This window comes from Camelus ferus, chromosome 5 (genome assembly GCF_009834535.1).
Source record: "Camelus ferus isolate YT-003-E chromosome 5, BCGSAC_Cfer_1.0, whole genome shotgun sequence".
In the NCBI taxonomy this organism is placed as follows: domain Eukaryota; kingdom Metazoa; phylum Chordata; class Mammalia; order Artiodactyla; family Camelidae; genus Camelus; species Camelus ferus.
The window spans coordinates 87,693,811-87,837,989 of NC_045700.1; the positions used below are offsets into that span (position 1 = coordinate 87,693,811).

Here is a 144,179-nt window from a genome sequence, read left to right on the forward strand (position 1 = left end):
TCTGTTGTGGTTTCCGAGTCATTCTATGTACAAAACAAAACATTTAAAGGGGTGGGGGGTACAGCTCAGTGGTAGAGCACGTGCTTGGCATGCACGAGGTCCTGGACTCAATCCTCAGTGGCTCTGGAAAAAAAAGTAAAATAAAATGTAATTCACTCTGAAAAAAAAGCATTTAAGATATTTCTCCATGAGGTTTTCTTACCAACCACAAATCTTGCAAAGCAAACCTAGATTTTAATTTTAAAAAATAATCTTTCTCTTTCATGAGATACCAAATACAAATTTTTTTATTTAAAAATACTTGATATTTTTCCTTCTGTGTTTGTTTTTTTAATTATAAGTGCACATTTACTTATGAACGCATATTGCCAAAAAAATGTAAAAACATCAGTATGGTTACGTACAAAAAATAAAAAAATCTCTGGCTCTTTATTCTTCCATGCTAATTTATTTCCCAAGAGGTGAAGCACTAAAAAAATTAGTATTTTAACTTGGGGATGGGCAATTTGTATGGGGTAAACATAAAAAGTCATGAACAGAAGACACCTCCCTCCCATTTCCCATTACCCACAGCACGTAATCCCACTGTTACTTATTTATTTATTTTGGTTCTTCCAGAAAAGCTGTATGTGTGCATAAACCAATATAGATACTTTCTTCCTTACTTAAACACAAATGGTGAGTTACTGCATTCATTATTATTTTTGCACTTGACTTTTTCCCAGTTCATAATAATTTTTTATTATTTACTAAATAATAATATATTTTAGAGCCCTTTATTGCTATGCAAAGATTTTCCTCTTTTTTATCTAGTTAATATTATTACAAGTGAAATATAGTGGTGTCCCATAATCCATTTTCCCTGTCATTTAATAAATTTAAGTAGTTTCCATTTTTCTTCTGCTTAGAAACTTTTCTGTAATGAAAATCCTTTCATACAAGTCAGTTACCAGGCATCAGTGGTGTTTATTCTAATCAGAGAAATCTATAGGTGGAAAGATATACATGCCTGAATTTTTCTTTGTAGCAATGAAACCTAATGTACATTTCTGCCAACAACCTTTGAGACTGCCTGTTGACCCACTCCCAGAAAACAAACTCTGTTGTCACACATTTAGACTGTTTTCTACTCTCATAGGTGAAACATGGTGCTTCATTGATTGTAGTTTTAATACACATCTCTAATGAGATAATTTAAACATCTGTTACATGTCTGAGCTGTTGTAGTTCCCTTTCTCTGAATTCCCTGTTCACATCCTTTTGACCTTTTTTTCTTATCAATCTTATCAGGATTGGTTCTACATAAATTAGGGAAAGTAGCTTTGATGAGCTGCAATGTTTCTTCCAGATCATCACTTGTCTTTGTGCTTTGCTTATACTGTTTCTTCCATGCATGAGTCTAGGTTTATGCTGTCAATTTCCCTTCCTATGACATCTAGGTTTTCTGCTACTTTAGAAAGGTTTGAAGTTATGAAACAATTCCTACATGTTTTCTTCTGGTTCTTCTGCAGTTTCATTTTTTTATATCTGCATATTGATACATAATCATTACATATTGATCATTCTAGCACTCTTGGGTCCAACTCAGTTTTTCCTTTGGGAAAAAAATTATTCCAAACTTCTTAAATATTCCATCTTTTTCTTCTTGTATGAAATGCTCTCTTTATCATAGTCTGAAATCCCATATGAATTAGGGACTAATTCAGAACTTCTTGCATTGGACTGTCTCTTCATGCTGATAATGTTATTATAGTAAGAATTTAGAGTAGGGTTGAATTCTCTGTAAATAATTTAATCTCATTTTTTTCCACTATAAAAAGCATTTCTTGGTTCTTTCTTAATTTTTCAAATGAATTTATTATTTTTTTTATTGAAGTAGAGTTGTTTTACAATGCTGTGTTAACTTCTCCAAATAAATTTAAAAATCACCTTTGCTAATTAAAAATGTTTTTCCCCCTCGGGATAGGGTTTAACATACACATTTATTTAGGAAGATTGTCTTTATATATATTTTTATTCCTAAGCAAGAACAAGGTAGGCTTTTCCATATGTTTAGGTGTTATTTCATAATCTCCAAAAGTGTTTTTAGGCATATTCATTTATGTGTTACATATTTATTAAATTTTTAAATAGATGAAATGTAATTGTAGGTATTTTATTTTTATTCTACTATAAATGTGGTCTTTTACTCCCATATATCTTCCAAATGGTTGTTGTATCATGTAAGCTTTTGGTTTCCATATACTTACTTTCTATGCAATTATCCCATTTTTTAATTGACTCTCTTGGGTGCATACTTGTAGCCTCCTTTCCAATTTTTGACTTTTTATTTTTTTTCTTGTCTAATTGTGTTGGCTAATGCCTTCAGTACAATAAGTAAGAAGGATAATAGTGGTCATTTTTTCCTTGCTTTTGATGTAATTAGTTATTAGTTTTCTCCACTAAGTAAGTGTGTTGGCTTTCGGACTGAATTTTATTTTCAGTCCAGTGACTGAATTTTGAGATTTGGAGGAAAATCTATCTGAAACACAAATCTTGAATCAGCTTTCTTTATTCCCAGTGGCAGACGGCTCAATGAGACTTCTATTGACATTTCAAAGGACAGACAAACTCAGACAACTTTTAGCACAATTCATCAAAAAATTAGAAAGGCTCTTTAATATTTTTTGCACACATCAATTTACTTAACACTATCTCTGCCATTTAAAAATTAGGTGTTCCCTCCATCAGTATTTTCTTATTTACAAATACTTCTAGAAACCCTTGAAAAACTTCCACTTAAGTTTTTCATTTTAGACAGACATCACACTGACATGACACTAAAACATCTGGGGTCATGACAAGAGAAAGTTCATTGCCTCTGCTGGAGCCACTGGGAATTGACATGAATGTCATTCTGTGGCCACACAGGAATGTCTGGAGCTATTTCTGAGGTAGAATTGCAACAACAAAGCTCAGCAGAGCACAAAGTAAAAGTAATCATGAAAAAATTAAATGGTGATATTATCAAATAATAGCTTGTGAATAATACTATGTTGTCAGGAGAGAAAAGAAGTCCATAAAAGTGGGACAGAGCTTTATAACTCTCTCAGAGAACTGTAAGTTTCAAAGAAATACACTTAACGGAAGAAGAAGGGCAATGGCTCATGTGACTAAAAATGTCCCATTGTGTTGCCTGTCTTGGTAAAATGAAACAAATATCTAAGCCAAGCCAACAGGGTCACGTCAGTTAGTATTTCTGCTCACAAATGAGGAACATCAACTCTAGGATGGCTAGAGTTTTCTCATGGTTTGGTTCCAAGGCCTTTGCATGTCCTTGAAAGCAATCAGAACCAGAATTTTCCAGCCACTGCTATTCACTGGGGTTCCTCAACATGGATTATTTAACTGAGATGATGGGCCCTGATGACTGCATCCCATTTAGCTGGGCACACAGATATCTGGTCTAAAGCTGAGCTTGTGTGGTGCTTTTGGAAAGGTTCCTTGGAATCCAGACTTGTGAAATGTGTCAATTAATGGGATTCAGGGACTTTGCTCAGAGCAGTCCTTGCTCAGAGACTGTAGTGGTTGACCAGCAGTCCTTGCTCAGAGGCTGTAGAGGTTGACACGGGTTAGAGCTTTGTTCCCATGATGACATTCCTTGGCTCTTCTGGATGTGGTCCATCTGGAGTCTGACTTGTAGCAGACCTCAGCACTTTCTTTTGGCATTCAGCTGAGTAGATAATGGACGTGCTTCTCATTAGGAAAATGCCAGCAATGACAGCAAAATAACTCCCGTAAACTAAAAACTAGAGAAAAACAGAATTCATTAGACACACATGCAATGTGACCATCTATGTCATTGATAATACATAGTTATGCTTTTGATTTGTTTGACCTATGGAATACCCGCGACCCAGGATCTTAATATGGATCATTTGGATTTGCACAGTACTTTCTTCCCCCATCTTAGAAGAACCAGGTAGGAAAGTGTAAGCAACGCAGTAACTAAGAGTGTGGGCGCTGGGGTCAGGGTTGCTTGGATTCAAAGTCTAGCAAACATCACCAAGAGGGAAAAAAACACTAAATCCCATTGATCTATGTGTCTGTGTTTGGAGAATTGTGCAACGAATTTTAGACATTGAGGTCACTGCTTGCCTGTCTTATCCCCGCTTTTTTTCAGATCCATATGTAAAATGTGAAATTGGGCCAATTTTAAGTCTCTCAATGGTGTAGGGAAAAGGGAACTAAACTCTGCAGCCCTTTACCCCTTCCAGTTGCATCGTAGTAAACCTTGGTACTGGATGATGGGAGGAGGAGGAGACATAAAGGGGACACAATGGCGAGAGAGTTACCTGATGAGGCTTTAGGGGCCAACACTAAACGTTAACCTATAGTTGTTGTTGCTCAAAACCTACTTGGTTTTACAGTATGTTAGTTAAAGGAATGGCTTCTTTTAAATTTTGCCTAGCCAAAGAATTCAAAGAAATTAAGTACTGGCAGTGGTAGGGTTGAAAAAACCCTTGAGATGACCTCATTATTCTGCCTTCGTCCAACTATATGAAGAGAACAGAAGTACTGCAGCTCACCTGAATGCTGATCGGCAGCCCCAGTCCTCCCTGATCTACTACTATCACAGTTACAATGGTCTGAATCACCAGGGCAATGAAGGTGTTGATTCCAAACACCAGGGCATAGCGTTCCACACTCAGGTTAACTGCGATCTGAAATCTGTCATGAAACATAGAACAAGGTTTGTTGTTGTTGTTGTTGTTGTTGTTTTTAACAAGAAGATACATGGGATATCTTATCTTTAAAAGACAGAAACTGAAGAGAAAGCAGTGTCTTGTTGAATATGGGATGCTATTTGATTTTAGATACTGTTTCAATAGTGAATTTTCATGGAAATGCCAGCAACATCCAACCTAAGGAGTTTTTTAGAGAGTTATTTTTTTTAATTATCCATTTTAATGACAATTTCAAAGTTTAGTAGGTGGATTATTCTTTGGAAGATCCAGACCAAGACTGGTTGTACAACTGAGTGAATCTATAATTAATTTATCTTTTATAATTATATAGATTTTGAAATCTTATTACAAAACACTTATGAAAGACGCAAATATATGTTTTTGACAGTTCTTCCCTGGAATGCATGTAAAAGGCTTTGGGTTCGGAAGATTCTTAAGATGAAAAGAAATAATGTCATCCGAACTTAACAAAAGAAAAAAAAAACACTCAAGATACATGAGTTTGATATATTAAACTGATACCTTTCAGTGAGAAAAATGAACTTGCCACAGTTTCATCCTTCCTTTGTTTCATGATCTTTTCTCAGGATCTTTATACTTCTGTGTTTTGTCAATTACTTATCAAGCATATTTTTTCAGAAATTAAAACCCAAAACTTGATAAAGCTTTGGCTCTACTTTCAAATGATCTGAAATTCAAATGTTTCTTATCTCTTTTGGTTACAAAAGCACATTACCTATACTGAACTTTCTCTGTTCTTATATATGGAACCAAATGTTTTTAATTATTAAGGAAAATGATCTCTGGGATTTTATAGTTTCTTATAATCTTTGCATCTACTATTTTAAGTATCCGGTTTTTAACAACCCGCTGCAAATATTTTGTTTCATACAACAGTATGTGCTTGGAATTAACTCAAGCAGCCAAGTGAAATCAGAGATGAAATCTAAACTTAATCATGCAAAATCAAATTGTAGCCACCTTGTGCAAATTGGCACACTGCTTGAAATAAAAATCACAACCTGACAATGTATGATTGCCTTTGCTTTTGAACCTACAGAAATTGTTTTCCCTGATGACTAATCTTAGCAATATTCAGAGGACAGTTAAATGAAAAGATAGCTTAATTGTAACTAATTTAATATGAAGTAGTCAATATTTAATAAAGCAATTGAGTAAAATCCTTCCAAAGTTCTCAAAGGAACTATAGGAATACAGAAAAGAGAGTACGGTGTAGTTTTAGGATGGAAAGAAGTGGTTGGTACTACTCACACTGCTATGGTGATAAGAAGCATATAGCTCGTCTTGAAAATCAAATAGCCAGCATAGCATACCCATATGTTGGTCGTGTAATGCATGAGAAACAGGGCACCTGCATTGACAACTGAGAAGACGGCCAGAGCCAACTCTCCCAGAAGGTCCCAGTTGACTTTCACATAACCCACAGCAAAGGCGGCCACGGCCCCTGAAGAAGGAACATTAAGGAAGAGGTAACATATTGACGTTGCCCATGGGAAGCAGCAACGTGCTCTCCTAAGAACTCAGGTCTCAGGCAATTCTGAAAGATGAATATATTGCTTTCCCAATTCGTGAAAATAGCGTGATCCACCTAAATGGGGGTTTCTATCCTTTTCTCACTCATGTTTTCCTTTGGCTTCTCTCTTTACCTTCTGTTCTTTCATTCAGTTGGCACACTTTTTGTTTGTTTGTTTGTTTGTTTGTTTTTGGTTTTTAAATTTTTTATTGAAATGTGGTTGATTTACAATGTTGGTCTCAGGCATACAGCAAAGTGATTCAGTTGTAAATATACATACATATGTATATTTTGTTTTCAGATTCTCTTCCATTATATGTTATTACAAGAAATTGAATATGGTTCCCTGTGCTGTACAGTAGTTCCTTGTTCATCTATTTTATATAAAGAAAAGCCTTTTTCTATTTGATTTTGAGACACTTGCAGTTTTCTGAGATCAGAGCATTGTCCCTAGAGTAATAATCTTTTTGGATAAAGTCTTTCCTTATTTAAATCTAGCTTTGTTTTTTGTTTTTTTGTTTATTTTTTTTTATGGGACTGCAGCCATAATTTTTATTTTTTATTTTATTATTTTAATTAAGGTATAGTCAGTTTATAATGTGTCAATTTCTGGTGTACAGCATAATAGTTCAGTCATATATATATATACATATATATATATATACATATATATATTCCTTTTCATATTATTTTTTATTATAGGTTACTACAAGATATTGAGTACAGTTCCTTGTGCTATACAGTATAAACTCGTTTATCTATTTTATATATAGTCGTTAGTATCCGCAAATCTCAAACTCCCAATTTATCCCTTCCCACCCCTTCTCCCCTCTTGTAATCATAAGTTTGTTTTCTATGTTTGTGACTCTGTTTCCTGTTTTGTAAATAAATTCGTCTTTTTTTTTTTTTTTTTTTGAGATTCCACATATAAGTGATATCATATGGTATTTTTCTTTGTCTTTCTGGCTTACTTCACTTAGAGTGACAATCTGGTCCATCCATGTTGCTGCAAATGGCCTTATTTTATTATTTTTTTATGGCTGAGTAGTATTCCATCGTGTGTATATGTGTGTGTGTATGTGTGTGTATCCTACATCTTCTTTATCCAGTCATCTGGTACACTTTTAATTAGCATCAACTATGTGCCAAACACTCTTCTATGCAGAGGGTTCCTAACCATGACAGAGTGGTCAGAAATGGAACATAAACTCAGTCACTGCAAGGTGTTTAGCACAGGGATGGATAAAGATGAAACAACTGTTCTGGCAGGACACCTGGCCTGTCCACATTTACCTTTCTTTATTGTTTTTCTCAGTGACAAGTAACAGAGGTGCACTGGGTAGTAACTTTTAGTCTTTATTGGTAATCTTTCTTAATCTTAATCTTATTTCTAATTCCATCTTAATGTTAGTCTTCAAGATCTTGCTTAATTTACTTGAAGTTTTGGGGAAACAACTTAAAGAATTTAAGAGACTGAATAATTGATAGTAATTAGGGTTAGTAATTTTAGTTCTTTTAACAAAGTGAGAGGCATTTATGTTTCAAATTACTGAGACTTGGTTAATTAACTTTTCCACACGTATTCTAGGCAGAAACCATTACTGCAAAAAAAATAGTTACTTTTCTTCCCAGCATTTGGAATGTAGGAGAAATAATTTCAGTGATCCAATTTCAGCACACTCTTGGTTTCTAGGAATTAAAGTCTCCTAAAGGAGAGACAATAATAAAACGGACTGCCACCTGAGTTTTCTGAAATTTTTGTAAAAGAGGGTGTGGACATCTCCTGCTTCCTAGAAAATATCTTCAAAGTCTTAGTTGTATTTAAATTTCCATTTACCAGGATACAAATATTTATTGTAGAGTGAACTTCAAAGGCAGATTTCCCTCTGATATTATAATCCTGACTGCCACATTACTTCCACTTCTGATTTAAATCTCATAAGAAAGCTACTTTTAGAAATCTGTGGTGTGTAGCCTAGAACTGCTTAAAGATGGGCACTAGCTAACTGAAATCCTTTATTAACAAAAATTCTTCTAGTGATCATTTGGAAGTCTTCATAGCTCAATTCATTTTCTAAAAGAATGAAAACTCCTTATTTACAAATGAGATGCTTATTTTCCTTTTGATATTAAAAACAATCCTGAAAGAACAGGGGCCATTATTCACAGTTTTCCTGATGATGAAATGGAATCTCAGGAATCTGGCTTGAATTGAATCATTTGGTGCTAATCCTGAGCTCTTGACTTACTAACTATAACATTAAATAGAAATGTCATGTTCCTCTTTTTATTTTTCCCAGTGCCTTCTAATCCTGAAAAAGATTAATATGCCTTCTGAACAGGGCTAATTTATCACCATGGAGACACTTAGCAACTGGAGAAATGAACTTAATGGGGGTGGGGTAGCCCATCAAAGGAAGATAAATCAAAGTTTACTTACCGCCAAAGGTTGCAACAGCTTCTACAGCCCCATTATATATCGTAGAGCTCTGGGACGGTGCCTTGTAATCCCAAAGGACTTGAATATAGTTCAAAACCTGGTTAAAACCTGCTGTGGAAAAAGCCCACCACAGGGACCAGTAGAAAAGACGCTTTGAGGAGTAACACTCCTTCAAATCTCGTAACCACTGCACAAAAACTCTCAAAACGACATTTTCTGGCTTTGGGCTGCTCTGCTGGCCAATACCGGGGTTGCCTGAAATGGTGTACAGTTCTTGGCAGACTGGTTTGAGATCCTTCTGAGGTTCCTCTGAGACAACATCCCCTCCTGGTGGCTTTGGAGGGGCTTCCTTGCTGGGTTTGGCGTGAAAAAACATGCTCTTCTGAGGCATTGGTAGGAAAAGTGAGAAAAGGAAGGCCATGGAGACAGAGGCCAAGGATATGACATTGAGGTAGAAGTATGACAGGCTGGCCAGGGACACCAAGAGCTGGGCCAGCACGGAGGCCACCGTGTAGGCCACCAGCGTGGCGCTCCGGCAGCAGCCGCTCGCTTTCTGGTAGTGCTCCGGGCTGACCACGCTGTAGATGTAGGCGTAGTAGGCCACCTCGGTGGCAGTGACCATCCCGTAGAAGAACTCTACAACCTGCATGGTCCTCACTCCTTGGCCAAACAAGAGCAGCAGCCAGGTCGTGATGAAGCTAAGGCCTTGCAGGATGATGACCGGCTTGTAGCGGATGTAATCGGTGAGGATGAACACTGGGAGCAGCAGCACCAGGTAGGAATACGTCCACACGGGGAAGACCTCCTTTGTGAGCTGCAAAGTTGAAAAGTGGGTCGTGGACTGTGAGGCACCAGGAAGTGAGAAGGGTTTCCTTTCTCAGATACGCGTGTTACTAAGGTACATGCGGCTTACCCAACATCAAATTCTGCATCCAGTCAGATGTGGTATTCTTCATCTTATGAAGAGGCACAACAGAAAACTGATTTTCAAGGAAACTGCTAGGAAAGGAGAGCACCTTCCCCCATCACCCCAAAAAACCCCAATTTATAAACATACATGCCTCTCAGTTGAAGAATATCTTGGCTTAATGTGTAATCTGAACTATATTAAGTTTATTACAGTGTGTACACCAGAGTCCAGGCATATCTCGTTTTATTGCATTTTGCTTCATTGCACCTTGCAGATACCGTGTTTGTTTACACGTTTGTGGCAACCTGTGTTGAGCAAGACTGCTGCCATTTTTCTAACAGCATTTGCTTACTTCATGTCTCTGTATCACTTCTGGTAATTCTTGCAATATTTCAAATTTTCCCATTGTTATTATATTTGTTATGGTGATCTGTGATTGGTGATCTTTAATGTTACTACTGTAATTGTTCTGGCAATTTTTTAGCGATATTTAAAAAATTAAGGTATATACTTTTTTAGTCATAAGGCTATTAAACACTTAATAGATTATAATCTAGTGTAAACATAACTTTTTTATGCACTGGGAAACCAAAAAATTCATGTGACTCGCTTTATTGCAGCGGTCTGGAGCCAAACTTGCAATATCTCTGAGGTCTGCCTGTAAATTAGTTAAAAATTATTATTCAACAGACACATCTGGGTTTTTCAGGCTATTAAAAATTATTATTCTCTTCTTGTTTGAAGATTAACAACATTAGATAAAGCAGCTACCATGTTAGAAGAATCCAACACCTTTTATTGTGATGTGATTCATCATTATGTCAAAAATCTCAGCTCTCCCAAAGTCTGGATGAACACACACATGAAGACAGCAGAGAGTGAATCGTCTTGCAGAGTTACGCTGTGGGAACCAGCAATGCATTTCATCTCCTTCCTGGCCGAGTTTGCTGGGCTCCCAACCCACTTCCTCTCCAATTCTACTGATTAGTCTCCGCTTACTCAATTCTGGCCTCAGCTGAATATGGGTCATCTCATGGCTTTAGTCAGAAATCACGGGACCTCAATGTTCATTCTTAGAAAGAAAGGACTGAGGAAGTTGCTGATCTTTGGGGCATGATGGGTCAGTTGCACTACACCTTGTTCTGTGCCTCCACTGCTTTTTCTGGCATCCTCAGTGGGTCCAAGTGTCAATGACAAGGGAAAGTTCAGTGGCTTGACAGGCGAGTGTGACTGAGCTGCACCTCTGAGGATGGGTACCTAACTGATCTACAGTGGCTGCATTATCAGGACCCTCTGGGTTCACTGGCTGACTCTGGACCCCTATCTGTCATTTGCTTTGTCTTAATAACGATATGCTGCCATCTGGGAAACTTTGAGATAGAGTCGCCCTGAAGTGATTTCACACTTCAGCAGAGTAAGTTTTCCCTCCTGTCCTCACCACCTCATCACCCAATAAACCAGCATCCCTGAGCCTTCCAGGTGAAGCCACACACCGTAGTGTCTTCTTAACTATGACTGGAGATTATGAAACCGACCCAGGGTAATTTTCCTGCTGGGTCAGTCCGTATTCCTGTTGCACTTGTCATAAAAAAAAAAGAGGTGGATCTTTTAAGTAAGAGAATTGAGACTTCTGGGGAAGATAAAGCTGGGAGATAAAGCTGTTAATGTCTCACCTGCTAAGGAAGAGTTTTTCAAAACCAAGTGTCCTAAAGAAACACTATAATTCTTTAACAGAGTCTACTTATATTTCAGCAGCCTGAAAGTTTATTAGGACTAGATCCTGTGCCCGGCAATGATTTTATTTTAGGATTAGTATAACAGAATCAATGAAGACTTAAAATGTCCCCATGCATCAAGACTAATGTTAGGACTCGACAAAAGTGAAAATATTTATTACACAGGTAATGGGTTTTGGTTTCCCATTTCTGCAAGTGTGAGGAAGAAAGACTAGCTTGAATGGTTCTATAAAATAACAAATATCATGAAAACAGAGCGTTCGTTGAAGTCAGTGTGTTAATCTTACTTCCAGCTGAATGAAGCCCTGACTCTATGTCCTTGTTCAAGTCCTGTTAAGATTAAACCATGTTAAGATATATATGTATATTAACTTACCTCTGCACTGGTCAGGTTTTTATCTGGTCCAGATAAATACGGCATAAGGAAGGGTTCTGAGGGTCTCATTGTGGAGAAAAATCCAAACAGGCAGAGGATCACAGTGGGATAAATCCAGGAATGTCTCGGTGAAGCTTGGAAACAACTCATGGCTGGTCAAATGGAAACAAAACCAAAATTAACTGATGTTTATTCTTGTTGGCATCTTGGATGTCATGAGAAGTTGATTTCTAAATGTTTTATGGAAGGATAAAGTTTCATCCATCTGCAGCTGACATGAAAAAGTAAGGGATGGGTAACTCTCTCAAATATTCCCTAGGGGAACCAGTCAACCCTCCTTTGTCAACAAACTTCTTATTCATTATTGCTGGGGGGACAGTCCCACTTCTTTAGAGTTCTCCATCATAAACATGGTAATGAGTGCTACTACTAAATGGTAAATGATGGGCCAATGAATGCTTGAAAGTAAGCAAAACATTGGATAGTGAATTATTCGTGTACAGGCAGATCTCAGAGGTATTTGCAGATTTGGTTTCAGACAACTGCAACAAAGCAACTATCACAATATAGCAAGTCACACAAATTATTTAGTTTCCCAGTGCATATAAAAATTATGTTTACACTGTACTGTCGTCTATTAAGTGTGCAATGGCATCATGTCTAACAAAGCAATATACATACCTTAATTAAAAGATACTTTACTGCAAAAAAAATGCTACCCATCATTTGAGTCTTCTACGAGTTGTAATCTTTTTGCAATTAATATCAAAGATCACTAAGCACAGATCACTATGACAAACACAGTAAAAAATGAAAAAGTTTGAAGTATTGTGAGAATTACCAAAATGTGACACGGAGACATGAAGTGAGCAAATGCTGTTGGGAAAGTGGTGCTGACAGTCTTGCTCAAGGCAGGGTTGCCACAGACTTTCAATTTGTAAAGAACTCTGTATTTGCAAAGTGCACGAAAGCAAAGTGCAATAGAACAAGGTAGGCCTGTACATGACCTTCTAGGTCAAACTCAAGAGAACACAGACTGAGTTGCTCACAGCTTCTATTATCTGCCCCCTGTATTTTGCACTGAAACCTAGGACTCAGAAATATTAACACACTGAATGGCATGTGTTCATTTACACATTCATCCCTCCATTAGACTATGCCTTGCTTAGTATTGTGCTTGACATATAATAGACATTTTCGTTGGGTGTCTCTCACCTGAGAATTCATAATTAAAAAAATTAAGCTGGATAAAGATCTGACCTGCCCCCTTTTACATATATCCCCCCTTTTCCATACTGGTGCCAACTCTCTCCTGGGAATGGAAGGCATCACTCCTTAGACTGTCATTCCACTTTTCTTCATGATGGGGCCCATTTCTCCTCTAAGTCTGTAGTTTTGTACCACTCGATGGGGCAGGTTGCTAATTAATAGTTAATACACAGTTTATACCTTTTTCCTCACCCAGAAATGAAATTGCTTGAAATTTAAATTTCAGATCAAAAGTTCAGTGGAGGATCGCATTTGTCACTGCACAGAAAAATGAGAACAACAGTTTACTTTATGGTGGCCACATCTGGAAACATCTTGCTTTTTCATGTGGTTTACAAGGTGCAAAAGGAAAATTCACTCTCATTCCTTCTTATTTTGGATCAAGCTTTACTTTGCAAAGCAGACACATTTTTGGTGGTGTTGGATGTGGTTAAATTCTCTGAGATCATTTATAGGAAAGAAACTAACCTGCTGTGGGTACGATGCTTTTCTGCACGTAACCTAATTAAATCCTCACAATTACTGTAATATATGTACATATGATATATTATGTGCATTACTTCCCCGAATTACTCAGGTGAGTATATGGGAAATCAAAGATGCCCAACAGCTGGGTTTAAACCACGTGGTCAAGATTTGAATCCAGGTCTCCCTGATGCCCATCAGGGTCCTCTCACCTGCTCCACTCAGCCTCATTCTGGTGGCCCTTCTTCCTCGGTGGCTCTTATTAACTTAATGACAACCTCTCCCCACAGTGAGGGAAGAAAGTGATTTTATAAGCACATTCACACTGAAGGTCAGGGCTTAAGACACAGAGCTTCCAGGGGCAATTGCAGTTTGAAAGAGGGCCACAGAGAGGGAAGAAGTTGCTCACCCCAGGAGAGCAAGTCACCTGGATGGGGTGGGAATTTTGCTAGGAGATGGGGAGGTGGTGGTGGTGGGGCTACTAGGTCGCACCACTGGTCTGGCACCCACCCTATCCTTTCACAAGGTGGCCCCAGACAGCTGCGTATTTCTGCTCTTAAGTTAAATAAAGTAAGTTCTGTTTCTGTTTAGGTCAACAAAACCCTTGTGACGCTGCACAGAGACAATGGGAAGGAGGGTAGGGAACTGGATGACAGCACAGGACTGATGACGCGAACGTTTTGCCACGAGCAGATTGGAGCTGATGGTCCTCCAGCCCCTCCCTCAGCCTAGAGGGCATGAGGTTTATCTTCTTCCTGAGTTGCTACCTGGGTTTGCTGGAACCTTCTTTCTCTGTGAGTAACGTTCTTGTAGAAGAGGCTATCCTGGGTAGGCAGTTACTAAAGCTTGGTCATCTTTCAAAGGGTGGTCTTAGTAGGGTAGCATCTGCTGATTCTCCATCTGGAACATTCTCTCCGTCTGTGCTGACCATGGATAGTGCACTAACTCCGAGCTTGTCTGTGCATCTCAGAGACCTAGGGCGATGCCTGCAGTGGCTGGGCTGCTAGAGTCCCCTGGGCTACCTCTGTCTTCAGCAACTGTCTAACTGCTGTACAAGTGCTGCCCCTGGAGTAGGTGGGAAGGGCGAGCAGGAAAGGACAGAATATGCCCGGCTCGAGGGTGAGCAGGAGGGCAGGCTCTTTGGTCTGTCTGGCTCACTGCGCTACCCCTGTGCCTGGAAGAGTGCCGACACACAGAAAGCCTCGTAGGAGGAAGAGGATGGAAGTCAAACCTCACCTCTGAGAAGCAGGAAAGCTCTGTCTCGGTCTCCTGAGTGCACTTCCTATAGCTTCAGGCAAAGGCCAGGGAGGTTTCCAACTCTACAAGTGCCCCGCGTTCAGCTGTTCATTTGTAAAACAGGATAACTGTGCTACCCGCGTGTGTGGGGCTTTTGTGGGCTTGGGGTGCTCTGACACCTGGAGAGGACTTGGTGCCATGCTGGGCACAGAGCCGCTGATCAAACACACCTCACTTTCCTTCCCTCTGCTCTCTCCATGTTGCAGGCCCCACTGTGATTCAGGCTTCGGGAGAACATGAGACCTCAGCTGAAAACAGCTGAGAAGTACCTGGGGGGCTCATCCTTGAGCCCTAGGATGCTGGGCTTCCTTCTCCCTCTCCTTTGTCCAGCCCCTTCCCCTGGAAACAAACACATGCCCCAAAGCTAGCTTTTCTGCCAGAGAAAATGAGAGAAGGCATCTAAACAAACATTAGCAGTCCTTTAACTCAGAAGGACCGCGCAGAGAAGTGGGAGTTTCCTGGTGTAGGGGCAGCAGGTGATCCTTTCGGAGACGGTGTCTCAGCTGGTGGCAATTCTCCAGCCTTCAGAGCCACAGCCACGGTCCCTGCCCGCTGCCTGATGGGAGACTCTGAGTCTCTCAGCTGCTAACGTCTGGCTGCTCCTCCGCCCCCCAGCAAGTCAGGGATTCCTTGCCAAGCACGTAGTTCACCCCATAGCCTGGTGGCTGACAGTTCCCAGAGGGGAAGGAGGTGGGTGGAGGGATAAATCGTGAGTTCAAGATTTGCAAACTGACTACTATATATAAAACAGATAAACAACAAGGTCCTACTATATAGTACAGGCAACTAGATTCAATATCTTGTATGTAATAGCCTATAATGAAAAAGAATTTGAAAAGGAATATGTATATAGTATGTATAACTGAATCACTATGCTGTACACCAGAAATTAACACATTGTAAACAGACTATACTTCAACTAAAAAAAAAATTAAAAGAGAAAAGAAAAAAAAAGAAACTGGAAAGGAAAACCAGAGAAAACACATGGCTACCATTAGAATGCCCAAGTACAAACACACTAGCACATCAAATGCTCACAAAGATTTAGAGCAACTGGGTTCATACACATTGCTTGTGGGGATGTGAAATGGTACCAACTCTTTGGAACAGCTTTCGGCATCTGTATAATAACGTTCATGTATTCATAACAGTGAAAAATATGGGAAGCAACTGAGATGTCTAGTAAAAGGTGAATGAATAAACAATATTGTATATTTAAGCAACTAGTACTGATTTAATCAGCAACTGAAAGGAATGAATTACTGCAAAAACTTGGGTGAATATGAAAATCATCACGCTGTGCCAAAGCATCCAGACTCAAAACTGTATGACTCTCTATGTATGTATCATCCTAAAACAAGCAAAACCAATCTACAGTTAGAGAAACTGGGTCAGTAGTTGCCTGGACTCGGGGACAGGGGAGAGACTGACTGAAGTGGAAAGCAAGGGAACCTTCTGGAGTGATGAAAATGCTCTGTATCTTGATTGTGGCAGTGATTACAAACGTACACACATTTGTCAAAGTTCATTTATATTTTTGTGCATTTCATTGTACGTAATTAAACTATACTGTATTTAAGATGATTTGGGGAGAAAAAGAACAAATCACTGATACATGAAACAATACAAATAAATAAATCTCAAATATTATGCTGCCTAAAAAAAAATCCAGACACAGAAAGGACATCCTGTACCATTCCGAGGCTGACAGAAATCAGAACACTGGTCACCTCTGAGATGTGGGGGGTTGGGGGTGGGAACTGTTTGTAAAGGGGAATGAGGGAACTTTCTGGGGGTGACGAGATATCCTATATCTTGATGGGACATAGTTACATGGCTGTGTACAATTATAAACACTAAACTTAAAATCTATACTTTATATTGCATGTAAATTATACCTGAATTAAAAAAAATGCATCCTACTCTTCCCCCGCCCCCTCCCCCTGCCCCTCGCCCACAAAGCAAAGCATTTTACTGTGTAGAACTCTCCAAGCCCTGAACTTTTCCTACTGGTGCAACAATTAAGGTTTTTCCAAATTCTGTGCTGGGGCAAGGTTTCACTTTAATCTGCAAGTAGAAAGGCACCTTTGAAACGGGATCTGTCCTAGAATATTTAGCATGAAAACAGTGCCCATAAATCAAAAAGCTAGGACAGGCCAACGAACTTTGTAAGTATGGCCACATCTAACGTTCTTCAAAATAATGCAGACAGGATCAGAGTTACTGTTTCCTTCTGTGCCCCGAACTCACTTCCTTCTACAACTAAATCCAGGTTCTTACCTTCAGATCCAACTTCTGCTCCTTCTCAGCCAGCTGCTGTGAGTGCCTGTCACAAAGTCCCTTCCTCTCACCAGGGTCTGAGTCCTCCTCCTTCAGAACTGATCTGTCAGGAACAACGACTTTATATGCACCAAACCTCACCCCCTCCCGCTGGCTTCATACACTGGAACCCACCCCTTTCTGCAGCCACCCTCTTTGGAATGTCATTGAGCAAAAAATAGATAACGAGATTTAGATCTTTCTAAAATACAGATGATTAGGGAGGTAAAAATATCAAAAACACTTCCTTCTGAGTGTTATTAAAATAATCTAATTTAGTTCCTCCAGAATTTTGTATTAAGTGATTTAGAATTTCAGAAAATTATGAAGCAGCCCTGTCACCTGTCACCCACTAGTAATTCTGTATGTATTTCCCCACCAAAACCCAAACCCAAACCACGGAATCTTCACTGAAATGAAGCACTCCACACAACTTCAAAAGGTGAATTAGGTCCAGATATTCAATGTGCAGACCCGAATGGTTCTGCTAAACCATTGCGAGGAAGGGTGCAAGCAGTCTTTAAGATACATGCTTCAGATTCCATTTTATCACATAAGGCGTCCTTCTCTCTTGACTTGCATGAAATATTTGCTGATGAATTGATCACCCCCTCCCAGACTGTTTATTCTCCATGTGTCTATGGTTAAATCAGTCTGGTCTCAGATGCAGCTGGAGGAATATGCCTCTCAAAACCATCACACTGGCGGACAACTTCGACAGAAAGTCGACCCATCGCATCTAGCCACTGAAATGCAGTGCTTAGCTGATCAAAGGCCTGGAGGCAGAGGTGGAGGAAAAAATGTGTCCTTCAAGAAAAAACTAGGCATTGCTCGAGAGCTATTTTACAACTCTGTAACTGTAGTAACGGACAGGCAATGTGAAATGATGCTCATCTGTAGACGTGAAAATGAGTTCTAGCCAACGAAGATAAGCTTTCTTCCCCAATCCTCCACGGAAAACCAGTTTTACCTCCATTTCAACATTCCTGATCTATAAATGAACCAATTCTTTGGATTCTCCATTGATCTGATTCTAACAGCCTTCTCAGTTTCCTCATCAGCGAGTTAATCAAATTTTAGCATGTTTTCATTTTTATATTTGTAGGAGAGTTACGACTATCCCTTTTCGGAAATAATCTTTTAATACTTGTTAACTAGGCACTGTGCTTGCAGCCTATCCAAGCAACCTCCGATTTATTCCTTTGAATCTCAATGATTTGTGAATAGTTGTTAAATTACTGAATCAGCTTTAATATTTTGACATGCCACTGCAGAACCACCCAGCTTTAGGCTTGTTTATTTAAATTTTTTCCCTATGTTTGGGTTCATGCTGGCCAGTGTGGCCCCATGAAAAAGTATAACTTTGGACTCTGAAGCCCACGTTTCTCCTGGCCCCACCCCAGTTGGCAGGGACTTAACCTCTCTAACCCTCTTCTTAAAGTGCAGATAATCACACTCACCCCTCAAGCTTGTCTCAGGAATGGCCCTATCTGGTTCTTGGCACATTATGCACTCAATACAGCTTCCTTCCTGTCTTCCTCATGCAGGCACACATTGCAAATCCAACCAGAATGAACACAGCTAGGCCCTCATAGTTCACAGCCAGTACCACAGAAGGGTACACAGCAGATCATTTCACCTAAACTGTTAAGGGGCAGCAAGCCAAAGCAATTCATCTTTTAAATGTTCATGCTTCAGTTGCATTTACCACTACCCAAACGTAAGAAACCATTGTTGGTCCATAACCAATAATGATCAAAAGAAACTAGTATTTTTGTCCTTTTCAGCTACCACTAAGATGGTTAAAGAACAAGCATACCTTGGAGCTATTGTGGGCTCGGTTCCAGACCACCCCCAATAAAGTGAGTGCTGCCAATAAAGCAACTCACACAAATGTTTTGGTATTCCCGTGCATATAAAAGCTATGTTTACACTATACTGTAGTTTAGTAAGTGTGAATAGCATTATGTCTAAAAAAACCATGTACACACCTTGACTTAAAAATACTTTATTGCTAAAAAATGCTACCCGTCATCTGAGCCTTCAACAAATGGTGGGAGTAACATCAAAAATCACAGATCAATAAGAAAAACAAACAACCCAATCCCAAAATGGGCAGAAGACCTAAACAAACATTTCTCTAATGAAGACATACAAATGGCCAATAGGCACATGAAAAAATACTCAGTATCGCTAATTATCAGAGAAATGCAAACCAAAACTACAATGAGGTATCACCTCACATCAGTCAGAATGGCCGTCAGTAGAAAATCAACAAACAGTAAATGCTGGAGAGGGTGTGGAGAAAGGAAACCCGCCTACACTGTTCTTGAGAATGTAGTCTGGTGCAGCCACTGTGGAAAACAGTATGGAGATAGATACCTTAAAAAACTGAAAATAAACTTACCCTATAATCTAGTTATCCCACCCTTGGGCATATATTCAAAGGAAACTCTAATTTGAAAAGATACACGTACCCTAATGTTCATAGCAGCAATATTTACAATAGCCAATTATATGTGGAATCTTAAAAAAATGACACAAATCAACTTATTTACAAAGCAGAAACAGACTCACAGACATAGAAAACAAATTTATGGTTACCAGGGGGAAAGGGAGTGGGGAGGGATAAAGTGGGAGATCAGGATTTGCAGAGTATAAGTATTATATACAGAATAAACAACAAGGTCCTATTATACAGCACAGGGAACTATATTCAATACCTTGTAATGGCCTATAATGAAAAAGAATATGAAAAGGAATGTATATATATGCATAACTGAATCATGATGCTGTACACCAGAAATTAACACATTGTAAATCTACTATCCTTCAATTAAAAAAAAAAATCACAGAGCACCACAACAAATACAATTACATTGAAAAAGTTGGAAATATTGTGAAAATTACCAAAACGTGACACGAAAACACAGAAATGAGCAAATGCTGTTGGAAAAATGGTGCCAGTAGACTTGCGGGAAAACTCAGGGTTGCCACAAACCGTTGATTTATCAAAAACACAATAAAGCAAAGTATGTCTGTATTTGGAAGTTATGTTTCGGTCTATTTAAAATACATACCTTAACGAAAACACACCTTTTGCCTAAGGAGACACCGATGTGTTCTGAAGTCTGGGGGAGCAAAACACTTATGTGAGTATTTTTAGAAAACATTATTTCCTTCACTCTTTTGGGACTTTAAACACTCCACAAATTCAAACCTTTTGCATATTTACAGCAGCAACACTGACTGAAGGAGTAATTGTTATACACGTTATCTGATGAATTAGGTATCCTTTCCAGAAATATTATTGCAAGGTATGTGTTATTTTAAAATCTCCTTTAAAGTAGTCTCAGTAGAGTCCGCATCTCCTAACTTCAAAGTCCCCTTTCTTTTCCTTACCAGGACCTTTTCGACATTCTTGGATGGAGATTTGGGGTTGCGCGCTAAGATTTCCATGGGGAATGTTAACCCTTCCTCAGAATCCTGGTTTTACTTAATCTGCTTTTCCAGATGGTTGAAAGAAAGAATTCTAGACAAACCTACTTGAGCGCGCCTCAGCAGTGTGGCGGCAGGACTGCGGATCAAAGGCCCTCGGCCTGGGGCTCAGGGATGTAATCCAGGCCAGTCCGAACCCGCCCGCGGCGGCGCAGGTACCCGCCCAGCTCATGCCCCGGAAACTGTGGGAGAGGGGAGCGCGGCGGGCGAGGGGTGATGGTGTTTCTTCAATTAATTTACCTCCCAGAGATACTCTTACCTACAGGAGGGGGTTTCTGCTCGCCATATCGCTCACAACCTGGGATGTTAACCCCTCCGGGACCAGCACCCTCAGCGGTCCGGCCGCGGGGCGAGTCGGGCTCTGAAGGTAGGAGTGGGGGCGGGGCGGGGGCGGGGCGGGGGCGGGGCCCGCCCGACTCCCAGCCCGGAGGCCCCGCCCCAAAGTTCTTCAAGGGTCCTTTACAGGCTGCGGAAAGCTTTCAACTAGAGGCAGGAGTCCGCGGTTTGTGGGCAAATAACCCTGTATCTGAAAGGACCAACGGGAGGTAATATACTGATGCCCAATATCAACGTAATAAAAAAGCAAGATGAACTGAATGCAGTGTCGCTCGATCATCAGTTTGTAAATGTCATTTCGTAGAAATCCATTTATTCCAAAAACTTAGGATCATCCACCATCTCCATCCTGCAAATAAAGTGAGGCCAAAGGAAAGAAAACTGTAAATAAAGGAGCCCGGATTTTGCCACGGTCTCCCGGCTCCAGACACAATGTTTATAATCACTACGTTTTTGTTTTTGTCTTTTAAAGTGGTAGGGTAGGGTGGTTTTCTGGTGCTTTGGGAATTTTCTAATACAAATATTTAGTTCATTTAATAAATACTTCTTATTAAGCAGAGTTTTTTTTTTTTTTTAAGGCGTTATGAAGTTCTGTTTGGTTAAAATGGATTTTTTTTTTTTTACAAAACTTTTTTTTGTTTGTTTATCTGCTGGTGGAAATAGAAAACCCCCTCCAAAGATAAACACTGCTTGGTTTCTAAGGGCTAGTAGTGAAAATGAAATTGATTAAAAGTCTCCCCAGTGTCTTCGGTCACTGTTCTATTGGTTCGGATTTTCTTTTCTCACCCTCCTGTGATTTCTGGGAGTCTGCCTATAAATTACCAAGAACCACCTCAGGAGTGGCAATGAGTAAATTGTAGGGTTCTGCTAGGGAACACTGAAATTTTCTTAAAGGTGAAGTTGTCATGAGTTCCTCTACAGCTTTCCCTGAGAGACCATCTCAATTTGGACCTTGAGAAGTCCACTGCTGTGTTTCTCTGATATCTGCTAGTTATAGTCTAGGTCAGAGAGAGATGACGAGGAATCCATTCGTTCATAGAAACATAAACATATTTACTGAGGAGATGACATGAGGATTGGGTTCTGTTGGATCCAGTGCTGGGAGGGGCCGAGTGGTGGGAGCCTGGTGTCATAGATGACCAGAGATGGACTGTGTGTTGACAGTTGGCTTGGGTGATGGTTCTTAGGAATTTCTTGTGCTGTTTTCCACTTCTGTGTATGCTTGGTATTTTCCATGATTAGAAAGTTAAAAAAGCTCATCTGTTTATTACAAAGCTATTTACTGAGTACATACTATGTGCCAGTGGCTGTTCTAGGTGCTTGAGATATGTCAGCAAACAATAGAGTGAGAATCTTTGCTTTGTATATTCTAGTTGGGTGTAGGGTGAGGCAGAGGGGACAATATAGGGTGACCATGATAAATTCAGGAATTTTATGCTGTGTTAGAAAGTGCTGAGTACTATGGGAAAGAAAAAAGACAGAGTAGAGATCGGATGAGGATATAGAATAATGGAGAAAGGGACAAAGGCCTGAGCCTTGGGCACCAGTGTTGGGAAAAGACCTGCAGAGGAGGCTGAAGAGGAAGGAGAAAAGGAAAAGGGGTAGGGGCTGGGGGTGGTATTAGGGAGGAGCGAGTGGTCAGCTCTGTCAAATGCTGTTGGGAGGATGGATGAAAAGCCCTGTGGAAAGTGTCAGTTACTCACTTGGCTGGCTTATCCAGGAAATAAGTTGAACATCTTTTAAACTGGTACTCAATAAAGTATTGTAATACTGTACACAAAAATCTATTTGAATTGCTGATAGAGGATCAATCAGGGAGAAAAGATGACTGGAAAAAGAAAGCTGAAATAGAAAGCTGTATTATAATCGATTCTCTGTTTCCCTCTCAGATGTCGACTCCTTGAAGGCAAATGCTTGTTTGTTTTTAATTAACAAAAAACTTGAAATACTGTCCATTTACCAAGTTGCATTAGTTTCTGGTGTACAGCATAGTGATTCAGTTATATGTATATATTCCTTTTCATATTCTTTTTTATTATAGGTTATTACAAGGTATTGAATATGGTTCCCTGTGCTATACAGTAGGACCTTGTTGTGTATCTATTCTATATAGAGTAGTTAGCAACTGCAAACCCCAAACTCCCAATTTATCTCCACCCTACTTCCCCTCCTGGTAACCATAAGTTTGTTTTTCTATGTCTATGAGTCTAACTAGTGGGTAGAGGCTAAGGATACTGCTCAAAATTCTGCAGTGCATAGGACATCTCCCATAACAAGGAAACGTCTGGCTCCACATGTCAGTAGTGCCAAGACTGAGAAACCCAGCTACAGTGTGTTTTATCCTTCTGAGCATTTCCCCATCTATTATTTCAAAACACTGATCCTGAGACTTATTTGAAAGAAAACTATTCGTCTATTAGTTTTAATAAAGATACATGGAGCCCCTGCAATGGACAAAATTCTGTGCCGGGAGATTTTGTAATGGAACATTCTGGGCCGTTATTTGGTTTGTGATTTAGAGCGGGAACTGAGGCTGGGTGGTAGGGCCGCTGATACCCAGCCATGCGAAACGTGCAATAGGGTCATGTCCCTCAGTTGCAAAGAGTTCTTGAATATTAATTAACAAAATACACGTACGTGTATTTTTCACTGGGTGTTAAAATAATTCCGTGAGGCCCTCTTATCCCACCTCACCCTCTAGGCCACTCTGCAGAGACAGCACTGCCATCTTGCCAACTGCTTCTTCCAGGAGCTCCCCTGTGCCCCCCTATTTCTTATTTAATTCTTTCATGGCTGTTTCTTAATAGACAATGTTAGTTTTTGTGAAGATAGTTGGGGATTTAACTCTTGTATGCCACTCACAATATATTTATATCACTATTTTTAGTAAAATACATACCTGATGTTAACAATTGTTACCATATTAACATCACTTACCATCAGACGAGTCAAACTAGTCTACTGTGATTGTATTTCCTTCATGTACGATCTTTTATTCTTCTGAGGTATCTGTCTTTTTATTTCTAATTGTCTGGCTCTTGTTTTGTTTCTTTTCATCTCTCTGCCAGCGTGGGCCATATGATTTTGCCTGTAAGATTTTGTTCTTAGACATTAGTTAATAAAAATCCTTCAAGCACATAAATTCATTTTTCATTCTAGGTAGGAAATGCTTTCTTATTTTAAATGCAATAAGGATTTTACCAGAAAAAGGTAAGCCATTGAAAAGATTTATTTGCATTTTCTAAGTCATCACACAATGGGCAGTTTACTAAATGATGGAGCACAGTGACCTGCTTTACAACCTGTGGTAGGAAGTCAGTAAACAGGCTCTGGTGACAAGATCAGGGCTGCTTCTGCACTTGGCAATGAATTTTGAGGCTGAGACCCTTTCATTTATCCTGTCCTTGGTAAGAGGGATTCTGGACTGTACCCAGGAAAACTTCCTGATTGTATTTATCTGTTGTTCAGATGTCAGTCCAAGCATGTCATGTTGTGCTACGTGAGATTTCCTTGTGTGCCTGTGACTGTTGACAAAACCTGGCCCTTCCAGGAATTTTTAGGTTTTTTGACTTAGAAAAAATCTGCTAAATCTAGCTGACATTCAAAAAAAAAAAAAAAAAAAAGAGGGGGAACTAATTAATATATTATGAGATTCTTCCATGACAATGGAGCGAAGTAGCAACAGGGAAGTGGTCACGTGTCTGCTCTCCTCTGTCCCCAGAGTCAGTATATAAGGGACCCCCCAGCAGGAGGTGGCATCAGACCCCCCCCCCCACCTCCTGAGTCTCCGTCCTCCCCTCTCCTGAGTCCTCTCTACTGACACTATGGGCTGCGGTGGCTGCAGTGGTGGCTGCGGTGGTGGCTGTGGCGGCTGTGACAGCTGCACCACGTACAGGTGCTACCGGGGGGGCTGCTGCTCCAGCTGCTGTGGGGGCTGCTGCAGCACCCCCGTGGTCTGCTGCCACCGCCGCACCTGCCGCCGCCACTCCTGTGACTGCGGCTGCGGCTGCGGGAAGGGCTGCTGTCAGCAGAAGTGCTGTCAGCAAAAGTGCTGCTGCAGGAAGCAATACTGCCACTAGGGGGCCGGTCCGCAGGCGCCACGGGGGCGTCTGCTTGCTTCCAATGCTAAGGTTTCCCTCCATCCCTCTGTCCTCTCCCAGCTGTCTCCCTGTCACCCGAACTTCCCGGGAGTTTTCTCTTTGGCTGAGTTTCTCTGACTCTGAGGCTTTGGTGATTCTTGCTTCTTGATACTTATGGCAGGACATATCATACAAGGAAATCCAGTGGGAAAAGGGGGAGAGCATCTCGGTTATTCATCAGTGGCTCCGGTGGCTGCAGCACTTGGGGACGCTGACAGTCTGCTGACCCTGGGGGAGGCGGCCTGGTCTCCGCCCCAGGCAGTAGCTGCAGGGCCGGCCTCCCCCAATCCGTTCCTGTCTGCTGCTCCCAGACCCACTTGCCCTGCTGGGTGAGGTTTGTCCCTTTGGGCTCTGTGTTGGGACCTTGTTTTAATTTCATCTCTTTTTGCTTTGACTACAAGTCTTCACACCTGAAAAGTATCTCACCAGCAGGAATAATGAACATCAAAGCTGTGAGCACTTCTTAGCACCTGCATAGCAGCCGCAGCCCCGACCTCGAACCAGGAGGACTGCGATCCTCCGTGTTCTGTCCTGTGACAAGTGTGCGTTGCTTTTGTCTACCAAGGTCTGCCCCTGCCGCCTCTAAGTACAGTGGATTCCTGATTTCACAGTGGCTGCTTTGTATTTCTAGTTATTACATAGCAACCTTCTAAATGTCTGATAAACTAAGCTAAGTCATCCTTAATATACTGCCTCACAAGACCTTATCTGGTGGTTACCTGAGGGAGGACGGATGGGCAGCGTTGAGTAAGGAGGACAAGAGACCTCCCTGGGCTGGGTTGCTTGAATGTATTGTGATCACAGCTTATTCTTTAATGGAAGCTCTACATTCATCAATGTTAAAATTTTAAATATTTTGTCTGTTTCCAATCTGTACTGTGTCTTGAAATATTTTCATTTTTTTGAAGGCGTTCAGTGAACAGACAATAATAGACAAGCACTCAACCAAGCTTGATAAAATCTACCTTGGGCATCAGAATTTCTGCCATTGTGATCCATGCATATTCCTTTTTGGCCAAAATAATTCATTATATTATGGATTTCATATATACTTTGAATTCAATTTGGGAAGGGTACCTTTCTGACAAGTCAATTTCTTCTATTAAATTTAAAATGCTTGTTTAGTCACAAAAGATTTATTTCCACAGATTTTTAGCCAATTCCAGATCTGCCTGCAATCTAAATATTCTCTATAACAGAGCATAATGCCACTTCTCAATGTAGAAATGAATTTTCACATTGAATATAAACAAGTCAGTTTTTGGGTTTATGAAGTTTTTAGGTGAATGGTGACATTTTTTTCTGAAAAAAATGAATTTTCCATAGAAGATCACACCCACACCACCACCACCATGACCACCACCAAAAGCCATCCATTTGTATTGAATAAGCATGAATAGAGGTACGTAAGAATTTCATCTTCCAAAGGACTTTTATACAGCATTTTCTCATCCCCTATTAGCTATTTTTGAAAATGATAAACACATTGAATTGGACATGGAGAAACAGCCACTCCTCTGCAATACTAGTAAGAATGCTAATGGAACATTTCTAGGGACAGCTGTTCAGCATCTGAACTTTTTTTTTTAAGTACATGCCTTTCAATTCAGAAATTTCACATCTTGTGCAAAGACAGACTGTTTACAAGGCTATTCATGGCAGTGTAGTTAAAGACTAAGAAAATACTAAATGTCTGTCACTGAGATCAGATTAAATGTCCTATCTGTACAACAGAACACTGCACGGCTGTCAAAAAGAGGGGGCTAGATCTCCATGAACTGAGAAGGAATGCTTTGAGGTTTATTAAATGTCCAAACAGCAAGCTACAGTGTGTCCAGGAACATTTAAATAAGCAGAAATTTCCCTAAAAAACTGTAACGCACTGTCAGGAGCAGATGCTAACAGTGAGGTATACAGGAGGTGTTGTGCGGGTGCCTGGGGAGTGACGGGGATTCGGGAGGTTTCAGGAGGAAAGAATTATAGGGTTAATTACAAGGGTTAAAGACTTGATGGAAACCTGCAGGCTTCTCAATGACATACCGCCGCCAGTGCCGGAGTGTCCTGTGACATCATACTTGAGAACTAGTGCCCCAGGGAGCTCTTAGCAGGTGGAGCAGTGTTCTGAATGCTTGTGCTCTGGTGGCCTCTCTGTGACTCTTTAAGCACACACAACTGCCTTGGGGCTGCGCTGAGGGAATTCAGGCAAAATAGAGGCAGTGAGAGCCTGACAGTAGCTCCATCATGACCCTATGAGGGGTAGGGGTCTAGTTTTCAACTGACCAAAAGCCTCAGTGTCTCCAGGTTCCTGTGAGCTTAAGTAAAGTGATTTGGGGGAAAATAAAAGGGATTTTTTATTCAAGTTAACTCAATCTATAGGCGTCATTAAATAATTCACCCGAATCTTATTCCTTGCAAGTTTTTAGAGTCCTGTAGGTCCTGTCCAAAAGGTCCTCTATCCTCTGAGAAATGGCCTATGGAAACGACAGGCCAGCCAAGAAACAAGCACCAGTCGGAGGGTTGGAGTACTCAGATTTATTATACCAGCGGGCTCAGAGGGGCTTCTGCTCCATGGCTCTGAGAACCTCCAAGACGTGTGCATGGATTTTTATAGGGTTAATTACAAGCTTGGGGTATTCAGCCAATAGGCATGGAGCAGCTTTAGCAGCATCATTATCACAAAAGCAGAGGCGGAGGGGTGGGCAGCAAACTGACACTCCAAGGCCAGATATGTCTCTCTGAAAATCCAGCTGGCTAGCAAAAAAACATGAGCAGGGAATCAGCAAACCGACACTTACTAACTTAGGTTTATGAGTTAGCCCAGCCCAGCTTTTCCTTCACATTCCCCGCCCTTGATGCGTTCACAGCCCCTGTTGGACTGGGCATCATCACTCACCTGTCGCAGGGGCTCATAATTGGAGGCTGACATCTGGAGTTTTATATTCTCCATCTGCTCACTGACAAAGCGGATCAGGAAGTCTAGGATAGAAGGCCCACACAGCAGAACTGCAAACATCAGGGTCAAGGGACTTATGAACGGTGCCCGGCAGGAGGTCCGGCCCCAGGGGCCTGTCAGTCGGCCCTTGTCTGAAATATGTTTCCTCTTTTTCACTCGGTCTTGGAACTCTTGAATCATCCCTCTGACAATTCCTGATTGATTGGCATAAAAACAGCACTCTTCGTTAATGAAGAGACACAGTCCCCCGTCTCTGGCCGTGAAGAGGTCCAGACCCCTCCTGTTTTGTGAGACCACCTCGGCCAGAGAGTCAATCTGATTTTGCAGAGCCCCTAGGGTTTCTGCTATTCATTGGAGATCCTGGCCTAACTCACCTGTAAGCTGATAATAGGAATAAGAGGATGAGGCTATGCCACCGATGCCTGTGCCCACCCCTGCTGCCACTCCGAGCCCCACTAGCAAGGGGAGTGAGGGCGTTAGCGTCAGTAACATCAGCCTTATGACTGTCTTACACATGATGCCGCGGTGATGGCACTAGCTATAACAAGGTATAAAATAGCTATCAGGACCCTATGGCCTATAACCCAGTCAGGTGGGGCGGTGCTGGCCAGCCCCACTGCCAATACGCAGGTTGGTACAGCAAACAGGGAAAGAGGCAAGGGAGCACAAGAGGAATACATTGAACAGTTTCGTTGAGCTTTCCTCAAACTTCCGGCGAGCATTGGCTAGCCAGCTTCCGGGTGTGGCTAGAGCAGGGCTCGTCGATCCTTTTCTGGTCCCTCTTGATCTTGACCTTGAGCGGGTCTCCCGGGACACTCTCAATTTTCCAGGGACCCTCCGTCTGAGGTGAAGTCGCTCTTTTAACCCTGGAGTGGTGGATCCAAGAGATGATTCCTGCAACTTAACAGCTGTAGGGGGAGCTAATACCACTAAATATGGTCCCCTCCGTGTTGGTTTGAGAGGTTCCTTTTTCCAATCCTTCACCCATACTCGGTCTCCCGGCTTATGGGGATGAATCTGGACTCCTAACAAAATGGGGGTTCTCTCCATTACCCAGCCCAAAACTTCCTGTAGTACTTGTCCTAGTCCCAACAGTTGTTGTTGGAGCCCTAAATTTCCTGTCTCCAGGGTGGGGCTTTCCATCCTGACTAAAGGTGGTGGTCACCCATAGAGGACTTTAAAGGGAGAGTACCCAGTGTTAAATCTTGGGGTGCATCTAATCCACAACATAGCCAGGGGTGTAATGTCCACCCAGGGGAGCTGGGTTTCTTGGCTGGTTTTAGCTATCATTTGTTTTAGAGTTCTGTTCATTTGTTCTACCTTCCCTGAGCCTTGAGGCCAGTATGCTGTGTGCAGGTTCCAGCGGATGCTCGGTGTCTTTGCCACTTGCTGTACAATCTCTGCCATGAAGGCGAGTCCGTTGTCAGACCCGATGGAGGTAGGCATTCCAAACCGAGGGATGACACCCCTGAGGAGAGCCTTTGCTCCCTCTCTTGCTTTCTCTGTCCTGGTGGGGTAGGCCTCTATCCACCCTGTGAAGGTGCAGACAAAACCCAGCAGGTACTTATATCCCTTACTGGGCCCAAGTTCAGTAAAGTCCACTTCTAAATCTTTGAAGGGAGCCATCCACATCGTTGTCCTCCCGTTGGCCCAGTGGGCCCTTGTTTTGGATTGTTTTGAGCACAGAGCAAGCAGTGCTGGGAGACTGATGTGCACAGAGTAGGGAGATGAGAAATCAGAAAAGATCGCTTTAGGAGGGCCTCCAAAGCCGTTTTTCCCATGTGTGTCACTTTGTGTTGTTGTTGGACTATGCGATAAGCTAGTCGTTCCGGGATGAAAACGCTTCCATCCGTCATGACCCACCATCCACACTTTTCTTTCTTCCCTTGTTCGGCCTGTGCCCCCTTGTTTTCATCGTGGCTAGATTCTGGGGAAGTGGGGAGCTCTGGTGCTGCCATAATTTTAATTACTGGGTGTTCCCAGGTGACTGCCTCTGTTGCCTTTTGGTCAGCCAGCCTGTTCCTCTGGCTCACAGAGTCATTTCCTTTTTGGTGTCCCTTACAGTGAATAATGGCCACTTCCTTTGGATCCCATACTGCCTCCAATAACTGTGCAATTTTTTTCTTTGTTCTTGATTTCCTTTCCCCCAGCAGTCAAAAGTCGTCTCTGCTTTAGATGATTCCGTCTACATGTAAGGCTGCAAATGCATATTTGCAATCAGTGTATATATTGACTTGTCTTCCTTTCCCTTCCCTGAGTGCCTGGACCAGTGCCCAGATCTCTGCTCGCTGAGCAGACCATCCTGGGGGAAGGGACTCTGCTTTTACTGCCTCTCGGGGGTTGTTGCTACAGTGTAACCGGCTCGCCGTTGTCCACCCTGCATGTAACTGCTGCCATCTGTGAAAAGTTCCAGGTCTGGATTTTGCAGGGGCTTGTTGGTTAGATCAGGCCTGCTCGCGTACACCTCTTCAATGATTTCCTCACAGTCGTGGTCAGGCTGCCCTTCCCCTTCAGGTAAATATGTGGCTGGGTTTAAGGTTTGTACAGTCTCTAGATGGACCCCTGGATTCTCACATAGCAGCCCCTGGTAGTGGGTCATCCTTGTGTTAGTTATCCATTTGTAACCTGGGCCGTTCATCAGGGCCACCATGGAGTGGGGCACTTTTACATTTAAAGTCTGTCCCAGTGTGAGTTTGTCTGCCTCGTTGACCAGGGGGCTGTGGCAGCGAGGGCCCACAGACAGGGTGGCCATCCTGATGCCACAGGATCCAGTCTTTTAGACAAATAGGTCACAGGGCGCTGCCATGGCCCCACATTCTGAGCCAGGACTCTGAGGGAAAGTCCCAATCTGGTCTGGTGTCAGGGGCCTGTGTCATGACAGCCCCTCAACATCCAGTGTGTCCCTGGGGGCTTGGCCCTGCAGCCATTTTCATGCTTCAGTGAGAATGTGTCTCTCTTCCTCTGTATTGAAAAGAGTCAGAAGCAGCTGGCAAACATCTTCCCAGGTGGGCCGGTGAGAATGAAAGATAGACTCTACGGGGTCAATCATAGCCTGCCGTTTGACAGCCTGATTACAGTCGTTACACACCACCCAGTAGAAATCATCATGGGCTGGACAGAGACCAAATATTGGTATATCTTCATGACAGAGCTCCATGACCGTCCCAGCATCACTTTGGGACTGGGCAGGGGCTGGCGCTCCCCGACAGTTGCCATGGCGGCAGTGGTGGCGGCCAAGGTGGATGCGGTGCTGGGGCTGCGGAGGCTGCTGCTGCCACTGCTGCCCTGAGGCCAAGGCCGCTGCTCCGTCCGCTGCCTCTGCTCGGAGCGGCTTCCCCTGCCATCATCTGTGGCCTACTCTGACACTTTCCGCTCCTTTTCTTTGGAGGGCAGGCCAAAAATCCTGACCAGTTCACCAGTGGCTCTTCATCTGCTATTATTATGGAAGCTCTTCTTCTTAATTGTGTTCAGACCGTAATGTGATGGAAATGCCTGTGGTTTTTCAGAGTAGGACGGAGTATGATGGCGCCAAATGAGAAGGGCTGTGGTGCTAAAAGGTTGGTAGCAGAGTACGAGGTGCCTGGGCTGAACAGTCCCATCCTCCCCAACTTGCTGCGGCCCTTGTGTCTCCCGCAGCGGCATGTGGAGGGCCGGTGGTGCTGGTCTCCTGGCTTGTACTGAGCTGAGCCTCCTTCCTTCCAGCTCAGGCTGGGGGCTGGGCTCTGCCTCTGGGTCCTCGGGTTGGGGAGGTGGTGATACAGAGGGTGGTGGTGTCTCCACTGGGACTGGAGTTATCAGTACCCTGGGGGCATATGGAGGGGACAGGGACATCTTGTTTTCTGTGTCTCCCTGGAAAATAGGTTTTTCTCTATCTGTCTTTTTGGCCTGGACCAGCTGAAATGCTAGCTTACATTGTCCAGGTCCATTTGAGCAGAACCAAATCCATGGGGGTAGAGTCTGGGTGATATTCAGCCAGGAGTCAATGTATGGGAATCGATCGTGGTGGCCTAGAGTTCCAGTGATTGATTATTTGATAGACTACTCACACTGTTGCTAGGTCCAAAATTCCTCTTGGGGCCACCCAACTCCAAAGGTCAGCCATTCAAGCTCACACAAAGTATGGAGCCTGCCAGGGATCATTTAAACTCCATGGTCTCCTGCGAACCCCGTTTTGAAATTCTCAATCATGCAGCCCAGAACTGTCAGCTTTGATTCTGAGGCTCCCATTATTATTAGTTGGCAGATTTTATGGCCTGTAGGTGTGGGTCTGCTCCTGGCACGGAGGACTGTGATCCCAGTATCTCTGTTTTTTCCACTCCTCAAAACGGTGGAGTTCTTAAAAAGCCTGCTGCTTCACTGGGCCTAATATCTGTCTGCTTGGCTGTAAGTGTTGCCAATGAGTTAAGGTTCCATGATAGGCAGGTGTCCCTGAGGCTCTCCTGGGCCTGGATGAGCTCTAGGGGTCCCTGCACAAAAACTTTTCTATAGCCTAAATTGACAAAATATGAGGCCGGAAGGCTGGCCGGTGGCAGAATAAATGGACCAAAAGAGGACCTCAAAAGAGGGTTCTAGCTAGTCCTGGGGTGGCTCCCTCTGGCTCAGGTCTTGTGGTCTTTGTTTTAGACAGAGGAGTAGTATTGAGGCTGGTTTATTAATTGCGACAAGATATTCTGGGGAACTGGTGACAAGGTCATGTCTGAAACTTTTTAAAATAGTCTCATTTTAGTCCCCAAGTTCACAGGGGTCATTTACTTACACACTGTTTTATGTCCCTTTTCCTCCCCGTGTAGCCACCCTGTGCTGGTGTCACAGACAAGACAAGGGAGGGTTTCCGCTGCATCTGTCTGGCTACTCCCCTTGTGGGGATGAAGGTGCCTCTTAACTTTGGCGGGTCAGTATAAACCGCTGACTCTGATTGATACCCCGAGGGGCCGATACCACCATGAGCTGTATGTGGTCACCACGGAACCACAGGTTGGGACTCACTCAAACTCCGTAGCGGAATGCCGTGGGGCTACAAACTCGAGCCTGACTGCATGCTTCACAGGCCACACATTCACTCCCACTAACATACAGAGGCTATTTGCACATTCCCTTCCCTATCACAGGGGCATCTTTATTCTAACCTAATCTGACCTGACCTCCCATCTGGAATACCAACAGACGGGAAGCCTGCAGGAGGTGATCAGCCTCCTCTTCTGTCCACTAGGGACAGGACCTGATTTACTCCCTGGGGGTTCCTGCCTTGTCTGGGAAGGCCACCTGGTGAATCTGTGTGTCCCTCCACTGAGTCTGGCTCTGGTTGCAGCCCAGTCACCTGGGGGTGGGGGGGGTGAGTCACTGTCACGAAAGAGAACCCAGAATACCATTGCGCGGCGCCACCCTGTTCGTTAGCTGTCTCGTGCCCCAGTCGGCCGGAGCCACCAGTCCAGCGGCTCAAGGGGCCGGCGTAGTTGAATCTTACTGGGGCCTCCAGAAATGTTATGGAAATAACAGGCCAGCCAGAAAACCAGCACGACTCAGAGGGTTGGAGTACTCAGATTTATTACGGTGGCGGGCTCAGAGGGACTTCTGTTTCGAAGCTCTGAGCACCTCCAAAGTGTGTGTATGAGGTTTTATAGGGTTAATTACAAGCTTGGGGTATTCGGCCAATAGGCATGGAACAGCTTTAGCAGCATCATTACCACAAAAGCAGAGGTAGGGGGGCAGCAAACCAACTACTCCAAGGCCAGATATGTCTCTCTGAAAACCCAGCTAGCTAGCGAAAAAAAACAGGAGCAGGGAATCAGCAAACCGACGCTTATTAACTTAGATTTACAAGTTAGCCCAGCCCAGCTTTTCCTTCACACAACTGTGTCTCAGATTCCTGAGGAAACACACCCAGGTGGGAGAGCCTTGTCTCCAAACACAATGACAACAATAGTGAGGATTGTATGGGTTAAATTATCACTTTGCATTTAGAAATAATTGGCCATGAATGAATCTTAGTGATGCTGGGTAGCTGGGAGTTAGTCACATGAGTCTGAATGAGAGCTGTTCCCTGCCATCATCAGAAACCAAGGACACTGAGGTCATCAGCCGCTACCACTACTGCCTCCCCGAGGGGCCAGAGAGAACTCAGGATGGAGACAAGCAGGCAGCCTGGCCTCTGCTGCCACCCCCACGGGTGCCCTGAAGGGACTCAAGATGACATAAAACAGGCAGGAGACTGGCCCTAGTTGGCCAGCTGCATATCAAAGGAATGATTTCAATGAGCTCAGACCTTTGCACCTTCCCATATATAGAAAAGTGCTAAATTCCTTAACTTGAGATAGCTGGTTTTCTTTCATTAGCAGTAACCTTTGGCTGTTCTGATTACCTGGACTTTGTTCAAAAACTCTTCTATATCCTGTTTCCTCCCCTGCTCCTCAGAGCAGTTTCTGAGAGCAATCTGAGACGCCATCACCCAGGCTCCAGTCCTCAGAAAGTCCATCGAATAAAACAGAGCTCTCAACTTTCAGGCTGTGCATTTTTTTCAGTTAACATATGTTTCAAGTTTCTTTTTTAAATTAATTAATTAATTTTTTACATATATTCATTTTCATATTCTTTTCCATTAAAAGTTATTACAACATATTGAATCTAGTTCCCTGTGCTACACAGAAATTTTCTTTACAATAAACAGTTTAAAAATACAAAAGATCAACAAATGTGTACAATTAGGAAAAAACTGCTCAACCTTATTAATAATCAAGAAAAATACTAATGTTTTTCATCTGCTGTTGTAACAAAACGTTATTTCATATCTATCTAATGTCCATGCAGATTATAAAGCAAGCATCAGTGTGCGAGTGAATAGCTGATATATTTTTATAAAGGACAACTTTGTAACTTTTATCAGAATGAAAAACATAGATAACATTTGACCTCATAATTACATCATAGAAAATTGCTTCAAGGAAATAATCAGAAGATAGAAAAGATGTAATGTGGCACTAATGTTCATCAAGCTCTTAATTTGTGGCAAGACTGATTCATTCATCTGCATAATGACCATATGGATTCGGTATTATTATTATTATTATTATTATTATTAATTAGTATTATTATCATTATTGTTTCCATTTGAGGAATAAGGGACCAGAGAGGTGAAGTTACTGCAGAAACTAGTAAGCATTAAAAGTGGGATTTGAGCCCTGGGATCTGACCCCATACCTGGGGGTGTTGCTGATAGATGCAACCAGTGTTCCAGGTTCTTGTCCCACCCCAGAAAGAATTCAGAGCAACATGTAGTGGTTAAAAAAGGTAAAGTGAGGATTTATTAAAGGATGGATAGTACACTCTCAGGGGAGAGAGGGCAGGCTCAGGTGAGCGGGTGCCCTGAGTTTCCTTGGCAAGTTAGCTACAGAGGGTGTGAAAATAAATGGGTGAAATATTCATTGGGGAGGGAAGGGTTTGGGGTCGTATTCCCTGATTATCATACCAACTCCACCTTCCCAAAGGGAGGAGGGATTTTTGTCCTTATTTAGTCTGGATCAGAAGTGTCATGGTGTTGGTGAATGATGGGTACTTCTGATCTGCAAGGCTAATTTTATTGAAATGAGGGCATAATGAGCAAAAGGTTACATTCAGACACTGGAAATTCCTGCCTTTTCTCACCTTTCTTTGTTCTTCTCCAGGCCACTTGTCATCCCCAAAATCATGATCCCTTATCAGCCCAAAGATTTGTGCTTTTCTTTCTCTATCCAGGGATCCCTGGTGCTTACATGATGTGTGGTTTCCTGCATTTGGCCTGTGGCCCTCCTTTCTGTCCAATTCCTGCCGTTTGGTCTGTGTCCCCCTTTCTCTGCTCATATCTAGCTATCTGCCTGCTCTAACAGGGGTAGTATGTTTAGTCAATCATTACAGGATTAAAAGTATATGCATAGGGGTTTGGCCAAATAAACTGTGCTACATACACCTAATGGTTATCAGATGAGCCTCAAGCACATTTTACTCTCAGACCCGCGCTGTCTGTACTCGCTTGTATACAAGGCTGATCTTCCCTATAAACAGCACACAGTGTTTTCCAAACAAGGACAAACTAGTGTCGAGCTTCACATCACCCAAATGTCCAGGAGTCTAATGACAGTAGGTCCCCATTTCCATTAAATCCCACAGTAACCGCTGTGTGATGTGGGGGAAAGGCTGGCTCCATCCCCAGCTTGCTGCTGGTGGTTTGTCCCTTGGTAGTCACTGCTGCCCCACCCTCTGCCTCTGCACTTCCCACCTCAGCTTGTCCTGAGAGGTCCCTAGGGTGCCGGGTCCCACACCCGGGCCCAGCTGTGCCCAATCACTGTGCCCACCTGGACTCCTCCCCCTCCAGCCTCCTCACCACGGAGCCCCTTTGCTGCCTCCACTGAATCTAGGGGCCCCTGCTCTGCTGGGCTGGGTGTACCCTGCTGGAGACCCCTGCCCTTACACCATCCAGGCCTGCTGCCCCTTCCCTCCCCCATCCCCCATCCCCAGGGTGGAGCAGGGTCTTCCTCTAATTCCCCACAACCTTCCAGACCCCAGATTACAACCAAGCAAGTTTCTACTTAAGGTTTAAGGCAACAGGAAGTGACTTAAAACAGTGGCCAATGACCAGTGCAGCCATACGTTTCTGCCCTGGATGCCTCTGTCCATACCACCTACACCCATCCCTTGCTTTATTGGAGGCCAGTAGAACCAACTGGCTCCCCTCCCCCTGCAGAAATGCCCCCAGGCATGTTGCTTCCCTTGGTGTCAAGGCACAAAGCACAGTGAGGCTCTAATGAAGGGATTCACCTGCCCTGGGCAGGGCTGACCCCTATGTCCCACTCTTAAATTCACCTCAGCTTGAGGTGCTGGACTCTGGGAATATCTGCTCCCTCCAAGGTATATCTCACTTTATTCCCACCCACACAGATGTGGTCTTGCTTGCAAACCCCAGTTTCACAGCAGGACAATTCCCTCAGAACTTCTTAAACCAACATCTGTCTCTCCTGATGCCTGGAGTATTTCATTTCATGAGTCAATTGTTTGGGGTGTGGATACTATGCTTCTGCTGAGAAGTGTCAATTTCTGCCCTATTCATTTTCACCATCCCTCCCTCACTGGGGGTCAAATTGAACTGGGGCATCTTTTCTAGAGACTTGAGGTCAGTGCTCCAAATGATTTGTGAGCACCAGCTTGAACAAGAGCACACACACCCTGAGGCAAGGAGACCTCTGAATCCATGCCAAGAAAAGAAACGCAGCTACCTAGATAGTTCTATATGACTGCAACTAAAGGACCTGCCAAATCACTGTGACCCCACGGAACCTCCCTGCCTGCCTCTTCCAGATCAGGGTGAGTGCTCATCTCCCTTGTGGACCTGAATCAAAGGAGCAGTGACCTGAGGGTAGCTTGAAGTCTCCCATTAAAAATGGACATGGCTTTCAACTTTTATATGAAACCTTTACTGCTCTATCCAAGGTTTTACAGGGGCACAATTATAGGTGAGAAGACAATGGACAAGTTTAGATTTACATGTTTGAACCTGAATTCCTGACCTCAGAAGAGTACTTCTCATCCAGACACTCCCTTCCGGTTACATTCAGTTAACAGCAACTTTATCCATGTCATCTCACTGACCTCAAGGACACTGGGTACCACCTGGACTCCTATTTTCCCCTCACACCTGCACTGGGTTGATCAGAAAATCCAGCTGACATCACCAGAATCCAACACACTCTTGCTTGCATCTTTGGCTTAGACATATTTGAAAAATAAAAAGGAAGATGTTGATGAGTCTTTGAATGCCAATTTTGTGTGGTTTATTAGGAAAGAATTGGTTTACAGAATCAGAAAGCAGTACAGAGATACAGGATGGAGAAGCCACAGGAAGGGGGGGGGAAGAAATGGAAATAAGCATTTCAAAAGTAAAATATCAAGAAAATATAACATTGAAAATCATCACTCCACCTTGTTGGGCCCATAATTTGCTGATGGATGGAAAAGAATTGTGTTGTTGTTTTTCATTTGGAGGGAAGATCTCACGGACCAGAGGATCAAACCCCTCAGCCTGAGAACCAGTCTCATGTCACCCTTGTGACACTCAAATCAGGGAGGGCTGGCAGAAACAAAGAAAATCTTACCAAGGAGGCAGCTCCCTGCAGCATCTTCTCAGAAGTGGAAGCCGCCCCCTAGTGGCAGCACTGCCTCTTGCAGCACCTCTGCTGACAGCAGCACTTCTGCTGACAGCAGCCCTTCCCGCAGCCGCAGCCGCAGTCACACGAGTGGCGGCGGCACGTGCGGCGGTAGCAGCAGACCACGGGGGTGTTGCAGCAGCTCCCGCAGCAGCCCCCACAGCAGCCGCAGCAGGAGCCTCCCCGGTAGCACCTGTACGAGGTGCAGCTGTCACAGCCGCCACAGCCACCACCGCAGCCACCACAGCCACAGCCACCACCGCAGCCACCACAGCCACAGCCACCACCGCAGCCACCACAACCACAGCAGCCCATAGTGTCAGCAGAGAGGACTCAGGAGAGGGGAGGACGGAGACTCAGGAGGAGGTGAGGGACGTCTGATGCTGCCCTCTGCTGGGGGGGGCCCTTATATACCATCTTCAGGAGCTGAGCCCAGAGACCCAGCCTGTGCCTTGTTGTTGTTTATCCCACTTCCCATACAAGTTCTCACGAGGCCTCTTACGTCCTTCCTTGTTGGCCAGCTGATATTGCTAAATCCCATCTCTTAAACCTATATTTGCATTAGAACACACTTCTGAGAGCTTTGTGCCCATAAGAATGTAAGTGTGTATGTATGTTTTGCCCCGGGGTCTAGAATAGTGCCTGGCCTGATGTACGTGTTCATCAGCCAGTTGTTGGTTTAACTGAATGCCTACAACATTTAAGAATAATCTTCAATGTTTTATAGCCATTAACGTCTGAACCTAGAGCCAGGGAAATGCTCTGTTTCTCTATCTACTTCTTTGGCATTGCAGGATAGAAAAAGATGGTTTTTCTGTCTACTTCGACTCATTACTCACCCCTGAGTTACAGAAACTTGTGGGATGAATGAGTAAGAACCAGATCGAAGTGGAAAGAGCAGACATCCCAACATGTATGTTTGCATCTCACCTTAAAACACAGCTTCGCTGTTTCGGGGTCCCTGAGATTCTTTGTTCACAAGAAGAATTGCTTGATTGTTAAAAATCATCCAAAAAGCCCAAGAGAATGTGTGTGACGTCAGATGCTAAAAATATAGTTTTGTGTAGCCTCCTTCTATGTCATCTGCCAAGAGGGAAGTTCCTGTTTGCTGCTTTTCTGTTAAATAATTGGGAAACAAAAATAAGAAGGCTTTCATCCGGTGGCTGGCCTTCTCTCGTGCCTCTCCAGGTTTAAGACCTGTGGCCAAACCCAGGGTTTCTGCCCGACCATGGCCCCGGGGAATGTTTATTTGCAATGATTGGTCTCCATTTGGCTGACTCTACCTGTTGGGCCATGTCCTTCTGCCCCGGGTAGCCCGCAGGTGTGAACAGCGGTCCGCAGAGGTATGTTCTTGTTTGACTGTCTTGAGAACTGAGATCTGCCTGGCCAGGAGCTCCAGACAGCTCCCAGGGAGGGACCACGCCACAGTCCCCCTGGGGACACGCTCTGCAGCTTCTGGAGGGGAGACGCCCCAGCTTTGCTGGCTCTGTGCTGCTCCCAGGGCTTTGGGGTCCCTGGTTGACAACTGGCAACTCCTTGATAAGTTAGGCTTTTGAAAGCCAGAGAAGAAAGCTTGAAAATGCCCTCCTTTGATCTATTTCTCCCTGAAGCCGAGGCTGTCCGGTCTCTCCCTGCTCTCCGTTCCGGGTGCCCAGCACCGTGCAGAAACCCTGCTGAGTGCCCAGAGACCCAGGAAACATCTACGATGGTCGTGTCTGAGATACAGGCAACATCCTGAGCCCCTGAGACCTTCTCTTCCCTACACTTCAGCCTTCACTTTTCTAGTTCTGGACTAAAGATGACACACAAGTATATCATTCATAACAAAAAAGTCCAGGTTCCCAAAGGAGGATGCTCTGCTAAAAATAGCAAGTTATTTCAAGGTTCTCAAGAAGGAAGTAAATAGAAGGTCCTGTGAGATCCTTCCGTGGCAATTGGGCTACAGCAGAGGAGGGACAGTATTTAAGGGCCCCTGGGGCAGAAGGCGACATCAGACGCTCCTCACCTCCTGAGTCTCCATCCTCCCCTCTCCTGAGTCCTCTCTACTGACACCATGGGCTGCTGTGGTTGTGGTGGCTGCGGTGGTGGCTGTGGCTGCGGTGGCTGCAGTGGTGGCTGCGGCTGTGGTGGCTACGGCGGTGGCTGTGGCGGTGGCTGTGGCGGCTGTGACAGCTGCACCTCGTACAGGTGCTACCGGGGCGGCTCCTGCTGTGGCTGCTGTGGGGGCTGCTGCGGGAGCTGCTGCAACACCCCCGTGGTCTGCTGCTACCGCCGCACGTGCCGCCGCCACTCGTGTGACTGCGGCTGCGGCTGCGGGAAGGGCTGCTGTCAGCAGAAGTGCTGCTGTCAGCAGAGGTGCTGCAAGAGGCAGTGCTGCCACTAGGGGGCGGCTTCCGCTTCTGAGAAGATGCTGCAGGGAGCTGCCTCCTTGGTAAGATTTTCTTTGTTTCTGCCAGCCCTCCCTGATTTGAGTGTCACAAGGGTGACATGAGACTGGTTCTCAGGCTGAAGGGTTTGATCCTCTGGTCCGTGAGATCTTCCCTCCAAATGAAAAACAACAACACAACTCTTCTCCATCCATCAGCAAATTATGGGCCCAACAAGGTGGAGTGATGATTTTCAATGTTATATTTTCTTGATATTTTACTGTTGAAATGCTTGTTTCCATTTCTTTCCCCCTCTTCCTGTGGCTTCTCCATCCTGTGTCTCTGTACTGCTTTCTGATTCTGTAAACCAATTCTTTGCTAATAAACCACATAAAATTGGCATTCAAAGACTCATCAATATCTTCTTTTTTTTTATTTTTCAAATGTGTCTCAGCCAAAGATGCAACTAAACCCATCAAAGTGACTATGACCCCCTGCTCTGTGTTTCAGGTGGATTCAGAGTGATCAGTGGGTGATCTGTCGCTAGTAGGTTTTTACATGATAGTAAAAATTTGGTGTCTACAAGTGCCCTCTTATGTAAGTCAGACAAAAGATTAGTGAGTCAGGTTTATTTCTTTGCCTTTAGTACTTAACTGTCACTTTGCAGATTATGATCAGAATACTCTTGTGTGCCCGTAAGTGAACAGATCTATTAGTATAAATTGTGAGTTAATAAAACAGTAACTACTTTGAGTATATTTTATTGTCAGGAGACCTATTATTGGAATTGAAAAATTAAGAGGTTACTTTCCACCACACACTGACTCCCTTATTGGTGAAATCACACACAGTGTATGATGTGCAGGTGTGAGAGGAAAATTGGAGCCCCCGTGGCCCCAGTGTCTTCTCGGTCTGTGCATCCGAAAGGATGAAGTTGCTCTTAACTGACAGTGAGCGGGAAGGGAGTGCCTGGAAGACAAGCACTCTTTTGAGAACAAGAATTTAGTTTCAAATATGCCAAGCTTAAACTATCAATTATCTTCTCTCCTGTAATTGCAACCCTGTAAAACCTTAGACAGAGCAGTAAAGATTTCATATAAAAGTTGAAAGCCATGTCCATTTTTAGTGGGGAGACTTTAAGCTACCTTCAGGTCACTGCTCCTCTGATTCAGGTACGCAAGGGAGACAAGCACTCACCCTGGTCTGGAAGAGGCAGGCAGGGAGGTTCCGTGGGGTCACAGTGATTTGGCAGGTCCTTTAGTTGCAGTCATATAGAACTGTCTGGGTTGCTGTGTTTCTTTATTTGGCATAGATTCAGGCATCTCCTTTCCTCAGGGCATGTGTGCTTTTGTTCAAGCCAGTGCTCACAAATGGTGTGGAGCATTGACTTCAAGACTCTAGGAAAGATGCCCTGTTCAATTTGACCCCCAGTGAGAGAGGGACCATGGAAATGAATAGGTCAGAAATTGGCACTTCACAACAGAGACATATTATCCACACTCCAAACAACTGACTCATGAAATGAAATATTCCAGGCATCAGGAGAGACAGATGTTGGTTTATCAGATTCTCAGGTCAACGGTCCTGCTATGAACCTGGGTTTGGAGTCAAACCGCCTCTGTTTGGGTTGGAATAAAGTGGGATTTGCCTTGGAGGGCGCAGATATTCGTATAGTCTACCACCTTGAGCTAGGTAGATTTCAGAATAGGACATAGGGAGCAGCCCTGCCCAGGGCCGGCAGATCCTTTCATTGGAGTCTCACTGTGGTTTGTGCCTGGACCCCAGGCGGAGCAAGATACAAGGGGAGGGGAGCTGTCTGGTGCTGCTGGGCTCCAGTAACGCAAGAGGGGTGGACAGAGGCACCCAGGGCCGAAGAGCATGGGTGTGTCGGTCATTGGTCATGATGTTAAATCATTCCCTGTTGTCCTTGAACCCTAAGTAGAAACTTGTTTGGTTGTAACCTGGCGTCTGAAAGGTTCTGGGGAAATTAAAGGAAGACCCTGCTTCACCCTGGGGATGGAGGAGGGAAGGGGCAGCAGGCCTGGATGGTGTAAGGGCAGGGGACTCCAGTGGGGCGTACCCAGCCCAGCAGAGCAGGGGACCCTGAGAGTCAGTGGAGGCAGCAAAGGGGCTCCGTGGTGAGGAGGCTGCAGGGGGAGGAGCCCGGGTGGGTGCCGTGAGTGGGGACAGCTGGGCCTGGGCGTGGGACCCGGCACCCTAGGGACTTCTCAGGGTAAGCTGAAGTGGGAGGTGCAGAGGCAGAGGGTGGGACAAACCTCCAGTAAAAAGCTAAGGGTGGAGCCCGCCTTTACCCCACATCACACAGAGGTTACTGTGGGATTTAATGGAAATGGGGACCTACTGTCATTAGACCCTTGGCCATTTGGGTGATGTGAAGCTCGACACTAGTCTGTCCTTGTTTGGAAACACTGTGTGCTGTTTATAGGGAAGATCAGCCTTGTAAACAAGCAAGTGCAGACAGCGTGGGTCTGAGAGTAAAACTTGCTTGAGGCTCATCTGAGAATCATTAGTTGTATGTAGTGCAGTTTATTTGGCCAAACCCCTATGCGTGAACTTTTAATCCTGTAATGATTGTCCAAACACACTACCCCCCAGTTATGGGGTTAGATCCCAGCTCTAATACTTACTAGTTTGTGCAATGAATTCACCTTTCTGATCCCTTATGCCTCAAATGGAAACAATAATGAAAATAATAATAATACCTAATCCATAAAGTCAGGATGCAGATGAAATGAATCAGTCCCTGGCACAAATTAAAAGCTTGATAAATTTTAGTGATACATTACATCTTTTCTCCCTTCTGATTATTTCCTTGAGCAATTTCCTGAGGATGGAATTATAAGATCAAAGGTTACCCATGTTTCGTGTACTGATGAAAGGTACAAAGATGCCCTGAATAAAATATATGTGAAGTACTCCCCCATAGAATGTATGATGCTTGCTTTATGATCTGCTCAGACACTAGATAGATGTTGAGATAATATTTTATTAATACAACAGATGAAAAAAATTAGTATTTTTCTTGATTATTAGCAAGGCTGAGTATCTTTTTCTAATTGTACACATGTGTTGATCTTTTGTATTTTTAACCTGTTTATTGTAAAGTTTCTGTATAGCACAGGGAATTAGATTCAATACCTTTTAATAACTTTTAATGAAAAAGAATAAGAAAATGAATATATGTAAAAAATATAGAACATCAAAACATTACTGTTAATATTAAAAAACCCCAGATATCTCAAGTTAAGGAATTTAGCACTTTGCTGTGTATGCGAATGTGCAGAGGTCTGGACTCATTGAAATCATTCCTTTGATATGGAGCTGGCCATCTAGGGCCAGTGTCCTGCCTGTTTTTTCTCATCCTGAGTTCCCTCGGGGGGCACCACTGGGGGCGGCAGCAGAGGCCAGGCTGCCTGCTTGTCTCCATGCTGAGTTCTCTCTGGTCCCCTCGGGGAGGAAGTAGTGTCTGATGACTTGACGACCTTTCATTCAGACATATGTAACAAACTCCCTGTTATCCAGCTTCAACAAAGATTCATTCATGATCAATTATGTCTAAGTGCAAAGTGATAATTTAACCCAAACAATCCTCACTATTGTTGTCACTGTGTTTGGAGTCAAGGCTCTCCCATCTGGGTGTGTTTCCTCAGGAATCTGAGACACAGTTGTAAGTCTATTTCCCAGAGGATAGAGGACCTTTTGGACAGGACCTACAGGCTTCTAAAAATTTGCAGGGAGTAAGATTGGGGTGAATTACTTAATGACACCTAAGACTGAGCTAACTTGAATATAAGAATCTTCTGATTTTCCCCCAAATTACTTTAGCTCATAGGAACCTGGAGACACTGAGGCCTTTGGTCAATTGAAAACTAGACCCTTGCCCCTCACAGGGTCATGAAGAAGCCCCTGTCAGGCTCTCACTGCCTCTATTTTGCCTGAATTCCCTCAGCCCATCCCCAAAGCAATTGTGTGTGCTTGAAGAGATGCAGAGTCCAGCAAAGTGCAAGGATTCAGAGCACTGCTCCACCTGCTAAGTGCTCCCTGGGGCACTAGTTCTCAAGTGTGATGTCACAGGACACTCCGGCGCTGGCGGTGGTGTGCCATCGAGAAGCCTGCAGGTTTCCATCAAGTCAGGTCTCCTTTCCTCCTGAAACCTCCCGAATCCCCGTCACTCCCCAGGCACCTGCACAACACCTCCCGTATACCTCACTGGTAACATCTGCTCCTGACTGTGTGTTACAGTTATTTAGGTATATTTTTATTTACATAAATTATCTTAGACACACTGTAGCCTGCTGTTTGAACACTTAATAAAACTTAAGTCATTCTCTCTCAGTTCCTGGAGATCTATCTCCCTCTTTTTGACAGCTGTGCACAGACAAGACATTTAATCTGACCTCGGTGGCAGACATTTTATATTTTATTTGTCTTTAACTACACTGCCATGAATAGCCTTGTAAATCATCTGTCTTTGCCCAATATGTAAAATTTCTGAGTTGAAAGGGTATATTAAAAAAAAAAATGTTCAGATTGCTAAATTGGTGTCCCAAGGAATAATACCATTTAGTACTTAGATTGTAGAGGAGTGGCTATTTCTCTATGTCCAGTTCAACATACTATTCATTTCTAAAAATAGTTAATGTGGATTGAGAAAATAGCATTTAAAAGACCATTGGAAGATAAAGATCTTAAATATCTCTCTTCTTGCTTGTTAGGTACACACTGATGGTTTGTGGTGGTGGTGGTGGTGGTACTGTTGTCAGTGGACGTATCTGGTGTTGAAGTTTCTTATTCCGTTCATAAAGAGTTCAGAAACATGACGTGGAGGTTAAAAAAGTAAAGTGAGGATTTGTTAAATAATAGTCAGTACACGCTCAAGGGGAGAGAAGGCAGGCCCAGGTGAGCAGATGCCCCAGTTTCTTTGGCAATTTGGTGACAGAGGGTGTAAAAATGAATGGGTGGAATATTCATCAGGGAGGGAAGGGTCTGGGGTCGTATTCCCTGATTTTCATACCAACTCCACCTTCCCAAAGGGAGGAAGGATTCTTGTCCTTATTTACTCTGGATTGGAAGTGTCATGGCGTCAGTGCAAGATGGGTACTTTTAATCTGCAAGGCTGATTTGATTGTAATGAGGGCATAATGAGGAAAAGGTTCCCTTTGGACACTGGAGCTTCCTGTTTTTTCTCTTTTTTTTTGTTGTTGGTCTCTGGGCTGCTTATCACCCCCAGAGTTGTGCCCACTTATCAGCCAAGAGGTTCCTGCTTTTCTTTCTCTGCTTGGGACCCCTGGTGCTTACATAATGCATGGTTTCCCGCATTTGGCCTGTGGCCCACCTTTTTGCTCAATTTCTGGCAATTGGTCTGCATCTCCCTTTCTCTGCTCATTTCTAGCTATCTGCCTGCTCTAACAGGGGTAGTATGTTTAGTCAATCATTACAGGATTAGAAGTACATGCATAGGGGTTTGGCCAAATGAACTGCGCTACATACAGCTAATAGTTATCAGATGAGCCTCAAGCACATTTTACTCTCAGACCCGCGCTGTCTGTACTCGCTTGTGTACAAGGCTGATCTTCCCTATAAACAGCACACAGTGTTTTCCAAACAAGGACAAACTAGTGTCGAGCTTCACATCACCCAAATGTCCAGGAGTCTAATGACAGTAGGTCCCCATTTCCATTAAATCCCAAAGTAAACGCTGTGTGATGTGGGGTAAAGGCTGGCTCCATCCCCAGCTTGCTGCTGGTGGTTTGTCCCTCTGGTAGTCACTGCTGCCCTACGCTCTGCCTCTGCACCTCCCACCTCAGCTTGTCCTGAGAGTGTTGCAGAAAAACGTGTTACAGCTCAGTGTTACAGCTCGGTGTTACAACTCAGTTGTGACGGCAACCTGGATCCTGGCAAGAGACCAAGCAGCACTCGGAAAGTTGGAGAACTCAGGTTTATTACGCCTGTGGGACCAGAGGAGTTAACACTCCAAGCTCTGGACTCTATCTGTAGGTTCACACAGGCTTTTATAGGCTGCCAGTTTACACGTTGCAACATCATATGCAAATAAGGTATAACAAAAGTTGACTAATTAGGAACAGGCTTTGTATAAATGGACCAATCAGGAGGGAGAGAAATAACCAATCAGGAGTGAGGAAAATGGACCAATCAGGAATGAGCTCCACTTTCCTAGAAGTAAGTCACTTCAGAGGAAAAAAGTTAGATAAAGCTGCTGGGCCAGGGAATCCGATGGTGCTGGCAGGAGAGTAGTGGCCCAGGCTGGGGGTCCTGCTGGTCTTTTTTTTTATGGAGATTCCCACCTCAAGAGGTCCCTACAGTGCTGGGTCCCACACCTGGGCCCAGCTACCCCCACTCACCACACCCACCCAGGCTCCTCCACTTCCAGTCTCCACACCACGGGGCCCCTTTGCTGCCTCTACTGATGCCAGGGGCCCCTTTTCTGCTGGGCTGAGTGTGCCCTGCTGGAGTCCACTGCTCTTACACCATCCAGCCCGCCGCCCCTTCCCTCCTCCATCCCCAGGGTGGAGCAGGGTCTTCCTTTAATTCCTCTTAACCTCCCAGACCCCAGATTACAAGAAAACAAGTTTCTACTAGGGTTCAAGGACAACAAGGAGTGACTCAACATCATGACCAATGACCGACACACCCATGCTCTTCGGCCCTGGGTGCCTCTGTCCACCCCTCTTGCGTTACTGGAGCCCAGCAGCACCAGTCAGCTCCCTTCCCCCCGCAGAAATGCCCCCATGAATCTTGCTACCCCTTGGGGTCCAGGCACAAACTACAGTGAGACTCCAATGAAAGGATCTGCCTGTCCTGGGCAGGGCTGCCCCCTATGTCCTATTCTGAAATCTACCTCAGCTCAAGGTGGTGGACGGTGGGAATATCTGTGCCCTCCAAGGCAAATCCCACTTTATTCCAACCCACACAGAGGTGGTCTTGCCTCCAAACCTTTGGTTTGCAGGCAAGACCATTAGCTCAGAACTTGATAAATCAACATCTGTCACTCCTGATGCCTGGAGTATTTCAGTTCATGAGTCACTTTTATGTGGTGTAGATACAAGTCTCTACTGAGAAGTTGACACTTCCATTGTCCCTCTCTCACTGGGGTTAAGATTGAACTGGGACATTTTTTTCTAGTGACTTGAGGTCAGTGCTCCACGTTTGTAGCACCAGCATGAACAAGAGCAAACACACCCTAAGGCAATGAAACCCCTGAATCCATGCCAAGAAAAGAAACACAGCTACCCAGACAGTTCTGTATGAGTGCAAGTAAAGGAACTGCCAGATCGCTGTGACCCCACAGAACCTCCTTGGCTGCCTCTTCCAGATCAGGGTGAGTGCTCGCCTACCTTGTGGACCTGAATCAGAGGAGCAGTGACCTGAGGGTAGCTTGAAGTCTCCCATTAAAGATGGACATGGCTTTCAACTTTTATATGAAACATTTACTGCTCTGTCTAAGGTTTTACAGGGGTGCAATTACAGGAGCAATGACAATTGGCACCTTAAGCTTTACATGTTTCAAAGTGAACTCTTGATCTTCCTCAAAGGAGTGCTTCTCTCCCAGAGACCACCTTCCCAGTTACTCTCAGTTAACAAGGACTTCATCCTTTCTATTGCACTGACCTAGAAGACCCTGGCACCATGTGGGCTCCTATTTTCCTCTCACACCTGCACGTCATTGATGAGCAAATCCAGTTGACATCACCAGAACACAACCTGCTCATGCGCCACAAGTCAGGGCCCCATCACCTGCAACCAGCAAGAGCTTCCTCAACATGGCCCAGCTCCCATCGTAGCCCCTCCATAGTCACCTCTCAAGGTGCTGTTTGGAGCAATCCTTTTACAATGTAAGACAGTGGTCTCCTTTCTCAACTCAAACCCTTTTTAGGTTGCCTGCTCCACCCACAGTCAAAGCTGAAGTAGACAATGACCTACAGTGACACTCATGAAATGCAGTCTCCCCGTCACCTGTTAAAATCCCTACACCTAGCACCCTCATTGACTCACCTTCTCATGGTCCTTCCCACTGTCCACAATTCTCTTGTTCCAGATAACTCGACAGTTCTCTTCCACTTCACTTTCTAGTCTTTTCTCCAGTGTCACCTTCTCCCAAGTGCTAACTGGACTATCGAACATAAAATTGCACCCTCTCTGCAATCCAAATCTCTCGTACTCTGCTCTGTTTCTTTTCCTTGACATCACATGTTAATATACTTTATTATTATACAGACTTCAGAGGCACAGAAAATGTTAGACCATAATCTCTTTGGTTCACAGTGCACTCTAAGCATGGTCTTGTTTATTTTCTTTACTAAGCATTCTAGTAGTTTAATAGGCTGGGACCTTGACAAGCTGGTCTAACTCTAAGGCTCCTCCCCACCGCAACCCACCCATCTGCACCCCCACACCCAGGTTAGTTCCTACGCTAGTGCTCACGCCCAGCATTCCTTTGGTTTTCTTCCTATGAATATACTTCTGTTCATTTGTTCATCTACTGACCAGATGACTGGACCTTCCATTGTTTCCAGGTCTTGCTGTTTTTGCCAGTGTTGCTATGAACAATCTTGTATACAGCTCCTGGAGCAAGCGTGCAAGGATGTATACATACCAGGGGTGGAATTCTTGAGTCTTGAGGAAATAAATGAACAGCAGTCAAAGGGGATGAGTGGAGGCTATTTATTCAGAGCTGCTATGGCAACAGGGCCACCCACAATCACTTGCCTTTTGTCAGAGACTCACAGGCAAACAGGGTGGGAGAGCTTTATGGTGGAAAAAGGGAAGAATCCAGGTGGCCCCTGACTGGAGGCTTTTGTGGGGAAGCTGGAGCTGAGCGCTGTAAAGTGGGGTGACCTATGTGACTGGTTGGGGTGCATATTTGGCTTTCTCTGGCTCATCACTAGTTGGAAGAAGGGACAAAAACTAGGGGAGCTGTCAGTTTATTAATTGAGTCTTGGCCATTTGGGGTCGATTGTTACAGGAATTATCATTTACTTCCTGGGCTCTTTGCTAGAGTTAGTGGTCCGACTCCTGTAAGCCTGACAGTGAATAGTAGGTCGGCTGCCTGAGCTGGCTATTAGGTAACCGTGCCCTGGGCACACATGCAATGCAGCAAAACCAGCTCCAGAGTAATGCCGAATTGTTCATTTGATCTAAGATATAATACATATATTTACATGTAATTGATCATCCTGCATTTTTAAGTGTAAACTAGTAAATTATACATATCTGCAAGCTAATATATTTGTTTCAGTATTTGTAATATTTAAGAAATGTTCATTCTTTGTAGAAAAAAGGGATTAAATATTTTTTAATGCTTTATGATTTTTAAAAAAAAAATTTATAATGTATTCCTAAATAGGCTGTCCGGAAATATTCATAACATGTAAACCCTCAAAGACAAATCTGGAATCCACTATTTATAGAGTATTTATAGAGTATGACTTTTTTACCTGTGGGATGTCAAAGTGTGCATCGATACATAAAATCTATTTATTGTTACAATTCCACCACCTATTATATTATATTTACCCTACCGTTATAAAAATCACCCTTACATACAAGTTTCTAGTTGTCAGGGATGTTCTAAAAAGAATGAAAAGTACTAAAATAAAGCTTCAGTTGTGACCAAAAAAAAATTCCTGGGGGTGGGAATTTTTATCTGTTTTGTTCATTGAAATATCCTAGAGGCTTAGAAAAGTGCCTAGAACATCGTAGGCACTCAAGAAATATTTTCCATTGAGGGGACACGATGTGTATACAAAAATATTAAGTCACTGGTGTGCATGTGTGATTCTGCCACGATCCTCAGAAGTAAAGGCTTTATCGCTCAGGTCTACTCCCTCTCTGTTAGTGCAGGCTTGCTCCCGGCTTTTGCTGACTTCTGTATATCCTACCCCGCTGGGCGCAGTGTTTGACAGAGTTAGTGATGGCCAGATACATGCTGAAGCAAATTCATCTATTTATATTATTATCCTTTGATGCCTCTATTAACTGGATGGCTGGCAAGTAGTAACCAGTAATAACACCCCCACCCCCACCCCAGCAAACAGTATCAGTGTGATTGTGTAGGGACATCTGAGCACAGACTGGGGCCCGGCAGGAAGAGCCCGTTGTCCCTTGAGCCAGTGAGATCGTCCCACAGCCTCTCCCAGGAAGCATCCCAGCCCTTGTTGTCTGCTGTGTGCTTTTACCTTGCCCCCCACCCCCTACCGGCCACCCCCGCTTGCCCCGCTGACCCCGCCCGGTGCCTCCTGCAGTTTTTTTTCAGTGCAACACTTCTGAAGCATCTACTCGCTGTGAGCACTGCCAGGAGGAGTGGGAGAGACAGAGGGAGGGCAGGACCTCTTTGGTCCAGCAGAAACCAGTAGGAGTAAATCAACTTCTGCAGTCCCGGAGTCAGCTGCCTGATCACTGAGCCCTCTTCTGCCCCTTTCATTTCTTGCCTTGAATGCGGAACAGACTTTGGTAGAGAATCCTAAGGGGTAGTTCATAGAGAAGGGCAGTACATCCCAAAGGGGGATTTATCCACGTTGTACGCTGTATGTATACTGCATGTGCTTTCACCTTCAAGGCACTCAGGGTGTGGGTGAAAGTAACCTATTAATTTTTATGTTCCTATATAGGCTTGTTTATAATAAAATATAATCAAAGTGTTTAGTGTTTTAATAACTCACAACTCTGGCTAATAGATCTGTTCACTTATAGCCACACGAGTATTTTATGACCATAATCTGCAAAGAGACAGTTAAGTAGTAAAGGCAATGAAATAAAAAGTCTCACTAAATTGGAGACAGATTTTACAATGTTAACAGGATCAAACTAAAGAAACCAAGACCTAAACAAATAGACTTTCCTTTAGGTGCTGAACTTCATCTGACTATAGACACTGAGATCAAAAGTTGTTAGAAAAGTCGATCTAGAGGTAGGGAGAACGTGATGTCATAAGGGTCCAGAAATACAATGTTCCCAGAATCCTTTTTCTGGCTTACGTAAAAGGACAGTTGTAGACACCAAAATTTTACCATCATGTAAAAATGTACTAGAGACAGATTATCCACTGATTACTCTAAACCCATCTCAAACACACATTGGGAGGTCTTACTCATTTGATGGGTTTAGTTGAATCTTTGGCTGAGACACAGTTGAACAAGAAAAAAAGAGAAGATGTCGAGGAGTCTTTGAATGCTGATTTTATGTGGTTTATTGGGAAAAGAATTGTCTTAGGTTTACAGAACCAGAAAGCTGTAACAGAGCTAGAGGATGGAGAAGCCACAGGAAGAGGGGGAAAGAAATGGAAACAAGCATTTCAACAGTAAAATATCAAGAAACTGTAACATTAAAACTCATCACTCCACTTTGGTGGGCTGACACTTTGGTGATGGACAGAGGGAGACTGTGTTGTAATTTTTCATTTGGAGACAGGATCTCAGGATGGGAAGATCAAACCCTTCAGCCTGAGAACCAGTCTCATGTCACCCTTGTGACATTCAAATCAGGGAGGGCTGGCAGAAACAAAGAAAATCTTACCAAGGAGGCAGCTCCCTGCAGCATCTTCCCAGAAGCGGGAGCCGCCCCCTAGTGGCAGCACTGCCTCTTGCAGCACCTCTGCTGACAGCAGCACTTCTGCTGACAGCAGCCCTTCCCACAGCCGCAGCCGCAGTCACACGAGTGGCGGCGGCACGTGCGGCGGTAGCAGCAGACCACGGGGGTGTTGCAGCAGCTCCCGCAGCAGCCCCCACAGCAGCCACAGCAGGAGCCGCCCCGGTAGCACCTGTACGAGGTGCAGCTGTCACAGCCGCCACAGCCACCACCGCAGCCACCACAGCCACAGCCACCACCGCAGCCACCACCACTGCAGCCACCACAACCACAGCCACCACAGCCACCACAACCACAGCAGCCCATAGTGTCAGCAGAGAGGACTCAGGAGAGGGGAGGACGTAGACTAAGGAGGTGAGGAATGTCTGATGCCACCTTCTGCCCCAGGGGCCCTTAAATACTGTCCCTCCTCTGCTGTAGCCCAATTGCCACGGAAGGATCTCACAGGACCTTCTATTTACTTCCTTCCTGAGAACCTTGAAATAACCTCCTATTTTCAGCAGAGCATCCTCCTTTGGGAACCTGGACTTTTCTGTTATGAATGATATACTTGTGTGTCATATCTTTAGTCCAGAACTAGAAAAGTGAAGGCTGAAGTGTAGGGAAGAGAAGGTCTCAGGGACTCAGGATGTTGCCTGTATCTCCGACACGACCATTGTAGACGTTTCCTGGGTCTCTGGGCACTCAGCAGGGTTTCTGCACGGTGCTGGGCACCCGGAACGGAGAGCAGGGAGAGACCGGACAGCCTCGGCTTCAGGGAGAAATAGATCAAAGGAGGGCATTTTCAGGGTTCCCTCTCTGGCTTTCAAAAGGTTAAGTTATCAAAGAGATGCCAGTTGTCAACCAGGGACCCCAAAGCCCTGGGAGCAGCACAGAGCCAGCAAAGCCGGGGCGTCTCCCCTCCAGAAGCTGCAAGCGTGTCCCCAGGGGGACTGTGGCGTGGTCCCTCCCTGGGAGCTGTCTGGAGCTCCTGGCCCAGGCAGATCTCAGTTCTCAAGACAGTCAAACAAGAACATACCTCTGCGGACCGCTGTTGACACCTGAGGATACCCGGGGCACAAAAAGGCATACTGACAGGTAGAGTCAGCCAAATGGAGACCAATCATTGCAAATAAACATTCCCCCTTAGCCATGGTCAGCCTGAAACACTAGTCTTGCCCATGGAGGCACGAGAGAAGGCCAGCCACCAGATGAAGTCTGTCTTGTTTTTGTTTACCAGTTACTTAACAGACAAACAACAAACAGGAACTTCACTCTTGGCCAATAATTTAGGAGGAAGTTACACAAAATTATATTTTTATCATTTGACATCACACAAATGTATTTTATTTTTGTCCATTTTAATGATGAAGAAATTCTTCTTGTGAACAAAGTATTTCAGGGAGCCAGGAAAAGCAGAAGTGAGTTTAAAGGAGAGATGAAAAGTACATGTGGGGATGTCTGCTCGTTCCATTTGGGTTCCTGCTCTTTATTTATTCTTCCAAAATGTTTCTATAACTTGGCGTGAGTAATGAATACCAGTAGAGAGAAAAACAACCTTTTTTCTACCCTGCGATGCCTAAGAAGTGGACATAGAAACAGGACTTTTACCTGGCTCTAGATTTAGACTTTCATGGTTACAAGTAATTGAAGATTATTCTTAAGTGTTGTAGGCATTTATTTAAACCAACAGCTGGCTGATGAACACGTACATCAGGCCAGGCACTATTCTAGACCCCGGGGCAAAACATACATACACACTTACATTCTTATGGGCACAAAGCTCTCAGAAGTGTGTTCTAATGCAAATATAGGTTTAAGAGACGGGATTTAGCAATATCAGCTGGCCAACAAGGAAGGATGTAAGAGGCCTTGTGAGATCGTTTATGGGAAGTGGGATAAACAACAACAAGGCACAGGCTGGGTCTCTGGGCTCAGCTCCTGAAGATGGTATATAAGGCCCCCCCCCACAGCAGGAGGCGGCATCAGACGTCCCTCACCTCCTGAGTCTCCGTCCTCCCCTCTCCTGAGTCCTCTCTGCTGACACTATGGGCTGCTGTGGTTGTGGTGGCTGCGGTGGTGGTGGCTGCGGTGGTGGCTGTGGCTGTGGTGGCTGCGGTGGTGGCTGTGGCGGCTGTGACAGCTGCACCTCGTACAGGTGCTACCGGGGCGGCTCCTGCTGTGGCTGCTGTGGGGGCTGCTGCGGGAGCTGCTGCAACACCCCCGTGGTCTGCTGCTACCGCCGCACGTGCCGCCGCCACTCGTGTGACTGCGGCTGCGGCTGTGGGAAGGGCTGCTGTCAGCAGAAGTGCTGCTGTCAGCAGAGGTGCTGCAAGAGGCAGTGCTGCCACTAGGGGGCGGCTCCCGCTTCTGGGAAGATGCTGCAGGGAGCTGCCTCCTTGGTAAGATTTTCTTTGTTTCTGCCAGCCCTCCCTGATTTGAATGTCACAAGGGTGACATGAGACTGGTTCTCAGGCTGAAGGGTTTGATCTTCCCATCCTGAGATCCTGTCTCCAAATGAAAAATTACAACACAGTCTCCCTCTGTCCATCACCAAAGTGTCAGCCCACCAAAGTGGAGTGATGAGTTTTAATGTTACAGTTTCTTGATATTTTACTGTTGAAATGCTTGTTTCCATTTCTTTCCCCCTCTTCCTGTGGCTTCTCCATCCTCTAGCTCTGTTACAGCTTTCTGGTTCTGTAAACCTAAGACAATTCTTTTCCCAATAAACCACATAAAATCAGCATTCAAAGACTCCTCGACATCTTCTCTTTTTTTCTTGTTCAACTGTGTCTCAGCCAAAGATTCAACTAAACCCATCAAATGAGTAAGACCTCCCAATGTGTGTTTGAGATGGGTTTAGAGTAATCAGTGGATAATCTGTCTCTAGTACATTTTTACATGATGGTAAAATTTTGGTGTCTACAACTGTCCTTTTATGTAAGCCAGAAAAAGGATTCTGGGAACATTGTATTCCTGGACCCTTATGACATCACGTTCTCCCTACCTCTAGATCGACTTTTCTAACAACTTTTGATCTCAGTGTCTATAGTCAGATGAAGTTCAGCACCTAAAGGAAAGTCTATTTGTTTAGGTCTTGGTTTCTTTAGTTTGATTATGTTAACTGTCTACAATCTGACTCCAATTTAGTGAGATTTTTTGTTTCATTGCCTTTACTAGTTAACTGTCTCTTTGTAGATTAAAATCATAAAATACTTGTGTGGCCATAATTGAACAGATGTATTAGTAGAAGTTGTGCATTATTAAAACACTAATTTTATTGTAAGGAAACCTATTATAGGAACATAAAAATTAAGAGGTTACTTTCCACCACACACTGACTCCCTTGTTGGTGAACCACACACAGTGTACGATGTGCAGGCGTGAGAGGAAAATCGGAGCCTAGGTGATGCCAGTGTCTTCTCGGTCTGTGCAACCGAAAGGATGAAGTTGCTCTTAACTGACAGTAACTGGGAAGGGAGTGTCTGGAAGACAAGCACACTTTTGAGATCAACAGTTCAGTTTCAAACATGTAAACTTGTCAATTGACTGCTCTCCTGTAATTGCACCCCTGTAAAACCTCGGATAGAGCAGTAAAGGTTTCATATAAAAGTTGAAAGCCATTTCCATTTTTAGTGGGGAGACTTCAAGCTACTTTCAGGTCACTGCTCCTTTGATTCAGGTCCACAAGGGAGATGAGCACTCACCCTGATCTGGAAGAGGCAGGCAGGGAGGTTCCATGGGGTCACAGCGATTTGGCAGGTCTTTTAGTTGCACTCACATAAAACTGTCTGGGTAGCTGTTTTCCTTTTCTTGGCACAGATTCAGGGGTCTCCTTTCCTCAGGCCATGTGTGCTTTTGTTCAAGCTGGTGCTCACAAATGGTTTGGAGCACTGACCTCAAGTCTCTAGAAAAGATGCCCCAGTTCAATTTAACCCCTAGTGAGAGAGGGACCATGAAAATCAATAGGCCAGAAGTTGGCACTTCTCAGCACAGACTTAGTTTCCACATCCCATACACATAACTCATAAATGAAATACTCCAGGCATCAGGAGAGACAGATGATGGTTTAACAATTTCTGAGGGAATTGTCCTTCTGTGAAACTGGGCTTTGGAAACAAGACCACATCTGTGTGGGTGGGAATAAAGCGGGATATACCTTGGAGGGAGCAGATATTCCCAGAGTCCGGCACGTTGAGCTGCGTTAAATTTCAGAATAGGACATAGGGTGCAGCCCTGCCCAGGGTGGGCAAATGATTTCACTGGAATCTCACTGTGGTTTGTGCCTGGACCACAAGTGGAGCAACATGCCTCGGGGTATTTCTGCAGGGGGAGGGGAGCTGTCTGGTGATGCTGGGCTCCAGTAACACAAGAGGAGTGGACGGAGGCTCGCAGAGCTGAAGAGCAAGGCTGTACTGGTCATTGGTCACTGTTTTAAGTCACTTCCTGTTGTCCTTGAACCTTACATGGAAACTTACTTGGTTGTAATCTTGGGTCTGGAAGGTTGTGGGGAATTAAAGGAAGACCCTGCTCCACCCTGGGGATCGAGGAGGGAAGGGGCAGTGGGCTGCACGGTGTAAGGGCAGGGAGCTCCAGCAGGGTGCACCAGCCTAGCAGAGCAGGGGCCCCTAGATTCAGTGGAGGCAGCAAAGGGGCTCCATGGTGAGGAGGCTGGAGGTGGAAAAGCCTGGGTGGGCACTGTGAGTGGGGACAGCTGGGCCCGGGTGTGGGACCTGGCACCCTAGGGACCTCTCAGGACAAGCTGAGGTGGGAGGTGCAGAGGCAGAGGGTGGGGCAGCAGTGACTACCAGAGGGACAAACCTCCAGCAGCAAGCTGGGGATGGAGCCAGCCTTTCCCCCACATCACACAGCGGTTACTGTGGGGTTTAATGGAAATGGGGACCTACTGTCATTAGACTCCTGGACATTTGGGTGATGTGAAGCTCGACACTAGTTTGTCCTTGTTTGGAAAACACTGTGTGATGTTTATAGGGAAGATCAGCCTTGTACACAAGCGAGTACAGACAGCACGGGTCTGAGAGTGAAATGTGCTTGAGGCTCATCTGATAACCATGAGATGCATGTAGTGCAGTTTATTTGGCCAAACTCCATGCATGTACCTTTAATCCTGTAATGATTGTCCACACACAGTAACCCCCCGGTTTTGGGGTCAGATCCCAGCTCTAATACTTACTAGTTTGTAAAATTGAAGGAAAATTAATAAAATGGCTGCACGTAGGCTAACAGATTGCATATTATTATGCTCGCCTTTAAAACAGTCAACTAACCAGACTGACCAGTTGCTACTCATAGCTCTAGTCCTGTAGTTAAAATAAAGCTACTAATTTTACTGTTTCTACTTTATTCCAGTAATCGAAAGTAGTAATCATGCTTGGTCTCTGAGTAGTTCTCCAAGCAGAAGGTCATGGGACTGTAACCTTACAAAATAGCCTAAATTACCAAGAAGACCACGCCTTGGGCACTTATAAGATAAACAGATCAAAAGACTGACAAGCCCCAGCCTCTATGGAATTGGTCACAGGGATTCGCCCTGACCCAACTCTGAGTCTTATGAGAAGGAAATAATTCTGTTGATTGTTATCCATGCTTTATTGTTTAAGCTATGGATATAATCCCCCTGCCCCATCCCCAAGGTGGATTCACGGTTTTAAAGGCACTAGCCTGCTGTGAGTCCTCTTTGCCCAGCAAAGCTATAAAGCTGCCTCTTTTCTTCTAAGCTCCAAGACCCTGTCTCTGAGTTATTTGTCTCCTCAGGGCCCAGAGCAGATCTTTCCACAACAGAGTGACTTCACCGCTCTGGTCTCCTTATTCCTCTAATGGAAATAATAATAGTAATAATAATAATAGTAATAATAATAATAGTAATAATAATAATAATAATAATAATAATAATAATAATAATAATAATAATATATCTAATCCACATGGTTATTTTGCAGATGAACTGAATCTGCAAAGTCAGAGATGGATAAATGTTAGCAACACATCAAGTGTTTTCTCCCTTCTGATTATTTCCTTAGAGTAAATTCCTAAGGATGGAATTACTACATCAAAGGTTATCCATGTTTTGCATACAGAGGAAAGTTACAAAGTTGCCCTCTATAAAAATATGTCAGGTCTTCGAACCCACAGTGTACAATGCTTGCTTTATAATCAGCATCAACACTAGATAGATACTAAAAATAATGTTTTGTTAATATAGCAGATGAAAAAAATTAGTATTTTTCTTGATTATTAGTAAGGTTAAGCACCTTTTTCTAACTGAACACATTTGTTGATCTTTTGGGTTTTTAAACTGTTTATTATAAAGAAGCTTTCTGTATAGCACAGGGAACTAGATTCAATGTCTTGTAACTTTTAATGAAGAAGAATATGAAAACAAACATATGTATGTATATGCAAATAAACAAATAAATACATTAAACCAAAACAAACAAAAAAAGGAACTTTAAACATATGTAAACTGAAAAATAATGCGCAACCTAACTGTTGAGAGGTAAATTTTATTTGGTGGACATTCTGAGGATGGGAGCCTGGGAGGCAGCATCTCAGATTGCTCTCAGAAACTGCTCTGAAGAGGCAGGAAGACAGGATACATAGGAGTTTTTGCAACAAAGACCAGGTAGTGGGAACATCCAAAGATTACTATGAATTAAAGAAAACCAGATATCTGTTTAGGAATTTAGAGCTTTTCTGTGTATAGGAAGGTACAAAGGTCTGAGCTCATTGAAATCATTCCTTTGATATGCAGCTGGCCATCCAGGGCCAGTCTCCTGCCCATTTTCCCCTCAACCTGAGTTCCCTCAGGGGGCACAGCTGGGGGTGGCAGCAGAGGCTTGGCTGCCTGCTTGTCTCCATCCTGAGTTCTCGCTGGTCCCCTCCAGGAGGCAGTAGTGTCTAATGACTTGATGACCTCAGCATCCTTTGTTTACTGATTGTGGCAGGCAACAGATCTCATTCAGACATATGTAACTAACTCCCAGCTATCCAGCTTCAACAAAGATTCATTCATGATTAATTACTCTGAACTAAATTTCTAAATAGGAAATGGTAATTCAACGCAGACAATCCTCACTGCTGTGGTCATTGTGTTTGGAGAAAAGGCTCTCTCATCTGGGTGTGTTTCCTCAGGAATCTGAGAGACAGTTGTAGGTCTATTATTTCTCAGAGGATAGAGGACCTTTTGGACAGGATCTACAGGACTCTAAAAACTTGCAGGGAATAAAATTAGGGTGAACTACTTAATGCCTATTGATTGAGCTAATGTGAATATAAGAATCCCCTGATTTCCCCCTCAAATTACTTTACTTTAGCCCCTAGGAACCTGGAGATACTGAGGCGTTTGGTCAGTTGAAAACTAGACCCCTGCCCCTCACAGGGTCATGAAGAAGCCCCTGTCAGGCTCTCCCTGCCTCTATTTTGCCTGCAGTCCCTCAGCGCAGCCCCGAGGCAGTTGCGTGTGCTTAAAGAGATGAAAAGAATCCACGAAACTGGAAGAATTCATATCACTGGTCCCCAGCTAAGTGCTCCCTGGGGCACTAAAGTCAAGTGCGATGTCACAGGACACTCTGGCACTGGCGGTGGTGTGCCATCGAGAAGCCTGCAGGTTTCCATCAAGTCAGGTCTTCTTTCTTCCTGAAATCTCCCGAATCCCCTTCACTCCCCAGGCACCCGAACAACACCTCATGTATACCTCATTGTTATCATCAGTCTCCTGACTCTTACAATTCTTTTATTAAATTTCTGTTTACGTAAATGATCTTGGACACAATGAAGCTTACTGTTTGAACATATACTAGATCTCAAGTCATTCATTCTCAGGGCATAGATCGATCTTCCTATTTTGACAGCCGTGCAGTGTTCTGTTGCACAGATACGACATTCAGTCTGACCTCGGTGGCAGACGTTTACTATTTTATTCGTTTCTAACTGCACTGCCATGAAAAGCCTTGTAAACAGTCCGCCTTTGCCTGGGATGGGAAATTTCTGAGTTGAAAGTCAAACACGTAAAAACAAAAATGTTCAAACTGCTAAATTGCTGTTCTAAGAAATAGTACCTTTTAGCATTCTTGCTGATAATGTAAAGGAGTGGCTATTTCTCCATGCCCAATTCGACGTTTTTCATTTTCAAAAATAGCTAATGGGGAATGAGAAAACACTGTTTAAAACATCTTGGAATATGAAATTCTTACCTATCTCTATTCATGCTTATTAAATACAAACGGATGGTTTGTGGTGATGCTGATGGTGGTAGTGGTGTGGGTGTGATCTTCTATGCAAAATTCATTTTTTTTTCAGAAGAGATAGCACCATTCACCTAAAAATTGCATAACTCCAAAACCTGATTTGTTCACATTCAATGTGAAAATACCATTCTAAATTGAGAAGTGGTTTTATGCTCTGTTATAGAGAATATTTAGATTGTAGGGACACCTGGAATTGTCTAAAAATCTGCAGAAATGAGTCTTCTGTGACTAAACAAGGATTTTAATTTCTATTGAGGAAATGTACTTGTGAGAAAGATACCCCCCCACATTGAATTTAATATATATGTGAAATTCTCTACTTTTATGATTTTTTTGGCTAAAAAGGAGTATGCTTGGGTCACAATGGCAGATAATCCTGATGCCCAAGGGACATTTTGTCAAGCTTAGTGTGAGTGCTTGGCTATTGCTGTTATTTCACTGAAGATCTTCTTTAAAAAAAGAATATTTCAGGTTGAGGTGGGAACCCCCACAAAAAAAGACTGGCAGGACCCCCCCGGCAGGGCCACTACTCTCCTGCCAGCACCATCCAGTTCCCTGGCCCCGCAGCTTTATCTCATTCTTTGCCTCTGAAGCAGCTTACTTCTAGGAGTTTGGAACTTACCCTTAAAATTCTATTGGTTCCCTGAGCTAACTCCTGATTGGTCCATTTGTTGTATTTCATTTGCATGGAGCTCACTCTTGATTGGTTATTTCCCTCACTCCTGATTGGTCCATTTCCCTCACTCCTGATTGGCCCATTTCCCTCACTCTCAAATGGTTATTTCTCTCCCTCCTGATTGTTCCATTTCTACAAAGCTTGTTCATAATCAGTCAACTTTTGTTATACTTTACTGGCATATGACGTTGAAAAGTGTAAACTGGCAGCTTGTAAAAGCCTGTATAAACCTACAAACAGAGTCCAGAGCTTGGAGTGTTAACTCCTCTGGGCCTGTTGGTGTAATAAACCTGAGTTCTCCAACTCTCTGCTGCTTGGTCTCTCGCCTGGATCCAGGTTGCTGTCACAACTTAGCTGTAATACCGAGCTGTAACACTGAGCTGTAACAGATTTTTCTGCAACATTTCTGGAGGCCCCAGCAAGATTCCAACCACGCCGGTCCCTTGAGCCACCGGGGCGGTGGAGCAACCTCCTGGAGGTTGGGAACTCCAAAAGTGAACAAGGAGGTGTGCCACCCAACAGTATTCTGTGTCCTCCTTCGTGGAGGTGATTCAGTCCTCTGGGCGGCTGTGCCCCAACTGGACTCAGTGGAGGGACGGACCAACTCACCAAGCAACATGGCCAAACAAGGTAGGGGCCCCGGAAAGTGTCCATATATAGGTTAGGGTATTCAGGTTCTGTCCAAGTGGACAGAAGTGGAGACTGATCACCTCCTACAGGCTCCCCTTCTGACGGTAGTCCGGACAGGGAGATCAGGTTATGCTTCCCATTTTACAGTAGTCTGGATGGGGAGATCTGGTTAGATTAGGTTAGATTAGGGATGCCCCAGTGATAGGGAGGCAGATGTGCAAATAATCTTTGTGTATTTGTGTGAATGAATGTGTGGCCTGTGAAGCATGTAATCAGGTTCTAGTTTCTAGCTCCACAGCATTCTGCTACGGAGATCGAGAGAGTCCCAACCTGTGGTTCCATGGTGACCTCATACGGCTCATGGCGGTATCAGCCCCTTGGGTTATCGATCGGAGTCAGCAGTTTATACGGACCTGCCAAAGCTAAGAGGCACCTTCGTCCCCGTGAAGGGAGCGGCCAGGCAGATGTAGCAAAAACACTCCCTTTGTCTCGTTTGCGAAACCGGCACAGAGTGGCTACACAGGGAGGGAAAGGGACATAGAACAGCTCATGAGTAGACTTCTGTGCCCTTGGGGACTAAGATGAGACTACTTTAAAGAGTTTCAGACCCGACCTTGTCACCAGTCCCCCAGAATATCCTGTCGCGATTAATAAACCAGCCTCACTATTACTCCTCCGTCTAAAATTAAGACCACAAGACCTGAGCCAGAGGGAGCCACCCCAGGACTGGCTGAAACCCTCCTTTGAGGTCCCCCTTTTTGGTCCACTTATTCTGCCACCGGCCGGCCATCCTGGCCTCATATTTTGTCAATTCAGGCTATAGGAAAGACTTTATGCAGGGACCCCTAGAGCTCATCCAGGCCCAGGGGAGTCTCAGGGTTACCTGCCTAATGGGGAGCCCCAACTCATCGGCAGCACCTGCAGCTGGGCAGATAGGTATTAGGCCCAGTGAGGCAGCGAGCTTTTTGAAAACTCCCTGTTTTGAAGAGTGGAAAAAAACAGAGATACTGGGATCACAGTCCTCGGTGCCAGGAGCAGACCCACACCTACAGGCCATAAAATCTGCCAACTAATAATAATGGGAGCCTCAGAATCAAAGCCGACAGCTCTGGGCTGCATGATTGAGAATTTCAAAAAGGTTTTCTCAGGAAACTATGGAATTAAATTGTCACCAGAAAAACTGTGCACGTTGTGTGAGTCAGAGTGGCCCACCTTCGGACTGGGATGGCCCCTGGAAAGCACACTCGACCTGTCAGCTGTCAGGGCCATATACTGGATAATCACCATGCCCCCAGGGCACCCTGACCAATTCCTATATATTGACTCTTGGCTAACGATCGCCCAAACCTTGCCTCCATAGGTCCGGGTCTACGGGAATGGTCAGGGACAATATAAGATCCTCGTGGTCCTGACATTAAAGATGAAAAAGAAAGATACAATGAGGCCAGTCCTTTGGGAGAACCCTGAAGAACTGCCAATGCCACCCCTGCCATATGTTCCTCCTGCTTCTGCGGCTCCACCACAGCTGCCTCTACTGGATGGTCCACCGCCGCCTGTACCACCATGGTTGCCCTGGGCTCTGAGCTGGGAGCCGAAGGGGAGGAAACTTTGTCGGGCCCTGCAGGCTGCCCAGCCAGCAGCCACCCTCCAGATGCCTCTCTGGGAGACCCAAGGGCTCCAACAAGTTAACAATGATGGCTCCATACAGCCTGGCCACTCCATCCTGTACTACCAGCCTTTCGGTACAACAGATCTCCTGAACTGGTGACACCACACTCCGCCATATTCAGAAAAACCTCAGGCCATGATTGACCTCCTAGAATCCATCTTCCAGACCCACCAGCCGACTTGGGATGACATTCAACAGCTGCTACTGACACTCTTCAATACTAAAGAAAGAAAGCAGATCATAACAGAAACTAGAAAATGGCTACAAGAGCAGGCCCCAGAGGGAACCATGGATGCGGAGGAATGGGCCCAGGATGCAGCCCCAGACACAAGACAAGAATGGAACTCTAACTCCCAAGCTGAACGGGAGGCTCTGCGGACATACCAGAGAGCCCTTCCACATGGGCTGCGAGCCGAGGCAAAGAAACTAACCAACATGTCTAAGACCACCATGGCCCAAAAACCAGACAAGTCCCCATTTACTACTGTGAGAGGCCATTTGGGAGCCCAAGAGATGTCAATCATCCACTGTAAAAGACACCAAAAAAAGAAATGACCCCATAAACAGAAGAAACCAACTAGCAGATCAATCGATGCGAAAAGCAGCAAGTCAGTCGGGCAATGCCAGAGAGCTTGGGGCCATCCCAAAGGTCAACTAGCACCCAAACTGCTGTCAACATCTCCAGCATACGGCCAAGAGGAAAACTCATGGGCCAAAACTAAAGGAGGAACCAGCAGAAAGGAAGGATGGTGGGTGATGCCTGACAAATGGATATATATACCTGAACGATGAGCCCACCAGGTGTCCTTCAGCAACATGAGCTCACCCCCCTGGGGAAGACTGCCTTAGAGGCCCTGCTGGGACGGTACTGTCTGATCCCTCGACTTCCATCCCTCTGTGCCTCAGTCTCAGCACGCTGCCTCTTATGTGCCCAGAACAATGCACAACAGGGGTCAACTGGACCAAGAGAAATCCAGTGCTGTGGCCAGCCTCCTTTTAAAGATATGGAAATGGGTTTTGCAGAAATGGGGTCCAGCAGAGGATACAACTACTTGCTGGGTTTTGTCTGCACCTTTTCAGGATGGGTAGAAGCATACCCAATACGGACTGAGGAGACAAGAGAAGTAACAAAGGCCTTACTCAGAGAAATTATTCCCAGATTTGGGATGCCATTAACCATAGGGTCAGACAATGGACCTGCATTCGTGGCAGAAATAGTACAAGTGGCAAAAACACTAAACATCTGCTGGAATCTACATGAGGCCTGCAGGCCCCAGAATTCAGGGAGGAGAGAGCGCATGGGCCAGACCCTACAAAAGGATATGATAAAGCTCAGTCAAGAAACTCAACTATCTTGGACTTACACTCTGCCCGTGGCTCTCCAGTGGGTACTCTATGCCCCTTGGTCCAAGATGGGATTCTCCCATTTGAAATCCTATATGGGAGACCCCCTCCCCTGAAGATACTAGGAGAAAGAATTAGGGAAGTGGGAAACTTAGAACTTCATAAGCAAATGCAGGGCCTCGAAAAAACTATGCAGAAAGTCCATAGGTGGGTAACCGACAGGATCCCAGTCTCACTGGGAACAATGTTACACCCATATGAGCCTGGAGATCAAGTCTGGGTAAAAGATTGAAAAAAAGAAAACCCTTGAACCCACTTGGAGGGGCCCTACCCAGTTACATAACCATCCTGACAGCTCTTAAAGTTGCAGGTTATCACCCTGTGGATTCACATCAGAGTAAAGAGAGAAGCATCACCATGAGACGAGGACTTCTGGAGAGTTGACCAGGACATCGAGGAGCCACTTGAAATCAAGACCGCAGATGCCCACTTCACCTGCCAGAGAGCACCAAGCCTTGCTCTAGCCACACCCAGAAGCTGGCTAGTCAATGCACAGCGGAAGCCTGAGGAACCACCGATCAAGACGTAAAATGAACTGCGCCCTTACTTAATTTTATTAATGAGTGTTGTTGCTATATTGCTAGCTGTAGGACTGATAGCCACTGCACCCCAGGACTGAAACAGAGGCCAGAAACTAATACTAGCTGTATTCTATCTCTCTACAATAGGAAGCCTAATGGTCAGTCAGTGTCTGCTATAGGAACCATACCTCCCTGTTAGAAAAAAACTCAAACCCTTCTGCTACTTGTAAAAGTAGTTGCTGACATATCTCCTTCAATGATGGGGGTTCCAATGGGACCCAGTAACCAAATTGCATTTGGCAGGGGCCTTCTCCCGAGATATAAACCCCCAGCCCACATGTTCAGGGCCCTCCTATAGACCTGGTAAGGATTAGGAAAAGAAAAATAGAACAGGTTCATGCCTTATAACCAGGACCCCCAATTAAGTCCCTTAATAAACAAGGTCCGTCACCTTCTTAACGCTACTAACCCACAACTAGCAAGTGATTGCTGGCTCTGCCTGCGTCCTGGCCCCCTCCAGCATGTAGCCAGCCCGGTAGGTCTCTCAGATCTAACCAAGTTTAATGGCCACCCTGGGTGGTCCTCAGACTGCAGATGTAAGCCCCAAGTCAGTTAATGTACAATTGGCCCATACAGCTCCTGACTGCATCTCCAACCCGGGGACAAAACATCCTGTAGGAGATCTGGCCACTGACCAGTGTGCCCAAACCCATAACTGCACAACTGCACATGGTTGTATGCCTACCAAACTCTGGTGCACACTGAACCCAGGAACCTTTTTTGTATGTGGGGCACACTCCTACCGGTACCTGCCAGCCAGCTGGACAGGTTCTTGCACGTTGGCCTTCCTTACCTCTCAGATGGACATAATACCTAATAACCAGAGCCTTCCCATACCCCTGATGGCCCATACTCGACATAAAAGGGCCATCCAGTTAATACCACTACTCGATGGGCTGGGAATAGCAACTGGAGTAGGCGCAGGAATAGCCTCATCATCCCACTATCACCAGCAATCTGCTGAGGTCATTGAAGATTTAAAACAAGTGGCCGAGTCCTTAATGACTCTACAAAACCAGTTGGACTACTTAGCAGCAGTAGTCCTACAGAACAGGAGGGGTTTAGACTTGCTCACCGCCAAAAAGGGGGGACTCTGTCTCTTCCTAAATGAGGAATGCTGTTTCTATGTAAATCAATCAAGAATTGTCAGAAATATGGTCCAAAAACTACGAGATCGAGCTGAATGCAGAAACCAGGAATCAGCAAATTCCTGGGCACAGTGGAATAACCTCTGGACTTGGGCCTCCTGGCTCCTCCCCCTACCATTTCCCCTCCTTATGATCCTTCTAGCACTGCTGTTTGGTTCCTGCATCCTTAATCTCATTACTCATTTCATTAGCTCATGAATAGAGTCACTAAGTCTACAGCGACTAGTTACTCAGTACCGGCCTCTGGATCAGGAAGAGCCCAATGGCGAGTAAGGGGCACCACTCTAAAGGTTGAAGCTCACTACAGATGTTAAAGAGAGCATCAAAAGGGGGGAATGAGGTGGGAACCCCTATAAAAAAAGACCAGCAGAACCCCTGGCAGGGCCACTACTTTCCTGACAGGACCATCCGGTTCCCTGGCCTAGCAGCTTTATCTCACTCTTTGCCTCTGAAACAGCTTACTTCTAGGAGTTTGGAACTGACCCCTAAAATTCTATTGGTTCTCTGAGCTAACTCCTGATTGGTCCATTTGTAGTACTTCATTTGCATGGAGCTCACTCCTGATTGGTTATTTCCCTCACTCCTGATTGGTTATTTCTGTCCCTCCTGATTGGTCCATTTCTACAAATCTTATTTCTAATTAGTCATCTTTTGTTATACCTTATTGGCATATGATGTTGCAAAGTGTAAACTGGCAGCCTGTAAAAACCTGTGTAAACCTACTGACGGGGTTCAGAGCTTGGAGTGCTAACCCCATTGGGCCTGTTGGCATAATAAACCGAGTTCTCCAACTCTCTGAGTACTACTTGATCTCTCGCTCAGATCCAGGTTGCTGTCACAACTGAGCTGTAACACATTTCTCTGCAACAAGGTCACAATACAGATTAGAAACAAATGAAACATTTAAAATGTTAATGTTGATGAAAGTAGATCTTCCATTAAAGAATAAGTTGTGATCACATTTAAGCAACCCAGCCCAGGGAAGTCTCTTCTCCTCCTTACTCAACACTGCCCATCCGTCCTCCCTCAGAGATAACCACGAAATAAGAAAGTCTTTTGAGGCAACTTTGTAAGGATGACTCAGCTTACTTTATTAGATATTTAGAAGGTTGCTATGTAATAACTAGAAATACAAAGCAGCCACTGTGAAATCAGGAATCCACCGTACTTAGAGGCGGCAGGGGCAGACCTTGGTAGACAAAAGCAACGCACACTTGTCACAGGACAGAACACGGAGGAGGAGGATCGCAGTCCTCCTGGTTCGAGGTCGGGGCTGCGGCTGCTATGCAGGTGCTAAGAAGTGCTCACAGCTTTGATGTTCATTATTCCTGCTGGTGAGATACTTTTCAGGTGTGAAGACTTGTAGTCAAAGCAAAAAGAGATGAAATTAAAACAAGGTCCCAACACAGAGCCCAAAGGGACAAACCTCACCCAGCAGGGCAAGTGGGTCTGGGAGCAGCAGACAGGAACGGACTGGGGGAGGCCGGCCCTGCAGCTACTGCCTGGGGCGGAGACCAGGCCGCCTCCCCCAGGGTCAGCAGACTGTCAGCGTCCCCAAGTGCTGCAGCCACCGGAGCCACTGATGAATAACCGAGATGCTCTCCCCCTTTTCCCACTGGATTTCCTTGTATAAGATGTCCTGCCATCAGTCTTAAGAAGCAAGAGTCACCAAAGCCTCAGAGTCTGAGAAACTCAACCAAAAAGAAAAGTCCCGGGAATTTCGGGTGACAGGGAGACAGCTGCGAGAGGACAGAGGGATGGAGGGAAACCTTAGCATTGGGAGCAAGCAGACACCCCCGTGGCACCTGCGGACCGGCCCCCTAGTGGCAGCATTGCTTCCTGCAGCAGCACTTCTGCTGACAGCAGCCCTTCCCGCAGCCGCAGTCACACGAGTGGCGGCGGCACGTGAGGCGGTAGCAGCAGACCACGGGGGTGTTGCAGCAGCCCCCACAGCAGCCGGAGCAGCAGCCCCCCAGGTAGCACCTGTATGAGGTGCAGCTGTCACAGCCGCCACAACCACCACCGCAGCCACTGCAGCCACCACTGCAGCCACCGCAGCCACAACCACCACAGCCACAGCTGCCACCGCAGCCACCACAGCCGCAGCCACCACCACAGCCACCACAACCACAGCAGCCCATGGTGTCAGTAGAGAGGACTCAGGAGAGGGGAGGACGGAGACTCAGGAGGTGAGGAGGGGTCTGATACCGCCTCCTGCTAGGGGCCCCTTATATAGCATCTTCAGGAGCTGAGCCCAGAGACCCCTTGTTGTTGTTTATCCCACTTCCCATAAACGATCTCACGAGGCCTCTTACGTCCTTCGTTGTTGGCCAGCTGATATTGCTAAGTCCCATCTTAAACCTATATTTGCATTAGAACACCCTTTTAAGATCTTTGTGCCCATAAGAACACAAATGTGTATATATGTTTTGCACTGCAGTCTAGAATAGTGCCTGGCCCATTGTAAGTGCTCACCAGCCAGCTGTTGGTTTAACTGAATGCCTACAACATTTAAGAATAATCTTCAATGTTTTATAGCCATTAACGTCTGAACCTAGAGCCAGGGAAATGCTGTTTCTCTATCTACTTCTTTGGCATCGCAGGATAGAAAAAGATGGTTTTTCTGTCTACTTCGACTCATTACTCACCCCTGAGTTACAGAAACTTGTGGGATGAATGAGTAAGAACCAGATCGAAGTGGAAAGGGCAGACATCCCAACATGTATGTTTGCATCTCACCTTAAAACACAGCTTTGCTGTTTCGGGGTCCCTGAGATTCTTTGTTCACAAGAAGAATTGCTTGATTGTTAAAAATCATCCAAAAAGCCCAAGAGAATGTGTGTGACGTCAGATGCTAAAAATATAGTTTTGTGTAGCCTCCTTCTATGTCATCTGCCAAGAGGGAAGTTCCTGTTTGCTGCTTTTCTGTTAAATAATTGGGAAACAAAAATAAGAAGGCTTTCATCCGGTGGCTGGCCTTCTCTCGTGCCTCTCCAGGTTTAAGACCTGTGGCCAAACCCAGGGTTTCTGCCCGACCATGGCCCCGGGGAATGTTTATTTGCAATGATTGGTCTCCATTTGGCTGACTCTACCTGTCGGGCCATGTCCTTCTGCCCCGGGTAGCCCGCAGGTGTGAACAGCGGTCCGCAGAGGTATGTTCTTGTTTGACTGTCTTGAGAACTGAGATCTGCCTGGCCAGGAGCTCCAGACAGCTCCCAGGGAGGGACCACGCCACAGTCCCCCTGGGGACACGCTCTGCAGCTTCTGGAGGGGAGACGCCCCAGCTTTGCTGGCTCTGTGCTGCTCCCAGGGCTTTGGGGTCCCTGGTTGACAACTGGCATCTCTTTGATAACTTAACCTTTTGAAAGCCAGAGAGGGAACCCTGAAAATGCCCTCCTTTGATCTATTTCTCCCTGATGCCGAGGCTGTCCGGTCTCTCCCTGCTCTCTGTTCTGGGTGCCCAGCACCATGCAGAAACCATGCTGAGTGCCCAGAGACCCAGGAAACGTCTACGATGGTCGTGTCGGAGATACAGGCAACATCCTGAGCCCCTGAGACCTTCTCTTCCCTACACTTCAGCCTTCACTTTCCTAGTTCTGGACTAAAGATATGACACACAAATACATCATTCATAACAGAGAACTCCAGGTTCCCAAAGGAGGATGCTCTGCTAAAAATAGCAAGTTATTTCAAGGTTCTCAAGAAGGAAGTAAATAAAAGGTCCTGTGAGATCCTTCCGTGGCAATTGGGTTACAGCAGAGGAGGGACAGTATTTAAGGGCCCCTGGGGCAGAAGGCGACATCAGACGCTCCTCACCTCCTGAGTCTCCATCCTCCCCTCTCCTGAGTCCTCTCTACTGACACCATGGGCTGCTGTGGTTGTGGTGGCTGCGGCGGTGGCTGTGGCGGTGGCTGTGGCGGCTGTGACAGCTGCACCTCGTACAGGTGCTACCGGGGCGGCTCCTGCTGCGGCTGCTGTGGGGGCTGCTGCGGGAGCTGCTGCAACACCCCCGTGGTCTGCTGCTACCGCCGCACGTGCCGCCGCCACTCGTGTGACTGCGGCTGCGGGAAGGGCTGCGGGAAGGGCTGCTGTCAGCAGAGGTGCTGCTGTCAGCAGAGGTGCTGCAAGAGGCAGTGCTGCCACTAGGGGGCGGTCTGCAGGTTCTACTGGGGAATCTGCTCCCAACGCTAAAGTTTCCCTCCATCCCTCTGTCTCTTCCCTGCTGTCTCCCTGTCACCTGGGCTTCATTGCACTTCCCTCTTTGGTTCTCATGCTGTGAATTTAAGTGACTATTTCCATTTTTAAGGTACATCGATGGATATTTTATTCAATGTCATCCATGGAAAAAAGAAGATGGAAAACATCCTGAGTATTGAGCTCAGAAAAATGAGGTAATGATTTTCACTTTTTCCTGAATTTCTTTTCTGTCTATGCATTGTCTTCTTGTCTTTCCTATAAATGATCTGTCCTGTCCATGGCAGTAGAGATATTTCTATGTGGTGTTCTAAAAATTTCTTAATAAAATGCAAAAATAAATTCTGAACAGTTTCCCTTGTTTTAGTCTTAGTCTTAGTTTTTTTTTTTTTTTTATTAAACTAGCATTAATTATGGTTCTCCATGGGCTGGCACTGACAAAGATACAGAAATAATTATGCCCTGCTGTGATGTATGATCTAGTCAGACCCAAATAATCATGAACACAAACAAAATAATTATAAAGAAGCCAAAAGGTGGAGATGTGGTGTGTCAGGGCAGGAGGGAGTCCACACAGGTAGATGGGAAATGGGTGTACAGGGTGGAGGAGCTTTAAGAAAGAGATGACAGTCTGAGAGGTGTGTTGAAAAATTAGTGAAGTTTTGACTAGTGGAGATGGTTGAAGGCAGATATTCTAAGAAGTAGGGCAGAAAAATGAGGGATAGGAAAGTTCAGGACACATATGGGAACTAGTAAACCATGAGTTGGACCTAAGTGCAGATTATACCCATGTAAATAATTAGAAGTAAGCACTAAAAAAAGACTAGATCAAGCACTTATAATGATAGCAACAGCTAATATTCATGTTGCCATTAAAAGTCAGGCATTCTTCTAAGAATGCACATCTTTTAATAGAGGCATTATTATTATGCCCATTGCACAGATAGGAAAACTACACAGAGAGGTTAAATAAGTTGCTTAAAGCACATAGCTGCTGCTGCTGGAGCTCTGATGTACAGCAATGCCAGTGAAGGTTTTTGAGCTGGGACACTTGTGCAGCAACTTGCAGAGTTAATTGGTTCATGGGGAGGACTAAAGCTATGCCTGTAATCCTAGGACAAGCAATCAGGACTAGGAACAATGGCAGAGTGGGAACAGCAAGTGTATCTGTGGGCAAATACAAAACCCAATAAGTGACAGCAACATCTGCAGTTACAAAATATGCAAGATAACAGTGGTGATTGCTGTGGACTGAACTGTCTCCCCCAAACTCATGTGTTGAAGTCCTAACCCCCAATGTGATGGGGCCTTTGGGAGTTAACCATGTTTAGATGAGGTCCTGAAGGTGTGGGCTTCATGATGGATGAGGTCAGTTTCCTTTCAGGAAGAGGAAGAGGAAGAGACACCAGAGCTCTCTCTCTGCCATGTGAAGACACAGTGAGAAAGTGGCCATCTACAAACCAGGATGATAGCCCTCACCAGAACTCAGCCATGCTGGCATCCTGATCTCGGACTTCCAGCCACCAGAACGGTGAGGAAGTCCATTTCTGTTGTGTGAGCCACACAGTCTGTGGTATTATGCTATGGCAGCCCGAGCTGACTGGCAGAGTGATGGAACAGTAATGGCATATAGTGACCTCTATTCTTTTCTGAGGGATTTGGAACACTGTGCATGGTAGTCTATTTAAAAATCTCTATTCGATATGGACAATTAGGTGAGGAGCTGAGCATGTCCTTTAAGGTTGTTTGTTTCACTCTGTAAGATGTAGAAGTGAAGGGAGTTGATAACTTAAATGAGTGGTTGAATAAATTCCACATTAAATTCTCTCATAAATCACTCTGATCCTATTCATCATGATTTATTCTATTCCAGTGGCGTGAGTATTTTGAGAAGAAGCATACCTGCCTGATTTGCTATACTGGCTAACCTAAAAGTGTCTACTAGGCTTGAGAAAAATTGCTGTTTTGGTCTGCTTACCTAATCGTGATCTTTTGCCTTGATTGCTAATAGCGTTGGATTCAGATTGCAGATCCTGAACATACGCTGTTGGTCACAGGGCTTGGCACATACTATAGTTTGCTAATAAATGCTGTTAGATGAGTACATGCATATATATATATATATATATATATATATATATATATATATATATATATATATATATACACACACACACACACACACACCTTACATGTTGGAAAGGTGAGAGTTGGTTTACCTTGATCTCTCTTTGGGCCTGAGTCCTGGCTTTCTTTGCTATTAGAGGTAAAAAGACTAACTTTCTTAAAGTTTTCTGAAGTTAAAACAGAGCCTTACTGACTTTCTGTCTTAGTCTGTGATACATGAGAGTGTCTTTAGACCTTGGTAAGACTGTGTCTTAATTCTATCCTCCAATTTCAACTGATACAAGTAATAATTGTTTTTTTTTTTTGAATATTTGTTAGATTAATTGAACTGAAATCATATGAATCTGAACTAAACTTCCAGTGATCAAGAAAAAAGTATTTTAATATTTAGCTTGTGTATTAGACAAATTTCAAGGGTAAATTGCTAAGAAATATAGTGTAACATACTAAATGATTTCTTAACTAACTTTTTCTAAGAGCATCATCTGTCAAGGCAGCAACTGCTTTACTTTCCTCCGGATGCCATAACAAAATGGCACAGAATGGATGACTTAAACAACAGAGATTTATTTGGCTGGAAGTTCAAGATCAAGGTCTTGGGAGGCCTGGCTTCTCCCGAGGCCTCTCTCCTTGGCTTGCAGATGTCTGGCTGTCTTCCTGCTGTGTCTCTATATGGCCTTTTTGCCGTGTGCTAACATCCCTGGTGTTTCTCTCTCTTCTTATAAGGACATCTGTAATAGTGAATCAGAGCCCCACCCTCATGACCTCATTTATCCTTGATTACTTCCAAAAGGGTCTTATCTCCAAATACAGTCACACTGGAGATGAAACCTTCAACATGTGAATTTTGAGGGGACACAATTCAGCTCATAACACATTTTCTTACTGTAAATCCACAAAGGTGTAGTAGTTTGAACAGAACACATAGTATTAAGGGAGCCTGAACTAGAATCAAAATTAACCTCTAAGAATAAAATTAGAAAGATTTCAAATATAATTTACATATCCTGTGATATACTCCTATAGGGGCAAAATGATGTGTGTACTAGGATATTTGTTGCATTATTTGTAGTAGGAAAAAATTGGAAACATTTAAAGACCCATTCAAGGAAGATTTATTTAGTCAAGTTATAGTACACAGATGACAAAGAATAAAACGCAGCAATGAACAAAAATGAAGCAGCTGCCTATGTAGTGCTTTCAGATAATTTCAATGAGAAAATCAAAGAAAAGAAAAAAGACACTAATGAACTTATCTATAAAACACAGACTCACAGACATAGAAAACAAACTTATGGTTACTGGGGGAAAAGGGAGTGGGAAGGGATAAATTGGGAGTTCGAGATGTGAAAATACTAACTACTATGTATAAAATAGATTAAAAAACAAACTTCTTCTGTATAGCATAGTGAACTATAGTCAATATCTTGTAGTAACCCATAATAAAAAGGAATATGAAAGCAAGTATACGTATGCATATGTATGAGTGAAACATTATGCTGTACACCAGAAGTTGACACATTGTAATTGACTTGACTTCAGAATGAATGAATGAATGAATGAATAAATAAATAAATAAATTTTAGAAAAGGAAAAGAAAAGAAAATCAAAGTGAGGAACAGAATAGTAAACTCTGCTATTGTATGTGTCTATACATGCACAGAATACCTTTAGAAAGATACTCAAGGTAATGACAAGGGAGGGGAATTGAGGGGGGGCTAAAGGACAGGAAAGAGGGAAATTTACTTTTCACCGTGTCTTTTTTTGTATATTTGAATTTTTGCACCATTTTTTCAGAGGAAAAAAAAAGTTATAATGAAGTCAGTACATGAAGAAATAATCCAACCCAAGAAACTGCCTGGGAATGTATGATTAAGGACACTCAGGAACATCCCAAATCTGAACAGAGTGGTGTGAGTGTAACCTCAGGGAGGCCTGCCTGGGAGGAGTTTCCAGCTAAGGAACTGAAAATCGATGCTGTCTTTGAAAAGCTGGTTAAAATGAGCTGTTGTCATCTTTGCCACACTTGAAAAAAAATGGCATAGATAGTATATGAACAAATGCCTTGAAAAATTCAACTCAGTAGAGGAGTTTTATGAAGTGTGAAGCAAGATGTCAGTCCCATTCCTGTCCCTACAGAAGAAGACTGCCTTTTGTCATTTAAACACAGATGTTTACACCAGAAACATTTTTTTTTTCTTTCAGTATAGCGGTGAGATTAAGGATGATGCTCCAAAAAGGTGCAAGCCAGTGTCAGATCTCTTCTGGGCACCCTACCCGGCAGCTTTGATGACATTATTTGGTGACATTATTCAGTTTTTACACACCCCTCAAACTTTGACATAAGCCATGTGGATTGAATGTTATCCTTTCTGTTTTAAAAATCATTGTCAGTTGAAGGCTTCTTACCACGTCGCTGTGTGATCTGGTCCTTGACTTCCAGCATCCAGTGCTCTCCCTCACCCTGGGCTCCCGGCAGTCTGTTCATTAATCTGCCTGCCTCAGCGCTTTTGCAACTATGGCTCCATCTGCTTGGAACACGCTTTCTCCAGGTTTTTGCACTTCCGGCTTCTTGTTGTCCTTCGGTCGAAAGCTACTTCCTCAGAGATGCCTTTTGCCCTTGCCCTGTTTTACTGTCCTCATAGCATTTTTCATATACTGAAATTACATGAATCTGTCTTTTATGATCTGTTTCCTTCCATATTTAGTGCAAGTATCATGAAGGTCTGGTTTAGTGCTCTGTCCCCAGGACAAGCAATAGCTTAGGGTGGTCACTCAATACAAACCATTAGAGCGGAAAAAAAAAAAAAGAAGGAGTAGCTGGATGTCTGTAGAGATTGGATTAGAAGTTGAATTGCTAATCACTCAACTACCAATGCCTTCAAGACACTCCCCAGAGTCGTTTTTCTGAACTTTTTTTTTCCTATTTCCCTTCGTTCATACTGTGCTTGCGTTAACTCACACACTTTCTTCCACCATTTCTGATGTCAAGACTTTGATGCTTGTTTCTCCACCTGGAATATGCTTTCTGCCATCACCAAGCCTACGCAGTCCATTTGAAAGGCTGTCTCCGCCTCTCGTGGTGCGCTGCGGTACAGGGCTCGCGCGCGTCTCTTACCCGGAGCCACTCTCAGGGCACTTGCTGCATCCCGCTGCAGATGAGGGGGGTTGTGGGTCTAATGGTGTCCTCCCCCCTCAAAAAAATTCCTATGTTGAAGTTCTAAGCCTCAGGACCTCAGAATATTATCCTTATTTAGAAGTAGGGTCATTGCAGTAATCAGTTAAGATGAGGTCATACCGGAGTAGGGTGAGCCCCTAATTCAACATGACTGGTGTCCTTATAAGAAGACGCCCATGTGAAGACACACACAGGGAGAACACCACGTGACAACCACGGCAGAGACGGGAGGTATGCAGCTTCAAGGCCAAGGATGCAGAGATTGCCAGAAAACCACCAGAAGGTAGGAAGACGCAGGGAAGGATTCCCCCGCAGGTTTCAGAGGGAACCTTGGTTTCAGACTTCTGGACTCCAGAACCATGAGACAATACATTTCTGTTGTTTTCACTCACCCAGTTAACGGTACTTTGTTGCAGCTGTCCTAGGAAATTAACAGTTATTAATTAAAATTAATACAGGGGTTAAGTCGCCTGCCTTTAAGAGCAATATATATAAAATTGCTATTGAAGGCTTCTGTTTAGTGCTACATCTGGTCGCCTTTCTGAGCGCTCGTATTAGTTCTCATGATTTATCGGTTGATTCTGCTAATGTTTCTAGGTATCCTTGTCTTGTTTCTGACAGTAGCTGGAATACAGCTCAAGTGTCTTCATTAAGTATAAATGATGTTTGTTTTAGGTCACCTGGATGTTTCGAGGTGGCTGAGAGACAGTCTTTTTAAAAGCCATGAATAGGTTTCAGATTTTATGAGGTGCTTTTTCTGCATTAAGTTGAGGTAGTCTTCAATTTTCTCCTTCAGTCTACCGAAGTGTCAATTTTATAAGTGAAATGTCCCATTCTTTTCACACATGTCTTTTGTGGCATGGTTTTTAGTTTGGAATCAGTATTACACTTGTTTCATAAAATGATCTGGGCAGCTTTCCCTTTTTTTTTCCTCTATTTTTTCTAACACAACTTTATAAGTAAGGAATTAAGTGTTTTCAAGGATTTGGTAGGTTTACCTAAGAAAGGGGTGTTCGAAAATGTGTGTGTATTTGTTGATAATTTTCAAAAAATGCAAAGTAAATTTAAAAAAAGCTAGAAAATTGATTCCCAATAGTAAGAGGGAACAGAAATTGCACTTTTCTGAACATATTTTGTTTTGTGCGCTTGACTTTGGGACCATGTGACTATTTTACATAATTATTCAACACAGTTAACATTCGAAAATCCCTAAAACTTGAAAATAAAATGAAACAGATGAGCTTAAATGTGAACTGAGTGGGCGGCATCACCACACAGGAACTGTTTCAAGAGACTTTAAAGGACAGTAATTTGACTTGTACATCTCTTGTGAAATGTACTCTAAGGACAAAAGAACGACCAAACCCAACACAACTGGTGTTCGGTGGTAGAGTTTTTGGTGGTGGTTTGGTATTGTTAGGCTGAGATGGTTGTGCATGTGCTATGGGATAAAACAAATGAGTACTTACGTTGCTGTTAATTGGTAAATGCGACTTTTGGCCCAGGAGAAAGCATTCAGGGGCCAGTTAAGTACAGTTGGTAGAATCTTTATAGTCTTGATTTTGAATGAGAAGGATCTGTAAGAACTCATGGTTTATTTTAAATTTCCCACTCTGTCCACTGAAAAGATCTAGAAACAGTGATCAGCCTACTAGCAATGGATACTACCAAGGCAAAAATCTGCACACCATTTGCCACTAAGAAGAATCAGGGCTGTTAAGAGGACTTAGGAACCAACTGATAGAGGTTCCCACTGACCAAATAGGAGACAATTTGAGTCTCAGTAAGAATGTGATGGCAAAAAATTGAAATATTCATTATCTTTAAACCTATGAGTTCACAATGAGAGTTACACAAAACAAAAACAACCTATTGGTCATACTTTGGAAGATGTAAGAAAATCATATAGTATGTACCGCCTGATGAGGTGCACAAACCTCTTATGACATCCTTATTGAAAATGTGGAACCTAAATTTGATCAAGAACAAAATCTAATTATCAATTTTTAGGAGATACAGGGCACAAGAGAGCAAGCTAACACCATGAAGACAGAATAATTAAAAATCCAGACTGTAGGGAACTGCACAATACAGGCAACCTGCTGTCTCCAACAAATAATTACAAGGAAAACAAAATAGAAAGGGGAGTGGCTATAATTTTAAAAATATTTTGGGCCGTATATTGACCAGTTGCAATGTATGATCTTGTTTGGATTCTGATTCAAACCAGCCAACTACTTGTATGTATTTTGGTGTGATCAGTTAGTTTAAAAAGGCTTCTTATTTTTTAGAGCTTCTGAACAGAATAATTTCAGAATGACTTCTAGTGAAATGATATAATGTAAATGACTGAGATTTGTTTCAAAATTATCTGGGGAAAGATGAATGAGTTTGGTTACATATGAAACAAAATTATCTACAAACAGTAATTATTAAAGCTGTCTACCTCTGCCTGCAGTTGAATCAATCTTGCTTGCTTCTCTTTCTTTCTTTCTTTCTTTCTTTCTTTCTTTCTTTCTTTCTTTCTTTCTTTCTTTCTTTCCTTCCTTCCTTCCTTCCTTCCTTCCTTCTTTCCTTCCTTCCTTCTTCCTTCCTTCTTCCTTCCTTCTTTCCTTCCTGTCTTGTAAGGACTTGGACCACTACTCTGTAGGAGTTTGAGCAGAGGATTAAGTGTTATGATTTATACTTTAAAATGATCACCCAGGACGCTTTGTTGCAGAGGTGCTGTGGTAGGTAGATCAGGACCAAGTGGAGAAGCAGAGGGACCGGTTGGGAGGCTTCTGTAATACTCCAAGTGAGAGATGAAGGGGGAGAGACAACAAAGAATAGAAATGGACAGCTTTTGAATAGAATTTGACACTATAGACAAGATTTTCTGAAGCTGGATTTAGGTGTGAGAAGTAGAGAAAAGTTAAGAATGACTCTGAAGGTTTTGGCTTGGTCAACTCACAATAACTTTTTTTCTGCAGAGGAGAAAACTGAGACACGAAGCTGTTCTGTAACTTTTGCACAATCACACATCTCACAGCTGGTAGAACCAGTGTTTGGACCAGGCAGCCAGACATCAGTGACCCTTCTTGACCACTATTCTATTTTGCCTCTCACCTCCAACTCCTTCATTTATCACAATGTTATCTTGGATGTGTCATAATTCTCCTCAAGCTTTTCCTCTTCTTATTTGAATAATTCCTCCAAGAATATTTTCACTATTGACTTTTTTTTCTTTTGGTGACAAAACTTCTAAGGTCTTGTATGCCTGAAGTTGTGGTATATTTATACAATGGAATACTACTCAGCCATAAAAAGAATAAAATAATGCCATTTGCAGCATCATGGCTGGACCTGGAGATTGTCATTCTAAGTGAAGTAAGCCAGAAAGAGAAAGAAAAATACCATGTATCACTTATATGTAGAATCTGAAAAAAAAAAAAAAAAAGACAAATGAACTTACTTATAAAACAGAATCAGACCCACAGACAGAGAAAACAAACTTATGGTTACCAGTGGGGAAGGGGGTAGGAAGGGATAAACTGGAAGTTCGAGATTTGTAGATACTAACTACTATATATAAAATAGATAAACAAGTTTATACTCTATAGCATAGGGAACTATATTCAATATCTTGTAGTAAGTTATGGTGAAAAGAATACGAAAACGAATACATGTATGCTCCTACATGACTGAAGTGCTGTACAGTAGAAATTGACACAACATTGTAAATGGAATACGTTTCAATCAAAATTAACAAAAATGCTAAGGGAACACTGTTAAGTGGGTCTCAAAACTCTCTCTGCCTGCCTTTGATTGGAAGGAAGCCTAGAGTCAACTTTTTGTCGACTCTGGTGTGAGTAGAACTGTGTATTTCTTTGTATTCTTTTGTTAATGAAGTATAGTTGGTTTATAAGGTTGTGTTAATTTCTGGTGTACAGCATAGTGGTTCAGTAATACATATATATATATATATATTCCTTTTCGTATTTTTATTCATCATAGGCTACTATAAGATACTGAATATAGTTTCCTGTGCTGTACAGTAGGACTTTGTGGTTTATTTTATTTCTCTGTATTAATCTCCTCTTAACTTTGGTTTACATACCTGTACTTCCCCTTCGTCACTACTTTTTCAACCCTTTATCTTTCCATGTATCTTTTGAAAGCCATCTCAACTCTTTTGTGAAATAAAGTGGAATATAAATAAGCAAACAAGGAAATAATCAACCAATAAAAGCCATCAGAACGTCAGCCAAGAAAAGTGTCTTTCATGTGCTTTTCTCTGCTGTTGCTTCCCAGAGTTCAGCTTCTCTGATTGGTTTTTGCTGATCCACCCAGAGATGTTTTTTTTTCCTGTAGGAAAAGGGCATGCTTTATGAAAAATTTTTCTCTATCATCAAACTTCCACCTATTTTATTTTGATGCATAGTGAAAAAATGGACTTCAAATCAGTAAATTGTGCATCATGTTAAAGAGAGGTGGGTGAGATGGGAGGGGATGAACTTCATTGCACCATGAATGATTAATGACCAGCTTTCCTTGTTTCCAGAGGTAAATGTTCACCGTCATACCTTATTTGTGGACATTCAGATAAGTTGTGGTTTCAACGATCTGTGTTAATTATTCTCCCAAAATGTAGAAATCTTTTTCACATATTTTGGAATTCTTCTTTTCTTGTACCACTTTGCCATCCCTCAAAGATCTACTTGCTAACAAAGACTTTGAGAAAAATGAATTGGCCGAATTCATCCAAGACATACTATAACCTCTGGTTCTGAGATCCAGTTGGAGGTTTAACTATACCTGCTTGTTTTCTTCCCACCCTATGACCTGCCTCAAAAAGCCAAATTACATCTCCTTAATGTTTTCTTATAATTGTTTGTGTAAGTACTGCTTTTGCAGATATCAAACTGGAATTTTGAGGCCCCTTGTTAAGACCTCCCAGCATCTTTCTTTCTGTAGGAACCTCACTCCTGACTTCACTCTATCTTTTCTCTCCTTGTTATTCCTTCATTCTTGTTTCTGCACTTGGAAAAAAAATTTCTTATTGGATAAAGTGGCATGTGACTAACAAAGAAAAGAACACGGTGTTAGAAAAACACTTTTTCTTTTAAAATTTCTACTAGACAAAAATAATTTTTCTAGTGGCTTTTTTGTAATAAAAATAAAGTTTTATAACTTAAAAAAATGGCTTGTTACTTGTATATCTTTACAACCACATTGTCAACGCATGTTCTCCATTCCATAGACAACTTTCTTTTCACTGGACATTTTTTGGCTAAGACTTTAATCAGAACAACATTCCTTGACATGTTTGGGATTCAGTGAACACTAATCCAGAATGTAAATTGACAGGTGAAGACAGTTAGCAAATTCCATAGACAGCTCTCTGTAGTGTGGGATGTGGATACCTCCGTGTGCATAGGAGGTCCAAGGCTGCTGTATTATATCTCGCTGATGCTAATGTATGAGGGGCAGTTGGCTGATGTCCAGGACAGGGATTTTTGAGGAGTTAGCCTGAACCATTGGTGAGGAGGATCATGGCTGGTCTTGGTGTCCTCACCCCTGTCCCCACTCTGTGCCTTGGGTTGCTGGTGATGAAAGAGTGGGTGGTGGGGGGAGAGCCCATGCTTTCACCTGCACTCAGGGACTCACATGTTCCCTTTCTCTCCCAAAACCTAAGTGCAGAAACTATTTGATGGCAGAAGTCAGTTACTAAAAGCTGTGTGACTGCTTTAAATGTGACGGGTCCCAGATACAGCTTCATTTCATATTTTGCTTTTAACTGGGAACGTTTTGCCTTTGAAGGAACATCAGCTATGGTTACTGGTTAGGACTGGAGCACTTTTGTGATGTCCTGCACGAGTTCTGGTCTAAGAAATCTGGCTTCATAGATAGCACAAAGAATGTTAATTTGCTTGAATAATAATTATGCAAAATAAGGGTTAATGGTGCGCTAGGTAATCATCCAACATTTCCGTGCTGGTTCTTTGGCACATAGCACAAGAGAGTAAAGTGCACCGGACCAGGAAAAGGCAAAGTTTAATAACTGGCTATAAAGCATCTTTACGGCCATTTCCCCAGTCCCTGTTTTTGCAAGGGAGAAAGTCGTTTCTTGAATGCTTAACACAGTTGATAGCTACTGTTGTTTGTCTTCCAAAGAACATGAGGTGTTCTGTTGACTACGTTCTAATGTGTGTTTCTGTGTGTATTTAAAATCAAACATTAACAAATAGCGTAGAAGACCCTTTGTTTTCTTTTCTTGCACTGAGAGTCATCTGTATCCTACTTATTTCTAGGTAAGACGACTGAATTGGGCTCGTCATGGCTACATACATGTGTGCACAGTACCTTGGATCCGATCCAGCACATGTTACATAGGTAAAAGCGTGGGTAAATAGGCATGTCCTCCATTCTGCACCATAGTTTTTGAGTTTGCTTGCCAGTTCTGAGAGCGAAGAACTGAAAGAAGTTCTGAAAGACAGAATCAGTTTATATTTGGAAGCTAAGAAGGATTTGATGAGGAGAGAAAAGAGGCGGTTCCTGACAGTAGGAGTCAAGCCTGAGTTCTTTGGGAATTTGGGGGTAGTTTTGAGAGCGTGGGGAGAGCGGAGACGTTTGGCCACACTGGGGTATAAAGGGCACTGGAAAGTTGGAAGGATAAAGATGTTTAGGATATTTTTCTTGAGCTTCTAGAATTCATTTACCACTTTAAACTTTGCTAAGAGGTTGCATTGAAGATTTTTTTTTTCTATTTCAGTATAAATTGACAATTCATATTGTCTTTTTTCTCCTGGATAACTGATTTTGTACTGAGATGGACCACAAGGCAATGCACCTTTTCACAGAAGGCACACATCTGTCCATCCACCACTCTTTCTCAGCGTATGTTAATTTTCCAAGACAAAAGTAGACTGTCCAGTCTGGACAAAGTCAACAAGCAAAAGTGCCCTGGTATTCTCATCATCTAAATAAACATAGCCACTTCTATATTTGGTGGCTATTCTCACAGCTTTTCTGTATGCATATACTAGTGTACAGTTAATATTTGCCACACGAGACCATGTTGTATATACTTTTGTGCAACTTGCTTTTTTCACTTGTTAGTGCCACATGGCATTTCTCTTGTCTATCCGTATCTTTTAGAAATTCTTGCAAAGCTTTCCATCTTGTAAATTAACCATGAAATTTTAACTTTGTCACCATTAATGGACATTTGGGTTGTATGCAGTTTTTAAAATTAATATAAACAGTGCTGCAATGCAGGTCCTTGAACGTATGGATGTATAGATTCTACTAAGAACTGCCCTTAAAAGAAAAAGAGACTTGGACTTTTTACTGAGCGGAGGTTGCCAACAAAAACACTATACTGGCATCACAAATGTGGCTCTGGAAGTGTCTGTGTCCTTAAGAAGAATCTCCCCAAAGCCATATCATATAGCTTTGAGTTATCTCAGTAATTCCCTCTCCTATTATGATTGGAATTTGAGTGGAGAGAATTAAGCAAAACTCATGAAATGATAACATCATTCTTTGTTCTATAACCTGTTTCCTTCTTTTTTTTTCCACTTTCTGTTTTATTAGGTAGAATTATTATAGCTTGACTGCATATACACATTATATTGCATGTAAATACATATGTACAGTATACACTGCACATGTTTTTTAGTTTACATGTATGTCCTGATCATTGTTTCTAAGAACAGATTAGAGCTTTAGCTTTTTAAACCTACATAGTTATCAAAGGAGTAATGCCAACTACAAAATAAGAATCAACAGAATGCGGTAATCCAGTCATAGAGGACAGTCAGATGTGCTTACACATATTCAAGAAATCTGTTTCCGTCTTAATATGGTATTTCTCCTATTAGCTGGAAAAAGGGCATAGCTGCTGGTTTACTTATTTCAAGTAATAGGAGAATATGAGTCCCTTAACTAGTAAAATGTTGGCAAGACTATTGGTCTTGGAAAACGTATTTTTTGTTTGTAGAATCCAAATTGCTTAAACATTGTCTTAGGCTTAAATTTAGAACAGTGACAAAGGGTTTATTTTCAACTCTGTGACCTTGGTTTTAAGAAGATGCCCTGTAATCTATGTACAGTTGCTCGCAGTGCAGCCAGGTAATGCTTTGTGTTTATAGATCTCTTTAAGCTTTAAACAAATTCTTTCACAGCCGTAAGTAAATTAGTCTATACCCTTAAAGATAAACTAATATTACATTCAGAGTAGATCAGTTAAATGTTTTTTGTTTATATTAAACTGCAGTAATATAAATTCCCATAAAAAGAAGCTCCTCAGAGATTTAAATCTAGCGAATCCACTAGATTCAATTCTATGGACTATTTCACAGATTTTTGTTAAGATCTAGAGTAGTGGTCCTCAGGTGTGGTCCACTGCTCTTTTGCCTTGGAATCACTTTAGAGTGTAGTTAAAATGAAGATTCATGGGCTCTGCTCAAGACTTAAGGCCCAGGAATCTGCATGTTCAAGGAAGGATGAAGACATTTCTCATCCTGCAGGAATTTTCTACAGATCATGGCCCTAACTATTTTGGGGTTTCTACTGTAGCTGGTATGTGTTGTGCATTGGGTGGGGGTAGCTGGCAGAATAATGCCCCCCCTCCCCAACCAAGATGTGCTCTTCCTAATCCCCAGAACCTCTGAATATGGACTTCGCAGGTGTGATTAAGAGAAAGATTTTGAGACGGAAAGAATCTTGGAACATCTGACTGGGCCCAACATGACCACAGGTTCTTCTAAGAGGGAGGGAGAAGGGGGTAGTCAGTGAAGATGTGACAACAAAAGCGGGGATCAGAGCGAGGCAATTGCCAGACATGGGTTCCAAGTCAAGAAATGCAGACCGCCTCTAGAAGCTGGAAGAGGCAAGGAAACAGATCCTCCTAGAGCCTCAGGAGACGTGACCTGCTGTCCCCTGGACCTTCTCCCAGTGGGACCCAATGAGGCTTTCCAGCTCAAAGACTGTAAGACAATAAATTTGTGTTTTAAGCCACACATTTTGTGGTGACCTATTACAGCAGCAATAGGAAACCGACACAGCGGGTGTTCACTGTCTCTCTGGAGACTGGTTTGCGGTTGGATAAATGCGTCACCGTGGCTGGTAATGCCGTATTCCCAGAGCCGTCCTGGGCCTGGCCTGGGGAATGTGGTCCACAGGACCAACAAGGCTTTACTGAGTGAGTGAATGAGTGAGTGAGTGAATGAAGGTTTTCATGGTTTTGCCTTTATTGCTTCTTTGATGTAGGCGATGGCTGGGATCAAAACGCCAGCGTTCTCAGCAATGCAGGCGATGCTTCGGGTGTCCCCAGTCAGGCCTAGACACGTGTCTTGACTGTCCGTGTCCAGCCTGTGGTCCCCCTGTCCTTTCTGTGATTTGAGGATCATAACTCGTCACTTGGTCAGGGCCACATAGCTAGATTTCACCTGTGACTGAAACCTCAAGGTTAGATTTCAAGCACACAGGTATTTCCAGGGCATTTTTATTTCAGAAAAATTATTAGTGTGCTTAATCAAATAAACATGGTTTTTTTCTTTAGCCAGTCAATTTCCAAGGGAAATTGAATACATTTTTTGAATGTAAAGGGTTATCCTTAGGCTACCAATTTTTCGTTATCTCCATAGAAAACAGAGATAGTGAAACTAGAGTCAAATTGCAGGGAGTTACGTTCAATTCAGCTCAATTTATTGCACATTCAGTGGGCACTGATTATTCTCTGGCCTTGAGCTCAGAGAAGGATGAAATGTGTCTGTCCTTGCCCGGGAGAACGTCCAGCTAGGGTCAGAGCTAGACACACTGGGTTTGCTAAAATGTCTGTTTTCCCCTGGGCGCTGAGCACACAACAGCCTGGGGCAGCCCTGTACAGTCAGAACTCAGAATAGCCAGCATGGAGCAAAGCTGGAGTCTTAGAAAACCCACTAGTAACTAAGAATGACAGTTTCTGTGACCTACGGTTATGTCACGAAGCACCCCAAGACTTGATGGCTTAAGGCAACAGCTGCTTTATCAACCCCCGCACTTCTGTGAGCTGGCAGGGCTCGGCTTGTGGTTCTTCTGTCTGTCTGGTTTGGGTGCACTCCGACGCCAAGTGGGGCTGGGGTCCCCCAGGTCCTCCGTGGCGGGAAGAGCCAGCCTCTCTCCCTCTCCACCTGGTCTCAGGCCTCGGTCATCCCTTGACTTCTTCCTTTCTTGAAAGGGGAGTGAGAAGGAACTCCAGGTCCCTAGAATTAAGCCAGAAGCCCCCCCAACTCCGTAACCTTTGTAAGCTGGGAGGGAGGAGACATTAAGACTTTACCCTGGGGCAGCAGTGAACCAGGCAGGACTTTGAAGCCAAAGAAGGGCGGTGATCAGAACTGCTCTGATGAGGAAACAGAAAAGCAAAGTGTTTGAACAAACAATTCATGGCCGGGGCAGGGGCGGGGGTGGGGTGGGGGTGGGGAGTGAGGTCACAGGGTGAAAAGGAGGAAGGTGGGGGTAGTTACAGATTTCACAAATAATTTAGAAAACGTGAGACCCCTAGGATAGAATTAACAAGCTCCTGTGAAGTCGACTCTCTCCTATTCATTTTTTGCTTTTCTACCTTCCTTCCTTTTCTTTTCTTTTCTTTTGTTTTCTGTTCTTTTCCTTTCTTTTCTTTTCTTTTCTTTTCTTTCTTTTCTTTTTTTTTTTTAGCATAGAAAAGGGGTTTATTAGGCCACACAGAGAAGAGATGCCTGCGTGAGCTCCGAGGGTTGGCTGCTGGGTTTTTTTTTTATAATGTCAGGTCACAAGATGCCTGATGACCTTGTGCACAAGTCTCTGGTTGTAGATGAGGTAAGAGGTTTAGGGTCCGGGAAGGGCAGTGGGGATTATGGCTCCTATAAATGAACCAGCCTGAGCTATTGTGAGATTAGGCATTACCTAGGGCTATGAGGTTGTTAGGGCAAACATGCCCAGTAAAGAGTATACTTTATCTGTTGAGGGATCACAGGCAGGCATCTGAGAGCCCAGAAATGGGAGTCACTGGGCTTTGAAGGACGTCATTTGGCCCCACATCCCCCTTACAGATTGGCAGTGACAAATCCCTGGAATGGGCGAAGGTCTCATCCGTATCAACTTCCTGCTGAACAGAGGGGCTGTCCCTACCTACATTGCCGATCTGTCTGGTGTCACGGGGCCCCATCATCCCAGCAGCCTTACAGGTGGGAGCGGAAGGAGACTCCAGCAGTGTCCAAGGGCTGCATCACCAGGGTGTTGGCTTGGTTCATGGCAGCAGTTTTGGTAGAAAGGGGGTGTTTGCTCCTAAGTTCTTGGACCTCAAAGAGAGACAATCGTTTTTGTAAGAGAGGGACACAACACAAAAGTAAGTGTATATCAAGATAAAGAGCTAAACCCGGTAAAAGCAGAGAGAAGAAGTTTGAGAATGTCTAAAAAGAAAGCCTGTATGCCTTTAGGGATCTAGGGAAAGGCACTGGAGTACCAGTCAGAGACCTGTTTAGTGACAAAGTAGTAAACATCGGCATAGGGTGTCAAGACCCCTGTGGTTTTGGCAGACAGCTCTCCCTAATGGCCAAAGTAAATGTCACCGTTAATGATCTCAGTGCTTTTCTAGGTATGAGGAGATGCAAGAATTTGGGCTCATAAAATTTTCTCCTGAAAATACCTAACTATCTGAAGGCCTGTTTCCCAGTTTCCCAGATCAGAGAGTGTCTCGTTCCTAATCTCTGTCCTGAACTCTTCTCAGGGTGTGCTGAAGGTCAGTCACTTCAGGGGCTTGCAACTTAATCCTTGTAGAGGCAGGTGGCAAGTGCTCTCATGGTCATAAATTTGACCACGGCTTGGGAGGCATTTCATGACCACTTTGTCCGCAGAGCTAGGAATGCTCAGTCCTAGGGCAGGCGGGGATTTTGTTGATAGGACACTCAACGTGCTATTACAAGACTAAACCTTATTAACAGTAGCCCAAAGTCTCTGGACCACCTGTCTTGCTAGTCTATGATGGCCCAGGAAAAATTCCCCCGTGTTGCTTCTGCCCACATCTACGGTTACACGGTTATAATCACGACTCCTGGATAGAACTATGTATCTGGTTACCTGCGTCAGGCTGCTGCTTGTTGCTCTGATTGAGCTTGAGTAACTTCAGAAGAAAATTCGTATCTATGGCCAGGGTCAGAGCAGGTATTATTAATTCGCCAGGTGTCTCCTACTCATGTTTAAACATGAAGTATTAATCACAGGCTGCTGGGAGAGGCAGGAACTTCAACAGAAAACTAGATTTAACAGTTTTTATTGAACGTTTACCATGGGATTTTCTGGGCACTTTTCACATATTAGCTCATATAATCCACACAACGATTCTATGGAGCAGATTCCCTTTTACCTCCACCTTTTAGAGAAAGCAAATGAACCACAGAGAGGCATTAGCGGATTTACCCAGGGTCATTTAACCAGCAGTTGGCAGAGAGGGTGGTTGAATTCAGGCAGCGTGGCCCCTGAGCGGCTCTCGGACACAGCCCTGTGCTGCCACCTGGTGGCTCCATGTAGGAAGTGCGACAGTAGAGGTGTGCCCCGCCGGTCCGCATGGGAGGGTCAGTGAAGGATCCCTGGACAGTGTGACCTTGAAGCAGAAATGAGGAAGGCTGGGCTGGAAGACAGCCCAGGCAGATGGAGCAGCACGCTCCATGGCACAAAAGCTACAGTCAAGGCGCATGCGCAGGGTACTGGGCGATGCTGATGAGTTAAGAGGAAAGTGGGACCAGTTAGGAGATTAAATTGAGAGATCACAGAGGAAAGGGTAATGGGAGGCCACCTGTGAGGGGCTTGGACCTTATCCTGGAGCCGATGGGAAGCCAGCGAAGAGCTTTTAATCACGGCGGTGACTGGCGAGGTGTGCATACGCACACTTTGTTGCTAAGAGGAAAATGGACATGGGAGACAAGACCTGGGCCATGAGGGCAACGAGGAGCCCCCAGAAGGGAGGCGCCCAGCGGCTGGAACACGGGGACCCTGGTGGTCGGATGCATGGGAGGACAGCGTGGATTCCAGAAGCCCTGGGGCGGTCAGGGCTGGTGAGGGGCTGTGGGGTGGGGGTGGCGGAAGAAAAGAGTGAAGGCTGCCGGCCAGGTTGGAGCCTGAATGATCCTGATACAATGATGCTGACCTGAAATCGAGAGAACGCCGGGGAAGCGGGCTCAGCGACACCAAGAAAAAGGCATCGTTACAACTGTTCACTGACTGTTTCTGAAGCGCAATAGCAGCGATTCTCAATCAGGGACGCTTTTGCCCCTCGGGAGACATTTCGCAACATCTGGAGACAATTTTGGTCAGTTACAACTGGTGGTGGTGGCGGTGGGTGCTCCTTGGGGCTAAACACCCTACAGTGCCCGAGGCAGCCCCCACAACGCAGAATTTTGCGACCCCAAAGGTCGACAGTGCGGGCGTCTGCGCGCGGTGAGCTGGCTGCCTGCGCTCGGACGCGCCGCGCGCGGTGCGTGGACCCTGGGGCAGGCGGAGGGCTTGGCCACCGCGCCTCCAGCCCGCAGTGCGGCCCCGGGAACCCGAGCAGGAGGACGCCCTCGCCGACCCCGCGCCGCGTCCCAGAAACAAGGCTCAGCGCTGCGGCCTGGGTCCCAGGGCCTCCCGCGTGGCCCCGGGCCTCCGTGGGGCTGTGTCCATCCTGGTTCCCCGCCCCACACGAGGGGTGCATTCGCTTCTGGGGATTAAGGGCTGCGTTCCGAGGCCCAGACTACTGGATCGATGCCTTATTTCAGGGGAGCCGCTGGATCGAGTTGGCAACAGTTCGGAGTAAGGTTTTCCCTCCAGCGGGTATCGGTTTGCCTGTCCCGAGGGTAAGGTCAAGGCTGTCCTCCTGTCCTTTATCCAGGCCTTCTCTTCAGGAGCCGAGAGGGGCCGCTGGGCTGCAGGGCTGTGGATTACCGTCCACAGCCCAGCAGGGATGGTCTTGTGGTGCAGGCTGTGACGGACTGTCCCGGGCCATTTAAATACGGGGCTGGCGGCAAAGTATTTCAGCAGTTATTTTCAATGAAAGGGTTACCTGAGAATAAGAAATAATTTGACATTTGAGGGGAGAAAGGATTTCTCATTCGTGCAGATTCAAAGTGTGTGGTTTAGAAGGCAGGTGACAGGAACTTGAGTGAATGTCTCCCCAGATTCCCTCGGTCCCCTGCCCGCTGGGCCTCTCCTACCAGCTCAGTGGAGTCCCAGCCTGCAGCCGCTGTCCCCTCTCCTGCTCTCAGCCAGTCACTCACCGGGCCTCCATCAGCCCAATGGAGGAGCCAGAAAGCCAGCACCTGGGTCCCCTCTGACCAGCTCCCCAAGAATTGGATATAGCAGGAACCAGGAAGGCAAAGGTTAACCCCCATGGATGGATGTGGACCAGCCAGAGTTAGGAGACCAGATGCCTCCCTTTGCCTCCCCCCCAACAAAGTTCTGAGGCACCGGGTCCCCCCTGGCCTTAGTGGAGCCCAGGAGTGACCTGGCGGCTGTGGGATTTACTGTGGGGCTGTGCCTGCTGGCCAGGCCTGGTCCTCCTTCCCAGCCCACCTCCTGTCCCTCACTCTGGCTGCCCTGGGACTGCACACAGGAAGCTGACAGGGGCTGGGCTTTCAAGGGAACCCACGTCTGGAAACACCCAGATAGCTTTCCCCAAGTAGTCACACTAGGAATGTGAAGCAAAAATACATAGAATAGAAATTTAGCTATGAAGTTTCATCTCAGTTATGTGAAAACAGCTCTGTGGGCACTTGTTTGTGTATCCTCGGGGCAGGGATGATGTGAAAACCAAAGTAACAAAAATAAATCCTAATGTCTTTTTCTGCGAATAAACTGTCACGTATCCTAACAGTAAATCATTTAAAGAAATCGCATCGATTGTTTTTTATTTCAAAGGTAACACATGTTTATTGTAGAAAAATTGGAAAACACCGGAAGATTACAGAGACAAAACTTCACTTTTATCCCACCCACCCTGGAGATAATCAGGAACTTGACGTTTCCTCAAGCCCAGTTCACAGAAATTATTATTTCACCTACAGACCATTTTCCCCAAAATTGAACTGTCTCTAGTGCTGCTGTCACTTTTTGGGTGTTTTGCTACAGCCTGCCACTTTTTTCTTTTCTTTTGGGAGAAGATCTTCACATGTTTCTAGGCTTGAAAGTGAAACTGGTTCTCGCACAGGGTCTCAGAACCGCCTGATGGTGTCGGCATACGGGAGTCATGAGCGCGCAGAAGGCTGTTTTGGAAAATGTGCATGTGAAGGTGAGGGGAAAGAGCCCATTCATCTTGCCTGTGTGGTTTTGCCAGGTGGAAAACCAGGGATGTGAAGGGAAGGGAATCAACCCTCCTCCCCAGGCCCCTCAGCCTCTGTCATTTGTCACAGATGTGCTGCAGCCTTGGGGAGCAGCTCCATTTCTCCTGCTCCCTCGGAGGGTGTGAAGCATGGTGGGCTGACTCAGGACCGCCGGAGGGGACCTTGCATCCAGAGTCCATGTGCTGCGGTCCTGAAAGTCCCGTGAGGTTATTTTAGGCCAATAAGTTTGGACAGTTTGGGACCAGCAACCTTGACGAGTGTTCTTAACTGAGACAGGAAAGTGGCTGCTCTGGGTGGGCTTAGATTGGAGAGGTCTCCTCTGGAGTCAAAGGGTCAATCCCAGCTGAGCCATGAGAATGGTCGGTCTTGTCATTTACTGTGTATATCATCCCCAGCGCTTTGGCAATTGGGTTTCGACAAAAGGATGATCATGGAAGATTTCCTATGAAAAGCATTGTAATGGGCAGAATTGTGTCCCCCCCTCAAAAAAAATGTGTATGTTCATGTCCTGACCTTAGTCCCTGAGGCTGTGACTATACTTGGAGGTAAGGCCTTTAGAGAGATAATTAAGGTCCAGTGAAGTCATTGGGGGTGGAACCACCTCCAGTATGACTGGTGTCCTGAGAAGAGGAGACTAGGGAACAGACACTCCAAGAAGAAAGACCATGTAAAGACGCCGTGGGAAGACGGCCATCGCCAAGCCACGGAGAGAGGTCTCAGCAGACGTCAACCACACTGGCACCTTGATCTTGGACTTCCAGCCTCCAGAACTGTGAGACAATAGACTTTTGTTGTGTAAGTACCCAGTTTGTGGTACTTTGTTATGGAAGCCCAAACAAATGAATACAGACATCTTTGTGAAAGGGTAACTCACAGTGATGGCTAGTGCTTAAGGTGAATTCACAGTTTCTCCACTAGTCTCCAGGTCATCCACTTCCTAAGGTTTTATCTGCTGATGAGGTAGCTGAGGGAAGTTTACCGCCATTAACCCTTTTTGTGTTAGTAGCAGAGCCTCATCTGGAGTTTGCAAGGGCAGGTGATTTAAAGCAAGGGTTGGAAATGACAGCTCATGGGCCAAAACTGACCTGCCAACTGCTTTATTCAGCCCATGAACTAAGACTAAGTTTTACAGGTTTAATTGATTGGGAAAAAAAAATCAAGGGAAAATAATATTTTGTGATGTGAAAATTATATGAAACTGAAATTTCAGTGTCATTGCGTTTCACAGGAACCCAGTCTCGCCCATTTGTGTACTCGACGTCTGGGGATACTTGTGCTATGATGGCAGAGTGAGCAGCAGTGGTGACAGGGACCCTCTGCCTGCAAAGCCTAGAACATTCACTACCTGGTGCTTCACAGAAAAAAACCTGTTGTCTGCTGATTTGAGCACAGTGTCAGCCAGTGACCGGAAGATGGCTTTCTCTGGGAAGGACAGAGGCAGAAGCAGGGCTTCGAGCAAGATGAGGCTGGAGGGGTTGGCAGGGACTGGACCACCCGGGGCTTGGGGGCTTGTTAAGAATTTTGTCTTTATCCCAGCAGTGATGGAAGCCACAATTGTGTATTAAATGTTACTCTTCCAGGCCCCCTTGGCCAGGTGCTTACACATCACTTACTGACCTGATCTAGGGGGAGCCAGTGCTTTCTTACGTCTGATTTTCGGATGGCTTCTTGACTAGAGCTGAATTCTTCTCCACCGCTGGTGCTGTGAACTGCCGGAAAACAGATTGCTGTTCTAAGGATAATGCTGCAAACCCACAGTGGTGGATGGGTGGGTGGGTGGAGGCGGAAGGTCCACTTCTCCAGGATGCCTGTGGACCCCTCACTCTGCCCAAGTAGAGATACCTCCCCTCCTGACCCCCAAAATCTCACTGTGCTGTTTGGGTGAAAGTAACCTGTTTCCCCTAACTGATAACTTGGGGTTGACTGTTGAAAATTTTCTTAAGAACCATTAACAATATATATATATATATATATATATATATATATATATATATATATTATATGCCTATATACACACATACATACATACATACACCCACATCCACACACACACACAGGAGGATCTGAAAGACAGAGAAAACGGCCTTACAGGGATTCATTCATAAACTCTTCATGCACTGAAAGCTTGCACAGGCTCTAAGACACTACTTTCATTCCTTGGGGCAAAGCCAACGTTTAAGAAGAGTTTGCAACATTCAGTTACCACGTTAAGGTAGAAAAACCACAGGTTAAAATCTAGAAGGCTGATGCAACTGCAGATGACATTTCTTTAAAGAGAGAGACACGCTTGGGTGCTTGCTGCAATTACAGGCCCAGCCAGACAGCGCGGGTAAAGCACAGCTCGCTCACATTTGCCAGAAATAAACTTTGTGGTTTTGGAACACTCCTTGACTCAGTTTCTCCATGGGTTTTGAAAAATGAAACTGTTTGCATATCCTGGGGATGGTGTAGGAGCTGTTGTTCAAACGTTCAAATGTTTTGCAGTAATGAGACAAAGGGTAAGCAAGCGAACAAAAGGCAGATTGTTGGGCCTATGGCCATGGCGTTGTTCTCATATGTCCAGAAATATCAAAGTTTTCCTCCCCCTCACTCCTCCCCCTAGCTATAAGACATTATTTTATTTTTTTTAATTTAATTTTTTATTGACATGTAGCTGATTTACAATGTTATTTTCAGGTGTACAGCAAAGCGATTCAGTTATACATATGCATACATATATGCAAACATATATTTTCGTATTCTTTTCCATTATAGTTTATTACAAGAAATTGAATATAGTTTCCTGTGCTGTACAGTAGGTCCTTGTTGTTCACTTATTTTTTTATATACAATAGTGTGAATCTTAATCCCAAGCTCCTGATTTATCCCTTCCCTCCCTTTCCCCTTTGGTAACCATAGTTTGATTCCTAAGACGTTACTTTTTATTGTCTTTGGATGCAATAGGTGAAGCCTTGAGAGTTCTCTCCTCTGACATGGGGAAATGAAAGGGGGTTCTGGGGTCTCACTGGGTGATTATTCTGTAACAAATGCCTTTAACTGTTGTCAGCTTTCTTCGCAGTCTTACTTCTCAGCTATTTCTGTTTAGTAAGAAGCAGGATAAAGAAGTGAAGCGAACTGTCCTGCCCCTGACAAGGCTCAGATGGCTACCCCTCCAGGTTCTTCATAATCAGAGTGTTCTTTCTTCCACGGCTGGTGGGGGTGGCCAGGATTTGAGGCCTGGGTTTCAAGGCAGAGAACAAGGAGCGCGCTGGAGGCGACAGACTGGTTAAACATGGACTCTCCGGCGCCTTTGGCAGATCAGGACAGGACTGGCTCACTCCTGGAGGTGACTATCTGATACCCGACTTTCAAAAGAAAGTTCTGGAATCGTAAGAGGCAGAGCAGTGTAATTTTGTGACACTCCTTTTCTGCTCAAGGTCATGAGAAGATTTACTCCTCCTGAACATTGCTGATATTTTAAATGTTCTCATTATTAAGACAGTCTCTAGAAGCAATGGTTTGGAACCTGTTCCTGTGTGGCTTATTGTTTGTCAATAACATTTGTTACTCAGAAATTCTTTAGGCCCTGGAAGCTTTCTTAGGGCACCTAGAAAAGCCGGGTGAGAAATGTGTCCTGGAGTCTGTGCAAACAGATTCTGAACGAGGCTTCAGGGACCAGTCCAGGGAGATATGGGGCTCTCTCTGGGCCCTGCAACTACTCTGTTAGTTTCTACATCATCAAAGTTTGTTTCTGTTTCTTTATCTTTAAGTGAAAGCAACTTAAGCATCCATCAACAGATGAACGGATAAAGATACACACACATGTACACACACATACACACACGCACTGAAATATTATGCAGCCACAGAAAAGTATGAAATTTTGCCATTTGCAGCAACATGGATGGACCTCAGGAATATTATGCTTAGTGAAATAAGTCAGACAGGGAAAGACAAACACTGTATGTTTTCATTTATATGTGGAATCTAAAAAATAAATGAATATAACAAAACAGAAACAGACTCACAAATACAGAGAATAAACCAGTGGTTACCAGTGGGGAGGGGGTGGGGGGAGGGGGTGGGGGGAGGGGCAAGACAGGTGAAGGGGATTCAGAGGTAGAAACGACTATGTATAAAATAAGTAAGACACAGGAAGGTATTGTACAACACAGGGACTAGGGCCAATGTTTTATAATAACTTTATATGGAGTGTAATCCATATCACCACATTGTACATCTGAAACGAATATTACATTGTCAGTCAACTCTACTTCAATTATAAAGAAAAGAAAACATACCCTGGCTCACCTTGTGGAGGTTAAGTACGTTTAGCCCCTATATTTGCACAAATTTTGCCACTATATCAAATAGACACTTGGTGGCGTCAAGCAGCACACGTCTATTCTGCAGGCTGGAAGTCTGAGATCAGCCTCACCAGGTCCAAGTCCAGGTGTCAGCTCAGCTGGCTCCTCCTGGGGGCTCTGAGGGAGAATCCACTTCCCTGCCTTTTCTAATTTCTGGAGGCCTCGTGCAGTCCTTGACTCATAATCCCTCCCTTGAATCACTCCAACTTCTTGTTTCCAGTCCCAACATCATTTTCTTCCTCTTACGTAGTCAAATCTCCCTCTGCGTCCCTTTTATAAGGACACGGTGATTGCATTTAGGGCCACCCCGATATCCAGGATAATTTTCCCATCTCAAAATCCTTCATCCCATCTGTGAAGTCCCCTTAACCATGCAAGGTAACATTCACAGGTTCCAGGAATTAGGACCTGAACATCGTTGGGACCATTGCTCAGCCGGGCACACCACCTTTTCTTTGACACTAGTCAAACTGGATGGCTCGGGGGATCTTGTCTGGTTCAGGGGGAACCCTTATCAGATTTGAAAATATTTGCAAATTACAAGGCTGACATGACCACCCTAAAAGCAAATGTTTTAGCTTTAGGAGGTGTTATTTGGCCAAAGAAAATGCTTCCTTCAGAATTCTTTAGGAGCTCAACCTTCCAGCAAACAAAACATTTGTTTACTGAAAGTGCATTTTGTTTGAATAGCAGCTTTTTATTGTGATTCACCTCTTTATCTTCTGTTCCCTTACTATCGTCACAGTGACATCTGCTGATTTCCCCCAGCCTTGTACGATGGGTGTTTTCCTCAGAGTTTCCTCATTTCTGGAACTTCCTTTCCCTGACGATCACGAGTCCACTGAGCTTTGGGTTGTGTCAAAGTTCTCTTTTGCCCACGTGAGCTTATGCAGGGAACACATTTCATCTTGGGAAAAAGACGGCTGGATTTTGCAGGAGTACTTGATTTCTTTCATGTCAGAAACAGTCCTAGAGAACATGGTCAGAAGCTTGAGGGAGGTAGAGGTGTGTTTCAAAACAGGTGAATGCAGCTGTTCCAGCACTGATCCGACTATCAGCAGGGCTGGCTCTGCTCTAACCAGCTGATTAATTTGGGGCCGGCCACTTGCTTTCTTGAGCCTTTGGTTCCTCCCTACAAAGCGAAGGATGCTGCTGGATTGTCCGTGGTTTCCTTCCTCCTCTCCCATGCTGGGGTTCTTTTTTTTTTCCTATTTTTAATTTTTTTAATAATATTTTTTATTAAAGTATAGTTGATTTACAATGTTAGTTTGAGGTGTACAGCAACGTGATTCAGTTATACACATACATACATATATATATATATTTTCAGATTCTTTTTCATTCTAGCTTACATGAAATTGACTATAGTTCCCTGTGCTGTACAGTGGGTCCTTGATGTTTATCTATTTTATGTATAGTAATGTGTATATGTTAATTTCAAACTCCTAATTCATCCACCCTCCCCCATATCCCCTTTGGTAACCATAGTTTGCTTTCTATGTCCATGAGGCTATTTCTGGTTTGTAAATAAAATTTGTCTCTCTTTTTTTTTTAGATTTCACATGGGATTTTTTAAGTTACGTCTACTCTTAACTGTTTCCCTTCTATTGGCAGAGGTCTATGTGAGGCCTTCTGGGTCATTATTGAGGTTCTCCCCTGCTACTTTGCTCCTTGAGATCACCAGAGCAAGGAGGATCTCGTTCAAAGTGCTAAGCAAACAAATAAACCCAGAACACAAACAAAAGAAAAGAGAGAGGGGCTTTGAAAGCTATAGGACGTTGTATGTATTCACTCATTGGCCTGTGTGATGAAAAGCGCAGATCATACTGGGTGAACAAAATTCATATTCTCAGTGGCCTGATCAAGCCCTGTAAACCACACAGCTTACTCTGTTAGCAGAACACCAAACCCTCTTTCACTAGCCACAGGCCACAGGGCGTGTGCGTGTGGTGTGAGACTGTGATCGCTTTGTTCCTTGGGTTCTAACTGTAGTCTGCTCAGTGGGGTTCTACCAGGTCTGCTGTCTTCCCCGGGGTTTCTGACGGTATCCGGGGTGTGTCCCGCTGGAGCGTGTGCTCATGGTCACCCTGCTCTCCTTCTGCTCCTCTTTCATCATACCCACATTTCTGTTCAGTTATTTATATTAAGATCTTTTTTTTTTTTTCTGTTTGTTTTAGGTTCATAGCAAAATTGAGAGGAAGGTGCAGAAATTTCCCATATACCCCCTGCTCCCCCAGGCAGCTTCCCCCACCATCAGCCCTCACCACATTGGTACATTTATTACAAGTGACAAACCTGCATTGACACATCGCAATCACATAGTCACCCAAAGTCCATAGTTTACAATAGGGTTCATTCCATGATTTTGGACAAATGTACAGTGAAATGAATCCATGATTATGAGTATCATACAGAGTACTTCCACTGTGCTCTGCCTTTTCATCCTTCCCCTCCCCCCAGCTCCTGGCAGCCACTAATCACTAATTTTTTTTTTTACTGACTCCATCGTTTTGCCTTTTTCCACAATGTCACATCATTACAATCATACCTTATGGACACTTCATATTGGCTTCTTTCACTTAGGAATGTGCACTTAGGTTTCCTCCATGTCTTTTCCATGACTTGTTAGCTCATTTCTTTTTTTTTTTTCACTGAATATTTTATTTTTGGGTGTATCAGTTTACTTATCCATTCACCTGTTGAAGGACATTTTGGTAGCTTGCAAGTTTGGCAATTATGAATAAAGCTGCTATAAATATCCATGTGCAGGTTTTTGTGTAGACATAAGTTTTCTTCTCCTTTGGACTAATACCAAGGAGCACAATTGCTGGATCGTATGGTAAGACTATATTTAGTTTTGTAAGAAACTGCCCAGCTGTCTTCCAAAGTGTCTGTATCATTCTGCATTCCCGCCTGCAATGAATGAGAGTTCCTGGTGCTCCACGTCCTTGCCAGCATTTGGTGCTGGCAGTGTGCTCCTCTAATAGGTTTGGAGTAGCACCTCATTGTTCTAACTGGTATTTTTCTGATGACACGATTTAGGTCATCTTTCCACATGCTTATTTGCCATCTCTGTATCTTCTTTAGTGAGGTATCTGTTAAGGTCTTTGGCCCATCTTTTAATTTTTTTTTAACATTTTTTATTGATTTATAATCATTTTACAATGTTGTGTCAAATTCCAGTGTTCAGCACCATTTTTCAGTTATTCATGGACATATACACACTCATTGTCACTTTTTTTTTCTCTGTGAGTTATCATAACATTTTGTGTATATTTCCCTGTGCTATACAGTGTAGTCTATTCTACAATTTTGAAATCCCAGTCTATCCCTTCCCACCCTCCACCCCCCTGGTAACCACAAGTCTGTATTCTCTGTCTGTGAGTCTATTTCTGTCCTTTATTTACGCTTTGTTTTTTTTTTTGTTTTTTAGATTCCACATATGAGCGATCTCATATGGTATTTTTCTTTTTCTTTCTGGCTTACTTCACTTAGAATGACATTCTCCAGGAGCATCCATGTTGCTGCAAATTGGCCCATCTTTTTAAATTTTTTTTTTTCTTAATGAGTTTTAAAAGTCCTTTGTATATTTTGGGTAACAATCCTTTATCACAGATCTCTTTGCAAATACTTTCTCCCAGTCTGTAGCCTGACTTCTCATTCTCTTGTCTTTTGCAGAGCAGAAGTTTCAAGTTTTAATGAAGTCCAGGTTACCAAGTGTTTGTGGATTGTGATTTTAGTGTTGTATCTAAAAAACTGTTGCCGTACCCAAGGCCGTCTAGATTTTCTCCAATGTTATCTTCTAGGGTTTTATGGCTTTGTGTTTTAGTTTCTGTTGATTTTTAATGCAAAGAACTTCAACTTTCTCTTTTGTGTCTTTGTCTTTGCCCATGATGACTTTACTCACTGACCATGCCATTTTGCTTACAAAAACAGTTCCCTGTCTGAGAGTATTTCTGGCAGCAGGTGTTAAGATAGTGGCACACTTGTTCTCTGCATATTCGTGGAGGGCAAGGTGGAGTGTTGCCCAGGGTAAGGGGATTTTGAGCTCAAGTATGAATGTGATCTTGCTTTGAAAGCATCACTTTTTTTCCTGAACAAATAGTACAAAATAAATAGACAGTTTACAGCATAATGATTGAACAGTTCCTCTTCAATAACAAATAATTATTATCTTCAGTTTATCCTTTCTTCTTCTTGTGGTTATGAATACCTTTCTTAAAAAAAATGTAATGATGAGTAACCCTACCCTTTCTCCATATCTGAACATTTTACATTTTTTGCCCAAAGTGAGATGAGCAGAAAGAAGACTGAGGGGTGATGAAAGATCATCAGCTGTAACTCTGGAAGAGCTGGTTGGAGACCTGGTTCCTCTCTCACTAGAAAACTCGTCCTGGAAAGGTTCATCAGCCTGTCCCTGATTTCTTTAACTGAAACATGAGTGGTTGTACTCAGTGACTCTAATTAGTTTCTATGAAAATATCACTGAACCCTAAGTAGGTCGCTGTTCGTAGCAGATTTCCCCACATCTAAGCTGACCCTAGAAAGCTTGACTTCAAAGCTGGGTAAGCCAGTTTTCAAAGAAGACCAAGAATTAGGAGAGGAAATGGTGAGTCTACTGTTTTCCACTTCTTAATTTTTAAAATAAAAATTCTGGTAAAAAAATCTATCAGAATTTCCATTAATCACGAAAAGGCATTGTCTCTGTCATTGATTAATGATCTTTCATTTCTCTTCCACTTGAATTACAGGACTTTTCTACGGTCTTAACCTTCTTGCCGGTTTGGTAAGCGTAAGAACACTGATTTCTAAGAAATATCGTGCTAGCGTTTAATCCCAGGTGTGCTGGTGTTTTTGCCTGTTCTTACAGAAACTGGAAAAATTCTCTCCCACACCTTGAAAATACTTGTGAAAAGTGATTCTAATTGTGAAGGCCTTTCTTGTAACACAAAGAAAAACCTTGACATTTGCATGTTCTGATTCAACTTTTTCTTCCTACCTTGGTGCTGACGGGCACAGTCGTGATGCATGCGATTCATTTTCTACTGTTTGTTCTTCGAATCACTTCAAACAAGCTGTTTGTTTAAGAAGAAGAAGGGAAAAAGTACAAGCATGGACCACTACTATCAATTTTTGGTTTCTGCTCCACGGTTTTAGGATGTTAGGAGGCAGTTCGACCTTGAAAGAGACGCTGGTGGAAAGCAGATGGACTTTACAGCGTTTGCCGTGTTATGTAATAACTCCTGCTGAGATGGTGTGTGTGTTGAATTAGAAGGGAGTGAAGTCACCCAGTAACCAAGCCCGCAGTCCCACCATGACTCAGTTTCCCCTGGATTCTTCTTCCAGGGAAGACTGCAAGGAAAATGAAAAGAAGACAAAATCTTCTCTCGTGAGATGGAGCGAAAAAGAGCCGAGAGGCATAGGTGGGCTGTTAGGAACCAGTGAGAGGAAGAAGTGGTTTCAGCATCTGGCTGTGCAGAAAAGCCTGTGAAAGTTAAATCATTCCCCCCAAAACAGGAGAAACGACAAGGTTAAGCTAAGAAGATCATAGTTAACAGTTGGCTTTGACTGGGCTCGACTTGTGCATAGATGTTTTATTTATTTTAAATGTTGCTCTTTTATCTGGGAATGATTTTAGACTTAACGGAAAAGTTAGGGAGATGGTACGGTGTTCCGTGTACCCGTCCCCCGGCTTCCCCGGACGCCGCCCGCTTCCTGACCCAGGCACGCTTATCAGAGCAGGGAGATTTGTGTTGGCACGTGACTCTGGACTACACTCCAGCCTTGGTTGGATTTCACTGGTTTTCCAGTAACGCTGTTTTTTTCCATTTGAGGATCCCTCTAGGGGACCGCAGGCCGTTTAGTTAGTACACATGCTTAGTCCCTTCTGGTCTGTGACAGATTCTTTCCTTGCTTTTCATGACTGACCTCGACAGTTTTGAGGAGTCAAAGCTTATTCGTTGTTTAGCTCTTGTAATTTAATAGCTTGTTTTATTGTATAAAATACTTTTAAAAACAGTTTTTTGTTTTATGTTTTGTTTCGTTTTTTAAATAAGAGGTGCGGATCAAATACCTGTTGAAATCAGTATCCGTCACCATCACCTGCTGTGACACTGCCCACCGGGCGGACGTTGTCCCCAGGTAAACACAGCAGGATGGGCCTAGGAGAGGACAGCTATCTTCTAGGAAGTGTGTCTAGCAAGTCACTTCATTTTATGGAGGGTGAGGGTTCCAGGGGTCCAGCTGGAAGGAGGTTGTTCCTCCCCAGTTCAGAGTTTTAGTGACTTAACCAAAGAGGAAGCATCAATTTCTTTAAGCCCTGAGCAGGTAGGAAGGCAAGAAAAGGTTCTCTCTGCTCCCAGGTGAGCAGGGCATGTGAAAGGTTCCCAGTAGTTCTTTTTATTTATTTTTAAAGCTTTATTAAGATTTAGTTTACATACCATTTAAAGTGTAAAATTTGATGTCTTAAAAATTCATCATAGCATAGATCCATGGAACAGAATGGAGAAGCTGGAAATACACTCACACAAATTTGCCCCACTAATTTTTTTTTTTATTGAAGTATAGTCGGTTACAAAAAGAAATACAAGACAGCTTTGTGTGGCCATCACTGCAATCTTATTTTAGAACATTTTTACCACCCACCCCGCCCAAAGAAACCCACAGCACTTTGGCAGTCACTCCTCATTTCCCGCCTCTAGCTCCTGGCCACCCCTCACCTGCCTCTGTCTCTGTGGATTTGCCTGTTTTGGACTTTTTATAGAAATGGAGCCATTCACTGTGTGGTCTTTTGTGTCTGGCTTCTTTCACTTAAAGTTTTTGAGGTTCATCCATCTTGCAGGGTGTATCAGTACTTCACTTTTAAATTTTTTGCTAATAAATATTTCATTGTATGAATGGATATATCCTATTTAATTTTTAGTGATTGACTCCATGAAAAGGGGAGGAGAAAGCTGGCATAGCTGTCACACTGCTGATGGAGTAGCCTGGGCAAACAGGAGAAAAGGTATAGTGGCCTCTTTGAAAGAGGTGGGTTCCCTTCGAGTGCACGTGTCTTGAAAGCAGAAATGATGCTCCTGTGTACTGTGTGCATGCGTCTGTTCATCCCTGCTTGGTCCCCACGGCTGGGACCCCCGGACCCCCACTTGCTGGCACAACACCGCTCCATTTTAAGGACCATTTCAATCTTGGGGGCGGAGACTGGATTTATTACCTCACTGTTCCCCACGTAGTGTTTTGATGTTCCAGATAGTAACCACAGATGATGTTAAAAAACAAACCAGAAAACAGGAATTCTGAGATAAATACATTTGGGAAATGCCTTATGGTTCCCTTCTGGAGATTTGAAAGGAAACTGAGTATATGAATGTCTCCAGAGTAACATCTGTAAAGTATTTGGTTAACTTTGTTTAGCCCAGGGCCACACGCCATCTCCAGGGACAGTGTGGTCCACAGACAGGTGTGGAAGATGCATCTTTTGGGGGACACCCTCGGACTCTGCCCCTTGCCAGTGGCACAGAATGATCATGTGCCATAGCTGTGATTATGAGGCCTCGTCCTGATTGCTGAGGCCAAGGCTGTATCTCTGGTCTCAGGTCACAGTCCTGGAGACTACCTGTGTCTTATTCTCCAAGTCTTTCTGCTCTTATCGTTCACCCCAGGGACCCCAACCCTGCCCTGAAAACTCAGCCCAGGGGCTGGGGCTCTGTTGGCTCCTCTTAGGTTTCCCCATTACTCTTTGCATCCTCACCCACTGTGTTCTGTAAGCCCCTTCAGAGAGAGCCTGTCATTCCTTGGGATACTCCAGGTTCTTGCATGCTTTGCAACCTGACGACACGTTCTTCTGCCTGGATGACCTACAATTTGAACAGCTCCCTGTAGTTTCCATCCACTCCATTCCTGCCCCGCCCTAGGTCCTGGTCCCAGTCGCCCAGGCTCCTCTGGCCCACAGGAGTTCATTGATCCCAGGGCACTGTGTTTGGGACACGGCAGTGCCCTCTGCAGTGTCTTGCACGAGGGAGATGTGTGAGATTTGCTGCTGAAATCGCAGCAGCAGGGCATCAGTGTGCTCACCCTCCCTCGGGGTTTGATTCCGTACCATGTTGTTGCTGAAGGAGCACGAGCTTTACAGCCAGGCAGACCCAGGATTTGACCTTGGCTCTGGCACTTGATAGCTCTGTGACCACGTGTGGGGTACAAATTTCTCTGCATCTCAGTTTTCTCATCTGTAAAACTGGGGTAATACACCTACCTCACATGGTTGTTATGAAGACTGGCTTTAAGTTGGTTTAGACTTCATCACTGTTAACAAGAATCCCATGATTCTGGTACGAGTAGTTCCCAAAAATCATTTTGAGAGACACTGGAGTAAACAACTGTTATGTAATCTCCTGGCAGAGAATTTATGCATGTTATGAGTTAATATTTGAAAATCACTAAGAACAAGGCATAGTACACAAGTCTTAAGTGCTATGCTGGTGGTAAAAAAAAGAGACTTCTCTTTCCTCTCCCTTGAATATAGTGAGGGTCTGTGAGCCATTGGCTTAGGGAAGGAATTGTAAAATCCCTCATACGGGGCCCAGGACTTGTGGGCGATGCCCCACTTTGGTGGGGCTCCACTGTGGTAACAGTGGACCGCAGAGGGCAACCAGAACCCCAACAGCATGGATTTTCTGGGAACTATGATGGCTGAGAGGTGGAATTTAAATGCACTTTGAAAGAAATCTTCTTGCCCAGGTGAAAGAAAAAGTAGGTAGATATCAAGCATATTTCTGATTCCCAAATCATGTGGCCATTCCCCATGCACCTACCCTCATCTCAAGTACAGTCTTGAAGACCCCTGCCCTTCTTAGTGGAATCCTCCTTGCCCTCCTTTGTTCACTCAACTTCAAGCCCCGCATCACAACCTTTCCCCCTTCACTGGCCTCGTCCCCAGCTCCAGTTTTCCAGATCCTCATGACACCAGAGAGAGAGAGAATCCCCAACACTTAAGGACAAGTGTGTTCTGACTGTGTCCACATTTCCCCAAAGCTGGACCGCACGGTGGACTCCAAAGAATACAATGAGAAACTCGCCAGTGGTTTCTCCTTTTCACCTCTCCTGGGGAAGCTGCAGTTGGGAGGCAGAGAGGTCTGGCAGGGTTGATAGAACCCGTATGGTGGGTCATTTCTATTGGAGAGAAAATGAGGCTAGCGAGGTGCTGGCTGGAGAGCCTCTGCCTTGCCTTTGCTGCCCAACCAGCAGAAGCAGCTCCCAGCCTTCGGCAATAGAGCTGTCTCTGCAGATGTAATGTTTCGCGAGGGGCCGGGAGCTACTGCTGAGCCTAGGAAGAGTCAGTTGCTAGACCTTGACCCACGAAGCCAGTTGTAGACATTCAATTGTGTGCTGCTCAGATGTGCCCATAGCTTTGATCTTTATTTACTTTTTTTCTTCTGTATAAGCACAATTCTTTTCAGGGCATGTGGCATACTGTCGGCAACTCTAATCTGTGTGTGTGTACTATTTAGCTTAGGCATCTAGCCAGGAAAACTGCTCCCAGATAATATGTCCACATGTTCCTGGTGTTATGGGTAAGAAGTGTTGATACTTAAAATTAGAAAAAACATTGAATCCAGTGAGGAAAGAGCACATGTGCATCTTGAAGTTGGTTGTGTAGAATGGTTTAGGGAAAAAAGTCTCCTGACTCCGCACCTTGCTAGTTTTAAGGCTTTGACAAAACTCTTTTGGTGTGTGGCTGACTTATTTGTTGAGTTGGGTGACTGTGGTCTCAAGTTACTCACAATGCTGAAATTCTACTGTAGATGTGAGCATTCTGCCCTCTTTCCCCCAAATCAATTTGACATGTCTGATTTGAAGTTCTGAGTGGATAAAAATAGATTACAGGATTAAAATGGGTTCACATCCTCATGCTTGTCAATAGGTCTGGGTTTTCCTTTGGGGAAGTGAAAAACCACAAAAATACATCAGAATTAACTGGCTTTGGTCCCAGCACTAGGAAACTACCTGCTCAGCAGGCTGAATGAGGAAACTTTGAGATAAAGGGCCTGGGAACCATGTATCAGTTGATTTTGTAAGGAGGGGGAGTCAGGTAGCACACAAGCGGTGCAGCATGATTATCTGAATGAGGATAAATGGAAGAACAGTGCCAAGGCTGGGAAATCACCATCTCAGATCATCCATCGGAGTCCTAAAATCCTGCCCACAGAAAACAACTAAGAGCACTTCAGAGCTTGTTTTGCGTTACAGAGAAGATTCCAGGCTGTTGAAAGTCCTTTGCATGTTGGGCTCAGGGAAATGAATTTAAAGGAATAAGCAGATTTTTTTTTTTTCAGAGAGAATTGAATGATTTGCAGAAATGCTCCAAGGTAGTGATTCTTAAACTTTTTGGAGTTATAGACTACTTAAGGGTCCTGATGAAGACTCTGGCTTATTGCCTCAGAAAAATGGATCTATGCCCATAGACCCAGCACTTTTTAAAAAGACAGTTTTTTTAGAGCAATTTTAGGTTCACAGCAAAGCTGAAAGGAGGGAATAGAGATTTTCTATGTACTCTCCATCCCCACAAATGTACCAAAGTGGTGCATTTGTTACAATTGATGACTCCTACGGAGATGTCGTTGTCATCCGAAGTCCACAGTGTATGTTGTGACCCAGTCTTGGTGTTGTAGTCTGTGGGTTTTCACAAATGTACAATGACTTCCATCGTTACAGTTTCATACAGAGTATTTCCGCTGCAGCAAAAATTTTCTGTGCTCTACTTATCCCTCCCTCCTACCACTCAGGAGCCCTACCAACCGCTATCCTTTTACTGTCTCCACAGTTCTGCCTTTCCAGAATGGCATACAGTTGGAATCAAACAGCACTTAGCCTTTTTAGACTGGCTTCCTTCACTTTGGAATACACAATTAAGGTTCCTCCTTGTATTTTCCGTGGCTTAATAGCTCATTTTTTTTTTTTTTTAATGCTGAATAACATAGTTGGCCCTCCATATCCATGGGTTCAGCACCTGGGGATTCAATTAACTGTGGATGGAAAAATATTCAGAAAAAATTCTAGAAATTTCCCCAAAGCAAAAGTTTAATATGCTGCAGGCCAGCAATTATTTACATAGCATTTACATTGTATTAGGCATTATAAGTAATCTAGAGATGCTTTCAAGTATATGAAAGGGTGTGTGTAGATTATAAGCAAATAGGACACTAACTTATATATGGTACTTGAGCATCCATGGATTTAGTAACCATGGTGGGTCCTGGGACCAATTCTCTATGGATGTTGAGGGATGAATGTATTCCATTGTCTGGATATACCACATCCATTTTATGCAGTTTATCCAGTCATTCAGTTTTTGTTTTTATCCATTCACCTACTGATGGCCATCTTGGTCGCTTCTGTGTTTTGACAATTATGACTAAAGTTGCTATAAACATCCAGGAGCAGGTTTTTGTGTGACTATACATTTTCAGCTCCTAGGATAAATGCTAATGAACTTTAATTGCTAATCATATGATAAGGGTATGTTTAGTTCTGTAAGAAACTACCAGACTGTCTTCTGGCAGTGGCTGTACCATTTTGCATTCCAACCAGTAAGGAATGAGAGCTCCTGGTTCTCGGCATCCTCTCCAGCAGTCCAGTTAGAAACCTCTGCTCTGTGAAAGAGCATGGTAAGGGAATGAGAAGAAAAGTCACAGGGTGGGAAAAACTATTTGCAAAAGACACATCTGATAGAAAGACTCTTATCCAAAACATACAAAGGACTCTTAAAACTCAGCAAGAAGAAACAAAGACCTTAATGGACACCTCACTAAAGAAGATATGCAGATAGTGAATAAACATATGAAAAGGTGCTTCACATCAGTTGTCATCAGAGAAATCCCAAATCTTTTGCAGAACAAACGTTTTTAATTTAATGAAGTCCAGCTTATCAAATATTCCTTTCACAGACTGTATCTCTGGTGTTGTATCTAAAAGTCATCTCCATATCCAAGGCCATTAGACTATCTGCTATTTCATCTTCTAGGAGTTTTACTGTTTTGCATTTTACATTTAAGTCTGTGATCCATAGAGTTAATTTTTGTAAATGTGTAAGTTTTATGTAATTTTTTTTTGGATATAGATGTCCAGCTGTTCTAATACCATTCGTTGAAAAGACTATCTTTGCTCCATTGTGTTGTCTTTGCTCCTTTGTCAAAGATCAGTGGACTATATTTACATAAGTCTATTTCTGGGGTATCTATTCTGTTCCATCCGTCTATTTGCGTCTTTCACCAATACTACTGTCTTGAATACAGTAGCTTTATGGTAAGCCTGAATGTCAGGTAGTGTCAGTCCTGCAACTGTGTTCTTCTCCTTCAGTATTGTGTTGGCTAGACCCAATACTTTACATACAATTTCTGCAGTTTGGTGAATATCTTGAAGACCAATCGTGGATTCTAGGGATCTAAAAATTGAAGTTAATAATCTCTCAGTTCAGAAGTACTGTAGCAAAGTGCAGTAAGCAATAAATAATCATAAAACGAGGATAGTGAGGAAAGGCTTCCTGGAAGACAGTGTTACTGCTAGCAATGTCGTGGAAGAGCGGGAAAGGTTATGGGGGAACAGAGAGAAGCAAGGTCACTAAGAGGGGCATCAAAGCAGAAAAATCAAACAGGATTTTGGAATAAGGTAAATCAGGACTGAAACTCAAATTCTGCTACAGTCTAGCCATGTGAACTCAGGCAAGGATGTCTTAGCCTGCTTGACAGTAAAGTATGGGCAGTGATAACCCTCATCTCTCTCCTCTTATGGTCCATACAGAAGAGGCAGGTGATGGAGAAGCGGCATAGACTGTGCATCCAGACTGGTCTGGATTCAAATCCTAGCTCTGATATCATTAGTTGGGTGACATGGGGCGAGCTGGTCAATTTCCCTGATCTCTTATTGCTAAGAGAGGTGTAGACATATGTACCCAAGGAAGGATAAGTATGTAAGTAAAATGCTACATAGAGAACATGCAATAATTAATAGTCATTATCATGATGAAGGAGGCCAAGTTAATTTCAATGGAAGGCATATCTTGAGGTGAGAGCTATTAATTTTAGCTCTTCCCTTTCTCTAAAATTTCAAACTCAGAGTTGCTGCCCCACCTCAACCTCTTCACCTCACTCTCTTTATGTAACCTTCTATCATCATTCCTTTTTCTCATTTACATCTTCTCTTAAGATCTAGCTCCTACAAAATGATCTTTCCTGTTTTTTTTTTCCAAAAACAGCCCCTCCGGGAAGGAGAACTGGTCCGTATCCTCTTTTTCTCGCCTTGGAAACTGATCAACTAGAAGAGTAAAAAACAAGTTTCTCCATGTCATGATCATAATATTCTTCAACTATGTGATGGGTTGAAGAGGCTTCAGAAAACTACTCTATGAATGCAGACCTGCAGCTCTGAGGCCCTGAGCCAAGGCAGCTGTGGTGGGAGAGAGGGAAATGGGCTAGAAGCTGCTGCTGTAAAGAAAGACTGATGCAGGTTCTTACATGATGCGAGAAGCCAAGTCCTCTGGTAGTTCAAAGTAAAGACTGTTTCGTCCAATTGTGGAAACTGCCCTGGAAACGTAGCCTTTGACTCAAGTCTTGAATAATAAATAGGTCATGAATATCTAACAACAGTGATGGGCCGGTCAAATAGGGGTTGAGGGGGTGAAAAGAGTTACTCCAGGAATGAGGGCTGATACAATGGAGAAAGGCCCTTAAATCAATATGTTCACATCACTGGGTAAAAGACAAGACCAGAAGGATTCTTAAGTTTCCTAAAAACTTCCTGGGATGATAGCATTGTCCATTGAGGGGTGTGAGCAGAGCTCTAGCAAATGAGGACACTTCCACCTTCTTAGGGTCTCCCCCAAGCCCGTAGGTAAGTATGGTGAATGTTGCCACTACCTTCATAATGGGGGGTGCAGGGCGGGCTGAAGTCCTGGCTCCAAGAAGGGCGGGGCAACCCCCAGAGAGAGAAATCAGTCCCTTTGCCTTCCACTCTTGGCTCTGCCCTGTCTTACATCTGACCTGTGTTTTGCACTCACTTTCCTAAGTGCTGTCTTTCCTCCTTCCTCATCTCCAAATCCTCCCGTTGAATCACACCCACTTTTCCTTTTTTGTCCTGGTCACAGCCCTGGAGCTGGTTCTGAGACGCTCACCTTGAATCTCCTGTTTGAGTTGGTGAGCACCGTTCTCACGGTCTTGGAGGAGGGGTTCAGGTGGTTCATGTGTGATCCTGCTAAGCTGCTCTGAGTCACTGCCAGGAGCTGGATTTGGTTCAGGTTCGTAGCACTGACTGTGATTTGATGCTGACTTGGTGCTGACAGATAGTTTCTACTCCAGCACCACATCTCTTCCTGGCATGCAGGAAACAGTAAATAGGTCACAAGAACGGCAGGACTAGAAAGATCAGCAGTCTTTAACCTGCAGGGGTTGAAGCCTAGGAGGAAGCCATGGCGTCTTTCCAGACCTCCTGGCAGAATGGCCCACGTGCAGGGAAATTGTCAGGTGGTGTCATGCCTGCTGTGGGTGGACCGAAAACTCTTTTGGAATGACAGGATGGGAGTGGGGTGTGGCTTGCTTCTTTTTTTTTTTTTTTTTTTTTTGAGAAATTGCACACAAGAAATTTTCACAGGTGCCAGGGGGTAATCTTTCCACCACTAGGAACTTTCAAAGTTTTTTGCACCAATATCGAGTGACAATGTTTTCTTTCTTTTTAACTGAAAAATGTTATTGCTCCTTTTATGTAAAGTATCAGGTGTTAGATTTCTGTATCTTGCCTTATTATTTTTTAATTTTTTAAATTGAAGTGGATTCAGTTTACAATGCTGGGTCAATTTCTGGTGCACGCAACTTGTAGTAACCTAGAATGAAAAAGAATAGGAAAAGAAGTATATGTATGCATATGTATGAAACATGTTACGTATCCTGCCTTATTTTTAATATTGCCACACTTCAGTTAATTCTCTAAGGACAGAGAGTAGTTCTTAAATATCTTTGTTTCCCTGAGAATGCTCATTAGAGTGGGTCTTAAAGGGTTGTTGGCTACCTTAAAAAATAAACCTCCTTTGGTAACCTACAATCTGAAACACAGAATTTAGAGCCTTGTTTTCTCTTTCTCCATCTTTTTCTTCTCCTTCTCCCCCTCCTTTATCTTCTTCCTCCCTTCCTTCTCCCCACCATCCCCTCTTTACTCCTGGGTTTAAATCTCACTTCTCTTACCGTCTGTGACTCTGAGCAAGTTACTGCATATTTCTTTGTAGCCGTGTCCTCACTTGTTAAGTGGGAATAATACTAGTCATTCTTATATATGTGTTTCATATATATATATATATGTATATATAATGTATATATTAGTACTTAATCTATAATATTATTGTAATGATTAAACAAATGTACATACATGAAGTACCTGCGAAAATGCCTGCCACAAAGTGGTTATATAAGTGCCTGCTATTAGCACTTTCTCATTGATTTATGTTTTATCTTTCTAAAGAAATTATAAGCTTCTCAACCACCGAGACTGTCTTTTTACCTCTTTGCTTTGACCACATTGCTTCGTGTGGTGGAAACAGTATCAACCAACCAATAATAGCTTCCCTTTGATGCATACATTGCATGGTGCAAAGTGCTGTCACGTGGAGCCTTACCGGTCCTCTGAATGATGCTTGCATACACATTTAGCCCCACTTTTTAGATGCAGAAACTGAGGCTAAAACTTAGTGGTTTGGTCAGAGCATTGTGGTTAGTGTGTGACCCCAGGTGCCACCAGATCTTAATCCTTCTGACTTCTGGCCCCAGGCTGTTTCCTCCAGCCACCCTGACCACATGGCAGATGTTCAACAAACACTCACGGGTTTTTATGTGCTTCCCTGAAATGGTTCTTCTTTCACATTCTATAGAGTAATTTGGTCACGTTTACCATTCAGTGCGGATTTCTTATTTATGTATTCGGCATGATTGGAATTCCTAAAAGATGAGGTTTTTCGGTCTTTCCAATGTATTTTATTGCTATAAATTGTAGGAAGCATCACATTCAATGTCCTTTTCTGCTCTGTTCCTCCTTTAACAAAGGTGCTAATTAGATTTAGCTTTCTGGGTGCTCCAAATAATTCCTGTAACTATTCCCTTTATTATGTTATTTATTGTCACATTCAACAAGGGTCAGAATTCCTTGGAGTTGGAGGGATGAAGAACATTATGCCTGAATTATTTTCTTAGTTGCTCTCATGCTAAAACAAAAGCTGTCTCATTTGTAATGGCTAAAATTATGTGTCCATGCTGCCAACTTATTCTTAACTCCCAAAATTCTGTGGAAGAATCAACTAATGTATTTTCTATTGGGGGCAGGGAAGGAAAGTAAATACATGTGTTTTTATCAATAAGTAAAAGGGCCAACATATCTTCTAGAGTTGGTTAAGCAGATTACACTATTGAATACCATTACTTGGTGTAGAGAGTGAGATGGGTAAAAGGAGAAGTAGAAAGACAGAGCAAAATAGATGTTATACTTTGTGTTAAAAATAAGAATGGGAAGGGTGAGAAAGGAAGAAAGGGAGAAAGAAAAGGAAAAGGAACAAAGGGAGAGAAAGTAAGCCAAACCTGAAAAAAAAAATGAAGTGATATTAAAATAAGATACATTGAGAGTAAGAGAAATGACTGAAGAGACTCATGTGAAAATGCTTCATGTGCCACTCAGGGTCGGCAGTGTTTTCAGCTCCTGTTTTTATAACTGTCTTTCTAAAACGATTGTGTGTCTCTACTAGTTAGTAACACACAGGTGTATAGTGTCGAATTCTCCAGTGGCTTCCATGGTGTAAAATCCCTTGCATGAAGAAATTTCTTGAAATTGTTTAGCTTTTCTTAACGTTTTACTGCCCCCACGGTCCTGCTCATCCTTCAGCTTGGGCAAAAATCATCAGCTGCTCTTAAGCCACCTCTGGGAGAAAGTTCTTTCCTAGAAAACTCAGTCTGAATGAGACAGATGTTTGAAGGAGTCTGACAGTTTTCCCTTGTGATTTTCTACAGAGGGAATGTGGTAGTCCTCAGGAAGTGTGGAAATATTCCGTAATGTGCTCAAATTAAATCAGTAGGAAAGGTACATCCCATTGGTTGACCATCATGAAGGTTTTTGGACTTGTTCTAGAGATGCTGTACCAATTGTTATTCCAGTACGGACCACATGTTGTATTGACCCATCATCTACCATCACGCACAAGCCCCCTTACATATGATGGGCTGGGGTTGAGGGCAGGGGCAAAGCCGTGAGCCTGTTCAGTAATGAGTGCAAAGCACTGATCTCACTGGTGTCATTTCCTGGCTGGCTGCTACAGAACCTCACCCACTAGTTATTGAAACATCTTTTGAACCAAGCCAGTGATTCATCTAATCTTCCTGAACTGACGTCTAAACCTCAAGCAGATTGGTAGCTCTTGGCTTGAGGGCATGGTGCAGACTTCCAGTTGCTTATCTGATTCTATCATTGGGTTCACTCCCAGTGGGCACCTGTGAGCTCTGGAGAGATGTGCCATAAGTGGCAATGTATATAGTGACAAGTGACAAGTGTTAGGATTTGCCTGACTCCTACTGTGAGAGGAAGGATGATTAGGATGGTGTGATGGAACAGAATCAAGAAAAATACCAAGATTCGAAATAGATGCTTGCTTAGGGTCAGACCATGGTGAAATACAAGGAAGTGTTTTTAAGCCTACTGGTTAAATGGCTTATTATGAGCGGGTTCAAATCGTAAGGCTATACAGAACTGGTAGAAATAGAATAGAAGGGTGGTTACCAGGGGTGGGGGTTGAGGAGATGTTGGTCAGTGGGTACAAACTTGCAGTTAGAAGACAATTTCTGGAGATCTAATGCACAGCATTGAGATTATAGTCAATAATACTGGATTGCATACTAAAAAAAGCTGCTAAGAGATAAATCTTAAATGTGCAAAAACACAAAAAACAATCAGAAGGCTATAACACTATAAGAGTTTATAGCCATTTCTTCTAAAAAACTAGTGGAAATGAGGCTGATAATTAATAAGATCTATAAAAGAATTCTCTTGTATCATTGATTAGTGTATTTCTTCCGAAAGAATTCAGAGAGTATTTGCACAGCACTCATTGTCCGATGGAGGTGCTAAGACCCAGAGAACATGATGGCTTTCCCAATCACACAGAAAGTTACTGGTATGGTTAATTAGTTATTCTTTAGCCCTAACCATCAATGCAATCTATTTCTGAAATTGTTTTATGGATACTTTTTCCTAACCTAATAAGGCAACTTTCTAATTAAATTTTGAAAAAGCTACCAGCCCATATAAACTGTTTCCAGTTAGCTTTCACCTATTTCATCTTGTAAATTCCAACACAAAACGTATTATTGATGTTCCACTGGCACAGTATGTTGCTCCTAGGACTATCTGTGAAATTAGAGGAGCAGTAAAAATTTTGCAATGTTTACTGTAATTTTTTCATGGATATACTACACAATGGGGTTCTTTTTATATGTAGTTTTGGAAATAGTTTATTTCTTTCTGATTATAAAGGCAGTATTTGTTTATTGTAAAAAAAATGAATAAATATAGAAAAAAGTATAAAAATAAGGAGGGGGGAACCTCCAACTACTGAAGGTCATTTCTTTTTCTATTTTGGTGAATTTCCTCCCAACCTGTTTATTTTTACATGCATGAATATAAATACATACAATTTCCTCTAATGAACTGAGAGGCTATTTAAAATTTTGTGTCCTATGGCTCTTACTATGATAATGTCATTAGCATTTCCCCCTGCACAAAATGATTTGCAATGATTTAAATGGCAACATATTATTCAATCCTTTGCATATCCTACAATTATTTCAATCACTACTCTATTATGAACGATCTGGGTGTTTTTATTTTCTTACCTCTTCCACGTATTGCTGCAATGAATTTTTTTCTGTAAAATTTTTCGCAAACATTGCTGATTATATTCTTAATAGACACAGTTTATGTTAAATAAAAAATTAGGTTAAGTTTGTCTTAGAAAAACTCCAGAACATATAACAAGTAGACAGTTGAATGTTTCTCTATAGAAGCAGAGCAAACTTACATAATACTGGAATATTTAAACATTACATATTAGAACTTGGAGCCTGTCACATGCTGGCCTTTTAGCTGATGCTGTCCCTAAGGACCAGATGGAAACTCCTGGCTCAAGAGTGAAACCACCTGCTCTGAAGGAACTTGTGGCCTTGGTCTCCATCCATACCTTGACCCAGCAGTATTCCTTAGCAAACTATTCTCTGCCTAGTCGGGTTATTGTGGCCGACTCCTACTGCATGGCAGCTTTGAGAAGCATGCAGGGGAATTTTCAAATTTACAGCAGGGAGCTACCAAGATTTCATCATCAGAGCAATAACTCAGTTAAACATTTTTAAAACCTTTGATCTCTTAAATAAACATACTCAGCACCCAGAGGCTCCTCTGGAAAGTACGGGAGTAATAGGGACTGCCCTCCTCCCTCCCACTGGCTCTTTTCTTCCGGTTCTTCGATTTCCCTGGCAAAATATTTACTTTAAGAGTTCAGGGTGTGGCATGCACATTTCACAGGACATTTTATCTTTGTGCCAGTAAGGAATAGAAAGTCCCCAGCAGTTACTGAGATAGAGGCAAAGGGACATATCACAGTAGTTGGTAATGTTGCATTTGCCAAATTTTAGACTCTTTATTTAATAGAGTAGAAGATGTAGTTGTGGCCATAAAGCCCCAAATAAATGCACGTATTTCTGAGTGTTGTGAAATATACCCACCCCATCAGAGATTTTTAGTAGGCAGCTTTGCAATCTCAAAACTATTAAATGTGTACACATTTCTTGACCCTAAAATTGGATTTCTTGGACTTATTTTAAAAAAGTAATTAAGATTCATCCATAGAATGTTCTTCGTAGTACTGTTTATAAAAACTGAAAAATCAGAAACAACCTAGGAAATTAAATCAAGGATAATCATGCAATAGGAAACTGTACAGCTATTTAAAATGATAGCATAGAGAGTACATTTTTTGATATGAATGGTTGATTTACCTGCATTCTTAAATGAAAGGATAGGTTTTTTGAAAATATGTGCATTATGATCCAGGTTATGTTAAATATATGAATAGAAATAAGTCTAGAAGATTACAGAAAAATTTTAATGCTATAATTCTCAAAATGGTGAATGTATCTTCGTGTTTCTCTTCTGACTTATATCTTTTTTTTCTTTCCACAGAGTATATATAATTGTAATATTTTTTAGTGCAGAAGTATCTTTAAAACTCTGTTCTTTCTGTATTATGCCTCATAGACTTTCTTCATCCTTTAAGAGAAAAAGCACTAGAAGATATATGTATTCAGCTGGACACATACACTTTAGGATAATTTTTTTTTGCAAGAAAAAGACTAAATATTCAACCATTTTGTTAAAACCAATAAAAGAACTCAGAGCAGATATGACTTTAGGGTCCATATACATGCTGCCTTCACGTCATCACTTACCTTGCCTCACAGCAGCCACTCCCAGTACATGTGAAACTTTTCTCAGCATCCTGCACTCCGCCTCCAAATCCTTCTCAGCACAGCAATTCATAAAGGCTAGCTTCTATTTGTTGCACCAGGAAGTCATCATACTAAAATCGACCATTAAACTGTTGAATAGTATTTGTTGCATTTTCCATTGAATATTATTATAAGGAAACTCTATTAAACCAGGAAGCACAGCATTTCATCAGTGAAAGCCCTTTGAGGAAAAATACCATCCTGGCTTAGGAATGTTTGACAAAGAAGTAAACCCTAATTTTAGCATGACAAAACTTAAGTTAAAATAAATGTGCCAATACAGAAAATAAAGGCAAATGTTTGGCGTGTAACAGGCCAATTAGTGTACATAGTTTAACGATGTACCCCCAGCAAATTTAGATGTTTCCTCGTTGTTATACACACACACACACACATCCAGCTGAATATTTTGGTATATTGTATGGTATTTGTCTAGTTTCTTAGGAAATTTTAATCCCATGATGCTTCATGTAGCTTTTTAACTTCTCTTTCAACCTGGATTTCAAGACACAGGTCTTGGGTGAGCCATCCAAGCTTGGGGGCTCTATCAGTGACTGAGCAAAGAAAGGCATAGCCAGTTTGATGATACTATAATTGGAAAAGTTCGTATTTCCTGTGGCTTGAAGATTTAAGAAATCAGTCATGTTGAAGGGATGAAGTTGCCTCTGTGGCTCAGATCCTCTATTTGAAAGGAAAATTTAGTCATGGGCAGTGGCACGGCTTGGTGATGCAAACTATTTTGAAGTGCCAAGGGAGACTCATTGACTTCAAAGTTTATAGTGGGAAATTCCTGTTAAAACCTTCAGAGTACTCATATACTTTGGGATTTAGAATTGTCTCCATTATAATGAAAGCTTCCTTGAAAGGCAGCTAAATCCCCAACTTCTCCGAGCAAAATTAGACTTTTGGAAAACCAAAAGAATTTTAAAGTGATGGGTCAGGAATAATCCACATTATTGTATACCATCTAGTAACAGCAAACTTTATGATCACAAGGACATTGACTCTGAAAATCAAAATGAAAAAAAAATGGCTTTTTTTCACATGTATAGGAGAAGTTTTGTATATGTATCAGAAGCCCTCTTCCCCCAGAGGGTAGCATATCTTCTCCTCTGTGAGTTTTTGTGGTTTCTATGTCTTATAGATAGGTCATATTTTATTTTTGACATGGGAAAAGAATTAAGCAATGACTACTCATAGTTTGGAAAAACTGGGATTTCAAAAAATAGTTTTGAATGACATAAAACATTTCCCCTTGAATGTTCATCATTGCTTTAAAATTTTTTTCTTATATACGTAACAAATTATGTGGTACCAATGGGAGATTCTGTTATACATATTAACGAGAACAATACAGTGAAACACAGTGAATCCTTCCACCCATACTGAAAGTCAGGTTCTTGGTTTTTTGTTTGTCTGAGATTTAGCTGAATTAAGTATCATCTAATGTCAAAAAATGACTAAATGGTCTCCAAGGTGATTTTATATGGATTCCAACCAGTTATTGATGGTCCTCAAGACTGAGTCTGGTTTCAGCTATGCCTAAGCTACACTAGACAGAATCAAGGTTAGACTGTCCTATGTGGGGGGAAGAAACTTCTCTCTCTGCATGTCCATTAGACATTACAGATGGGATGGAACTCTTGATTCCATTCTTCCCCCAATAATCTACTCCTCGCTCACTGCTGCCCATCTGATTAAACGGAACTACCGTCCCTTTAGTTATCAGGACAAAGCAACCCTACCTTTTCTTTCTCTTCCACATTCACGATCCAATTTACATAAAATAACTGTTCTTTGTACCTTTAGACTCTATCCCCAGTTCAGCTACTTCTGACCTTCTCCACCACATCCACCCTAGTATTAACAAGCTTCATCACTGCTCTCCTTGCTTCTATTTTGTTCTCCTCACAGAGTCAGGGATGCCTTTAAAATCCTAAATCAGGGCACATTTTCCCCTCCTACGTTAATCTACCCAGTGGTATCCCACCCTGTGCTATTTAGAACAACAAGCAGCTCCTCACCTAGTCTGCCTCCTGGCCACCTCCCTGGCCTCATCTCATACCACTGTGCCCCTCACTCCATCTGCTCCAGCACGCTGGCCCCGCTGGCCCTCGAGCACCCCAAGCACTTTCCTGTCTCAGGGATGTTGCACTTGCTGTTCCTTCCACTTTGGATGCTCTTCCCTAAATATCTGCAGAGCTCACTCCTTTACTTTATTCAGCTCTCTGCTCAATGTCTCCTCCAGAGATGTTTTCCTGCTTATCTTACGTAAAATGGCACCATGGACAGCCTTTCCCTGTTATCGCACTTTATCTTTCTTCATAACCCTTACCTTATCTAATATTAGATTTCTTATATGTTAAGTTATTTGTTTCTTGTCTGTCTCATCTATTAAAATCCAAGATGCATGAGGGTAGAGACTTTGTTTTGTTTACCACTCTATCCCAGGTGCCATGAACAGCCTCTGGCACAAATTAGGTGCACAAAAATCTTTGTTGAATGAATGAACGAATGAATTTCTCTTCATCGTCTTCAGTGAATAGTAGAGTCCATTTAAATGAGGCATCCCCTCTGGACCTTTCCTTTGGGTGATAATAATTCCCATCCTTTGTCCCTCCTCCCCCTTACTTTGCCCTTTGTGTGTATGTGTGTATGTGTATGTGTTATGTGTGTGTGTGCATGCAGGCATGTGCATGTTTTAAAATTCATACTAAGCACAGGTGATCTTCCACAGCAGGAAAGAAGTGGCCCTGGAAGTTTCATAAATCAGGATTCCACTTAGAATTCTGTGGGAAAGATTCATTCCATCCCATAGCATCACAGTGGAGAAAAATTTTTTTCTAGATGTCTGCTAAGAACGTTTCCGTTTTCCCAGTGTCTAAACAAACACCAATGGTCCATGTACTGGGCCCTCCATAGACTTTGGGATGTTACCTGTTTGACCTGTGTTAAGTTTTTGTAGTATATGCTGTCAAGTTAAGGGAAAGAGTTGGTCAAAGCCGTTGAGAATGAGATACTGAAGGATGTCAGTTGGGTGAGGAAATCTGGTCTTAATGCAATTTGGGGACCACTGAGGGGAGGCAAATCTTCATTTGTTAAGCATATTGGCTGCAAAGGAGGACCCCTGTGGACTCTTTGGAGATACTCTGCTAAATGGAAAGCCTCAACCTGCCAACTTCCAAAGTACCACGGATTATGTAGTCCAAGATTTATCATGATGAGGACTTTGACAGTAAGAGAAAACTTGAATTTTCAGCAGCCCTTAGGCAAGTATGAGCAGTTAGGCCAAAAACAAACACATTAACAAAATCATTCAAGACCCAGACAAGAGCAAAGTGGTGGACTTTGGGTGGGAAACCAGCTAATTTGGAGTGTGTCTGCAGGAGAGAGAAAGAAGATCAGCATCAGAAGAGAGGTGATTTCAGATCCAGCTGTCTTGCCCCACGTCTGGATGAGCGCACTCCGGGCTTGGATGCTGGCACATCCCACGCAGTTCTCCTGGGGAAGATGTCAGGGCAGGGAAGGAGCATCACCTCTGTTCGTCAGCATCATCACACCACCTGCAGACTGTTTGGTAGCCTGCCCTTCCTGGCCTGGGGAAAGGTGAGGTTTTATGGCCCTGGACAGAAAACTTTGGTTGCATCTGTTGGTTTCTAGTGTGAGTCCTGTAGCAGCCCTGCTGATTTCCTCCTGTGTGTCATTAATGGACACTCCTCTGCTGTGACTACACAGAAACTGAGCAGGTAGGAGACCAGAGGGGACTGAAGAGCCTCCTGGTGAGAACAGACAGTGCAGAGAGGAGTTGGCTGAATTTTATGTTAATCCCTCTACAGAGACGCTAAATCTGAACTGGAGGGTCTCTCCATAGGTCAGAAAAGGAGTACATGGTTTTCACATATAAAACATATACCACTTTCTTTGGTCATGACTTAGATGGGTGTCCAAACACTCACCCAAACATCCATGTGGAGACCTTCAAGGCTCCATCTCTGAGATAGTAGAGCCTGTTATCCTCAGACTGGTTTGGGGCTCTTCATTTTGGTTGAAACAACCACCCTTGCAAGAATTCAGAATAGAGCTGGCTGCTGGTTTTATTTGACCAGCCACCCATCATAATAAAAACTCAACAAACTAGAAATAGTAGAGAACTTCCTCAACCTGATAAAGGTCACTTATGAAAATCTCACAGCTCATATCATACTTAATGTTGAAAGACTGCATGTGTTCCCCCTGAGATCAAGAACAAGAAGAGATGTCTGCTTTTACAACTTCTATTTATCATTCTGCTGGAGGTTCTAGCCAGGATAATTAGTCAAGAAAAGGAGGAAGACACCTAGATTGGAAAAGAAGTGGTAACTATCTTAATTTGCAAGTAGGATAATCTTGTATGTAGAAAATCCTAAAGAATCTGCTAAAAAACCATTAAACTAAGTTCAACCAGGTTGCAAGATTCAAGACCAATATACAAAAAAACAACTGTATTTCTATACAATATCAATAAAAAACTTGAATACAGAATTAAGAAAACAATTACTTTTATAATAGCATAAAATGAATAAAATATCTAGGTATAAATTTAACAAAAGAAGTAAAAAAGTAACTTAAAGCTATAAAACATTATTAAAGAAATAAAGAAGGCTTCTAAGTAAATGGAAAGATGTACATGTCATGGACTGGGAGACATTATTATTAAGATGGCACCACTCCCCATACTGATCTACAGATTCAATGCAAGTCCTATCAAAATTCCGCTGACTTCTTTTTGGAAATGAAAAAGTCAATACTCAGATTCATCTGGAATTACGGATTTCAAATAACCAAAACAATCTTGGAGAGGAAGAACAAACAAAAGAGAACTTACACTTCCTGATTCCCAAACTTACTTTAAAACTGCGCTAATCAAGATATGTGACACTGGCAGAAGTGTAGACATATAGATCAATGAAACAGAATTGAGACATAACCCTTCAGATCTATGGTCAACTGATTGTTGATTATGGCACCAAGACTTTTCAATGGAGGAGAGAATAGTCTTTTCAGCAAAAGGTGCTGGGACAACTGGATATTTACATGCAGAAGAATAATGTTAATCATGTTAATGCTGTTACTTCACACCATACACAAAAATTAACTCAAAATGGATCATAGACCTAAATATAGGAGCTAAAACTATGAAACTCTTTGAAGAAAACATAGAAGTAAATCTTCATGACCTTGGGTTGGGCAATGATTTTTCAGATACAAGACCAAAAGCTCAAGAAACAAAATGAAAAACAAATTGGGCTATATCAAAACTATAAACTTTCCTGCTTCAAGTGAGACTATAAAAAGTGTGGAAAAACAAGCCATGGAAAGGTAGGAAATATTTGCAAGTCATATATTTGATAAGGGACTTATGTTTGTACCCAGAATATATGAAGAGCTCCTGCAACTCAATAATATAAAAATAAATAATCCAATTTAAAAATGGACAAAATATTGGAAAAGACTTTTTCCCAAAGATACATAAATGGTCAACAAGCACATGAAAAGGTGCTTAACATCATTAGTCATTAGGTAAATATAAATCAAAACCACAGTGACATACCACTTCACACCCACAAAGATGTGACATAATTAGAAAGATAAGTGTTGGCAATGATGTGGAGAAATTAAAATCCTTATACGTTACTGATGGAAATGAAAAATGTGCAGTCACTTTGAGAAACACATTGACAGACCCTCAAATGGTTAAGCATAGATTCACCGTATGACCCAGCAATTCCACTCTTAGGTATATACTCGAGAGAAGTAATATATCTCCACACAAAGACTTGTATGAACATCTATGGCAGCATTATTCACAATAGCCAAAGAGTGGAAATGATCCAAATGTCATCAACTGATGAATAGATACATAAAACTTGGTGAAATTATACATTGGAATATTATTTGGCAATAAAAGTAAAAGAAGTCCTGATAGATGCTACAACATGGTTGAATCTTGAAAACATTATACTAAGTGGAAAAAAAAGCCACCTATTATTTGATTCTATTTATATCAAATCTTCAAAACCAGCACACCTACAGATATACAGGAAATAGAATAGTGATGGTCTAGAGCTAGGCTGAGGGGTTAAGGGAAAGGAGGGGAAGGGACAGTGACTGCTACTGGGTATGAAGTTTCTTCCTTACGTTTTTAATCTAAAAATAGAAAGTGATGAGTTTTTATAACCTTGTGAATACACTAAAACACCCTGAATTGTGCACTTTAAAAGAGTGAATTTTATGCTATGTGAATTGTATCTCAATAAAGCCTATAATGACAACAAAAATTCTCCACCTATGTGTATCTAATACTGACCCCAGTTCACACACCCCTTTCTTTCTTTACTTCTACTGTTAACTGCTTTCAATCTGTGTTCATTTCTCCCTCTTCTCTGTTCCACATAAGCTCTCCTTTTCTCTTCCCTCTCTCATCTCTTAATCCCATCTCTCTTTTTATAACTATAAAAGAGAACTGATTTTTTGATAATTTTACATTGATTGAAATTGTATTTCCCTATCCTTAGTTTGATAGATGTGTCATTTCATATTTGTTATTTAAATTTTTTTAAATGTGACCTTCAATTGATTTTTTGTTCAGCCAATGAATATGCTAATAAGGTTAACATAAGAAAATTATTTCTAACCCAACTTATTAGAAGGCTATTATCAAATTTCTTATGTATAGCCCAGGGAACTGTATTCATTATCTTGTAGTAACCTATAATGAAAAAGAATCTGAAAACGAATATATGTATGTGTATGTATGACTGAAACCTTATGATATATACCAGAAATTGACACATTGTAAACTGACTATACTTTAATAAAAATTTTTTTTAAATTTAAACATTTTTAAAAAGGTTATTACCACACTGGAATTTAGTTTCTAGCCATTCTTTTCCACTATCTCAGGGTATTCCTAATGAGACCTGCATGTAGTAGAGTCCCAGTGTCTTGCTCTTTTTTTTTTTTCCAGAAAAAAATTTGACAAGTGTCTTCTGTGGAAGGGACTTAGTGGTATATACAGATGGCTAGAACATTATGACTACATTAAAGGAAATTTACAATAAGAAAACTAAAATACACAAATAACTTTAAAACAAAGCAATATGGTAAGTGCCATATTCATATTATATGAAATATTTTCATAGAAATTAACAAAATGTGACTATTTAAAAGTTAACTCCCCTTCCATTTCTGTGATGGATGAGAATAAGACAAGCCATGCTGACTTAACCAGAGTGACCATCAAAAACTTCTCTTTCTGAGAAGGATTCCATGAAGTCTTTTGGAAGATGGTAGAAGTTCCTTTTAAAACAGCGTTTACTGTATGACTGAAGAATCGTGCTGTGCACCAGAAATTGACACAACATTGTAAACTGACTATACTTCAATAAAAAAAATTATAGAAGAAAGGTACAGTGATCGCTTCGGCAGCACATATACTAAAATTGGAAGAAAGAAACAGTGTGATTTAATAAATTGATATATCAATAAAAATTTAAATATATGGAAAATAAATGCCAAAATGTAAGGGAAAAACAACATTTACTGAGCACCTACTAGATGCCAGATATTTTAATAGAGAATGTGATATTTGATTGTTGTGAGAGGTGGATGGGATTCAGGGTACAGAGAACCAGACAGCCTGAGCTTTCCAGCTTCTGCACCTCTGGGTCCTGATTGCAGCTGAGCTTTGAGGAACAAAACATGGTTCTTACTATGGTTTTTGAATAGTACCAAATCATAGAATTTCTAAGCTAGAGAAGCATGGAGACCGTCTAGTTCAATACCTTAATTTTAAAGATGAAGACACCAAAGCCAGCGAGGCATTCAGCTTCATCAGGGTTGAACCATGAGGACCAGATGAAGAAGTCAGATTCTCCTCTCTAGGTCAGAGATCATTTCTCATTTCCTCCTCAAGTGCTTATTATCTGATTATCAAATGGGTGGTATTATATACCATCAGCCTACGCTTTTGTTTTCTTTAGATAGTAACATGAGCTACAGTTTCCATACAGGCTTAATCATACACACCAAGTACCAAGGTATTACAGAGATCACTAAAAATAAAAATAATAAGTTCCAGCTTCAGTGGAGGATAGCAAAATGCGAATTCCCACAATGAATGCTTAAAACAAACCAGGCATCTTGTTTCTTGGACTCTGAGTTTGAATTCCCCTGAAAACAGAGCCTCAGGTGTCGGTAACGTATCTGAGAGCTAATCCCAGGAAACAAAGTAGTGGGGGGTGGGGGGTAGGGGAAGGAAAAACTTTCGAGGTCATTCTGTGGGCACTGGGGAATTGATTCCACTAGAACCTCCAGAGAACAAAGAGATGTCTTACAGAATCATTCCCCCTGAAGGATGGGGAACAGACTAATTGTCAGCAGGTTCACACCCTTCATTATCTGCGAAGTGTCCTCAGGGGCATTCAACCCCCTACAGTTTTAAGCTGTGCCTGGGGGTGAGGAGATTTGTCCAGGATTCTCTCTCAGCCTTGAGAAGGTCTTGTAGCAGAAAGACAAGTAGACCAAACTCTGGGTAAGCTGTTGTCAGCCTGATGTGATCTGGGTTCACTCCACTATCTGGGGCTGGGGCTGAAATCAAGGTGACCCAAAAGAATGTGACATGGGTTTCAGAGATACCTGCTGCACTGGCTTAAGAAAGCTCTTTGAGAAACGGCAATTTGGGGCAAACAATTATGAAGAAAATAACTATTATGTATGCTAAGGCCAGGTGATTCCTCCAAAACCTCAGCAGGGCAGCTCAGTTTTGTAAAAAGTACTTTCCAGAACACACTAAATATCCACAACTCTTGTTTCCTTGTGTCCTGTTGATCCTGAGACAAAAGCTCTAGCCCATATATTCACTATGTTGCAAGGATGTGTAATAATACTGAGAAATACTTATATATTGGATCTAGGAAATCCAAGGTCTAATGCTTCTGAGGTTCAAAAAGAGGCCCACAGATATCATCGTGACCACTAAAGAGATATTTGGGGGAGGAGTAACCAAAGGATATCACTCTGACCTGCAGAGTCAACCAGAGCCAATGTGCCAGGGGTCAGTGCAGGCATCACGAGAGGAAGTACCATGATGAAGAAGGCTTCCATCTTCGGCCACAGTCTCAGTATTAAACATGAGATATCTATCAATATGACACTTCATATAATTCTTACAGGGAGTAGGTCCGATACCAGTTCTCAGAAAAAAAAAAAAGATGCTACTCGATAACCACTAATAGGCTCATGCATAAATTCCTTCCTTTCAAGAACCGAAAGAGATATCAGAGATTGTTAAAGCATGGGTGTGGGATTTTCTCAAATGCTTCTCAGATGGTTTTTGTTTTTCACTCTGTTACTATTGTGTATTACATTTCCTGGGTTTAGTGCATGATCCTTTTTGTATGTTGCTGGATACAGTTTACTAGCATTTCACTTAGAATGTCTGTGTCTCTATTCATAAGGGATATTGGTCTGTAGTGTTCTCCTGGTGTCTCTATCTTATTTTGATATCAGTGTAATACTGTCCTCATAGAATGAGTTATAAATTGTTCCCTCCTCTTTTCTTAAAAAAAAAAAGCTTGTCAGGGATTGGTTTTTAATTTTTCTTTGAATGTTGGGTAGAATTAACCAACTTTTGGTTCTGTTGATTTCCTCCATTGTTTTGCTATAAGTTTCTCTCTGAGCAGGGTTTTTACTGCATCATTTAAGTTTTGATATGTTGTGTTTTCATTTTCATTCGTCTCAAAGTATTTTTTTCTTTCTTTATTGACTCCTTTGACATATTGGTTATTTAGGCCTGTACTGTTTAACATCCATATATTCATGAATTCCCCAAATTTCCTTTTGTCATTGAATTATAATTCCATTGTGCTTTGAAAATGTATTTTGTATGATTTAAATTTATTGAGACTTGTTCTATGGCAGAACATACGATTTATTTGGAAGAATGTTCCATGTGTACTTCAGAAGCATGCCTCTTCTATTGCTGTTGGTTAGAGAGTTCTATTGATGTCTGTTAGGTTTAGTTGGTTTATAGTGTTGTTCAAGGCTTCTGTTTTCTTGGACATCTTCTGTCTGGGTTTTCTATTCATTATTGAAAATATGGTACCAAAGTATCCAACTTTTATTGTTCAATTCTTTATTATTCCCTTCAATCTGTCAGTGTTTGCTTTATGTATTTTGAGATGCTGTTGTTAGGTATATATGTGGTCATATATCTTTCTGATGGATTGATCCTTTAGCATTATGGAACTCCCTCTTTATCCCCAGTAACTTTTGTTTTGTTTTAAAATCAATTTTGTTAGATCAGGCATAGCAACTCTAGTTCTCTTTTGTTTACTCTTAGCATCATAAATCTTTTTGGATCCTTTACTTACAGCCTATTTATGTTTAATGGACAGTTCTTTTTTATGATTTCAGTATCTTTAAACTATTTTTTAAATGGTCGTATAATACAATTCACTTTTTTATTTTGATGTACGTACGGCTCTGTGAATTTTAACACATGTGCAGTTATGTGTAACCATGCCTATAATAGGATAGAAAATAACTTCATCACCCCCCCAAACTCCCTTGTGTCATTTCAAACCCAGTCCTTAGCTTACAATGATATTCTTCCTGGTAGAGAGTTCTTATTACATTGTCAGAGTTTAGGGATTCATACTACATTATTACCACTACCATTATAATTTGACCTTTGTTTTGTTGATTAACCAGTGCTGATAGAGTTGTTTCCTCTTCTTTTTTTCTTTGGAGGCTTTGTATTGAGTTATGTAACCATATCAGCATGATGAGTTAAGGGCAAGTGGGGATCATTTTCCGGGCTGCAGTGTTGATTAGAGCCATGCTAATGTAGAAGGTTTAGAAAAAGTTGACTTGAAACCAAGATGAAGCTGAAGCTTGAGTCTTGTTTAAGAGCTAATATTTTCCACTAAAACTGGGGACACTACTAAGCATTGTTATATTACCTGCTACAAAGGGTAGCCTAGAAATTCAAGTCTTTTGGTGAAAGCTGAGTACCAATGATAAAATTGTACATGCGTGCCTGAGTATGCTTGGTGTTCACTTCATCCTCTCTCTCCCCCAGTTGGCTCTTGAAAGCAAACAGAGTGTAACAATAGGAGTTCTGTAATGTTCCTGTGTGAGGCTGACCTTTGTATTATTGTTCATCCTTATCCTCTCTTTTCAGAGACAAGAGATTAAGTGAAAACTGTGCAGAAATCTTTTCTGGGCACAGGAATGAACTGCTTTTCCTTCTTTGCAAAGTCAAAGGGTTTTACAGGATTTTCCCTTCTCAACCTCCACCCCCTACTCGATCCTGACCTTCACACCTTCCCAACATTAGGGAAAGGCAGGAAGTTTTCCCTGAGGTTTTTCTTTATGACGACATAATGGGGCAGGTTAATCAATGGGGAAAACCCCATGTGGGAACACGCCTTCTGTGTACATTCCCAATATTTGCTATAAGTAGGGCCATCCTAGACCTAGGCGGCTATCAAACCTAACAGCACTCCCAGAGCACTGGGTACCCAGCACTGAGCACACCATTCTTTGAGCTGAAAATGATGTGCAGTACCAAGAGTTTGCTCCTGGCTGCTTTGATGTCAGTGCTGCTACTCCACCTCTGCAGCAAGTCAGAAGGTAGGTGTCACCCTTTCTTCGAGCACAGGAGGAAGAACTGTTTTCATTTTCCTCTAAGCCTTGAGCTCCTCTGAGGGTCCCCAAGGGATGCAAGCCTGTTAGGAAATCTTCAAAAGGAGGTGATGGGGGTTTCATCTTACTGGAGAGTAGAAGAGGAAATGGTCCCTGCTGTCCATCAGGATTTTTTTTCTTTGGTTAATTCCAGCAGATTTAGGGGAGTGGATGGACTCTTAGAGACCTCTTAGAGACCCAAGCTCCAGAACAAGCCCGAAGTGCTATTTCTGGGAGTGAGGTAAATTGTGTACCATTATCACTGAATGGGGTCATTCTGAAATGCAGGAAACGCTCCCACTTCTCCAACTTTCTCACTTTGTCGAAGTTCAAAACTCATCCTTTGGGGATGGATTACGGCCCCTGACTTCTTCATTCTTGCAAGGCTTTGAGGACATCACTTGCCAGTGCATCCCTTACCTTACAGAAGGTTGTAATTTAACTTGGGGGAGTGTCCAAGAATCGTTTTACTACTGTAAGAATACCTCACTTTTAGCAACAGGTGAATTCCTGAAGATACATGTGTTGAACTTTTATGAACAAAATAAAAAATTCGTATTAACTAATATTATAATTTCAAAATGCTTTAATTGAAGCTCTTATTAGCAGCTCCTATAAATTATTTTCCTTTGTAACTTCTTGTCTTCCCCTTCCTCTCAATACCCAGTAACCAGATAGTAGATTAAAATTTGCCAATTTATTCATTTGAAAGGCTACTCATAAGGGTTTCTTCAAGAGGGAGGTATATATTCTTGAGTGATTACAGTGAACTGAAATAAAACACTGTCAGTTTGTGTTTCTTACTAAAGGTATTCCTTCTATGAGAAGTCATGTGCTTCTAAATAGTACTATTGAACCAACATTTCTCAGTACATAAACTATTTTTTTAAGAGAGCTGGAAACTATGTTAAATTGGGTCTCAGAGATATTGAAACTGTTCTAGGTAGTTTATTTACCATACAAATCAGATTCTAGGTTTTCCATAATATTTATCATGAAATAAGTTCACTTATGTGGACTCAGTACCTTTCATTTCTTTTTAGCAGCAAGTAGCTTTGACTGCTGCCTCCAATATACAGAACGAATCCTTCACCCCAGATTTATCGTGGGCTTCACACAGCAGCTGGCCAATGAGGCTTGTGACATCAACGCAATCATGTAAGTTATGAAGGGTTCTAAGCCGATTATGCTAGGAGTCCATGGGAATTTCAGGTAGAAAAAGCTTTGCCTTTTTGGAGTTTCATTCAGAAATTTCTGCTGTAGCAAAGACAGCTTTGTTTTAGTAGACACGTATACTTCAAAGCTCATTTTCAGTAGGACTGGAAGAAGGCAAAAGCTTAGTTTAGAGAATGAATATAGTTGCGGGCAAAATCACATTCAAAGATAAACTTATAAGCAACTAAAATGCTATCTCAGGAAAATACAAGAGACATAAACTTTGAAATGAGCATCTTCTACCAGAAAGTGGTTGGGGCTGTAAGTAAAAACTCAGAGCAATTATACTGTTGCATACAATATTCTTGATTTATAGAGGGTACTATACTTTGAATAAGAAAAGCTATTGATCAGATATATACATATTTCATGTAACCACCACGAACAAAATTAAATAACAGTTCTGGGACTTAACCTTTCTGCCACTGAGCAACCAAACTGCAGCGAAAGTCAGGGAGAATCACTTTCATTCCTTGCGTCAAGCGTTATCAGAAGTAACTTTTTTTTTTTTTGCATTTGTCTCATCTCTGAAACAAATGAACTGTATAAGGTATACAGCAAACAGTTGGGATATGAAATTTTCATTGCGTGTTCTGTGTGAAAAAAAAAATTAAAAGCTCTTTAAATACAAATCAATTTGTCTGATTTTTCAGCTTTCACACAAGGAAAAGATTAGCCGTGTGTGCGGATCCAAAGAAGAACTGGGTGAAACAAGCTGTTCGTATCCTCAGGTATGGAACGTCCCCAGTCTGTTAACCTCTCTCCAAACATTCGGGGCAAGAGCAGTGTTCAGAGTGGTGGATCATAGGCTCACGGGGATGCTTTTAGACTAAGCACAGTAGAATTTTAAAAGGGAAATTTGAATTGGACTATGAATACAAAAATTCATTTTTTTCCACTTGTAGATCATTTTAACTTTTTTAATTTAGTGATTTTTCACGTGCTGTATCAGATTCTTCTATGCACTTGATAGGCACTAGCTGCTTGATTTTTGTTGCAAAGATGCTTCCTATTTGTATAATTTACAGACTACATGACATATGGTTGTTAAAAGCCGGGAAGGGACCAGCGGCTCTCATTTACATCAATGATACTAGAGTAACATTTAGAGTCCCCTCACACGAGGGTGTCAGACACTGAACGAAGACACAAGGCAACTGGGCGTAAACTGCTTCTCTCATTACTTAGCTGGGTTACGCTGGGCAAGGCCTATCCTCGCTGAACCCGATTTCCTCACCTGGACTCTGAGTTGCTTGGCATCCTGAGATGCGGTTAGGGCGTGTGAGGCCATCTGCAGGTACCAAAGGTGTTCCTGCCTGCCAGGTCTTTGCTTATTTTTTCTGTCTTTTTCTCTTGATAGTCAAAGAGTCAAGAAGATGTAAAAACAGATGCTCCCTGGAACGGAATTGGACACAGCCCAAGAGCAAAAAGAACCCAGCCGGAGCTGGTTCCACCTGCACGTCGCTGAGGGTTCAGAGCTTATCTAGTTTGCACGTCTTTGGACTTGTCCAATTAGTGAAGTTGATTCATATTGCATCATAGTTTGCTTTGTTAAGCATCACCTTACACTCTATTTTATGTTATGTTATTTATGTATGTGGGTTTTTTGTGTTTTGCTATTTAATACTGGTTTTCCATAAGCTGTTCGGTTTAGTATGAGTTAGAAAGTTAAGTGTGAAGGAATAAGATACGGACAGGCAGAAGGCTATTTAAAAAAAAAAAGCATCTAACATTCTTCTGTTTATATAGTTTTGTTTCCTACACTGTTGTAATTTCCTTGTAAAAAAGAAAAAAATGATAAGAAAAATAAATATTGAAAATAAAAGAAAGCACCAAAAATTGATTGAGTTAAATAGTATTTATTAAGAGGCATATTACAAATATTTAAAGGTTTAGTAAATACTACAATTTTCTAAAAATTATATTCCCCATTTACTTCTGCTTGGTTGTTCCTTTTATCTTTATCCCTTATGGCCCTGGACTTCATTCTGTATGAATTATAATAGGAAGGTTTTTTGACTTTTTTAAAAAAATTCAAGTCATTCAAACCAAAAATTAGAAAGATCCTGTATCTGAGACATAGTTCAATATGTATTAATATAAAACTTTTTAAAATAAAAAAAATTTATGGCCAAATATTTTGTGACTACAGGGACACAGCAACCATTTAGAAAATACATTGAGAAATCACTCAGTCCATCGTCCTGTCACCAGCCGTGGTCCTGGGAGTGGGCATCTCCGCACGGGAACATTGCTCTTCTTTGCACGTCCTTCTGAGTCATCTTTAAGACATTTCCATAGAGGAAATGATTATTCAGAGGGTTTTTAGAAACTGATTGCCTCACTAATTGGATGGGAGACAATGTGTGAAACCTAGCAAGAACCCAGAAATACGATAAGAAGACCATGGAGCGCCTTGGCACAGCACTCCAGTCTGCTGCAGATTCCAAAGGCCACGGAGGATTAGCGGGGGCAGGTACGCCGATGACAGGAGTCAAAATCCAGGCACACACGTCCATAAAGTGGGCGATGGTGGGTCATTTGGTGTAGAGCCAAAGCCTGTGATTCAGCAGGTCCTGAAGGCATCTCTGTGCTCACGAATAACAACACTGAGTCATCGGGGAAAGTATGCTCAACATCCTGTTGGTTTATTCATCAAACATGGGTTTAGTGTCTATTACGAGTCAGGCACTGAGCCAAGTGAAGCTGGAGATACCAAGAGATTAAGTTAGGATTTGGTCCTCACTCCCAGATAATTAAGGCTGAGCAGTGTGGGGAGAGGGAGGGGACACCAAGAATATCAGCTATTACAACACGGGGTGGTAAGCACTCGGACGAAGGAAGTCATAGGAGGCTAAATACAGGACATTAGCAGTAAGGGTTTCCAGAAGAAAAAAATATTCCCTTGAACCACATTAAATGGCCAATATTCAGTGTTCTCAAGCTGTGAAGATGGCAATTGTATATGGTTTAGCCCTCATTTAAGCTGAGATCTGAAGGGCCAGTAGGAGCCATACAACTGGAAAAGGGGCAGCAGCAGGTGTTTGGAAATAGCTGGAGGCATATTCTAGTCGTCACAGTGTCTGAAGGTGGGTACCACAGGCATTCGGTGGGCAGGAGACAGGGATGCTAAACCTAGTGGAATGCTCAGGACAGTCCCACACAGTGAAGAACTGTCCCACGCAAATGTCAATCATGCCACCAACTGAGCAACACCAGATGAAGCGGAAAGTAAGCAAGGAGTGGGTGTGGGGTGGAGTAGCTGCAGATGAAGCGAAACTGTTACCTCAACTAAGCACAATGGTTTGAACTTGAATGTGGAAATTCTGGGGAACTACTGAAAAAGTCAAAGCAAGAGGAGAGGGAGGTGGGATGGAAGATGGATACAGAGGTACCAGAGAGAGCTGTAACAAATAAGGTGAGACATGGAGGGACTCTGGCAAAATTAAAGGGGGTTTAGAGGAGGTTGGTTTGGAATTCCTGAGAATCACCCTAGACCCATCCCATCACCACCAGGCACCCTCTCTTGGGGCAGCACAGCCAGAGAGGGCCATTGTCAGGGGACAGAGGTACATTTGACAGACTAATGCTGGGAGACCTCACCGGATGATTCTTGAGGAGCCAGGAAAGTAGCACATTTTGTTAGTGCTCTGAGAGTGTTTGAATCTTTTGGGACTAGAAGTGCTAATAAATATTAGCCAAGTTTCTGGAGACTGAATTTACCAGGCCAAAATGCCAATTTATTCATCGCAATGAAAACGTTCCACTGTCAAGTGCTTGGGTGTAAACCCGTGGGCAGATCAGCGCATCCCGCCAGGAGTCCAAGTTGGAATCACAAGGCCGGATTGTTAAGCCTGGGATCAGAATGCAGCGCAGAGTCTCAGCTGCACGATTTGAAAATCTAGTTTATTGGTCTCACTGCATTAACCATGTTCTCAGATTAGGGAGGTTGCTCCCAATTCACAGGTTTTCTTTTCCTTACTTTTTTTTGTTTGTTTGTTTTGAAAACCGTACTTTCTATTTAATTTTAAAATGAGGTATCATTAAAATAGAGTAAAAGGCACAAATCTAAGGGTGCAGCTTGATGAATTTGCACATACCTGGGTGACACCTCTGGGCTGTATTAAATATTTTCAGCGCCCGGAAGGCTCCCTCATGTCCCCTTACATCTGTGCAGGCCCAGGATAACAGCTGTTCTGACCTACTTCCTAGCAGATGAGTTTGACGGTTCTTGATTTCATGTAAGCACAACTGTACAGAATGTACTTTTCACTAGCATCTTCTTTTTTTTTTTTTTTAACTTATTTTAATTATATATGTAATCCGTGAACTAATTCTCATCCTTAAATTCAAGTGACAGGGAGGAAACAAAGGCCTCCTTTAAACTTCCCTAAAGCTCCTGGTGAAACTCTGTGGGATGGCCTTTACTCTTTCTTAGTCATAGTAACCCTTTCGCTTTGTACCGTCTTCCCAAGGACATTAATTTCCACCACTGATTTATAGTCAGACTCTAGTCCTTTCTCTCTGGGATTCATCTCTGATCACTCGAGCATTTTTGAGTTTTTCAAGGCGTACATTTTCCAAAAGTCTTTTGTGTAAAGCTACTAATGCCTGGCAGTGGTCGTTGCCCTTGCATGTGGATTTGACTTGTACTTACCAGCGTGTTTCCAAGCTCTTTAGTGCCTCCCCAGCACTTCTCATTGGTGGGATGGGACAATGTCTTTTGCGTCTGGCAAAACTGACTCTTTCATTCATGGTATTATGTAGCGTCGTTGGTGATTTTAGGAGTAGGGAGGTGAAGAAGAAACGGTGACAGATAGTTTGGCAGTAAAAGTAAGAGGAAATAAAAGCTAGAAGAAGAAATTTTTTTTTAAGGTGGAAAAATATTGAAAGAGAGGGACAGACAGAGAAAAAAGAGAGATTGAGAAGAGATTGAAGATATTAAAGAGCTGAAGCTTCAGAGAGGGGAATAAATGGTGGTTCATTTTCCCTCCAGAGGTGGGAGAACTGCTTCCCAGAACACAAGTCAATTGAGGTACCTCTTCCTTTGGAACAAGGGATGCTGGGGGAAGAGTGGGAGTAAACGGAGACAAATTTATGATATGGGGTGAGAGGTGGAAGTTGATGGAGTTGGCATCTGATGAGCTTGCTTTTCCTGGTGAAAGACTTGTGTTCTCGAGAGTGATGAGTGAAGAGGCAAGGCTGGGGCTTTGAGAGGAAAGGGGAAGCTTTGTAAGAGCCAATGACAGACACAGGGATACACCGAAGGATCGCTCCACGGTGTTGGGGCTTCACTGAGGTCAGAGACAATCAACGTGCTGAGCCTGCATGTGCCAGGCAGCCCACTGCAGCTTGGCTGTAAGAGCAGAGAACCAGCAAGACTGGTTCAGGCTTAGCCTCTGCCTCTGGACCAGTGCAAGGACAAAAGGGCAAGAGAGTCAATGATGAGGGTAGAGAGAGAGAGGTTGCCGGGCTGAAGCATGGGGTCTGGACCAGAGATGAGGAGATGAAGCTGGAAGGCATCTGAGAGACTAGAAGAAGATGGAGAGACCCTCAGGCAGAAGGACTTAGTGTGGCAGTGAGGAGGCTGGAGGGGCTGGGGCAGCCCGAGAAGCAAGGTTCATGGGTATGACTGTGGCTATGAGGCTCAAGTGGGATGGGGAAGGCTACCATGTTGGATGGGCCGTCCACATGGATTTTTTTCTTTTTAAGCAGGGATTTTCAAATCACAGGAACAATTTCATTATTAAAAATTAACACTAATTCCCTAATGTTGCCAAATATTCAATCAATAGTTAAACTTCTCTGTTTGTTTCAAAACAAAGTTGTTTTTATTTTTTGCAGTTGATTTGTTTGAGTGGAAGTGGTAAATAAGGTCTACAGATCGCATTTGTGTAAGTTGCTTCTCTTTTATTTTTGGTTATGTTTCTTATCACCACTGCTACCCTCTCTGTCTTTTCCTTTGTGATTTATGTTTTGGAGAAAGCAGGACTTTTGTTTCTGAGTTTCCCGCCTTCTGGGTTTCACTGGTTGCATTCCTGTAGTATTACTCAGCATATTCCCTGACTCCTAGTCGGAAATAGAAGCTGGGCTGGGGATGGGACAAGACCATTTTGTAAGTGGCACCATGCCACACATGTGGTTATAAAGTTGCCTAAACTGATGTCAGCAGCAGGAGTGAGAGAGGAACGGTGAGTCTGTGCCAAATTCTTCAAGGCATGTGAAGAACTGATCAAGACCTTTGAGTGTCAGCCAGGAGGAGGGGAAGTAAGATGGTCTAATGACACACATGTACTTCAAAGGAGGGGTTGGGGGGAAGAGTGTGCTGAAGTGAAGAAGGACCATCATGGAAGCACAAGAAGGGTGGTCTCCACCTGCTCCTGGCCCAGAAATCACCTTGAGAAGACTATGAGGGAAGTGATGTTCTTGCCATAGACTCAAGTTTCAACTGCAGAAAGGAGATAGGGGAGCGAAAGATGGAAGGACGGGAGAGAACTGTCAAGGAAGGCCAGAGTGGGACATCATGGAGATGAGTTGGATGCACACAACAGTATTTGGATAAAAGCATGAGAAGTATGAGAAAGGACAGATGGATGCAACGGTTTGGGTTTGAGTAGTGATCATGTCATTAATAATACCTAGACTGGTAGGCAGCAAGTGATGTGCTAGTATCACATCATAATGTATTATCTCATTTAAATATGAGGTAGGTACCATTTCTATGCCTACTTTGAGGATAGGGAAACTGAGGGTCAAAGAAGTTAAGGAATTTACCCAAGGTCACATAGTCTTTAGAGATATGATGGAGTTAGTTTGTCTCAAGTTTCCGACCAGTTGCCTGTATAAAGTGTTTCTGTGTCAGTAAAGAGAACACCTGTAGTGTCTGATGTTCCTTGATGTCGATTCTTGTGTTGATTCTTTGCCATCTTTGTAATCACCTGTATTCTCTGCTATTTTAGACAACATCAGTGTGTTAGAACATAAACCATTTAAGACTTTTTTTGGTATCAGGAAGACTTAAGAAGTTTGCTTCTTTAAGAAGTAAGCTCCAGTTGTGATGCGGTTACTTCTTCCCCAGCAATGCCAGGCACATATCACAGTTTTTTCTTCCTTGTTAAATCATGATTTATTGAATAAAAGGTATGTTTTCCGCCCCTCCATTCAGTCAATTGCTATTTATCAAGCACCTTCTATGGGTCAGACATTGTTCTGGTCACTGGGGACAAGCAGGACAAAGTTCTTGCTTTCATGTGATTTATAGAAGGAGAGGCAGAAAACAATCATAAAACCAAATAAATGTATAATACAAAAGAAGAATAAAGTCAGGTAAAGGGGTAGGGATTGGGGATAAGGGTGAGGATGGAGAATTTCTTCATACCTGTGGGAAGCCTGTCACAATGTACTTTCCCTCAGAAGCAATGCCCCTGTCTTCCTCTTGGCTGAGAAAGGAATCTAGGTAAGGTGAGAGAGACACACACAGGATTAAATCTACCCAAGAGCATAGTCTTAATTTTCTGAGATGAAATCAGGTCCAGGGAAGACTGTGGTACTAGACTTTAGCTTACTCTGACTTCTAACTGAAAGGACAGGCCATGAACTAGAATTACTAAGACTCTAAACTATTCTGCATTGGATTGACTTTTTTCACCAAGTGTCAAAACTCCAACTGGGACCTCACTTAAGGTATTTAACTATGTCCCCATACTGTGATTTGTGATCTAATTAGCATAAAGAAACATTTATATCTACAGACTTCGGTGATTTTGCAAATTTATTTTCTTTCTTTGGCTCTGACTCACCTGAAACAGGTGAACAAGGTTTATGGATAAATCTGGCACAGTAATGTGATTATAGAAAATGCTGCCCTTGCTCTAGCTCTAGCTCGGCCCAGAACATTCTCCATTCCTCTAATTATTAGAATTGAAGCATTTTTAGGACAGTTAATGGTCACAAGTTTGATAGGCTAGTATGAAAACTTTTTTTTTTTAACTTTTCTTGTTCCTACTTTCTTCCTCTTTCACTTGAATATCAGTATTCTTAACAGGAATATATTAAGCTTAAGTTCACCTAAATTCCAACTGATGATGATAGTGTTGGCTTTAGATTCATTCAGACTCAGATCGTGATGAGCGTAGTGCTTCAGAGGCTGATATCTGGGGAAGAAAAAAGTGCTGGGTTCCTGAGGGATGAAATCTAGACGCAAACCCAGGTCGGTAGAAGATGTCATGGGCGGAATTGTGACACTTGTGTCACCCAGCCCCAAAATTCATATGTCAAAGTCTTGACCTCCATAGCCTCAGACATGACTGCGTTTGGGAGACAGGGTCTTTCAGGAGGTAATTTAGATTAAATGAGGTCATCGGGGTGGGCTCTAATCCAGTATGGCTGGTGTTCTTACAGGAAGAGGAAATTAGGACACAGATATGCACAGAGGAATGACCACGTGAAGACCCAGGGAGAAGACGGCCATCTGCAAGCCAAGGAGAGAGGCCTTGAAAGAAACCAGCCCTGCTGGTACCTTGATCTTGAATTTCCAGCCTCCAGAACTGTGAGGAGGTTAATTCACATTGTTTAAGCCTCCCAGCCCGTGGCGTTCGTTCCGGGCGCCCTGGCAGACTGATGCAGGGGCCACGGGGAGTGAACAGCAGCTGATCCCAAGACCCCTGGGATTTACCACAGGTATTCATGGATTCACTCTTAGCATGGTTCACAAAAACCACATTTTGGCACAAGCTATGCAGTCCCTGATGTGAATGGAGGCTTCTGCTACAGAAGTTTTCTCACATCTATCTCACCCATGTTGGGATGGGGCTATGTTCACTGAGTGGGATAATGTTGGAAAAACTTAATTCATGAAGGTCCCATCTGACCTGAACCATCTGGCAGTGATGGATTCATATCTCAAGGCAGAAGCTGACTCACATAGTTATTCCCTGAAAAGGGGAAGTTCGTCATTGTGTCCCCTTACCCCTACCCCCAGTGACGGGAGAGGCAAGAAGCCCTTTTTTCTGGGTTACAGACCCCAGTGGCCTACCCTTGCTTCAGTGCATGTAGAGTAGAGATCCAAACAGAAAGGTCAGATGGCGTGTGTCTCCTTTAATAAATCGAGTCTTAGGCAATTGCAGAGAACCCCTTAATCTTTCCTCGCCCTTGTGCATGGCTCTCTGGATTCGGCACATCTGGTGCAGCCTCATCTGGCCCAGCTGGATTCTGTTTTTTGTGGGGATTCCATTTCCTCAGTTTCCACCCTTAGGGCTCCCGCCTGCCTCCTCCGCCAGCTCCTGCTCACTCAGCTCTGACCTTGTCTGGGCCTGACCGGGCCTGCCCCTGCTCTCTGCCCCACCGTCAGAACTGGCTCACCATCTTTAAACGTGAAACCGGCTTGCAGATGAGTCAGCCTGGGTGGAAATGTCAGCTGGAGTACAGTGATGTTTTCCCTTGAACAACAAAGGGGGTTAAAATATTACCCCTCTCCCCCGCAAAAAGTAAAAGAAACCCTGATAGCAAAAAATGTAAATTGTACATTTTAACCTACAATCCTACAATTGAGGAAGAGGCTTTTTTTTTTTTTTTTTTTTCCCCTTAACCCACAAAAGTACCGTGTAAAAGAAATGCTATAGAAATGAAGGGAACAGCATGAGTTCTGCCTGGGACTTGCAGGGGGATCCGAGGTCAGGAAACATAAGAGCTGAACACGTGAGGACATGTTTCAGGTTGTTCCAGGTGGAGAAAGGGATGTGTGTGTGTGTGTGTGTGTGTGTGTGTGTATGTGTGTGTGCACACTGAAGAAGTGGTTGGCGATGAGGGTGGAAGAGACTGGAGTCACCTTAAGGAAGTGACATCCTCCCTGAGACAATGACAAACCAGCAAAGGGATTCCAGCAGGGAAAGGCATGATCGGACCGGGCTGGCTGACCCCCCTCTCTGAAGATGGCTGTTTCTCTTCTTACCACTTATTCCCATTTCCTTACATCTGCTTTGCTTCATTGTTTTGATCTCACAGGCTTCGAATTTCTTGGTTCTTCCCTTTTCTTTCCATCTATCATCAGGCTCCGATTCTTTCTCCGACCAGCATAAACCCCATGACGTGTCACCAAAACAATTTTCCTGCTAACATCCGTGTCCTTTTGCTCCCTTGTACCACATCCAAGCTGCAAAACTCCCTGTGTGTGGTTCAGTTCACTTTTCATCTTCTTAATTTGCTGACGGCTAGGTCCTGGTGGCAGAGTTCCATCCCCTGTGGTCTGGTGCTATTGCAAATTTATGCTCTTCTAAATCCTCCAGGCTTTCACCATGGCTGTCAAGGCAAACATTGCACTGGACAAAATTAAATAGGCAAAGACAACTTTGTTCCAGGCTATTGCAATAAGGGAGAGAGACCAGAACTAAAGTCTGGACCCAATTCCACTGAAACAAAGAGCAGGAGGGTTTTTAATAGCTGGGGTAGGGTACTATAGTCCACTTTTGTTTGCTAACTGGCTTTACACATAGGAAGAATAAACTTTCTTGTATCTTCACTGCAGAAAGCAGTTTTGCAACTTGGAGCCATTGCCCACTGAAGTTAGGCTTCTGTCCTTCCTCAGAGGCTGGGAGGTAGAGGCACTGTTTTCTTTGATGATTACATTTCAAAAGGATGGTCCCCAGGTGCTTGAGAAAGCCACCCCTGAGCTGTAGAACTGGCAAAAGTCTTGTGAAGTGATTTGTATTTCAAAGGATCAGAGAAAGAATTTATAATAACAAGTTTTCTGCAGTAGATGCTCTAAGGAAAGGGAGGTCAGGAAGGAAGATGCAGGTGTAAAGTCTGGTCACACTGAGTGGGGAATGGTAAGGCTGTCTTGGGTCATGGCCAAGTGCTCCCCTTTGGGTGAACTCAGCAGTTTCTCCTTGGTGGGGACTCCAGGCTGGGGCTTGTTTTAGAGCTGCCACAGGGCATCCATCCTCAGCGCCTTCCCCTTCTTCTGTGGCTCTTACCAGCCTCTAATATCTTCCCATTTGAATATCCCTTGCATATCATTGCCATATTTATCCTCAAAAATTGATCTTGTCATTCTGTGGGTTATAAATTGTTCCTGGGCCCTATTACCTATCAAGTCCCCAGCCTGGGGTGCAGGGCCCTCCGTGAGCTGGTCTCATCCTGCCTCTTGGAGTAACTCATGTTCTACATACTCCAGGCGCATTGGCTTCCTTTCCTTGGCTTTGACAAACTTTGCTATTTTCTGCTTTTACATCTCTCTCTATAGCTTCATTTAGAATGCTGCCCTCGCCCCAAGCAGATCAAGACCCAGTTCATGTTCTTCCTCCTACGTGGACCATTCCCAGATCAGCCCAGTCAGAGCTATGCCCGCATTCCTCTGAGCATCTGTAGCATGTTGTGTCTCTCCCAGTGACGGCGTCTGCACCTTGTCATCCCATGAACTGTAGCTACCACACGTGCTTCCTCTCTGCACAATGCTGGGCTCTCCTGTAGACAAAAAGCCTCCCATTACTTCTACCTCTTCGAATCACTTGTAAGGTTAATATAGGGCTTCACACCTAGAAAGTGCTCTTTGGATAACTTTGAATGGTTAGGAAAACTGCTTGATAATTCCTAGGGAGAAACAGCACTCGTGCACAATTGGTGGAGTATGACTTGACACATTTTAAAGACACTTTTTCAGAGTGTGTCAAAAGCCTTAAACATGTTTCACAGTATCTCTATTTCCTGGGAATCCACTCTAAAGAAATAATGCCATAAATGCATAAATACATATAGATAAAGATGTTCATGACAATGTCATAAAGGAACAATTCTTTATAACATTTATAACAAACGTCCAACAACGAGGGATAACTTACAGTGTGGCTGCACGTGTATACAGTCTCATCTTTATTTAGTATATCCACAGACGGTTGTTAGCTGGTGTCACCTACGGTTGTTAAAATGATCAGAACACTTTACTCATCAGTAGAGTTGTATTGCCTTGGACCTCCAATCACCATCCCATTCCTTCCCTAGAACATCCAGAATTCCTCCACAATCCAGAAACTAAAGGAGGTGGTGCCTCAAGCATCAGGACCCTGTGCATCATGACAGTGGATGTCACTCTGACACCCACGGTCCTCCTCAGTGTCTGAACTGCTGCCCGCTTCTTGTCCTCGGCGTTGCAGCTCCAATAACACCTCCACCGAAGGGGCTTTTCTGGCCACCTGACCCAAGTTGCTCTTCCCAGTTATTAATTTCATAGCACCTTGTAAATACTTAGCTACCTTGGCAAGCGATTGGTGCCTCTGTTTTCGCATTTGTAAAATGAGGGGAATCCCAGTGTTTGCTCTTCTGGGTAGTTACGAGGATTAAGTGAATTTACACTTGGAAACATTCCTGACACCTAATAGCACCCAAATGCTCTCATTCCTGACACTTGCACTAACTGTAACTATTTTATTCATGCATGTATCAGTTAACTGGTTTCTTGACCATCCCCTGTTATTGTAACGTAAGTTCATTAAGACACTGTTCTCCTCCTCCATGCTCATTGCTGGATGCCCAGCACCTAAAACAGTGTCTGCAGATGGGCAGTGCTCAATAAACAATAGCTGAATAAAATTGTTTCTGTAAAATGCTAATCAGATGTGTTCAGAATGGATGTGCATGTATATAGAGGAAAATCTACAAGAAAAAAAAATCAGTATTTGTAGTATAACCTTTTATTAGAAAAATATTTATGTATATGCACAGGAGAAAAATAAACAGGAAAACACCATCTGATAATTTTCCTGAATCCTAGGCTGTAGGATAATAGGTAAATTTTGTTTTCTTTTTAACATTTTTTTTCTTTTTGAAAAATTCCTTACTATGTACATATATTCATTTCATAATCAGAAAAAAAGTCTTTAAAAGACACTAATATTTTGATAGAATATCTAGGCTTGTTAAAAATAGAAATTCCCAGTAATTCTGATTTATTAGGTTTAGGGTGGGGTCTAAGGATCTTTACTTCCCATGGTTAAGTGGATTTGGTTCCTGGGAAAAGGCCATGGGCAAGGACCAGTCTTTCTTATCTCTGTGGAGGTCAGGATCAGTCCAGAGTGTCCTATCTGAATGGGTTCCCTAAGCTGGGAAGTTGATTAAGAAAAAGGAAAAGTTGATTAAGGCAAGGAAAATTTTGTTTTCTTCCCCCAAAACTGACCTTCCTCATCTGAAGGGCGTGGGTGAGTTTTTCTCCCTGTACGATGGGATCAGGTCATTCCCACTTCAAGGTGGCGCCATGTTGATGGACATGTCCACCACAGGGACCAGGAGGAGAAGCCAGCTATCCGGGTGGGATGAACACTGAGGATTACATGTTCAGCAAGAAGTGAGGCTGGGAATCAAGCCCTAACCCTTTGGGCTTCTGAAGAGACTGAGGCCGTCAGATTATTGGTAGGATCCCAGGAACATATAACATATCCAGAGTCGGAGCTCCATGAAAACAAGGACCCTGTTCACCCCTCTGTGCCAGGGCTCCACAGAGAGCCTGTCACACTCTAGGTACCCAGAAAATACCTGCTGTTAATGAAAGGTCATGAGTCTTCCTGCTCAACTACAGTAAGTGTCGAATTTTCTTTGTGTGTTTTAAAAAACTAAATTAAATTTTTTGTTTTCCTCTATGAGTTTACTAGTCCTTATTGGCAATCACTTAATCTAGGAAGCAGGGGCAAGTTTCTATGCCAAACTCTGAAATCCTGATACCCTGTTTATCAGATGCAGAATTTCTATGAAGTCGTTACCATGAATTTCTGAACAGACTCAAATGAGTCTCATGTTTACTTATTTACTAATGTAAATTCTCTACCCTAAAGTTCAGATCTGACTATTTCTGTGATATTTAACTATCATTTAGCCATTCAGGCTAATAACATAACAACTTTCAGATAATTTAACATAGTTGATACTCAAAGAGGGATGAGAAATTAAAAGGATTTTGGGTACAGCTGTGGTCTACCTGTGTCACTCACAGAAGGCGACACTCAGTGTCACTATCAGCGTCAGAATATTGGAGTCATTGGGCTTCCATCCTCAATTATTTCTCAGGCTCTGAAAGGTGATGTTGGAAGAAATGTTGCCTCTTCGCCTTTGCTTCCTGATTTAAGTTCATTGTGCACATGTTCGTAATCACTGGTCTCTTTCAAAATTACAGATTTTTCTTATTTTTTTATTATTTTGTTTTACTCTGTTTCTTTCTCCATCTTTAGTCAACTCTCCAACAACTTATGTTAGAGTTGGATCCACAGAAGAGGGGATGTTAATGAGCATCTTGGGGTAAGACCCCAGTGAAAATTAAGGAACGCTTAAGTGGGGAAGTGAACATAAATCGGCGTTTATTTGAAAAGAGCCCTGAATGCTATGCTTGCTCTTTGTTCTGCCAAGAACTGAGTAAAAGACCAAGGTAAGGGCCTCTGGAATCACTTTTTCTCAATGTCACTATTTTTAACTTGTTTCTCCATTATTTTTAATTTGTTTCTCCTACTCTAGGTCACTGTTTTAAAACAATTATCTTTAAAATTGCTTCTGATCTTATATCTTACAATTCCATGAGTCTGTAAGAAACTACTTTTAGATCTTGCTTTGGCATATTAAGAATATCTAGAGTGTGCCTTAAGCTAATAAAAATCTCCTTAAAGAGCGCAGCATGTCACATACTGTTATTATTCTGAAAATAAATTGTGGATTTTTAAATCACAGTCTAAGCTGGGCATTTACTTCCTTGCATAGTTTTGGAAGAAGTTATTTCATTCTTTCTATGGAGGTGGCTTTTCTTAACAGAGAGTTTCTGGTAGGTTGGTAAATCACTGCAGACAATAATGTAATCTGTGGGAGAGGAAGATTGGGAAATATCAGAATGTCAGCATGAAGACTCTTGAATCAGATAGCAGACTGGGTCTCATGACGTCTACAGGCCTTAAAATCCTACGTGCTTGTCCATGGACTTCCGTGCTAGGCAGGTTGCATCACAATCACCTGAGAGGTTTTAA

General features: G+C 43.0%; 3 protein-coding genes and 2 long non-coding RNA genes across 11 annotated transcripts; 3 read left to right on the top strand and 2 right to left on the bottom strand.

Annotated features, from left to right (window-relative positions):
* Nucleotides 1–2,533: 2,533 nt before the first annotated feature.
* SLC19A3 (solute carrier family 19 member 3) lies at nucleotides 2,534–20,965 on the bottom strand. 6 transcript variants are annotated; one of them, XM_032480406.1, is made up of 9 exons: nucleotides 20,830–20,965; nucleotides 20,153–20,203; nucleotides 17,034–17,136; nucleotides 13,173–13,250; nucleotides 11,724–11,875; nucleotides 8,702–9,515; nucleotides 6,000–6,192; nucleotides 4,569–4,710; nucleotides 3,612–3,788 (listed from the first exon to the last, which is right to left on the bottom strand). In XM_032480406.1, exons 5-9 carry the CDS (start codon nucleotides 11,871–11,873, stop codon nucleotides 3,612–3,614), a joined length of 1,476 nt encoding a protein of 491 aa, XP_032336297.1. In that variant the 5' UTR covers nucleotides 11,874–11,875; nucleotides 13,173–13,250; nucleotides 17,034–17,136; nucleotides 20,153–20,203; nucleotides 20,830–20,965. The 6 variants fall into 6 exon arrangements, with proteins under 6 accessions (XP_032336298.1, XP_032336297.1, XP_032336299.1 ...); XM_032480407.1 differs by lacking the exon at nucleotides 13,173–13,250 and having other exon boundaries at nucleotides 2,534–3,788; XM_032480408.1 differs by lacking the exon at nucleotides 13,173–13,250 and having other exon boundaries at nucleotides 20,834–20,900.
* On the top strand, nucleotides 12,251–19,066 carry LOC116663781. The gene is made up of 2 exons (XR_004320113.1): nucleotides 12,251–12,366; nucleotides 19,026–19,066. It is a non-coding gene; the product is annotated as an uncharacterized LOC116663781 (long non-coding RNA).
* Nucleotides 20,966–40,171: 19,206 nt separating the features above from the next.
* LOC116663782 (small cysteine and glycine repeat-containing protein 6-like) lies at nucleotides 40,172–71,048 on the top strand. The gene is made up of 2 exons (XM_032480412.1): nucleotides 40,172–40,293; nucleotides 70,396–71,048. Exons 1-2 carry the CDS (start codon nucleotides 40,221–40,223, stop codon nucleotides 70,656–70,658), a joined length of 336 nt encoding a protein of 111 aa, XP_032336303.1. The 5' UTR covers nucleotides 40,172–40,220; the 3' UTR covers nucleotides 70,659–71,048.
* On the bottom strand, nucleotides 43,845–58,653 carry LOC116663783. The gene is made up of 3 exons (XR_004320114.1): nucleotides 58,641–58,653; nucleotides 56,664–56,667; nucleotides 43,845–43,993 (listed from the first exon to the last, which is right to left on the bottom strand). It is a non-coding gene; the product is annotated as an uncharacterized LOC116663783 (long non-coding RNA).
* A 56,734-nt stretch (nucleotides 71,049–127,782) lies between the features above and the next one.
* Nucleotides 127,783–131,028, top strand: CCL20 (C-C motif chemokine ligand 20). Of its 2 annotated transcripts, none has more exons than XM_006183266.3 (4): nucleotides 127,783–127,923; nucleotides 129,018–129,132; nucleotides 129,843–129,920; nucleotides 130,550–131,028. In XM_006183266.3, the coding sequence occupies exons 1-4, from the start codon at nucleotides 127,845–127,847 to the stop codon at nucleotides 130,569–130,571; spliced, it is 294 nt and encodes a 97-aa protein (XP_006183328.1). In that variant the 5' UTR covers nucleotides 127,783–127,844; the 3' UTR covers nucleotides 130,572–131,028. The 2 variants fall into 2 exon arrangements, with proteins under 2 accessions (XP_006183328.1, XP_006183329.1); XM_006183267.3 differs by having other exon boundaries at nucleotides 129,021–129,132.
* Nucleotides 131,029–144,179: the final 13,151 nt, after the last annotated feature.

Bases quoted from the DNA above. Each gene is read 5' to 3' on its own strand.
- SLC19A3 (XM_032480407.1), bottom strand. From the start codon at position 11,873: ATGAGTTGTTTCCAAGCTTCACCGAGACATTCCTGGATTTATCCCACT. The intron at 6,193-8,701 runs GTAAGTAAACTT...TTCCTTCTTCAG, and splicing joins AGCTGTTGCAACCTTTGGCG to GGGCCGTGGCCGCCTTTGCT. The intron at 4,711-5,999 runs GTGAGTAGTACC...GTTTCATGACAG, and splicing joins CTTCTTATCACCATAGCAGT to ATTTCAGATCGCAGTTAACC.
- CCL20 (XM_006183266.3), top strand. From the start codon at position 127,845: ATGATGTGCAGTACCAAGAGTTTGCTCCTGGCTGCTTTGATGTCAGTG. The intron at 127,924-129,017 runs GTAGGTGTCACC...ATTTCTTTTTAG, and splicing joins CCTCTGCAGCAAGTCAGAAG to CAGCAAGTAGCTTTGACTGC. The intron at 129,921-130,549 runs GTATGGAACGTC...TTCTCTTGATAG, and splicing joins CAAGCTGTTCGTATCCTCAG to TCAAAGAGTCAAGAAGATGT.
- LOC116663782 (XM_032480412.1), top strand. From the start codon at position 40,221: ATGGGCTGCTGTGGTTGTGGTGGCTGCGGTGGTGGCTGTGGCTGCGGT. The intron at 40,294-70,395 runs GTGGCTACGGCG...GCTGTGGTTGTG, and splicing joins CAGTGGTGGCTGCGGCTGTG to GTGGCTGCGGCGGTGGCTGT.